Source organism: Podarcis liolepis (assembly GCF_965112155.1).
Source record: "Podarcis liolepis genome assembly, chromosome: 1".
NCBI classification, from domain to species: domain Eukaryota; kingdom Metazoa; phylum Chordata; class Lepidosauria; order Squamata; family Lacertidae; genus Podarcis; species Podarcis liolepis.
In genome coordinates, this window is record NC_139554.1 from 36,536,593 (window position 1) to 36,680,771 (window position 144,179).

Below are 144,179 nucleotides of genomic sequence, written 5' to 3' on the forward strand. Positions count from 1 at the left end.
CAAGCAGACTTCTTATATCAGTGGGAATTGATAAAAATAATCCATCATTAGGCAAGGCTATATTAATTTTTAAAAATGAGATGGGAATTCTAGAATTTTCAAAGTTGGGAGAGGGTTCTAGAATTTTCAAAGTGAAACCATAATTGTAGTGAGAAGAACACCCCTCATCCTACCCTCTTTTTAAGTAACTGATTCACCTACATATATGTACATCTCTTCCCAAGGGGGAAAAAATAGTTTTTTTTAAAGAACTGAAAAAGTATAGAGGAATGCAAGAATGCTCCTCTGCCCTCACTTCTGGCCAGCTGGTGAAAGCAGTGCTCTGGATAAAGTAGTTCAGGTGCTCTGGTGCCTTTGAATAAGATGACAAAACATTATACATCTGTGTGGTTCTTGCACAATGTGAGTGGAATGGGGGTGGGGTGGGGTGGGGTCTCCAGGTCATTTCATGTGTTTGGGCTTTCCACTACAACACCAACATGAGAAGCTGCTGTCTATGCTTGCTCCCAGAACCCTCTGCAGAAAATGTTAGTGCTTACTTGAGTATCATTTTCTAGTTCAAACTGTTATTAGGGTTAAATCCTATGGTGTTGAGAGCTAAAACACAGACATTAAGCATTGCTTCCTTTGAATTCGTGGTACTGTAGTAACTATTTCCCTTTGATCATTTGTAGTAATTCTTTGAGGTTGCAAAGTGCCTTGGTGGGAAGCCCAAATGGACAGATGATGGATGGTCAAAGGCACCTGTAATAATAGCTATGGAGTTCTTCACACGGGGAAAAAAATATTTTGCTTTGATTGCGTTGTTTTTGGCATCTGTCTGTCTCGAGAGACAATGGAGTGTGCCTCTGGGGCAAAGTCAAATCACTGTGCTAGTGACACCAAAGTGACCTCCCCAAGGCAAAAGTCTGTGGAGTGTGTATGGAAGTCCTGGGATGCCCAGATGACAAGACACTCTTCTTGGCCTCACTGATGTGATCCAAAGGAAAGCGCAGCAATATGTTTGGAGTTGCCAGAAGGCACCATCCAACTGTCTTAGGAACTCCATTCCAGATTTGTGTAGGGTTTACTCCTCAGCCTTTTCTTCTCCCAAAGATATATTGCAAAACAGTAGAGGTCTAGATCAGTTTTTCTTCTCCTGGATGGGCTACCTTCCCAGGTTGAGAAGCCCCATCTGCCCTTCACTTTCTTCTACAGCATGTGCAGAAACCGCCTTCTTGACTGTTGCACTCACCGTTGATCTTCTCCACTCAATCCACCAGGGCCTGCTTTCACATGCAAGGGAAGCCCCTAACTCACAGAGGGTTTGAGACCCATTGGCAACCCTCACCTGGTTTAGCTAGCCAGTCGAAGCCATTTCCTGGGTGTGGCTGCTGTTGCATGCTGATAGCTTCTAGGAGCCACAGGTGGGGACTAAAGGTGAACAAACTATCCCAGAAGGAGCACGACATGTCCCCCATCAGAGGTACTACCCCCTCCTATTACCCCAACATTTTATTAGGGTTTTCTCCAGACTGTGTCAGTATTTTGTGGAGGGATTCAAATGATCACCTGAAATTTAGTTCTGTGCAATTAAAGCTGATTAATACATGCTGTCACCCTGGTGCAACAGAGAAATTAAAAGTGTTGGATTAAAAGGATTAACAGGAAGACATATAACCATCACTGAAGCAAATCCGGATGAATGCTCATTGTAATACAACCTCCATGCAAACAAATCTGAATGAATGCTCAGCACCAAGGGGACAGAGTCCAACCTTCCTGTGAGTTTTGTGCATGCAAATCAGGATGAATATACAGTAAACAGGTCATCTGGAGAGGCTGTGTTGTTCCACAGCCACAGCAAAACTATCAGGACTAACATGTCTCAAAAACCAAACTAGATGTGATTTATAAATAGTAAATAGCTGCTGAAGGACCCCTAACAAGGACTCTGATCAGGACTGTGGCATGATGCAGGAAAAGAAGGGTTTTAACCCTTTGCTCCCACTGCAGAACCATTCTGGACCTCTCAATCCCACAGCTAGTAACTGCATTGGGAGCCAGGTTCCTACCATCACCAGTGGAGTTTTCTTCTCATTGCAAATAGCTGCCATGTGTGGAAGGGCATGGATTGTGAATTACAGGCTGTACAAATTATATAAAGAACCAGATAATCATGATACCACTTTAGAGGTTGCCCTAGATGTTGTGCAGTCTTGCTTTGTAACGTTGAAATACATGGGTACCCCACAGAGGTTTGGAAGGAAAAAACAGTAAATCAAAGGAGGATGAAGTTTTATTTTAATTATTGTTAAAATGCATATCCTGCTTTTCATATGTCTCAGAGTTAGCCCATCCCTGAATAAGAACACCAATTTTTTAATGCTTTGTTTTTCAATAAAACCATAATAAACTGAGATAAAATGGAAATGAAATTAGCACAGTTCGCTAGGTTACCTGCCTATTACAGCAGACATTTTAAAAAACCATTTCTTGTGGCATTTTTACACTCATACAATTTTGTAGCCTGAGTCAAGAGAATAGCATGTTAGCCCAAGATGCTTGGGGCTCTCTGTTGAATTAATTTGTCTCCATACCTATCTGCATATAACTGAGAACAATTTGAAGTATATTGAAAGCTACAATTTATATTTTATTTATTGTTAAAAATTCAATTAAAAAAACATTATTCCCCAAACGAACAAAAACCTGTGAATCTCAAAACCTCGTTGGCTCTTTCTCAGAGTAGATGGTCCAATATATGTTAGTTATTGTGCTTGGGTCTAATTAACAGCTGCCCAAACAAAGATGATGGAGTCAAAACACAGGCACAAATTAATCACTGCCTCATCATCAATTAACTTTATAACCAGCTCGCTTGAGCAAGCTCTGGAGTGCTATGCTCCAGAGGCAGCCATTGCAATTTGGTACCATTAATGTCAGAAGCCAACAAATCAGTTCACCAGGAAGTTTCCTGCATAAGGAATACTTAAATGAACAGGACCTTCCCTTCCCAGTTCTTGTTCATTTCAATGGGGTTTGTACAGGAAACTCATTTTAACATGTGTATGTGGGTGACCACAGGCAAGCAGACTTTTCTTGTACATAGTTTAGAATGAATTTGCTGCCTCAAAGGATCACAGTTGCTTTGTTCTAACAAATTGATATCCAGCCATCCTTTGAAAATTCTCAGTAATCAGATTTTGCAATGCAGTTGTACAGCCAAATAATCCATACAAAAATGCATATATTGGGGTGGTGTGCATAAACTGCATTGCTTTGCAAAAATGTGCATATTGGACAGAATTGCATATTATTACAGGGCCTGGTGAGGTGTCCAACACAACATCTTGCCTGATCTTGTGGGATCAGTTTCAATTGAACTCTGAGGATATGGACAAGGTTCTTGAACTAGTTCAGCCCACCATATGCTTTCTTGACCCCTGCCCATCATGGTTAATTCAAGCTACCTGAGGGTGGCTGGCCAGGTGGGTTGAAGGAGTGTTAGCCCATGATGGTGCCTGGTGCCTTGAAGGAGGCAGTAGTGCAACCACTCCTGAAGAAGTCCCCCTGACCCCAGAGGTATTTGACTTTTTAAGGTAAGGTACTTGAGAGGTTAGTGGTAGATCAGCTGCAGGCACTCTTGGAGGAAATAGATTCATTGTGACCCATTTCTCAAAACAATTGCTGTGCCTTGGCTTGTACAATGTAGCACTGGACTGGAACATGAGATACAGCATCATTCTAAGACCTTTTTGTGCTTAGAATCTTGTGGGCATCTTAAAGACCGACAAATTTATCATATGTTTTCATAGACTGGAGACCACTTCATCTTTTGTATGAATTCTTGTTGGCAGATATTTAGGGTGCTCATAGGGTGACATGCAACACATCTAATGGAAGTGGACTTTAGCCCACCAAAGCTTATGCTATAATTTTTTTGTTTTGTTTCTAAAGTGCTACAAGACCATGGAGGGATCCGCACCATACATTTAAAGCACTTGTATATCACTTTAACTGTCATGGCTTCCCACAAAGAATAATGGGAACTATAGTTTCTTAAGGAAACAGCAGAGATCGCCTAACAACTTTCAGTAGCTTTAAAAAACTACAGTTCCCAGGATTTTTTCCCTAGAGGCAATGACTGTTAAAGTGGCAGTGCTTTACTTTGGGGTAATGAATTGGAAGGTTTCCATACTCCTTCGAGTCTTATTCTTTGAAGATGGGAGTACAGAGATGTGTTTTGCAGTTTCTCTAATAACGGGAAGGCAAACTCTTCTTTCCTCCAAGAGATGTAAAAGAGCTTCTGCTTAGTAAACGACATTCACTAGATAGGATGTTTTTTCATGTTTGGTAAATAGAAAAATGACAGGTGGTGGGTGGGATTTCCCCCCTGATTATTCTTCACTCACAAATAAATCACTGAGGAGCAGCAGCAGCAGCTCAAATGAGAGACACAGCAGTCAGCTAAATAGATCCATAGCTCTGTGTGGTGACAGCTTCCTCCCTCTCTTTATCAGCATGTGACTGGCTCTTGGAGAAGGGGGATGGCACCACTCACTGCTACTCTGCTGGATGGAGACAGCTAGGAAGAGTTGGCTGACAGGTTTAAGCTCCTACTTACATGCAAATCATAACCCAGCCCAGAAGCAGTCACAAAAGCAGGAGGGATTCACAGAGTTTCTTCAGGCTCTCCCAGCTAGCCTTGCTGTTATCTCTCACTAATACATCAGGAACAGCAGCAGCAGCGGTGGAAGGACCAGCTACAGCTGGGATGAAGGCAGCTTTGAAGGTACAGAGTGCTGATTTAAAGGGACAAGGGGAGCCTGGCTGCAAAGTCTTCAGTCTTGAGAGGGGTCCAAAGAATTGTGGGAGGAAGGCAAAGTTGAGGTTTTTTTTTAAAAAAAAATGAAAATACTTATTTATGGCTGGGTGGTGGAAAGGAGCTGAGGCAGAAGTATATAAACAATGGACCTGAGTGCCTTGGGAATGAAAGGCACAGGGGTGCTGAAGAAGGGTTTTAGACTTTGGGATGGCACACTCTGAAGGCCATGAAGGGTCACAGGGAGAAAGTTATAAGGAACTGAGTCCAGGTGTGTGTGTGTGTGTGTGTGTGTGTGTGTGTGAGAGAGAGAGAGAGAGAGAGAGAGAAGTAGTAAAGAAATAGGTTCACCCAGGTCAGTGGGATGACTAAGCTTGCAATATTAAATACACTTTCTCTGGATTAAGCCCCATTGGGACTTGCATCTGAATAAATATTGAATGGATTGACTGCCAGTGCAAGTGGAAGCAAGTTCCAATCAACATGCAAAGGATGGGGGCATAACTGTAGGCACAGTAGCTGTCCTGCTGCATGAAAACATGTCCCACTGAACTCTGAGGAAAAGGACCCAGAATTGAAATGTTATCTCCAAATGTTTTCTAGGAACTATTGCATGGGAACATTACAAGTGGAATCTCAGGAGTATGGATGAAGCAGAGGAACGCTTGGGTGTTAGGGAGAAACTTTATTTTTAATTATTAAATGGAATGAGAAAGCTATGTAGGAAGTTGGGTGAAGAGTAAAGGGGGGGAAATAGGGTGGTCAGCTTCTTTCCACACTAGGGCTCTTGAACTTCTAACAGCAACCAGATACCCAGAGAGACCAAAGCACCACAGGTGAAGTTTTCTTCTTCCTACCAGGATCAACTTCATCTGCTCAATTTGACTTTCCACAGAGCCCTTAGAAGTCACAAGAGCCCCGCTAGGGGACAACTTCCCCCCCCAAAACCCCCTCAGAAGTTGGCAACCGGCTGTGACATCCGGCTAGGCCACTGGCAAGGCTGCTAACCAGCGCTGGATGCCTGCCGAGGCAAGGGCGACCCTTAAAGTTGCGCGCCCGCTCCTGCTGCGCGCGTTTGCTTGGAAGGGAAGCGCAGGCAAGAGCAGCCGGCGGTGGGGTGCGAGAGGCGAGAGAGAGAGAAACGGCGGAGCGGGCTCCTCAGGGAACGGCGGGCCGACTAAGCCTCGGGCCACCTGGCAGGCCGGGCCGCCCCCCTGGAGCTGGGCCGCTGCCCCGTCTCCTGCCCCGCCACCCGGGCGCCGCCGGAGCTGCTGCTGCTCCTGAAGCCGCCGGGTGGCGGCGGCGGCGGTTCTGGCGCCTGCTTTCCCGCCCTTCCTCTTCTCCCCCTCAGAGCGCGCTTGACCGCCCAGTGGCCGCTGCCGCCTCGGGGACTCCGCGCTTGGGAGTCGGAGGGTGGGGGAGAAGCTGCTGCTGCTGCTGCCGCTGAGGCGGCGCCATCCCCACCACGCCTGGCCGCTCTCCTCCTCCTCCTCCTCGGCATCTTTCCTTCGCCTCACGCCGCCACCCCTCCCCACCCCCGCCATTTTCAGCCGGGAAGCGGAGAGGACTTTGCAGAAACCAACTTTTGCCGGCCTGCTCTTGCAAACTCCGCCTGACTTTCTCCCTCTTTCTCTCCCCCTCTTTGCCTCTTCCTCCCTCCGTGCTGCGGGAAGTTGTCGATGAGCGCCCCGCCGGTCATCCGGCCGCCCAGCCCCTCGCAGCCGGGCAGCGGCGGCGGCATCTCCTTCCACCTCCAGATCGGCCTCAGCCGGGAGCCGGTGCTCTTGCTCCAAGACTCCTCGGGGGAGTTCAGTCTGGCCCATGTCCGGGAAATGGCTTGCTCCATCGTCGACCAAAAGGTGAGGCGCCTCCTGTTGGGTGGGTGTGCTTCTTTCCTTTCTCCCTCCGTCCCTCGCCTCCCCCCCCCAAGCCTTTGGATTCTTGGGATCGAGTGCCTCTGAGCGTGTGCAGAATGCCTGCCGATCCTACCCCGGCAGCTGTCCACACGGGTTTTGGTTTTTTGGGGGGAGGCGGAGTAAAGCGACAAGAAAGCGTTCGTTTCAGAGAAGTCTACACCCCGGGGACCTACCATTTATTTTGGAAAGGCGATGGTGGTCTCAAATGCACGTGTGTCTATAGTCCCACCGCTTTGTCTGCTATTAATTAATAGACCCGAAGGTCCCAGGGCGGGTTACTGCATTGCAACTCATCCTTCAACTCATCCCCCCCCCCGCCCTCTTTATACTTTTCGTTGCAACTTGTGCTCGTTGCGTCTCTGCAAGGTTGCGATTGCTACACGCGGCGGCCGGTTTCTTTTAACCTCCCGCCCCCTCCCCCAGTTAACAGAGGTACAGCTCCCCACTCGATCTCCTCCCCAAGGTTTTGAAAAAGGGGGCTGTTTGGAAAGAAGACTGGGAGGGGCCGTTTTGAGGCAGGGGCGCTCCCCTGCAGCTGTCTAAATAATAACAACCCGGCCCCGCAGGACCCGCTGGGGAAGGAAAGTTTCCACTTTGCAAGCCAGAAAACAAAACAAAGTCGGCACGCTTGGTAGGCTGAGCTCAGGCCAGCAATTCGACGCCCGCAAGCCGGCGCTGGGGCACGTGGGTTGCTAGCTCTGACCTTGCGAACGGGAGCTTACCCGGCCTTTTGGTTATGGGGAGAGGAAGGCTGCAAGGTATAGCCCCAGGCTGAAAGGTGAGGAGGGTAGATGGCCGCAAGGAAGGGTGCTAGGCACCCAATCCTGAACAAGTTTACTCGTAACAAGCCCCAACCACCCCACCGCCAAAGAATAAATGTACTGTACATAGAATTGCAGCCTTATAACTCATTTTTATGCCCGCCTGCTCAGAAGTAAGCACTGTTCAGTTCAGCCTTAAGTTGCAATCCTGTTTACAGCTTACCTAGGTGAAAGTCCCTTTGAACTCACATGGGCTTTACTTCTCCGTAGGCAAATAGATAATATGGGCGTTGTGGAATTTTTATACTTCACACACTTTTTAGCAGTCTTGCTCATTCCGCAAGTGAACTGCAGACCTTAAAGTGCTGTCACACACTTTCAATGTCATTTTCTTATTACCACCTCCCAACACTTCTTAATTGTGCTCTGCCCTGTTTTAACCCCATTCGCTCCAGTGTCAACACTTTGATATCCCCTCCCCATGCGTGAGTCAATTTGCTGTCTTCTAGTGAATACTGTAAAGCAGGGCAGGGAACTTGCAGTCCTTTCATGGCTGCTGAACTCCAACTCCCATCAGCCCCAGCAAGCATAGCCTATGGTAAGTGATGATGGGGGTTGTAGTGCAGCAAATATCTGGCGGGCCACAGGTTCCCCAGCCCTGCTGCAAAGTTTGAATGGGAGATGTGTATCTGTAGATGTGAGGCATACACTTGACTGAGGAAACGACTAGTCAGAGCTCACAATCAGCACATTTGTGGAGTGTTCATTATTATTTATACCATTTCCACCAAGTAGACCTGTGTGTGCCTTACATGAGGTTTCCAGGTGGTCTCTCATCTAGGGCCAACTCTCCCTTACTGTAAATTGCAAAACAGAATGGTTCTGCCATCAGGCTATTTTGTTGGTAGGCTTGACTCTTTCCCTTCGCAAATGATGGCGTTTGCTTCAGGACATGCAGTCACACAGGAAACCTTCAGAGACAGTCTTACGGCATGAGCCAATTTCAACACCATATATTCAGGTGTGTAAAAGGGACCGAGAAGGCAGCAACTGATGGAGTCTGTTGGCTATGAAAGTTTGGCTCACTAGAAACCAGGAAGTCCAGGAGAGCACCAAAACCAGCACACTCACATGTCACCATTTGTTGAGTTTTTGCTATCTTGGTGCTAACTGCCATTTGTTTCCTATATAGTTCAGCTTCCTTCCTGCTAAATTTCTGTCTTTGTACCTTCTTTTTTGGGGGGCGGGGGGAAGTAGGTCATGATGCTGTCAAATAGTAATAAAAGTCCTGGATTTCTAATTTCTCATGTGTGCAGCTGTTCTTTTTAATATCCTTCTAACAATAGTGTGTCATGATGTCAAAAGGAACAACAAAATCTGGTCTATAGACAAAATAAACTGCAGAGTTTAGTAAATTCTTATGTCTACAACATGCACCTTTTTAATATTTCTTGAATAAACCAGAAAGTTGGATATGCAATGGACAGTAGGTTCTTATATACTCTGATTTGACCAGTGCATCGTACAATTTCGTATAGCTCACTGTGTATGTGTGTGTGGGGGGATATGCCAGTCAGATACAATGCTCAGACAACGTCCCACCTTATTTTACTCTTACCTATGTTAGCCATGACCTAAATTGCCACACTCTCTTCCTTTTTCATAGATTTATTTGTTTTATTAGGGGTCAGAGCAGGATAAAAAGAGTTCAGTCCCTTTGTAGCAATTCGGTAAAACTGAGCGGTGGTGATTTGCTCAAGGCCATCAAGTGACCTTCATGGCCGAGTGAGTGTTTGAACAGGGACTTCTCACATCAAAGCCCAACGCTCTGTCCAATATTCTACACTGCCTGTAAGTAGATGGGGTGTCTGTGTGGGTAGCTAGCTATATATAGTTTACAACTTTTGAAGCAGAGCTGAGTTAGTGTTTCAGCATACTCTGCAATGAGAAAAGGGGGAAAGAAAGAAAATCGAGTAAAAGGTTGATGTGAAATTGCAGGATGGTGGGGTGAGGAAAGAGATGTCTGTGTACTGGTTTGTGTGTGTGTGTGTGTTTTTTTTTTTTTTTTGACCTTCTGTTTAAATTGCATTTTTCTAGCAGCAAGCTGTTGTGGATTTGAACACTGGGGAAATGTGAAATCGAGCAACAGAAACACTACTGCAAGGAAAGATATGCCAATGCTGCATAACAAATCAGTGCCGACTGCATATCTATTATGTGAAAAAAAAATGACAGCCTGAAAATCTCTAAGGTGCCAAAGCACTTCTAGTCATGGAAAGTTGTGGAATAGCTATTGGAAATCGTTACGATGCCCTAAAAACATAATTTCCTGTTTGGTTAGATAGATGTATGATGAAAACAGATATTCTTGTTCCAGGCAATCACAGTTCCAAGGAGCAGTCATGCAAGTTTCACATGCTTTCTGGAGTTTTGATTTTAACATTTTGCTGGGAGGGGACACCTCCTAGCCACACGCAGATGATTCTGTTAACCGAAGGGTGGAGACTGAAACTTTTTAGATTGTGGAGGGGAAAATGGCAGCAGCACAAATATGGAACTTATGTGTACTTGCTGCCCATTTTCTTTCCTACTGGAAAGATTTTGCCTGAAAAGGCTCAAGCAGGATCCAGGATATAAGGTGTGGGATTTTTGGTATCACTGTGCCAAAACCTGTCATCCCAATTTATTGAAAGCGTCCTCCATGAAAGAGGTTCCTGTTCTCCTGCCATATTCACAAGCTGTTTTAGATTTTTGGGGGGATGTGTGTGTATAGGGTTCAGCTCACCTTACCATGGTGAGGTAGCCAAAGTGGTTTGTGTGTGTTCCTTTCCATGAAACATTTATCCCGAGCTCTTCACCCTTCCCAGCTGCCTGTATGTATTGATCTAAAAAAAGGGAAGAGTTGCATCATGTTGCCTTCCCTTTAATTGAAGTATGGGAAGCTAAAGAGGCTTAATAGCAAACTTCTGGGATTGGTGCACTCTCTGATTTCATAGTTAAGAGAAGTCTTTACTTTGACTTTGACAATTCCTCCTCCCGCCGTCCCCCCGCCCCCGGTACTCACTAATTTCTTTAAAAGTTCACTTTTAAAAATTACAATGAAATGACAGGAGCATGGTAGATGGCCTCCATGGGTTCCTGCTCTTACAGAAAAGCCCAGCCAAGGCTGTTATGAAGTTTTCAGGACGTGTGAGCACCTGGGGAGGTTGCAGAGCACAAACTACTGGAGAAAGAGCACTTGCACCATCACTCAGCCACAGAGCAACATAGGAAGCTGCCTTATACTGTCCACCTAGCTCGGCCAAACTGACTGGTATTAATTCTCCAGGATATTGGACAGGGAATCACTCCCGGTCCTATCTGGAGATGCTGGGGATTGAACCTGCATGCAAAGCAGATGGTGTACCACTTAGCTATGACTCTTCCCTAGTTGGTCCTACACTGGTTTTCAGTGTTTACTCTGATTCTCTAGGTCCTGCTCCCCTCTTTGGTCCTCATCTCTGGAATGCAGAGTTACTGGCATTATGAAAAGAAAGGGCTAGGTTTTCGCCTTCTAGGTGGTAAAGTGATAGGAGTTGTGAGAAGGCAAGGTAAACAGCACATTCTCTTGTTCTGACACCTGCGGTGTGCTTAGCATGCTTTTTGATGCTTATGAAAAGCTTGTTCTTGGGAGACAAATTGAGCTTGGTGCCAATGGCTGTGATGATAAGTGTGTCAGGTCCCAGGCTGCCCTGGACAAAAGGGATGTGAAGGTAGGCAGGAGTCTTTCAAGTGGGCTGGTGCTGAATTTCAGCCTGGGGAATTGGCAGGTGACCTCTGTGCATAATGAGGGTAATTGAATAGCACTTAGTCAGCAGCCTGAACTATCTAGTTATAGAACCGCTGAAGACAAAGATGCTGTAACACTGGATAGAAATCGTTACCTGCTTTGGAACCAAAGTATGCAGCCACTAAATTTTGTATTTAATTTGTGATTTTGGAAAAATCCAAAATCTTGTGACTGACTGGTTCTACGAAGCAGAGGAGGACATGCTTAAGGCTTGTGGGATCTGCTTTGTGTTTTGCTAGAACCATGAGATTAATAAAATGGAGCCTTGTGCAAAAGGCATACATTTAGAATTAAATAATATGTTGTCTCTGAGCGCTGCTGAGCACAGGGACTCTGGGCTGATGTAATCCTGTTGATTTCCCTGAATCTTTCATGTTTTTGATCCTAAACTATGGTGTCCTTCTGGAATAGGGTAGGAACACTGTACTTTGAAATTCAGTACCTTCTGGAATAGGGTAGGGGTACCGTACTTTGAAATTCAGTAACTACTTTGCTGAGAGTTTCTAGAAAGTTAATCTGAGATATTGTTGTTCCTCCTCTTAGAGCCCTTGATCTGTACCATGTTGCTTAATATCTAGATGAAACCAGTGAATGAGGTCATTTTGAGGTTTGGTGTGGGTTTTCATCATTATGTGGGTGACATCCATCTCTGTCTCCCTTTTCCATCTGGACAAGGTGATGCATTCTCTGTTTTCTTCATTAAATGAAAATACTCGGTTGCATTTTAATAGAAGCTTCTGGTTTGCATATGGTTTCTATTTTCTAGTCCCCCAAATGTTGGCAGATTAATTTGTGTATTGTTACAGGAGTTTACCCATAATTTTAAAACCATGTCGTGAGTTGGAAATGGGTTAATCATCCCACCCACCCCCTGCTTTCCCACTCTAAATTGCTCAATTCAAAGTTCTTGCATAGGAAGAAAATATGTTTGTTTTTGTCCTTGGATACTTAGGTATATTTTAAAAAATAAAAATGAAGAGAATTGTATGTTGTGTTAAATCTAAGGATACAATCCTGTGTAATAATAAGAATAAGAATAGGATGCAATCCTATGCTCTTGAATACAGTGTCCTTTACTCCTGCAGTACCCCAAAGGCCACCTTTCCCCACATGAACTGCAGACCCTCAAGAACCACTTCTCCCCATATGAAGCAACCCAGATTCAGCAATCATCAGCTGAGGCCCTTCTTTGTGTGCCACCTCCACAAGAGGGTGGCAACATGGGAATGGGTCTTTTCTGCAGTGGCTCCCTGTCTGTGGAATGCTTTCCCCAGGGAGGCTTGCCTGGCTCCTTCCTTACATATCTTTTGGCGCCATGTGAAAACGCTTCTCTCTAACCAGGCCTTGGGCTGATTAATGTCCAATGGCCTTTTAAATGTGTTTGTGAGGAGATTATTGGTTTGTATTTGTATTTGTTTTATTATATATTCTGTGTTCTCATTTTGTATTTTTATGTTGTGAACAGCTCTGTGATCTTTGGATGAAGGGCAGTATACACATGTAATAATAATAAAATACAGTACTTCAGTGTAGCTTTTGTGAAATACAGTGCAGACACTCTTAACAAGACATCTAAGTAGATTGGCATAAGAGTTCAAGAAATAAATTCTAATGGGGAAAGGTGGGAATGATTTAGAAGTGGGATAGTGCATCTTTAATGATGTGCTAACTTTTGTATGAAAAAAGTAAGCACACAATCTATAGAAGATCACATGATAAAACTGCCTCTCTAGAAGGGTTCCGAGTTTCTTAGTTCAGTCTAGGTTAAACTTTGTAGTTGGAATTGTATTTTGATATGTTATAGGAAGCCTGTACATATTCTGCATAGTTGATACAATGTGATTCCAGGTATTCGGTATTCTGAAAAATGATGTCACATAAACCTGTATCACTTGTAAATCTGTAAACGTTTTGTGAATAAAACATGGTTGTGTGCTGTTTCCACAGGGAAGTGTCATACTTGCTCACACATATATTTTAAATCTGTACTACAAGTGATTATGAAGTTAATCTGATTAGATTTGCACTGCAAGGATCTTCTGACAATTGTTACTTTAAAAAATTCTGAACAGAAGATGAAAGCATCTAGGAAAGAATTGCTAAACTTCAATTAGTTATGCTAAATTTCCCACCTATTTTCAATGTATCATGATTAATCCCAGAGTATGGTTTTACAGCTTAATTACAATATCAGTTACCTATAAGTAAGTTCCACTGATTTCAGTGGCTTTGGATGTAAGAAATCCAGCTTTATATCCTACTGTATTCTGAAGCTCACTGGGTAACTTTGTGCAAGTTTCAGCGCAACCTACCTAACAGGGTTATACTGAGGATAAAATATACCCCCATGTAAACTGTTTCTTTTGAAGTTGGTTGGGTTTTAGTGTTTAAGCTTGCATCTTTCCCCCTGACCTGTTCAGGAATAAGTGCTTTTAATCATGTACATAATTCCTTCCATTGAAAAGCAGCTACTATCTCACTGTATGCAATGATGGAACAATAACTTCCATATGAAAGAAATATGGACTTCAGACTGAGTAAGCCTCAGCATGTCTCATTTAAAAATTAAGATGTATTAGCATAAGTTCTTGAACCCATAAGTTTTTGAAAAGGACAGCACACGATCCTATTGCTTTCCTATGCTATGATTTTGTTATTGTTTTGCTATGTTATAAAATTGTTGCAATGTTATTGTTTTGTTACGTTGTTGTGAAATTTTTGTAGCGTTTCTTTGAAATGCATCCCTGTTTCTTTGTTGTAAGCCACTTTGAGCCTGATGTTGCATGTGTGTGGAAAAGCAGCAATATTGGTCTTTACAGCCACAGCAGGCTCTGTAACTCAACAATTTGACTTGACCCCCGAAGATGCACTCTTCCATTTTGTCTCCTGAGACAGATGGATTCCAACCTTCTGACTGTGCAGCTGTTGGGCAGTGCAACAGACAAGTTGCACCTTTGCAGAAAGACACAGCTGCTAAGCTTGGGCTGAGAGACCAGCAGCCCATCATCTCTGACATACGCATATGGCCATGTTGGGGGAAGGAGAGAATTATCTGACTGCATCCCAGCTGGAGTCATTACCTGACTTGTTCTGCATGGTTCCCTCCTGCTTCCTGAGTCTGAAGTACCAAAACAAACAAACATGATGCAATTGTCTTTAATTGTATGCCTCCCTTCTTTATTCAAGCTTTGATCAGGGGGTCTCCAACCTTCAGGCCATAATGCTAGAGATGCCACTGAAGAGCAACTACAAATATGAAAAAATAACACTAAGGATGTTTGTGTACCATAAAGCCATACTTAGATGTTAAAAAGTGACTTTTGAAAGCCACAGGAGACCTATGAGTTCATGATTAGATATCTACCTTTTGGTTATTCACATGGACAAACCATTGCTGGCCTGGGAAGTTTCTGGCGTGTGTGCCCAGTGTTCAAGTGTTGGTGGACAGACTGCTGCTTCTATTTTGGTCTCCTGGCACTTGGGAATTCAAATGCTGACAGCAGGGTACATTTGGCACACTTGTTTGAGCCATATGGAACAATTTGCTCTGTGTACCCGGATTGTGATGCCCATGCTTTTTGCTTGTGGCATAAATGCCTTGGTTTTGTTTGTTTGTGTGTGTGTGTGTGTGAGAGAGAGAGAGAGAGAGAGGAGAGAAGAGAAGAGAAGAGAAGAGTTGAGTTTAAGGCAAAAATCTTAACCTCAAGGCCTCATTTCCTACTTTAAATGTATCCTTGTGACTTGAGAATTGATTGAAGCTTTAGAATGATACAATAGTTTGCATAAAGTTGACTTTGTTTTGAATATTTTTTTAGGATGCGGTATATCTATGAGGTTTTTGGTATGTTACTGCTGTATGTTACATGTGTGCGGAATGACAAAGAGTGGAATGCAAATTTTCTGAGACTCTGCTTGAGCATCCACAGTTAAAGTTTGCAACTGAAGAAGCATGAGAACCACAAACTTTGATGAGTTAGAATTGTAGTACAGTGTGCATTGACCTGATATGCTAAAATAAAGAAGAACTTCTGTTTGATCTTTTTTTTAAACAAAAAACCTTTCACAGTATGAAATGCTTTTTACACATCTGTATATGTTTATAAAGACTCTGGTCAAAGATAATTGCCAATACATATTATTTGAGTTGTTTATCATGAAAATATATTGTTACAGAGGTTGTGCGCCACCCAGCAATCTCTGCCAGGAGGTAGGTAGCAAGATTCCAGGTAGTTCTAGGCGCTTAGTCAGGGTCATGTTTCCTTTGGGAATTTGGGCACATCAGAGACACTAGTGTTTTAAGATATATGGTTTATTTTACACCTATATACATTTGGGTCTAGATGGAAGAACTGAGTTCACAGCATTATGTCTCAAGAGGGTCTTGCTCCCCACAGCAGCACAGCATTGGAGTCCAAGGCTGTCCCAGCCTGCCAAAATGGTTCTACCCCACATGACCTGTGCCTGGAGTTCTGGCACCTCCTTCCCCCTTCCCAGAAAACCCCTTCCCAAGCAATTCCCACCTTCTGTGACAATTTTCCTCTGTGACACCACACCCACGTTGCCCTGGAAACCTGTAGGTTTTTTTCTTCTTGTGGATGGCTTAATGGCAGAACTATCATCTCTCTCTCTCTCTCTCTCTCTCTCTCTCTCTCTCTCTCTCTCTGCACCTCTGTCTGGCAGAAAAACCAGTTCAGCATACCAGCTTTGATTAAACCCCAGTACCCAAGAATCTAGAGGGAGAAATATGGCACCCAGGGATCTGGGGGGGGGGGTCCCTGTTTCCCCACTAACCCATAACGATACATTTGTTATGCATTGTATTTATGCAATCATGTTCTCAGCTTATATGGTATTATATGATTATAGGCCCTATTCTGAAATTCAGGATGTTAGAGAATTTTTATGCTACAACTATCCTCCCATCAATCACATAATGTCACTATGATATCACATGATTAACACACAGGCTGCCCCACCCACCTTTCAAAATCCCCTGTGTAAACAGTCCTTGATTTAAGGCAGTCCCCACTGCAGGGATGACAGATCTGAGCAAACTAGAGTAACACATGACCTTCATTTCTGCTTCTTTCATTGCTGCATAAAGGACTGCATTCAGTTTAAACTGGGATGTGTAAAACTGCATCAGACTAGGACCCCTTTGTAGTATATGTCCCCAGTGGTACTTGCCCAACTCCAGGCATGTCACCATCCTCAGATCTGGAACAAAGCATTTTCATTTTCCAACAACTGGAAATATTTGGAAAATGAGATTTTCCTAAAGTTATGTTTTTCTTTCAGAGTGGTATGCAGATTATATATTGAAAGAATAACAGGTGCATAATTTGTTGTAAACCGATAACCAAGTGAGGTTGTGGGTAGGCTTGGGCAAGTTTCTCAAGTTAAACCGCCCTACAGGACTCTGAGTAAGAGTCGGAAAGTGCTTCATATGCTTAAAAATACTATAGAAATGATTAAGAACGATTCTTCTGTTTTTTTTATAGAGGATTCTCTGAAAGAAGTTTTTAAAAGCCTTTGAGTATCTTCATATGGTTCTGCTCATTCATCACCTCAAGTGTAGAAAATCATCCAAGTGGCCTTGTAGTTGAAAAGGATTAAAAAGTCATCCAGTGACTTTATCAGCACTTGAAAAATATCTCTTCCAGAAAGAGAGCGATTTATACAGCAGGATACAAATGTTATACTTAGCAGACAATTGTTTGAAATGTTGCGTTTTAGTCTCCTATTGTAAATAACAAAACCACTTCTTCAAGTTAAAGATTAATGAGAAACATTGCATGCAACAAGACTATGCTTGTTTGCCAAATTAGGGAAAATAGATTTTCACATTTTTTTAATCATAGTTCCAACTTCACATGGTTTTGGACAATCATTTTCCTGCCTCTTTTAATTGCATTGTCATAATACAATGAGAGAGAAAAAATATTTGTTTTCAGACAAGCTTATGTGTTAGCTCCATCTGCTACCCTTACACTGGCAATTTACTGGGCAAAACTAGTTCCGGTCACAATGCTGGTAATTAACTAGTTTATTTCATTTTAGTTTATTTATTGCATTTATATACCACCTTTATCTTTCAAGGATCTTAAGGTGGTGTACATGGTCCTCTTCCTCCCCATTTCACCCTCACAACAACCCTGTGAGGCAGGTTAGGCTAAGAGATGTTGACTGGCCCAAGGTCACCCAGTGAACTTCATGGCTGAGTGGGAGTTAGAGAGCGTAGTCATTGCTGCTTCCCTCCCCATCCCCAACATCATGCTTTCCATGGGAAGTTAGCTGTGTTCTGCTTGTCCTGATAGTGGAGATAACATCTGTTAAAAGCACAGGAACCCTGTTTTTCCCATGCCAACCCTAAACTGAAGCATAGGCTGCCATACTGTAGCAAGCCCCATTAAACACAAAGAGGCTTGCATCCGAGTAGACACGTGCGCCATTGTACTGTAAGTTAACCATACAATGAATTTTAATGGGCTCCTGGCTTTAGGGTTTACATAGCAAGTGGCCAAGCTGCTTTGCAAAAGTTTCACATTTTGCAGTTGCCATTTGGGCAGGGGATTCTTAACATCCACCCACACTTACTGTGTAGTAGTATTTGCAAAAAATAATGTCTAGGGCAGTGTTTCTCTGCCTTTTTAAACCAATGCCGCCTTTCAGTTAATGTAAAAATTCCACATGCACTTAAATCCTGGCTCCCATAATCATTTTTTAAACATTCAAATAGCTTGAAATATCATGACGTTTAATTTTTAACTTATATTGTGCATATTTTTGGAAACATGCCCCTTGTCCCAAGATCTTCATATGCCCCCCTTGGGGGGGGGGCATGTGTTCCAGTTGTGAAGCACTGATCTAGGGAGTAGCTGATCTCAGATGAACCCACCACAGAAAAGATGCATCCTGGGTGTTAGGAAAAAAGGAAGGGCAAACTATGGCGAAAACACCCAGCTCTGTAGGAACTCAGGGATGCATATTGCCTGGTGTCCAAACAACTAACTCACTTCTCAATCATAGTACTGAATTCACTCATTGGCTAAAACACTGACAGGAAGGAGTAGCTAGGTTGGCTCATTTTTCAGAAATTGCTTAGAAGGGTACCAGCACTGTTTGTTTCAAAACTTTCAATCTAGGCAGTGTTCAAAGCTCCCATTCTAGGCGCATTTTGTGACAGGGAATTTCATTAGCGAGAGCAGTTTCTGAGCTCTGGGTGCAGTACTGTGCCTAAGATTTCAGATTCAAACTGCAGAGTTGAAGTAAAGGAGGACCTCCCGATTTCCAGCTACTCTCTGAAGACTGGAGAAGAGACCCTCTTAAGAATATTAGGGGGTGGGTAGGAGAAGGACTAGATCATGTGAAAAATGAACATAATATTTTAGCTGTGGTTCATTCATTTTAAGCTTTGTATTCTTATAAAAAAGCACGGCCTAGACATTCCATTGTTGCACCCATAACCTAGATTTAAGGTGCCATTTAGCTCCTAGATTTCGTATCTATTTCTAATACTGATTCTAGGTAGGCTAGAGACTTCCTTTTTTAAAAAAATAATGAAAGCTTAGCTTCTGGGGTCTCATTTTGGGGGTGACACTGGAGGCCTTTAAAGGTGAAATGGCACCCACAAGCACTATCTAGTGCAGTGCTGTGACATTAGTTCCTCAGTGTTTTAGAAAATTTTCCCAGCCCTGCACTTCAGTCTTTTTAGTTCATTCTCTCTCTCTCTCTCTGGTCCATCAGAGATGCAGAAGGTCCACATAAGAATGACTATGGAAGACAGCCTCTTCCCCTTTTTTGCAACCAATGCCGCATGATAAAAATGCATGCATGAAGCTGCTGTTATTTTGGAGGGCTAGGCAGACACATCTGTCCACACAGAATGAGTGGTATTTTGACTGTTTATGTAGCTACATGCACTTTGGGGGAAAACTACTCATTTCTGCATTACTAATTAACATTAGAAGGAGAAGAAATGGAGGCAGTGAGAGATTTTACTTTCTTGGGCTCCATGATCACTGCAGATGGTGACAGCAGCCACGAAATTAAAAGATGCCTGCTTCTTGGGAGAAAAGCAATGACAAACCTAGACAGCATCTTAAAAAGCAGAGACATCACCTTGCCTTGCCAACAAAGGTCTGTATAGTTAAAGCTATGGTTTTCCCAGTAGTGATGTATGGAAGTGAGATCTGGACCATAAAGAAGGCTGATCGCTGAAGAATTGATGCTTTTGAATTATGGTGCTGGAGGAGACTCTTGAGAGTCCCATGGACTGAAAGAAGATCCAACCTATTCATTCTTAAGGAAATCAGCCCTGAGTGCTCGCTGGAAGGACAGATCCTGAAGCTGAGACTCCAATACTTTGGCCACCTCATGAGAAGAGACCCTGATGTTGGGAAAGATGGAGGGCACAAGGAGAAGGGGATGACAGAGGACATGCTGGTTGGACAGTGTTCTCGAAGCCACAAACATGAGTTTGACCAAGCTGCGGGATGCAGTGAAAGGCAGGCGTGCCTGGCGTGCTCTGGTCCATGGGGTCACGAAGAGTCGGACACGACTAAACGACTAAACAACAACATGCAGTTTCATCACATATGAGTGCAGCTACCATATTGTAACTGGAGTACATTATCTCCTTTGGCACAATCCTCATCCATAAATGTAGTGTGGTGATCTAATAAATGATTATTGGTTCAATTCCATTTTCTTGCTGTATGTGTCCAGATTTTTTTTGGACTACACATTCCAGTAGGGAAGAGCTTTAGCTCAGTAGTAAAGCACATGCTTTTGCATGCCTAAGGTTCCAGATTTCCCCTGCCGTCTCCAGGTAGGACTGGTGAAAACTCCACCTTCTAACCTGAAGAGTCACAATCAGTCAGGGTCAGATGGACTGATGGTCTTACTTGATATAAGGCAATTTCCAATGTTCCTGTGTCAGAGGCAGGGAACCATTTTGGCCTGACAGGCCAGATGTTGTTGATCCCCACCCCTGCAGGTCAACTTTGACAGGTGGGTGGGACAACTCTCCAGTTAGTCTTTAGTTTCTACAGGATTCAATATGTTTGGTTTTTAAGCAGTTTCCTCACCTACTGAAGTTAGTAATCACTGTGTGTGTGTGTGTGTGTGTGTGTGTGTGTGTGTGAGAGAGAGAGAGAGAGAGAGAGAGAGAGCGCGAGAGCGAGCGCAAGCAAGAGCGAGGGGGGGCGGGCAGGCAGGCATCAGAGTTTTAGCTAACAGATTCTTCGGTGCATTGTTATGAAGGGAGCACGAGGAATCTCTAATTTTAACAGCATTTCATCTGTCAAACCTCATCCAAATGTAACAGCAGCAGTTGAAGCATAATTGCTTCAGCAATAAAGAGGATGACATAAAGTATGCAGTGGCTGGAAGGAAAATTATGCCAAAATCACTGCAACCCCCCCCCCAACATCTCTAGGAGAAGTTATTGTATGATTAGAATCACATGTTGTGAATACTATTTTTAATTTCCCATTTGACAGTGCATCTCCCATTGGAGGTGTTGATCTGGGTTGGAATCCCAGTGGGGAGCACGTTGGACATAGATGTGAAATGCCTCTTGGTTACTGGGAGAAGACTTGTTTCATAATTTCACATCATGGGTGCCTTCTTATTGCATTTGTGCAATTATCCTTAGATGGACTGTCCTGGAGATTATGCTCCCTATGAAGGTATCATTGATCTTCCTGATGATTTAGGTTGCAATCCTTTAGCCACTTACCTGGGAGTAAAACCCACTGGATTCAATAGAACATATTTCTGTATTGACATGGTTAGGACTCTGCTGTTCTCATTTCTTGTAGTGGAAAATGATATAAACTGACTAGTATTAAGGTTCCCATGTCTCTGCGGATCTCATCACGAATACGGGGACGCTGCAGGGGCCATACAGCTGTGTGTGCCCCCAAATACCCCAGTAATAAGATCATTAACTTTGCAGATGATACAACAGTGGTTGGTTTAATCATGGCTGGAGAGGGGGAGGAGGCCTATAGGAAGGAAGTTGAGTAGTTGGGGGAGTGGTGCAGGAAAAACAACTTACTCCTTAACTTAAAGAAAACAAAAGAGATCATTGTGGACTTTAGGAAATGTAAATTGAATATTCAGCCACTTATTATTGAGGGGAAGTGCGTGGAACAGGTCTCGGTGTTTCGATTTCTGGGAATGGAGTTGAGAGACGACCTAACCTGGGGAGAAAACAGCAAAAACCTGGTGAAGAGAGCACAGCAGAGGTTATATTTTCTGAGAATCCTCCGGAAAAACAATCTCTCAAAGGACCTGTTGATGGCATTCTACCATTGCACTATGGAGAGCGTACTAACGTATGGTCTGTGCGTGTGGTTTGGGAGCTGCACGGCCAGGGAAAAAACAATGCTATCCAGGGTTGTAAAGACTGCAGAGAGAATAATTTGGTGCACTCTTCCCACTTTAGATCAAATCTATGCTGCCAGGTGCCATAAGAAAGCGGCAGAGATAGCGCAGGATAGTACGCACCCCGGAAATGATCTCTTTCAGCTTCTGCCTTCTGGAAGAAGGTATAGGGTTATAAAGGCCAGGACTGAGAAACAGTTTCTACGCAACTGGTTCTAAACGCAGCATAAGGGGTCTCTATAGTATAGTGTATTTTAAAATGGGGTTTCAGAGTTTTTTGAATGTTTTATGTAGTTTTTATGTAGTTTTATGTAGTTTTTCAATTTCATTGGTTTGCATGGGACAATGACAATAAAGATATCGTATATCGTTAGTAATGTAGGTCTTCCGGAAAATTTGGAACTGGAAAAATGTGCTGATGCCATAAATTGAGTGGGTTCTGATTTAGTATGTTCATTCTGACTTTATGGAAAGCACTCTGTTCTCTGTCATTGGCCAGGGAAGCGTAGGTCAATGGAAGGCTGCACCCTGTGCCTCTCAGAAAGAATATCATGGCAAAGGGAAAACCATCCTGAGGCTTACTTCCTCCATCCCTCCCAGAGCAGTCTGCTCTAACTACCAGTCTAACTGTCCTGGGACTTCATAGAAACATAGGAAGCTGCCTTACACAGAATTAGACCATTGGTCCACCTATCTCAATGTTGTCTACACTAACAGGCAACGACTCTCCAGGATTCTCTCACATTTCTGTCTGGAGATGCCAGGGATTTAACTTCTGCAGATGCTCTACCACTGAGCTACAGCCCTTCCCCTTCAGAGCAGAAGAGACACATGCTGCGTCCTCAACCGCCATCCAGAGAACTCTCTCTGTGTGTCGGCTGCAGGGGAAATAGGTGTGAGGGGCTGAAACAGTGGCAGCTTGCCAGTAAAATGGTGTGTGGTTGGAAAAATGGCACTGTGGGTACATATTACACACCACTGCGGCAGGTCGACTAGAAATGAAACTTCTGTGTTTTTGCCTTTGTACCTATTAACTTTTAATCATTAACAATTGCAATTAACGTGGCAATTCAAAAGCCCTTCTGTTACCTGCTGTAGTCTGTGAATAGGATTCATTATATTAGATTATAATTACAGCTGACTTTGAAAAGATCAAGGAGGGTTGTGTTAGTTCAAGGATACAGCTTGCCACTGGTTTGCAAGTTTTGTGGGCTGATCCCATACAGTTCTCCTTGAAAATTACTTTTTTAAAGTGTTGTTGAAACAGTCGTAGAGCCTGTGAAAGTTTAAATTTAGCCCAAATGATACCTTTGCATCCCTTTCTTGTTTTTTTGTAAGCTAAGTGGCCTATGAAGGCGGTGTAAACTTGGCAAACTACTTTCTCTTGAGTTTAAATAAAAAGCCTTTTTGATATTTGAATAAAATAAAGTGTCATTTATTTATTTGTTTGTCTATCCCAGAGACTTCAAAACTAGTCAACTCTTAAGCCTGTAGGCCAACCATGGGAAACCTGTAGCACTCCAGATGTTGTTGGACTCTGTAATTTCCATCAGCATAGTCAGTGCTCAGGGGTGATAGGAGTTGTAGCCCAACAGCCTATGCAGGGGCACAGGTTTCCCATGCCCACTGTAGATCATTGTCAAAGATCCCCAAGACTTGACTGACCTTGGTAGCCAGGCCAACAATTATTGGGATCCTGCCCATCCCTGGCTGTGTGCTTCTGTGCAAGATTGGAGAAAAACCCCTGCTCTTGTCTAGTTCCAAACGTGAGGGTGGGTGCAAGGGAATGGCAGCAGCAGCCTTGTCTGTTTGGCTATGCAGCCCTGGGATACTCTCTTCCCACCTGTGGAGCAGAGGATAGCAGCATGTTTCATTGAACAATTGGGGATGTTGCATCATCATTCTGCAGCTCCCAGGTTTGGAAAGAAGGCTGGGGTTCATCACACACTCTAAACAGCAGTGGTGCACTTTCGGCGAGTAGGAACACAGAGCCATGGCCCAAGAGAGTATTTTGATTCATCTGCAGGGCTGAGAGCTTGATGATATGTAATGTTTTGTGAAAATGTGTCAACAGTTTGATTATGTAACAAAATACCTATAGATTTTTGGGGGCATACAGACACTCTCAAATTAATTATTCAACTTAAGTGGAGTTATAATGTTATTGTTTTATTAAACAGATCTACTAGTGAATATGATTACACACACATACACAGTCTCATATATATGTTGTGTGTGTGCATATACACACATATAATGCTAGAGTCCTAATAGAGTAGTAACCCTAATAAATAATTAGCTTAAGCTGTGTGTGTTTGATGCAATCAGATGCAATTAATGTTTGATGTTTTACTATGTTTTTATATATGCTGCAAGTCACCCAGAGTGTCTGGGGAAACCCAGCCAGATGGGCAGGGCATAAATAATAAAATTACTACTACTTACTACTACTACTACTACTACTACTACTACTATGTCAGGTGTCATATTGTATATGAGAACTAGCAGAGACCAAATGCTTCTGACATCAAGTGCCAGCACTTGTCTGCTTTAATTTTGGCTTCTTTTTTACATGCCCACACTCCCCACCCCCATCCCACCAAGAGCTTGCCTAGTGATTGTGTGGCATGGGAAATAACAAGCCGACTTAATTGCCTTCTTTTATCTCCTTACTGAAACCAGAACTTGGGAGGGTAGGGGAATTCATCTTCCACAAAGCCCAGGTCCTGGCTTGCTTGTCTGGATGAAAAGAAACATTTATCAAACTTCCTTCCCAAGGACTTTGTTTCTGATGCTTCACTCACCCATGTTACATGAGCATCTGGCTATGGCTGAGCCTCAATTCCTGCTATCAGGATCAATGTTCAGTCTTGGAATGCTTAAGTGGTAGAGAAGATGAGTATGTGAGCATGAACAGAGTGAAACAGCACAACGAATCTCTACATACTCTACATATTTAGGGCAGTTGACATGATCACCCCAGGTGTCTTCTGCCACTTGATGGAGCCAAAGTGGTTGTCCAGTTTTCTGAGGACCTGCAGGCAATGACATGACAGTGGTGTGACTACAGTGCTGTTGGCAGAAGAGTCTAACTAAGCATGGCCTAGAGTACTGAGTTAGGGCCTGCTGTATACATGGCAGTGATAGTAGCAATGAAGCATTGCTTCCCTCCATCTTCTGCATCTATGTAGACTAGAATTATCCCGTGGAGTTGTTCTGAGTGGTCAGAATGCTGTTGTGTCTTGCTCCACAAGGTGGTTAGGAGGACCAGTAGGTGAACAGTTTACAAGACACTTTGTAGAAAAAAACTCTCATCCATTGCAATCTAGGTGCTATAGTTGGTGTAGAGGCAGGAGGTGCATTTTGGGTCATTCCTAGTACAGAGGTGCTCCTAAGTAGAAGTTCCAGAAAACTGCTTGGACCCGTGCTTTCTAGGCACAGGGCAAGCAGAAGTGGGGTGATCCCTTAGATGAGGGAGGTTGTCTAGGGAATTAGAGTGTGATATGACCACCTCTTTCCTGAGTGACAGAGAACACTGAAGCTGATCCAGACACAACAGAGCTCCTCCTAGTGAGTAAAACAGATGAGTTGAACACCTTTCCCCCAATTTAGCAGATAAATCAAATAATGTACAGGCACTTATAGACCACATTGAACTATAGCACCCACAGTATATCACAGATACAATAAGGCTAATAGAGTGCTTTGTCAGGTGGAGATGGTTTGGGTTAAACCTATGGCTACCTATACATAGTTTTCTAATTCTCACGTTTCACTAACAGGAGAACTTATTTTGTGATGCTAGTAGCATTCTTCTGTGTTTATTTCAAGCTGACCTGATTAGCTTGTCCTATAAAAGTGTTCAGAAAACAGTCCACATTGAGGCTTGCTGTGCATCTCCCCGCCCCTCCCCCCACTTCTTTTTTTCTTTTTTTGACATCTGCAGTTCATGTGACTAAATATTTGATTTGCTGAAATGTACATTTTGGATTTGACTGTCATGGTGTTTGCTCTGATATGACTGACATCTTACAAATGCCTCGCAGCAGTAATTGCCTCCAACTCCCAGCATCACATCTGAAGATATTAGTATGCATGGATGTGTGTGAAAAAGAACTGCAGCTGAAGGGGTGTGCTGTTGCTCATCATACTCTGCAACCTAATCTTGGTTTTTATTTGTTTCATGGATTGAATGAAAATGTGGAAGGAATTTGAACTAGGGTTATTATCAGTTTTGATTGCACCCATTTTTTCTTCTGCTTCCGTTAAAAAACAACAACAACCATGTATTTTGAGGAGTAATAGGAAGGCAGTGGGGAGGAGGCTGGTTCAACAATATGTCAGTATCATAATTAATGAGTGGTGCTGCAAGAAAAGGTGTCATTAAACTGGAAAGGGAAATATTTCAGTGGGTAGTGTAACACATGTGATGTAGCTAGGATACATTGCAATTAGATGGATATTTACAATTAAGAACTGGGTGGAAAAATTAAGAAGGTGAGCTACTAGTAGTTGGATTATTCTTAATATGTCCATACTGTTGCCATACAACTGCAGAATCGAATGGGGGTACATTATAGTGGTTATTTTGTATTCGTGCAGTTGGTCGGTCAGTTTGAGTGCTGATAGAAAATGAGAAAAATGATGGCAAGTCTAGCATGGCAGGAAATTGTCTTTTTTGAAAATACTGTGTTTTGGATGGTAAAATTGGCACTAGACACTCCCTTGCAAAAAGAAAAAAAGGAAAGAAAAGAAAAGAAAACATCATTGTGGTCTGAGCTAAATGCATGTGTGTAGAGGTCAGTGTGCAGCTGTTGGCTTCTAGACCCAGAGGGTAGGCTGCACCTACTTTGGCCTGTTTTGCCCCCAAAACCATTGTGGCAGATCTGATAATCACTTCCCCAAATGTGTCTCTGGTTTGTGGGCTTTTAGGTGCTTTTCATGCACATCCTTATGCCCCTGAAGTTGAGGTAAGGAGAGAAAGAGCTGGAGAGGAACTTCATAAGGAGCATTGCAAAGGTTTTTTGTGGAGTTGATGAAGTTTCAGAAAATGAATGAGTTTACTTCGGGTTTGGTCACTGAAGGGTGAATCAGCCTTTTATTTTGTATCTTACACATTTGTCACTGTTGAAAGCGATTTGCTCGTTAATATTTTAAAGTGACCTTTGAAATTTGAATCATTGTTTGTCTACAGGACTAGTAAAAAGATTTTATGTATTGTGTGTATGAAGAAAGCAGACCAGTTGGCACAAAGGAGTAGTAATATCACATTACTCCATTCCCGAGTATTCTTGTTGCATATTATTTCAGTTTAATCAGTTCCTCTGATCTACTGTTTGTTCTTCATTTGTTTTTCACCTATTGATTCCCTCCTCCATCCTGTGACAAAGGCTTTTACCATAGAGGATTATTTGATAGATTTGCGCTATGCAGCTGGTGTGGTATTTGTATTTTTGTGCAATATTTCAGAGGGCCTGTTGGGCCAGATTCCAGTTTACAAATTTTGGAGCTTGCTGATACGATCAGGGATTCTGAGGAATATTGTTACCAGTTCTCATAGTCAAGCAATTAGACTGTGTTCCTGGATTCAGTAGTAGATAGGTAGCCGTGTTGGTCTGCCATAGTCAAAATAAAAAAATTCCTTCCAGTAGCACCTTAAAGACCAACTAAGTTAGTTCTTGGTATGAGCTTTCGTGTGCATGCACACTTCTTCAGATACCTTCTTCAGATACCCTTCTTCAGATGTTCCTGGAGTTTCTGTTGTCTTCAGTTGTCACCTTGGTTTTTGCCATGTTTATGTATGTGCATAGAAATACTAGGCTACGGAATTTTCAGGTCTGATTTGGCATATGGAAGATTAGCTATTGCAAGTATGTGTATTACTAGGGGCTCTGCCCCTGCTTGATTCACTCACCAACCCCAACTACTCCCCTAACCCTTTGCCAACCCCACTCCTCTTAGACCTCACTGAACCCTCCCATTTCCCCTTACAGTGCTTCCCATCCTCCCTGCAGTGCACAGCTGACCCATGTAACCCTTTGCAAGTGTCTTCAAAGTCACATGGGAAGTACTTGTAAACATGGGTTCCCAGAGACATGTGTAAAAAGAAACATTTCTGATTTGCTCAGTCATGTAACTGCATTGTATATTTATTTACTTTGGGCTCACAATAACGAGTATCGGGAATTTTAAATCCGGACATAACCCTGATGTGGGGAACCTTTTAGGCTCTGCAGCCCATATCTTTATCAAAATTGGCCTCATAGGCCAAACCTGACAGGTGGGAGGGGCTTCTCAGCTCCTCCCAATCCCTCTTCTCTCCCTGCTGCTGGTATAAGCAAGCCTTCACTTGAAAAATGCTGATATTCTTCTCTTGCTTTCCTCAGGAGCAGCAGCAGGGTGGAGGTGGGGCAAAGGGGAGAAATAAGTGGCAGCCCACATTTTAAAATGCAGGTTTATTCTGCTGCTTACTCTGGAGGAGTATCAGGGGGTTGGGGGAGAGATATGAACCACCCATTCCTCTCCTGCCCTGCTGCTGCTGGCATAAGTAACAGAATAAAGTCTGTTCCTTTCACATACACACACCTACCTGCCCCAGCACCCCTGCTGCTGGGATAGAAAAGTGGTCCGACAAACCATTTCTGCCTCCTTGAGAAAAACACACTTAGGTGGTGAGTGGTTGGGAGCATGCCTTGTTCTAGTGCAAAAGAGCAATCGGGAGCCTAGCTCTGAATTGTTTCTTCAAGCCCTGCCTTTACTCACCCTACGCTTGATGTCATTAACCTTTCTCTCTTAACAAACAGAATGGTCTTTGCTGATGCTCTGTTGCAATGGCAGAACAAGGGTAACAGCATTTAAACAGTAAACCAGCTGACTTTTCAGAAGTCTCTTACCCTTGTCATGCCAACAGTTTACAGCATTTGTTTTAACACCAGCAACTGTAGTATCCTTTGCCAGTTATTGTACATCAATCCAGTATTTAAGAATTTCTTCCAAAGGCAACAGGTTTCCCTGTACATATTGTTAAATGTTGCAATCCTAATTTCCACAAATTTTGTCTTCTTTAAAAACAAAGTAGAAACAAAACTCTATTTTCTCTCTCTCTTGACCATTCCTTCCATTTGAAACTGGTTGAATGTTAAAATTAGAGGGTATCCTTGTTTGTGATTGTATGTACTTTTATATTAGGAAATAGTGTCATAAGGGTGCTGTTCCCTCAGTGTAAATAAATAACACCCTTCAAATTATTCTGTTACAAGTCAATAATTTTAGAGATCTTACTGAACTACTAGGTAAGGATATAAAATCCTGACATAAATTAAACTTTGCTGTCGGGAAGGTTTGCAGCCGTAAAAATGAAGACATCATCCAGTCTTTGTTTTATTTTTTTCTAACCCTTTTAATATCTATACCTCAGATGCTGAAGAAATAGCCGATCGTTTTGAATTCCTTTATCACAATGGATGTAAACCTGTGGATATCTCAGGCAATTCTATATAGAAGCATTATGGGGGATTAGATGCATCTAACTGAAGAAATTATTACAGAGCATTTCAGCTAATGCAACTCTTAACCTCTCAAAATTTATGGCTTATAATGGTTGCCTTTTGGATCAGTGCACATAAATGTTCTTCATGGAAATCAGTGCCTATTATTCTTGCAAGTTTGCATAAACTTCATGAGATTGGTAATCCATTTTCCCAAAACTGTATTATTAGTCTGGGGGAAAATTTGGCAAGTCAACAGCCACCATTCTGGTTGTCTCTAATCCTTGTTTTATACTGTAGGCTATGCTGTTTTGGAAGTTATGAGATATGCAGAATACACAATCTGGTAAATGATCCACTCTTTTCTCTTTTGCAGGGCTTCGTACAAAAATTAGGAAAACCAGGCCCAAATATTTTCAGATTTTCTTTGCGCAGCATTTCTCTACTTAAGAAAACAGTAATAGGCCACATTCCCATCTCCTTAACTGAAGTCGAGAAAGCAGTATTTCAGAGCTCTCATGCAACTAAAAGGGTGATCTATGAAATCTGTAACATTACTTCAGTGGCAATTTTGAAGGGCTAAGAAGTGGTATGAAGCAGATATGGGTGAAGTAATTGTGCTACAAAGTTGGCAAGGGTTGTAGGGAGAAAAGTGGAGATTCCCCCACAATGGAATAATAGTATAAACAATTATGGGCATTGTATCTATGGGGAAATTAACAAAACATATTCACGCAAGAAAGAAACCCAAAAGTGCTAGATGATTAAGACTCTTTTATGGGAAATTGGTGTCTGTACATCTTGCTTGTAAATAACAAGCAATTGATTAAATGTTTTCCTGAGAGACATATGCCATTCTTTTCATTCAGCTCACATTGTAAATCACTTAAGCCCCGTTATAATGATGTATTGGCAGAACAGTCCTTTACTTCATCTTTGCTAGCTGAGTTGGCAGTAGGGTGGGCTCGCGCATCCCAAGATCATCAGACCAAGCAAGGCCCTCAAGCCAACCAGTAATGTGAGGTGGTTAGTCAGGCAGGCAGCCTTCTCTAAAGGTGCATCAGGGTGCTGACATTAAAGTCAAATTCCTTCCCAGTCCTCCCCAAATGTAAAGTTGTCACAAAATTAACCACAAAATCCAGACCAGAACAGTATGGAACAAGCAAAAAAAGTAGCATCCCAAGGAGCATCCAGGTAAAATCCCATGAATCTTTTAAATATAATAATAATAATAATAATAATAATAATAATAATAATAATAATAATATTTATACCCTGCCTATCCGGCTGTGTTTCCCTAGCCACTCTGGGCGGCTCCCAACAGATTAAAAACAATATAAAACACCAAACATTAAAAACTTCCCCAAACAGGGTTTCCTTCACATGTCTTCTAAAAGTCAGATAGTTGTTTAATTCCTTGACATTTGATGGGAGGGTGTTCCACAGGGTGGGCGCCACCACTGAGAAGGCCCTCTGCCTGGGGGGTGGGGCTAACTCCCTCTGCTCACTATAAGTGGTGGAGGGACCTAATAATGACGGTTATAAGGCAGCTGATAGGCATTGTGGCTTCTTGATCAGAATAGCCAGTGAACTTAAAACAGCAGAGATCATAACTTAAGACATGTTAACATATTACTGATAACAGTTAACATTTATTTTTAAATAAAGAGAAAGGCATTTGGATTTAAAGCAATGGCAATTCACATTTTACAGCTTGAAAAGTTTTGCTAGCTAACACAAACAAGTATCCCAGACTGATTATATGCAGCTCACTACTATGACTTTAAACAAATTTAAGATTACCCTTATTGTCTAATGATATGTTTGGAAGGATGAGGTCTTGGAGATTTTTAGTCTTCCAGATGCTCAGACAATGTGCTTTAACTACAGCATTCATCGGCCAGCCCCATAACACAGAAGAATTGCTATTTTAAGATTTGTATAGTGAATGATGTGTGCAGGATGAGAAACCCACTAGCGCTTGCAATTCTGGATAGCTTGAATTAGCTAATTAAGGCCACAATCCTGTCCTCTCTGCATATATCTAAGCCCTATTGAAAACTGGGACTTCATGCATGTGTAGAGGATTGTAGCTTTAAAATGTATTTCAAAATTATATAAGCAGAGGAGCAACTTGTCTGTTTGAAATATTATTTCATTAATATTCTTTTAACAAAAAGGCCCACGATCAATCAATTTGTGGTTGCTATTTGCTTTTTACTATAATCCAAACAGAAGTAGTTTATGCAAGTGGTGACAGAAAATCTAAAACAGTTCAAGAAAACAGAATTGCTCATTTCTAACAACCCTCTTGGATTGTGTGGATTTTCAGGTTAACCAAATACAAAAAACTGCATTTTGCTTTCTTCTGTGTATTGTATAAGTTGTATTCATCCTCTGTTTTATTTGCACATTGAAGTAGTGAGTCAGAATGTGGAATGAATGTGGAAGAGTCAACAGCTCTTCGTAGGAGCAAGGCTATTGATTCACCCTTTTTTATCTGGGGAAGCAACAGCAGGGTTGTTATTTTGTGGGAAGAGTTCCATAAACCAACACAGTGATCTGTGACTTACTGAAAACAGCAGTGGGATAAGGTGGAAATATCCTGAATTTTCTTGTTTCCTTTTGCATCTGAAGATAATAACCATAGGAGCTCCTTGAATCAGTAAGTGTCAGGTTCCCCATGCCTGCTTTAGAGAACTTCAGCTCAAGGAGCACACTCCATCCTCATCAACATTTCAGGGGCTGCATGCTGGTAGTGGATGGTGCCAGACGTACTTGCTCTCTTTCCATGTTCCATCTAGTCAAGCAAGAGGCACTATCACAGCTCCAACCAGGCAAAAGTGCTCACAAAGAATGAGGAGCAGGGCTGGTAAGTGGTGTAGTATAGGGACTGTCCCAAGGGACAGATGAGAATGGCCTGAAGGGCTGCTCTCACCTTGAAGTTCCTCACCACTGCTCAAATAGATGCTTCAAATTGAATCAAAATTAGGCCTAAAACAAAATTCACATCCAGTCAATGATCCTGTAAGAAACGTCTAGTTTCCACTGAATAAAAATAAGGTGCTTTTGAGGCCCCGAGCCATTATAAAATATAGAAAATGACAACAAATTTGCAGCTCTTAAGCTGAGAGAGTATGTCATGTTTTGCTCCGTTATGCATAAAGACAGGTTGTAAAACCTATAAAATCCCCCTCCAGCGGCAAGTGTCTAAATTGGAGGCCACCTTTGAGCTTGAGGCTGGGTTGAATGGCCCTCCTGCCCTTTCACCCCACCCAACTGGCCTCACTGGAGATGGGGTGGGGAATCTTGAGTTTGTCATTCCTCGTCTGTAGGCAGCTGAGGTTGTCGAGAACTGATGAAGGTGCAACTCCTGGCACCACCACTGTGGTTGGATTCAAGGTGTGGTATCTGGGCAGCTCTACAGGAGGATCAACCCAGATGGCTGAATTCCTTCTACTTCTCATTGACATTTGTAACTCATGTTAGCGTTGACAATGACTGTGGGGAAAACATGACCATATTGAGAATGAAAGAAGAGCTCTCCTGGATCAGATCAAAGGCCCATCTAGTTCTGCAACCTGTCCTCATAGTGGCCACTGAGTTGGCTATCGGAAGCCTGTAAGCTACCCCTCTTAGATTCCCACCAACTGATATTCAGAAGCAGAACATAGGCATCATGGTTAGTAGCCATGGATACCCTTATCTTCCACGAATTTGTCGAATCCTCTCTTTAAATCTCTCCAAGTTGGTGGCCATCAGTACCTCTTATGGGAGCAAATTCCTTCGTTTGCACTGTTTGAACAAGTACTTCTATTTGTCCGCCCTGAATCTTCCAACATTTAGCTTCATTTCATGTATGAGAGATGCAGGAAAACTATTCTTTAGCCACTTTCCCTACACCATGTATAACTTTATACACCTCTGTAATGTCCCTGCTTACATGCCATTTTTCTAAGCTGAAAGCCTCAAATGTTGTTGTGATCTTTCTTCATAGGGGAATTGTTCCAGATCCATTATCATTTTGGCTACCCTTTTCTGAACACTTTCCATTGCTACAATATCCTCTTTGTAGTTCAGCAACTAGAACAGGATTTGTTTGTTTGTTAATTACCTGCCCTTCACTTGCAGGCCCCCAGTATTCTAAATGTGGTCAAACCATAGATTTGCATAATGGTGTTAGAATATTTGCAGATTTACATTCAAACCATTTTCTCATGATTCCTAATGTGGAATTCACCTTTTCCCAGCTGATGCACACGGGGTTGACATTTCCATCAAGCTATCTACCACGATCTATTGTCGTTGCCATTTCAGATCCCACAAATATGTGTGTCCCAATGTGCATCACTTGCTGACCTTGAACCGTCTGAAGGCAATCCTGTATTGAGAGTGAGAGAGAGAGTGTTGTTAAAATACCTGCATGTGTGTGTGAGAGAGGGACAGGCTGCAATCAGATGCTACTTTATTCTATCTTTATGGTGTTCCCATGTTCATTTTTTACATTTTATCTTGATCTTCTACATGACTTAAAATCCACTTCTGGAAAACTAGTGGAATGTAGTTTAGCACTCTTTTCTGTCTTAATTGTTTCCAGAAAACATCAATTTGCAACTTCATTAACTTGGATAATTGTGGGAGTTTCACACTGATGAAATTTGGGGTGATATACTGGCCTACAGTTCTTTCCCACCATTTAAAATTTAGCATGGCACGGCAATATATTGATCAAAAAGCCATAGCTCCATAATGCAGCAAGGTCCTGCAGTGTGAAATGAACTTTAGAAACTGGAACAGAAGGGCCAGCAATTGTCATCAGTAAAACTTAGGCAATAAACCTCCACATCTGAATGCCGAGAGACATAGAAAGAAGTGTGGATTAGACAGAAAGATCTGTCCTATGGAGGTCTATTCAGAAGTCCATTAAGTTCAGTGGGACCTACTCCAACATTTCTCTGATGAAAATAGGGACGTCCCATTCCATAATGATACTTCTACTATTTATACCCCACACAGCTTCCAACATATATTAAAACATAATAAAACATTAAACAGGATTGCCTTCAGATGGCTTGGGGGTGGAATTACTCCATATCCTCCAACATTTCTCCAATGAAAATAGGGACATCCTAAGGAAAAGCGGGAGATTCCGGGATCAAATCAGAAACCTGGATGGCTTCTCTAAATCAGGGACGTCCCTGGAAAATAGGGACACTTGGAGGGTCTGACATGTGCAGTAGCACCCATGACACTGCCTCAAAACCTCTTCTCTATATGCTTGACATTTTTCTTCATTAATTCTTCCAGTTTACCTGGAACAGATGTTAAGCTATATGGCCTGTAATTTCCTGCAGTCCCCATATTTCTTTCTTTCTTTTTCTTTTTTTTAAACAAACTAACATAGTGTTTCATTGATCACTTGCCAACCCTTATATGCAGAGACCAATCTTAGGGATCAGTTACATATTTTTCTTAGAAGATCGGCAATTTGGCATTTGAGTTCTTTATGAACTATTGTATGGCTACCATCTGGAATCAGTGATTTGTTCATTTTAAATTTGTTGATGCATTCTAGATCTAATCACACATTAGGTTCTGGTATGGGCTCGGTATTTCTCCTAGCAAATCAGAAAGTGGAAGTAAAGTTTTACAGAAATAGTCCAACCAAACATAAATATTAATTGCTTTTCTTAATGAAGAGTATTATTTTCTTTCTAGACATACCTTTTTTTGATTTAGGAATTGTCCAGTTCTTAAAAGAAACTAGTATGTAGGCTACAGTAGTCATAGCCGGTTCTTAATTCTTCATCTGTAACTCTTCCACCAAAGGCTGCTTCCATATACAGAAACAATTTCCGTATCTTAAATGCTTTGTCCACTTACAAAAAAACCCACATTTGCCTGCAGCCAGAACACTTGGTTACACAGATCCTTTAATATGAAACCAAGGAATGGTTTTGACAGATACAGTAAACAGTTTAAACCTGACCTGAGGCATTTTTTATGGCTGTCATCCTGATAGTTGAAATTAAAGGTGACATAGACCTTGCTTTTTATAAGAATGACATTTACTTGGAAGGATTATGTTGTAGAAATATGCTAGGCAGAAGCCAGCAAGTGGAGCCTTGGAACCAATAAGCTTGGATTTCAACAGGAAATGAAATGTACTGGTTCCAGTGTTCCTCTTTCTTCAACCCACGGAGAACCCACTGAGAAAGGAACACTGTGAATAAATTGTAACAATGAATCATCATATATTAATGGTGCTGTAACTCTCCAACAGTTTACTTTCCCCCAGATGGGGCACTCTTCCATTGTCTCTCAAGAAAGATGGAATCATATTCAATTCTGATAGCTTACCTTAAATTTATTTTATATTATTTAAGATTTATTAACAGTTATTCTAGAAATGCCTTACAAAATGTTGGAGTTTGCTATTCCAAAAGGTGGGGAAAGGGACAGATACCCCACTTTAAGAAAGATACTTGAGGATATGAAATATTGCTACCTGAATACTTTGGTGTGAAACTGCATTGTTAAAAATACATAAAAGGAAGAATGCACACTGTTTGGCCGCCTCCTAATTAGTTGAAGGTTAGAAAGAACAAAACCCTTCTTCTTTCACATATGAGATTTTGGAGGAAAGTGAATCACTCTAACTAGCCTCACAAAAAGTCCCTGGATATATTTGTCTGCAATTTGGCAGGCTTCATCCTGCAGGGCCACTTGTACCTGAATTTTAATCCATGGCCCAAAGGGGGAAATTTATAGCCCCTTTTAGATTCTCAATGAGGAACAGAGAGATTGTTTTTATATAGAGCAGCTCAAAACCCAAATTATAGATTGAAGCAAAGATTATGGAAACAGATTAGAATTTTTAAAATGTGCACAGATACAAGGTCAGTCTTGGGGCCCATGTGCTCAATTTGTAAGGTCAATATTCCCAAGATAAAATGTATTCCTTGTCTGATTTTGGTCCATAGATTTCAGTGGATCTACTCAGAGAATGACATAGTTGGATGTCGCCCAAACCTTCGTTGAATCTATTCTTAGGATTTGCATTTGCATTCAGAGTTATTCTTTCTCTAATTCGTGTGTGCATGCATGCATATGTAAAAGAGTCTAACTTTCTTAATTCAAAATCCTTACAACTATAGTTTTAACTTAATATTATGCAAATATAAAATGAAATTCTTGGCTTATTGAGTTGTCATCTTTTTAAAGTTTAAAATCTGCTTATTGGCTTATTTCCTGGTTTTTTTATGTATAAAAAATTAGCTATTTTAGAAGTGTGACAGCACCATCAATGTGATTCTTGTTCAAATTGTTATTAACATAATTGCTAGTTAAAGATAAAGTCTTCTGTGTTCTCAATTATTTTTATTATTTGCATGAGAGTTTTAAACTAAACTAGATTTTCTTCCCCAAAATTGAGCTACCTCCTCTCTCCAAGTTCTAAAGTTAGAATGCAGAGTTGTGTAAATGTATCAGAGTAAAAATGTTACCTTTTGAGAAGTAATTTCAAAAGAAAGAAAAAACCACATCTAAATTTTGGCAAGATTTGATATTATTTCTTTGTTCCTCATTGTGATATTTTGCATGTGAATAAATGTTCAAAGTATGAGAATAACGAGAAATGAACTTTTAGATTACAGGTAAGTATTGAGTCCTAAGGCTGAAGTTCACGGGTTCTCTCTCTTGTGCCAAGAATGTGAATCAATTTCAGGGGTGGAAATAATTTACACATTTCCTGCTTTCTTCAATGTATAAAAAGGTAAAGGTACCCCTGCCCGTACGGGCCAGTCTTGTCAGAATCTAGGGTTGTGCGCTCACCTCACTCTAGAGGCCGGGAGCCGGCGCCGTCCGCAGACACTTCCGGGTCACGTGGCCAGTATGACATCGCTGCTCTGGCAAGCCTGCACCAGCGCAGCACACGGAACGCCGTTTACCTTCCTGCTATAAAGCGGTACCTATTTATCTACTTGCACTTTAAGGGTGCTTTCGAACTGCTAGGTGGGCAGGAGCTGGGACCGAAAGACGGGAGCTCACCCCGCCGTGGGGATTCGAACTGCTGAGCATACGATCGGCAAGTCCTAGGCACTGTGGTTTTACCCACAGCGCCACCCGCGTCTCTGCCTTCTTCAATGTATAAACTATACCATTTAGATAGTTTTACACTATCTAAATCTATACACTACTTTACATTCATGATGCTTTGCATATACATATCTGTAAAAGGTTTTAGAGACCACGTAATTTCAAATATATTATTAAATTTCCTTCATAATATAGCCTTGTAGGTTTGACACGACTAGCAAAAATTGTTGCAGCCTAACTATGAAGGTTTTGAGCTCCCAACAACTTTAAAGTTTCAGTATGGACATCCCATATTTTCAGTCACCCTTGTTATTTACTTCCATAATGAAAATGGCTCCCAGTTGACTCCATTTACTGCCTGCCATTCTAAATTTATCATGTAAATTTACTAAATTGTAAGCTGAATATAGTTTTGTATATAGAAACAGACAGTGTGGTTTACTACATTTTACAGCCAGAATCCCCTTTACCCCCCCCAAAAAGGTGATTAAGTTCAGAATAGAAATAATTATATATTTTGTATTTACAGAATGATATGGCTTGGCTTTCACATTTGGGCATGACACAACTCTTTTTCACCTTGCACATGCTAAAACAGTAGTAGTCAGTTTTTCATGTGTGTCTTGACTGTATTGTAGTACACTGAAAATTGTTCAAATAAGTGGGAAACGCAGCAAGTGGCTAACCAGTGTTGATGACTGTTGATGTGAAAACTTTTGCTTAACACAGAACTTTTATTCAGAGCTGTGCAAAGCCCATTAGCACTAAGATCAGTGGACACTTTGCCAATTAGACCTTCAACTGTTACACTAAATTACTCAACTTACTGTGAGTTGTCTTATTTTTCTGTTATACTGAATTGTTCAGTTTACTGTGAGTGTTAAGAAAACACAGCTTTGAGAAACAATTAAGAAACACAAATCACACAAACAAAATGCAGGACTACCTGTACATTAGGCCACCTTACATATTACATTTTAGGCGCACAGCTAGAATTTTATACATACCGTATTTTTCGCTCCATAGGGCGCACCTGACCATAGGGCGCACCTAGTTTTCAGAGGGGGAAATCAAGGGGGAAAAATGACACACACACCCCAGCTCTGGGAGCAGCGGACAGGCTGCAGGCAGCCTGTGCGCTTCTCACAGACCTTACCCTGCTTTTGTGGGAGGTGGGGGAATTCCCCCATCTCCCGCAAAAGCCCACAGGAGCCACACACCCTTTAAGGAGCGCACGGCTCCTGCAGGCTTTTCTACGAGGAGGGAGAAGGGACTGATAAGGCCAGTCAGTCCCTTGTCCCTCCTCAGGGAAAAGCCCCCAAGAGCGGCGCGCTCTTTAAAGGGTGCGTGTCTCCTGCGGGCTTTTCTACGAGGTGGGGTAATTCCCCCACCTCCTGCAGAAGCCACACACTCTTTAAAGGGGCTGCGTGGCTTCTGCTGGCTTTTCTGGGAGGTGGGGTAATCCCCCCACCTCCCGCAGAAGCCACACACTCTTTAAAGGGGTTGTGCGGCTTCTGCTGGCTTTTTTGGGAGGTGGGGGAATTCCCCCACCTTCCGCAGAAGCCTGCAGAAGCCGCACACTCTTTAAAGGGTGCGTGGCTCCTGTGGGCTTTTCAACAAGGTGGGAGAAGGGACTGATGTGGCCAGTCAGTCTCTTCTCCCTCTTGGGGAAAAGCCCGCAAGAGCTGCACAGAGCTTGTGTGCGGCTCTTGGGGGCTTTCCCCACCTGCCTCCCCCCCTGCATTTGCTCCATAGGACGTACACACATTTCCCCTTGCTTTTTAGGAGGGAAAAAGTCCTATAGAGCGAAAAATACGGTATATCTAAACACATAACATAATGAATGTTGTTGACAAATCTAAGGTATGATTGTCAAGGAGCCAAGCTAGACTGCAGTTATCAGTTGGATGTATACTTTGTAGAAAACACAAGTCTACTTTTCTGTGATAAGTGAAACGGGTCTTTTGCGTATTACTGTACAAACCTTCTGATAGGTAGCTGTACATTACAGACTCTGTATTCCCTTGGATTCAAGTTATTGATCTATTTGCATTTGTGTCTTATGTTATTTAAAGTACCTTTGGGCTCAGATATATAAAACAAATCTAATAGCATTTTAATATCAAAGCACTAAACCTGAAATGTCAGTTTCCTATTACAGTGACTTTGTTTTGTCTTTGATGAGTATTGACATAGCAATCTACTTTTTCTTTGGCGATCACTCATAGCCGAGTAAGATTATCTTCCAAGAACATGTTCTTAACAGTGAGTCCATAAGTGACCGTGGAGGCCAATTCTGGATCCACACGGCCTTCCACAGTGGGGACATAGGTTTCTGGGTGGGAGTTGATCATGGTGAGAGTTTGCCCAATGTGCCTTTCTCTTAGCTCATTCCTCTTTTTTGCCCTGAGTTTGTGCTTTTTCAAAGTCCATGGCACCTTTCGTAAAGGCTGTTCTCCAATTGTTGTGCTCACAGGCCAGTGCTTCTCAGTTATCAGTGCTTATACTATATTTTTAAAGATTTAACTTGAGAGCCTCTTTAAACCTCTTTTGTTGCCCACTGGTATTTCACTTTTCATTCTTAAACCAGAGCCGTCCCATAAAAGTATTGCAGCTAAGTTCAAATTACTTTTAGCTCATGACCAAGAAGAGGAGCCCAATGCCGTAATCAATGTAGGACACCAGGACTTGATCTCCTTTGAGCAATAATAATAATAATAATAATAATTTATTATTTATACCCCGCCCATCTGGCTGAGTTTCCCCAGCCACTCTGGGCGGCTCCCAATCAGTGTTAAAAACAGTACAGCGTTACATATTAAAAACTTCCCTGAACAGGGCTGCCTTAAGATGTCTTCTGAATGTCAGGTAATTATTTATCTTTGACATCTGATAGGAGGGCGTTCCACAGGGCGGGTGCCAATAAATAAGCAAGGCTTCTCCAATAAACAAATGCCTATAATACAGGAATTAGGCCAATTTCTAGAACTCACCCCAGCCTTGGAAAAGTCAAAAGTTCATCTGCCGGACTTCAACCTGGAAAAAATCCAATATTAACCTCAAGGAACGAGGTGATTGCCAGTGGCATTGAAATCCCTTTCATGGTTGACATCCAGCCCCCACGCCAAGAGAGGGGGAGAAATATGGCCGACCCGCATCAAAATGATTTATACCCATCTATCACCACTGTGAAAAGAGAGCTTGATGGTCATCCCATACTAAAGTTAAAGCATTTACAAAACCCAGGGTGAACAAAGTGGTCAATCAAATGGAATGCTTACAGTTATGAGATTGTCAAATGATTAAATTATGACTTTGCTGTCTTCAACCACGAGAGAATGTAATTGGAAACCAACTTTAAAAGATGACTGATTGCATCATTATTGATACTGACCTGGTTGAGAAAACTTTCCAGTGCTACAGAAGCCTGCTTATTCTACTTTTGTATAGACTAGGGATTATCGCCTATTTCCCCCCTCTACAGTTTCATATTGTGCTGTTCAAATTTTAATTAGGAACCCATGTAGGGTTCAGTGTATGTGAGACAAGTGGGTTAGGGAGACAGGTAGGGTTGGCATGAAGCTGCAGGACCTTGGATAGCTCCAAACAGGAAAGGGAAAAAAGCTCAAGCTCAGTTGAGGTCTTTCATTCCCTTTGCACCAGACTCTCCCTTCCAAGCTCTGTTGTTTTCTTCAAGAATGTAGCCTTAAAAGGATAGTCTTCTGGCCTAAAGTCTAGCACTCCATTGCCTCTGTCAGCTCCTTGCTTATGCAGGCAAGCAGGCAGTAGGGAGCATGAGGCTCCCAGTGGGCAGGTTCTTCAAAATAAATTGGCTCAGTTTCTGGAATTCCTCCCTCCAGGACTCCAGTTACAGATAGGTAGCCGTGTTGGTCTGCCATAGTCAAAATAAAAAAGGTGCTACTGGAAGGAATTTTTTTATTTTGTCCAGGACTCCAGTTCATGCTTAATTCTTGTTCATGCTTAGTGCTGGGGCTAAGGCTGGGATCAGCATTGCCATAAGTTGCACCATGGTTATATTGATCTGTCTGCTTCCTACTCAACACTCTAATCCTGGCTGCTGCCCAGGGTTGAGGTCATGATGGTGGGACTCCAGAGTCATCAGAATCTTTTCGTCTTGTTGAAATTTGAAGGCTACAAACTTCCACTTTCCATCAAAGAGTGTATGGAATAACCTGGGTGATTAATGTGTTTATACTTATTTGTAAAGTACTATTTATTCACTGAACCACAATTATGTTTCGACTGACAGCTGTGTAATGTTGGGTACATTTCCTCTTCTGTAGTTGGGACTGGTCTTAATTCCATACAAGATTCCTGACTCCATCTTTCCTTCTCTCCAGTGGCTCTTCCTGTTTCCATTTGCCTGCATTGAGTCTGAATGCAATTTCCCCCATAGTAAAAGTCTTATTCTATCATCCTTCTTTGCTAGAGTAGTTCATATCTGAGCTATGGAGAGGCTCTAAAAGGACCACTTCATCCCAGTTCTTTGTGGCATTCTTGGAGTTCAGTTTTCTGTGAATAGCCAGGGATAGAATGAAAAGAGGGCATTTGCCTTGCCAAGCGTAATAAGTGGCATGGGACACTCTAAATAAAGCAAGATATTTTAGTCTTGCCTCTGAAATTGCTAGTTCAAGCCTCTTATTTTCTAAGTTCCTGCACCATTTGATAAACAATGACTTGGCACCATGCTTTCAACAAAGAAGACGCTTCCTATAGAATGATTGGGGTATGTTTGTGTGCATATATGAATGCAAGGCAAGAGGCATTTTGAAACAAAGATTTTAACTATTTTCTTAGAACTTAGAACACAAAGGAAAGAAATTTGGACATTGACCAAATTTGACTTTGAAAATTCAGTGGTTTTGAAAATGTGATTCTTCTTTCTCTTCCTTGCATGTATTCATGTGCATTATTTTTGATGGGGAGACTTTAAAGACAGTTCGATATTCCTTAAAGGCAACTTTTTAAAGCTGTTATATTTATAGTATGGAATTGCATGAGTTTATCAACTGCTATTCTGTTCAGAAGTAACACCTACTAGTTGGCTAAAATTATAGTGCTCTCACAAGATGAACCCCCCTCTTTTGTTAGGTTTACATATTTCTGCATGTTTGATACTATTCAGAAAGAGCTTTTCTCATTCTTGGCAGAACATTTTATTTTTAGCGCTCTAAGAGTGAAATTTTATTGCCTTTTTGAAGGCTATCTAAGTAATTAAACTCTTTAAAAGGGTAGTTACACAGGTTTTATCAATAGTTAGAAAACCCTGTAAATTTCAAGTCCTGTAGATAATTTTACCAACCCTGAACTTCCTGCCATATGACAGGCCACATTGCAAAGTAAAATGTTGCTATATGTGCTGCCATAGCAGGACAGTCATGGCAACATACAGTCAAAGTTAAGACAAATCAACACTTTTCATCTTACTGAATGAACAGCTTCTTGTGGAACCTTGATATAATACCATAGAAAAGTGGGAGGGGTTTGGGTACCATATGAGTTGTCATCTTTACAGTGCTTTCTATCAATATTTATTCAGGGTGGGGTTCAACTAATAAGTCTACTAAAATCTGCTCTGCAGGGCTGGAGAAAACTCCAGAAAAGGTTTAGGGGAGCGCAGGGGGAGGAGGCGGGGAAGTCTCATTGTGCATGCAGACTTTGTTCCTTGTGCATATATCCCACTTAGTACTACATCAAATTTTATCTTTCATTCTTAATAAACATGTATAGATTTGGGCAGGCATCACTGTATTCATTTGAAATCGCCTGACCCTCAAGTCTTGAAAACAGCACCACTACTGAATCTCATTTCCTATCCAGTCATGGATACCAATTTTTACAGATTTTTATCTTTGTTGCTTTTAAAAAACTGTTTATAAACAATCGTAATTAAGCAGTATATAAATTGTATATAAATTGTATATAATTAAGCAGTATATAAATTGTCGAAATAAATATAAAATACTTTTCAAAATGTCCTTATTATATACCACTCCTGTCACAACTGTGAAGAAGTTAGTTTGCTGTACTCTGTGTTGTGAAAGTATAAATTATTGACGGATTTTAAAAAAACTTAAAGTACCATATTTTTCCGTGTATAAGAATAGGTTTTTTAAAAACAAAAATATTAGGTTTAAAATTGGGGCTCGTCTTATACAGTGGTAGTGCTGAGGGGTGCTTACGTAATTTGGCGTCCCCAAAAATAGGGAGCGTATTATACATGGAAAAATATGGTATATAGTTGTGTGTATATAGTACATAGATCTCCCTGAAGTCAGTCAGTTTGCAGAGGCTTATTTTAAAGTGTTCGTAAAAGCTTGGATCCTAACTTTTTCCTCTATTCACAGAAGTGGAGTTGAACTCACTCTTTACTTTCACTAATACAACTCTCTTCCGTGAGCAGATGCTCTTTTAGATTATGGAGCAAAATGTTAGGATCCATGCCAAAGTGTCTAATTCATAAATACTGAATTTTTAAAATTTCCTTCCAGCGATATCTTGTTATACTTGTTCATAAGGCAAAATCTGTTTATCAGTTAGGTGCACCCAAGGATTTAGCATGTCCAATGGGATTGTTGACTCTTTCCTCCTCTGAACAGCAGATTTTCATCCCATATTACGTTCTGGTTTAATAAATGATGTCCCATGCAGTGTGCTGGGGTTGCTGTTTAAAAAAAGGAAAAACTTCAAAGCCTTTTTGAGTAAACCTCATTGGGACCAATTCTGGCAAAACACATAGAATTATTTAAACTGGATTATAAATAATGTCTCTAGCCCATGCAACTAGTTGCAGTTTTTTTGGACCATGGCCTTGATTTTAACATTTGTGAATTGCTGGGTATCAGAAATTCTTCGTGAACTTCTGAGATCATTTATTTTTTTCCTGTGGATAAAATTTATTCATTGAGGCCATTCTGTATCATTTATTTCTTTATCTACATCCAAAGTAAAATAATAAATTCAGGGGTTTTTTTAAGAACGTAAGAGCCCCCTGGATCAGGCCCATGGCCCATTTGGACCAGCATTCGGTTCTCACAGTGGCCGGCCAGATTCCTATGGGAAATCTGCATGCAGGATTCAAGCACAGGAGCATTTTCCTGTCTTGTGGTTTCCAGCAACTCGGATTCAGAAGTACCGCTGCTTCCAACTGTAGAGGCAGAGCAATAGCCATCATGCCTAATAGCCATTGATAGCGTCCTTTTGCATGAATTTGTCTAATCTTCTTTTAAATCCATCTAGGTTGGTGGCCCTCACTGCCTCCTGTGGGACCAAGTTCTGTGTATAGCTCTGTACACTGTGTGAGTGAGTGAATGAATGACTGAATGAATGACTGAATGAATGAATCACAAAGCAGACTGCAGACAAAGGTTTCATGTTAGGACATGTTTCAGTTCCAACATAAAAGTGTAAGATAGTTAACATAAAAGTTATTTAGACAGAACCATTGCACAAGCTAAAAAAGTTGTACATCTTCATAACATTAAGAGAGATTTAAATATGATAGGCAAAACAACTTTGTCTCATATTCCTCCTTGGGTTTTTGCTTCTGAAGAGGCAAAAACCCACCCTTGGCTTTCTTGTCCACCCATATTAAATTGTTAACAATTTCTGGGTCATGTTTAATGACTGCCTTGTTTAATGAGGCATTTTAATAAAGAGAAAAGGTGGGAGGCTAATTTTAGTTGTGGACCCAGTTTCTGTTTCTTCTACCTAACCAACTCAGTTTCCATAGTTTTTGTAGCGGGTAAAACATTCTTTAAAGAGATGAATTACCTGATACATTCATTCCAAAATATTCTACTGGTGTGTTTGTAGAGAGAACGCCATGGGTCACTGTGGAATGTTGATGTGGATTGTGAATAAATTAACCCTAGACAGAGCACTGAAGTGTTTGTGAAGTTCACTGAACAGGCATAATCATTAACAAACAACACATGCTTCTGAAAATACATTGGTTTAAAAAAGAATTCAAGGTAACATAAGAGGGTTACATATTTCTTTGTTCTTGAGGATAAGAAAGGCATCTATTACGAGAATGTACTAGGGCTATACAATGGTATTTTCTGTTCTAAAAGATATATATTTTGGCAAAAAGACCTTGCTAGCCACACTAGCTGCACACAAGAAAAGAAATTAGTTTTTATCCCAGGTGAGTAACTAGTTGTAATACAATAGAACAAGTTCAGTTCACCTGCTTTAGGTGTCTTAAATCCATCAACGAAAGCTAGTTTTAAAATGTAAGAAGTTGAATGCAGAAATGAACATACAATATAGATTATGATCTAAGCAGTCCAAAACATGTTAAGAAGTAATTATTAATCACTTTTATGCAGATACTGAAAGCTGCAGCCTTGCTATCTCCGTGTACAGAGAGTGAGGCGTAGATGTCCTCTCCTGCTATGGTGCTAAAGCACTTCCACACTTCCTCTGGCTTGCTCCTTCCTAGATGCTAGTGCACTGGCTTTGCCTTGTGTGAACAGCAGACTTCCAACATTTCATGGACAAAAATAGGGATGCAGGCACACACAAAAGGAATGCCATCAAGAGCTACTACCAAGGCTACACCATGTAGCACACTGTAAGAAAGTTAATTAAAGGCTCACATGAGCCCAAAGCACCCACTTGCACAGAGGCTGTCTGCTGCATCTCTGCATAATTATTGGGTCCATCCAGCCATATCTCCTTCCAATCAGACTCTATGGGGATGAATGGTTCTTGAATGCTTTGACTTGGGTGTGAATGGATTACTCCAGAACACCAAATTCCAGAGGTTAAACAGAAGTACCTTGCTCTCAGATGAGGTTCCCAGTTCTGTCTCTGTGTCAGTCACTAGCTGGACTTGCCTCCATCCAATGAAAAGGTGCCTCCAGATCTGTGAGTCATGGAGGAACCCAGAGGGTGGGTACTTCCATCAGTGAAGAATTCTTACTCTTCAGCTGCAATCTTAGAGACATTTGCAGGAGATTAAACGTGACTAACCATGGTAGAATTTACATCTGAGTAAAACAAGCATAGGATGACATTGCAAAAGACTTGTGCAAAAGAATGTGAGGGTAAAGTGAGGCTCCGGGATGGTAGAGAGCATTGAAATAAAGTCAGTTCAGTTGAAGGAAACTTTAATACTGATTATTTCAACATTTTCAAAGCAGTTTTGGTCACAAAGGACTAATTGGAATTTGACTGTCAAAAAACTTTTGTCAGTGATGACTGACTGACTGACTGGGGGCAGCTATTTTCTCGCCCACCATGGAGCTGAATATAATATGTCAACAATTTTATTCCAGTAGTTCCTTGTAGGAAATGAGGAAGAGATGTAAGCATTTGGAAGTGCCAAGGAAATATTGGAGGGCAGCGAAAAATGTGGCATGAATGTGCCTTTCTAAGGGCAATATTGAACTGAAGAAAAGTGCCTTATACTGACACTGTACTATTCTTTTAGATCTTTAACTGGGAATGATTGTTTCAACTGAATGCAAATGTGTAGGCTTGTAATCATTCCAAATATTTACCACAGGGCTGCTGTCTGAAGGGCTTTGGAATATAGTCTGATTTTTGTGTGTGCGTGTTTTTTAAATACCAAGTCCTAATGTATGGACAGTCTGCAGAACTGAAGTACATAGAAAATTTCATTAGGCAAGAAATAAAGTTTTCTCTAGTTGAAGAATGCATTTCAGAAGAGAAGCTCATCCATGTTGGAGCATTCCCAAGACTAGTAAAAGAAGCCAAAATAGTTGGGGGTGGGGGCTAGTCCTGTTTACTCCACACATTGTAAAAAGTTGGTTGTGTGAATTATTTCCGAGTCCCTCCTGCTCACCTGATCAGGATGAACTCCCACTCCCAAGTGTAGGTAGGATGCCAATGGGAACTTTTTTTAAAGGCTCCTCTCTCCCTCTCCCTCTCCCTCTCCCTCTCTCTCCTCCCACCCTCATTGTACCTCTAGCCCATCTTTCTAGCTTTACAGTGGTACCTCGGGTTAAGAACTTAATTCATTCTGGAGGTCCGTTCTTAACCTGAAACTGTTCTTAACCTGAGGTACCACTTTAGCTAATGGGGCCTCCCATTGCCTCCGTGCCACCGCCATGTGATTTCTGTTCTCATCCTGAGGTAAAGTTCTTAACCCGACGTACTATTTCTGGGTTAGTGGAGTCTAACCTGAAGCATCTGTAACCTGAGGTACCACTGTACCTCTTTCCTGTAGAGATATCTTCTAAAACAGTCAGCTTTCCATAGACTTTGAACATGTTTAATGCACACTGAGATACTTTGGTTTTATTTCCCTGTCTTTCCCTTACTAAAGTTTTTTTTTAATGGAAAAACTCAACAAAACCTTCAGGTCTTAAATCTTATTTGATATACTTGCCACACTTTGGGGGCGGGTGTTTGCGTATCTTGTAAGTTTTAAGCCAATATGCATTTCTGTGTTCTGTCCAATAAATAAAGTGTTTAATCTGCTAAAAAGCCTGGTTGGGCTGCCATGGCAACCAAACAATGATTGAAACTCAGCTGTCACAGTGACTTGTCTGGCTTGCATTTTACCACTCTGAAGCTTTTATAGAAACGAGGCCTACGAAATGCTATAGGAATCTCCATGAATGAGAAGAGAAGACCTTTGTGTGGAAAAGAATGCACAGAAACAGTCTGAGAACGAAAACATGTCCTTGCCTTGCACCTTCAGACTACAGTGGCAAAAATAGATGTGCTTATTTCTAAACAGTTCCTGATGGGCCCGATGTGCACAAAGGAACCTTCATCACACTCAAAGGTGTTCAGAACCTTAAGACAACAAATTCTGCATTGTTAATAGAATTGGGAGTGCCAATTTTATTTTGCAGGCAGCTATTCTGGGTCTGCTCTTCTAAATGAACTTCATTGGAAGTAGATTTGAGACAAAGAAAAGCAAGTATTTAACAGAATGCATTTTTAAAAAATTCAGTGCCACAGTATGTGATAATGTCTATGGGTTTAGATGGCCTAAAGAGGAATTGGACAAATGCATGGGTGATAAGTCTACCCATCAGCCATGCCACTAAATATCACTTCAGGAGGGATTCCTGGGAAATATGTAGCTGACCACTGCTGGAAACAGGATTCTGTAGTAGCTAGTCTTTTTCGTCTGATCCTCTTGGGCTGCATTTATTTATTTTTTAAAACCATGAGTGGGCAATTTTGTTTCTGTTGAAGGTCTCATACATTTGAGGATAATCTGTTGGGGGGTTGTATGTTGGTGGTGAGTGGAGACAAAAGTGTTCTGGATTAATTAAGAGGGAATGAAGACCACCCTGCTGCATTTTTCACCATGGCTACTTCAAATTACAATTTGCTATCTACTCAGAAGTAAGCCCCACTGAGTTCCTTTCTGACTTTTGTATGCTATACATGCACACACAGAGCACAGAAACCCGCTGTTTTGTTCTTGGCCAGAAGCCTCCTAATTTGTTCTCAGACAGCTGGGGGAAAGCTGCTTTTACCTGAGCAGTTCAACGAGGAAAATACGTGTTTAAAAAATCAGTTTATTTTTATTAAATAAAACATTGCCCCTTCCAGTTGTTCTGTAACTACATAGAAAGAGGTTGGGGGAGGAGAGAATAGTTTTAAAAGCCGGCAAATAACAAGGAGGAAACTAATGAAATGAAATGAATTTATGGGTTGGAAGAATGGGGCAGCTTCAGAAAGCATTGAGCATTGAAGGTTACCCACCTGTATCTTAAGGGAACAATGTCATCTCTAATTTGTTTACATGGGCAGGTAACAATCCATCAAAACATGGGTGCAGAAGAAGACTGTATGTGTGTGTTTAGGGCAGTGTTAACCTAATGAACCGCATCAGCGGAAGCCCTTGTAGAAGGGGAAGCAGGTCAGAAATTAAGGCTTCTGATATTTTTGTGGGTTGCACAGTGTTCTCCAGAATTTCATAGAAGCCATAGAATTACTGTCAAAACATAGTTTTTAATCTTAAAATTATGGAAGAATACTCTAGTATGCAAAGGGAAGTATGTGTGGTCTGGAGTCAAAGTTAATATTTGGAACTACTAACACTATTGAGAAAGCGGCAGGGGAATTTTCACCATCAGACCTAGCAGGGCAGCAGTTGAAGAAGGAGCAAAAAGGGTTTTCTTGTGTGTTTCTTTGTGGCTGATTAGCTGTTTTCCCTGTGCAAAGGTCAGAGGGGGCAGGGTTTCTGTTGACTCAGGGGATTAGCTGTGGGAGGAGCTTATCAGACCTAGCAGGGCAGCGGCGCGCGCCTAGCGGCGCGCGCAGTCTAATCCATCTTTTAGATTTAGGGGAGCTAGTCTCAAACATTTGTTGGGGGAGACCTAGGTGTTTTTCTTCTGGGGGGGAGTTATTTGTCCTGTCTTCACGCTTTTTATGATGGAGGACCGCTGTAGCCACCCCCAACGACACGTTCTCAAGATGGAGGGGGAGGGAACAGCTGCAGTCGCCTGCGGTTCCTGCGCAATGTTTGCCATCTTGCCAAAGGTTGCAGGCAGCTTTACCTGCAGCAATTGCATGTTGATTGCCCTCTTAAAAGACAAAGTCCAGCAACTGGAGGAACGTGTAGCTACGCTCCAAAGAATTAGAGAGCTGGAGCTCTTCTTGGAAGCAACAGAGCACACCGTCTCCACCAAGGAGGAGACAGGGGACTCCCCTGAGAAGGAGGCTAGTTCACCAACACAGGAGCCAGATATATGGAGAAACGTGACTCAAAGAAGTAGGAGGCCCAGGGTTCGCTCTGATTGTTTAGAAATACACAATCGCTTTGAGGTTCTCTCCCCTAACATGGAAGACGAAGAGCAGACTCCATTTGAGGATCTCTCCCTCATTACAGTCGATCAGGTATATGAAGACGAGCAGCAAAGTCAGTCCTCAGGGAATGTGCAGGCGATCTTGGAACGGACAGCTCACGGAAGAACCCCGACCAAACCTAAGAGGAGGTGTGTAGTGGTGATAGGGGATTCCCTACTGAGGGGAACAGAAGCAGTGATCTGTGGGCCTGACAAGATGTCTCAGGAAGTGTGCTGTCTCCCCGGGGCTAAGATCCAAGATGTAACTGAACGACTGCAAGGAATCATAAAACCCACTGACAAATACCCCTTCCTCTTGGTTCATGTGGGAACCAATGACACTGCAAGCAATAGCCTCCAGAAGATCAAAAGAGACTACGAGGCTCTCGGCAGGAAATTGAAGCAACTAAATGCACAAATTGTCATCTCATCTGTCCTCCCAGTTGAACGACGTGGCCCAGGGAGAGAGGGAAAAATAGTGGAAGTGAACAGCTGGCTTCGCAAATGGTGTAAACAGGAACGGTTTGGATTCTTAGATCACGGACTGCAGTTTCTTGAAGATGGACTTCTGGCAAGCGATGGGCTGCACCTCACAACGGTTGGGAGAAATGTTTTTGCCAAAAATCTCAGAAACCTCATCAGGAGGGCTTTAAACTGACTAATGTGGGGGAGGGAGACAGTGCTCCTGAAGGTAGGAGTCTATCAATTGATGAAGATGATCATCCAAATGTCATAGACCAAATGGAGCAAACAGCACGCAGACCTAGTGGTGGGAGGAAAAAATCCTTAAATAAGAGACACGGGGGAATGATTAATGGACTTCATTGTCTGTACACTAATGTGCAAAGCATGGGAAATAAACAAGATGAGCTTGAGCTCTTGGTACAGCAAACTAAATATGACATAATAGGCATCACTGAAACCTGGTGGGATAAGTCCCACGATTGGAATGTAATAATGGGGGGATACAATCTATTTCAGAGAAACAGACCAGACAAGAAAGGAGGAGGAGTGGCGTTATATGTCAGGGATGTGTATACCTGTGAAGAAATCCAAGATTTAGAACCTCAAAGCCAAAGTGAGAGCATTTGGGTCAAAATTAAGGGAGAGAAGAATAACAGAGACCTCATTGTGGGGGGGTCCCCAAGCCAAACGGAGGACATAGATGATGCCTTCCTGGAACAGATGGCCAAGCATGCAAAAGGAAGGGAGATAGTAGTAATGGGGGACTTCAATTACCCGGATATTTGTTGGATGTCAAACTCAGCCAAGAGCATAAGGTCAAACAGATTCCTCACTGGCCTTGCAGACAACTTCATTGTCCAGAAAGTGGGAGAATCAACAAGAGGAACAGCCATTTTAGATCTGGTCCTAACCAATGTTGATGAGCTGGTTAGTGGGGTAGAAGTGGAAGGATCATTAGGCGCGAGTGATCATGCTCTTCTGAAGTTTACTATACAGCGGAAAGGAGCAGCCAAGCATACTAGGACTCAATTTCTTGACTTTAAGAAAGCCGACTTCATAAAACTTAGGGAAGTGCTGGGTGAGATCCCATGGACAGTAATACTAAAAGGAAAGGGAGTTCATGATGGCTGGGAGTTTGTTAAGAGGGAGATAGTAAAAGCACAACGTCAGGCAATACCAATGAGACGGAAACATGGAAGGTGCTTAAAGAAGCCTGGGTGGCTATCTAAAGAACTTTTAACTGAGTTAAGATTAAAAAAGGATGTGTACAAAAAATGGAAAAGGGGGGAAACCACCAAAGAGGAATTCAAACAAATAGCCAGCACGTGTAGACACAAAGTCAGAAAAGCTAAAGCACAGAATGAACTCAGGCTTGCTAGAGAGGTTAAAAGCAACAAAAAAGGCTTTTATGGGTATGTTCGTAGCAAAAGGAAGAACAAAGAAACAGTGGGGTCACTCAGAGGAGAAGATGGTGAAATGCAAACAGGGGACACAGAAAGGGCTGAACTCCTCAATGCCTTCTTTGCCTCAGTCTTCTCCGATAAAGAAAACAATGCCCGACCTGAAGAATTTGGAGCAAATGATTCAGCAAAGGAAACACAGCCCAGAATAACTAAGGAGATAGTACAAGAATACTTGGCTAGTTTAGATGTATTCAAGTCTCCATGGCCAGATGAACTGCATCCAAGAGTATTAAAAGAACTGGCAGATGTGATCTCAGAACCACTGGCAGTCATCTTTGAGAATTCCTGGAGAACAGGCAAAGTCCCGGCAGACTGGCAAATGTTGTCCCTATTTTCAAAAAGGGGAAAAGAGAGGACCCAAATAATTACCGCCCAGTCAGTCTGACATCAATACCAGGGAAGATTCGGGAGCAGATCATTAAGCAAACAGTCTGTGAGCACCTAGAAAGGAATGCTGTGATCACCAACAGTCAGCATGGATTTCTGAAAAATAAGTCATGTCAGACTAACCTGATCTCGTTTTTTGACAGAATTACAAACCTGGTAGATGAAGGGAACGCAGTGGATGTAGCCTACCTTGATTTCAGCAAGGCATTTGACAAGGTGCCCCATGATATTCTTGTAAAGAAGCTGGTAAAATGCGGTCTTGACTATGCTACCACTCAGTGGATTTGTAACTGGCTGACTGACCGAACCCAAAGGGTGCTCATCAATGGTTCCTCTTCATCCTGGAGAAGAGTGACTAGTGGGGTGCCACAGGGTTCTGTCTTGGGCCCGGTCTTATTCAACATCTTCATCAACGACTTGGATGATGGACTCAAGGGAATCCTGATCAAATTTGCAGATGACACCAAACTGGGAGGGGTGGCTAACACCCCAGAGGACAGGATCACACTTCAAAACGACCTTGACAGATTAGAGAACTGGGCAAAAGCAAACAAGATGAATTTTAACAGGGAGAAATGTAAAGTATTGCACTTGGGCAAAAAAAATGAGAGGCACAAATACAAGAAGTGGTGACACCTGGCTTGAGAGCAGTACACGTGAAAAGGATCTAGGAGTCTTGGTTGACCACAAACTTGACATGAGCCAACAGTGTGATGCGGCAGCTAAAAAAGCCAATGCAATTCTGGGCTGCATCAATAGGAGCATAGCATCTAGATCAAGGGAAGTAATAGTGCCACTGTATTCTGCTCTGGTCAGACCTCACCTGGAGTACTGTGTCCAGTTCTGGGCACCACAATTCAAGAAGGACACTGACAAACTGGAACGTGTCCAGAGGAGGGCAACCAAAATGGTCAAAGGCCTGGAAACGATGCCTTATGAGGAACGGCTAAGGGAGCTGGGCATGTTTAGCCTGGAGAAGAGGAGGTTAAGGGGTGATATGATAGCCATGTTCAAATATATAAAAGGATGTCACATAGAGGAGGGAGAAAGGTTGTTTTCTGCTGCTCCAGACAAGCGTACATGGAGCAATGGATCCAAACTACAAGAAAGAAGATTCCACCTAAACATTAGGAAGAACTTCCTGACAGTAAGAGCTGTTTGACAGTGGAATTTGCTGCCAAGGAGTGTGCTGGAGTCTCCTTCTATGGAGGTCTTTAAGCAGAGGCTTGACAACCATATGTCAGGAGTGCTCTGATGGTGTTTCCTGCTTGGCAGGGGGTTGGACTCAATGGCCCTTGTGGTCTCTTCCAACTCTATGATTCTATGATTCTATGAATTGTGATTGGAGTTCAATCTTGCCAGATCAGCAGAGTTATTAGCTTGCATAGTTTTCAGAAGCTTTCTTGCCAACACCTTCAATTTGACATTGTCTTCTTACCTTAAATATGCAGAGACCCCTTCCTCCTGTCTTGCAATGGAGATTAAAAAACATGAGAATATGGAGAGAGGGAGGGAGAAACTAATGGCAAACGAAATGAGTGGCAAAAAAGGCCCAAACAAGAGAATCAAAACAGATCAGCAGCAGCAAGAGAAAAGATAGGAGTCCTTAATCATTTTGTAAAAGAGGACAAAGAGAAGCCCTTCTAAATGTGAACAGGGGAGTGAAAGCATCAAGATGAGAAATAGCAGAAGGTAGCAGAGGTTTGGTAAGACGATTTGATGAATAGCAAGAGGAAGAAATAAAAAAAGATAAGGGACAGGAACAAGAATGAACTTAAAATGCGTAGTTTAATCTTATTATTGATAATAGAAGAAGCCAGGAAAAGCTGAGGCTATGTACACACTACAGTGGTACCTCGGGTTACAGATGCTTCAGGTTACAGACACTTCGGGTTACAAACTCCGCTAACCAGGATGTGGTTGCTCAAGGTTAAGAACATTGCACGGAAATTGTGCACCAGCGGCACAGTGGCAACAGGAGGCCCCATTAGCAAAAGCACGCCTGAGGTTAAGAACCGTTTCAGGTTAAGAACAGACCTCTGGAACGAATTAAGTTCTTAACCCGAGGTACCACTGTATACCTTAAGACACATTCTTTCTCTCAGAGGATTATGGACACTGTAGTTTGTTAAGACTTGTGAGTAATCTGGGAGTAAGCTGTATTGAATTTAATGGGACTTATGAGTAGGTATGGTTGGGATTGCTACTTCAGTCTCATAAAGTTTAAAAGGAGCTGACTTCCAGTTAAGTGTGTACAGGATTGTATCCTTAAACTGAAAAGCAGGAAAATTGCTAAGTAAAATATATCATGGCAATCATCGTGGGATGGAATGAGCCTCTGAATAAGGGTGTTTATACAATCAGTAGATAAGAAAGGATTTGTTTTTAAAATATGTAGATATGATTGATAAGAGCAGTTTTGTGAAGTGAAAAGTGAGACGGAATCCAAGTTCTTGCAGTGAATAAAGAAGAATGGTGATTTGTAAGGAAGGGAAAAGCAAATGTGAAATTTAAAGCTTAGGGGGCAAGACAATAAGCACTCTTCTGGTTGAGACAATGATGTGATGTGGGAGTCTATGAAGGCAGTTGGAAATATCAGTAAGACTAGAGGGAGGGAAAGACAGAGCTGGAACACCATCAGCTTAACAATAGTACTGCAAGTCGAAAGAAGATATCAGACTTCCAGTGCAGGAGTTTAAAGTGTGTGAAAGGAAATGGGTAAAGAATTGACAAACACACCCTGCCCGAATGCCTGCAAAAGAAGGAGAAAGCAAGGAAAACAGAAACCTTTTTTTTTTTAAAGCAACAACTCAGCACCACAACATCTTAAGGAATGAAGTGAATGAGGTTCCTGTGAGAAAACAATAGCAGCAGAAGTCTGAGGTAAAAGAGAGGTGACAAATCTTGTTTAAAAAGGAACATAAACTTAAGTAAGAAAACAAAAAAAGAAGCGCAGAAATACTGAGAGCAACATCACTGGTTAGCTGAGGTAATAGATAGGAAAGTAGCAAAATCTAAGTTTTCAGTTCCCTGTTTCAGTTTTGAAGAGCAAGGACACCTGAGAATCATAGTGCACCTCTGTGTCTCCTTCAGCATAGATACTCATACTTATTCCCCTCCTTTTTTCTTTTTTTTTGTAAGAAAAGCTTGTTGGTGGCTAGATTGCTCAGTGTTTTCTTTGGGTATTTTCCAAATAGTGAGTAAACTTGTTTACCTGAAGTGTTTGGAAAAGCTGACGTTATATTAGCAGCAATGTTTATTTTAGGGAAACGGCTTTTCCTAAGTGCTTGTTGGAGCAATTTACAATCTTGGCAGGTATTATGGTGAGAAAGACTGAGAAGCAAACTGGAGCTGGGCAGACTTGCTTGCTTTTTGTTGTTATTTTGAAACAAGATTTTAGAAGGCACATAAAAGTTATTCTGGCTCTTATTTTAAAACTTTTAGGCTATTTATTTTTTCTGTCTGCAGGAGATTGACTACCCTGTACCTTTTTTGTGATGTGTATGAACTACAAATGTAGCTATTGAATTTTATTTATATATCTGTGCTTTGCTTGCATGCGTGTATAAGTCACAATCCTGGGTTCATGTTCAAAATTGCAAGTCTATTAATCTGAAGTCTTTGATGTGTATGTGAAAAATCTCATTACAGCCGTACATTGGAAGCCAAACGGAATCCGTTCCGGAAGTCCGTTTGACTTCCAAAACGTTTGACTTCCAAGGTGCAGCTTCCGATTGGCTGCTGGATCTTCCTGCAACCAATCAGAAGCCGTGGAAGCCCCGCCGGACGTTCTGCTTCCAAAAGAACGTTTGAAAACTGGAACACTCCCAGTTTTCGATCGTCCGGGAGCCGGAATGTCTGCTTATGTACTTTCTTGTGTTGTGAAACAGTATCACACACATACAGCATAACAGTGCACAAAACACTATGCTAGTGTACCCTTTCACATATTCAGTAAAGTATCATCCACATTAGGGTTAGAGCAGGAATGGGGCAAAAAATTGTGTTGTCCCCAAGGCAGTTTCTGGGAGGGGTTGAGGCAAATGCCCATCGGTCTGAAATTTTGGACTCCGAAAGGTGTTTTGATGCCTGCAAATTTCATCCACTTCTGCAAAAAATGCAAACATTTATTAGTTTCCCTATTCTACTCATTGAGGAAACTTATTCAAGTGAACTAAAGGAAAGTGCTACTTGGGATTTAAACTAAAGCAACCTACTACCATTTAAGCTGGTTACAAACCTTCCCCTTCGTACAGACCTTATATGGATCTATAGGGTGATATACAATAAACACAAGGATTTCCGTTTGTGCAATGGGAATTCTCCCTTCTACTCTCCTTGTGTGTATCCCACGCCCACCCTAAAACTGCTCCAGAGGTTGAGGTAACCCCCAAAACAGATTTAGGGAGAAGAGTGGGGAAAGTTGGAAACTGCCTATAATAAATCAAAAACAAATAAACCAATATGTATTCTTGTATTTCTATAGAAAGTTTAAATGTTAATTTTGAAAAGACTGTGTTTTCAGAATCACCATATAAGAATCACACTTTGCAAATCTAAAATGGAATGTATAAGCAATATTGTCTCTACTCTTGCAGAAAAGGGCTGCTGGTATGATTTGTGGTTTCTTCCTCAGGAACTTCAGTTAGCACCTCAGCCAACATTGTTTCCCTCTTATTGTACTGATTCAAACTAACCAAAGAATGCTTACATATTACTTGTCACTGAAACAAATTCTCAATTTTATTCATTTTCAGTTTCCTGAATGTGGCTTTTATGGAATGTATGATAAAATTCTACTTTTTCGCCATGACCCTACCACTGAAAATATTCTCCAGTTGGTGAAGTCAGCTACTGATATCCAAGAAGGTGATCTTGTTGAAGTTGTCTTATCAGGTAAATATAATATTTTTATGCTTTATACTTTATGTATTTTATAATTTCTTCAGTGTGGGAATCGGTAACAGTTCCCCTTAATTTGGGAATAGTTCTGGCCACCAAGCCTGTCTCCTGACTCCACCAGCAGTTTGTCAGATATATTTTTCTTAGAACTTAAGAACAAAGAATAACTCTGGATCAAGCCAGTCCAGTATCTTGTTTCCAACTTCCAGGAACCCAACAAGGTTACCTTGTTTTAAACAGCAGGCAAAAGCCTTCCTTTTTACCTGGCCTTTTGGCCCTTAGTTTGAAGAGTTTTTAAGTATTCACAGCTTTTTTTGGCATGACATGTCTTTATTTGTGCAGATGATGTGGTGTTAAGGTTTTTATTGATTGTGTTTATTGTAATTGATTTTAGTATCTCTACTGTGATTGTAAGTCACTTGGAGTTATTTTTAAGCAGTAAAGCAATTGATAAATGTTATTAATCATCATAATCATCAAAATAATCTTCACTTCTTTTAGAAAACAACAACCAGTCAAGTTAGAGTGATAAAAAGGTTAGGCAGTCATGAATATTTATTTATCCTGTAAATTGCCTTTACAATGTAGCAGGGGTCAGCAAACTTTTTCAGCAGGGGGCCGGTCCACTGTCCCGCAGACCTTGTGGGAGGCCCGACTATATTTTTGGGGTGTGTGTGTGTGTGGAATGAATGAATTCCTATGCCCCACAAATAACCCAGAGATGCATTTTAAATAAAAGCACCCATCTACTCATGTAAAAACACACTGATTCCCGGACCATCCGCAGGCCGGATTTAGAAGGCGATTGGGCCAGATCCAGCCCTGGGCCTTAGTTTGCCAACCCATGCAATGTATCATTGATTTGTATGCATCATAAGTACTGTATGCACCATAAATACTGTAAAGTAAGTAATAAGTAAAACCAAGTACTTTTCCATGTATTAGACGAGGTTTTTTTGACTCAAAAACAACGTCAAAAAGCTGGGGTCATCCAATACATGGATAGTGGCATGGGGGGGGGGAGTGGCGCTCTGCTAGCCAGCTCGTTGGCAGGAATGCGGCTTCCCGCAATGCTGCAGCGAGTGGGGAGTGATCTGGGAGGTGTTTCCTGCCTGCAGCTGTGGGGGGGGGGCAGGGGGGAGAAGTTGCACACCTCCAGCCAGCTCGTTGTCAGGAGTGCAACCTCCCCCGATGCCGCTGCGTGCGGTGGGCGCTCCCTGGATTGTTTCCCCCGCACGGCGGCATCAGAGGAGGTTGCGCTCCCGCCAACCGGATGGCTGGCAGGAGCGCAACTCCCCCTGATGCCGCTGCGTGTGGGGAACCATCTAGGGAGTGTTTCCTGCCCGCAGCTGCATGGGGGAAGAGAGGCTCAACAACTTTGGGCCCTCTCCCATCATTCATCATTTTCCTAAAATTGAGTTCTCCAAAATGGGGGGGGGGGAGTTATACATGGGAACGTCTTATAGACAGAAAAGTATGGTATATATTTAGCGCCCATCCATGCTATACATTTATAGTAGTCCATGGCAGACCCGCAGATCTCAAATTTGAGTGGCACTCTGTGCGACAGCAAGATTTGGCGGCCCCTGCTTTTCGACATTCCATTCGAAATAATAGTTGTAACGTCCCCTGTGGCACTCCCAAGGTTCCCTGCAGCGCACGGAAACGCCGTTTACCTTCCCGCCGGAGCAGTACCTATTTATCTACTTGCACTTTGACGTGCTTTCGAACTGCTAGGTTGGCAGGAGACTTGGCTTCCCCCAAATCATCCTTGGAACTCAGAGCTACAATTACTGAGAAGGGGGTTTGATGGCTAAACCACTCTATGAACTATGGCTTTGTGAGCGGAATAGGGATCTCATAAAAACTCTCAGCACTATTAACAAACTACAGTGTATAGGATTATTTGGGGAAAGCCGCCACTGTTTAAAGTGGTATGATACTGCTCTAGATGTATACTGTAGATGGGGCTTTCCCCTCTTTTTTAGGTAAAGAGTTGAAGATAAAGAAAGAAAATAAAGAGAGATTTCAGACATTAGCATTTGTAAGTTCGCTAAATCTTATTGAATCTAAACTTTATTGATATAGGAAATTCCATTGAGTTGACCTGCAGAAATAAAATCATACTTGTTAATTTTCCAAACCAAGTTGCAATATATAAGATAACATTCTCTTAGAGTTACAAGAAGGCCAACTGCCAGGCATTTGCTAAAGGATCACAAACTTTAAGCACATGGCTTGGAAACATCAAATCCAAACTTTCCTTTTGTTCAGTTATAGCAAATTCATCCTTTTTGTTCGAAGAAATGGCTTGTTCCTTTGGCAATATGCTTTCTGTCCTGTTTATTTTACCATATTGCCACAATACATAAAGATTTCTATTTGGCACATGGTTATTTCTCCTCTGACATGCAGAATTTTTTCATCCTACTGAAATTACAAAAGGAGCTGTATGATTATGATTATTATTTAAATGTGCCTGCACAATCCTGTAAAAAGATAAAGGCGGACTGCTTACCAACAGCAGAGGGAAGTATAAGGACTTTATTGGACTTTATTGTATGTTCATTATACAGTAGACTAGATTTTATGTTCATCATTCTTTAGGAATGCCAAATTTTGTCAGAATGACAAAAATACTGACTTTTTTTGTACTCTAATTATTAGTGGATCCTGATGTAATAAGAGGGTTTTTACTGACCTGGTTCACACATAACACTAAACCATGGTTGGTTATACATTACATATTGGCTTAACTATGGTTTGTTTACTGCCAACTAACCACAAGCTAAAACCATTGTTTGTTGTTGGCTTATAAACCTTGGTTGGTTTTAGATATGACTTTCACCAAACTATGAAGGCATGAGTCAAGAGCAATGGGGGAGAGAGAAACAACCCTAAATGCTGGAGAAACAAAACATGGTTTGTTTGTCTGTGGGATAGTTCGTAGTGTATTCAACAAACTATAGCTTCAGCCAACTTAGTGTTATGTATTTGGCTACACAAAATTATTTACTAGCACAAATGCAACAAAGCATCTTCTTTAATCATGTACACTCCTTCCCTGGTTCTTCTCCAGTCCAGAACAAATTTCCCCTCTCTGTCACAGCTGTCATTAAGTATTACTTGGACAGCAATGTCAGCAAATGTTGGCCTTAACCTCCCACTTGAGATGAGTGTTCAGACACCCCCCATACACTGCTGGCACCCCTCCAGGCCTATGGATGGGTATGCTGGCTGTAAATTTGGCAGCCATGTGAAGTGGCCCTATGTATGTGCATGTTTAGGGCTCCTTCATGATGGGAGAGGAATCCTGGGACAACCAGGGTTTTACCTCACATGGAAAAGCCTTTTTCAACTTTTTTGTGTATAGCCTTTTCAAGGGGTGGGAAGTGTGACTAGCTTGCACTATCTCTTCACACATCAAAAGAACATACCGGGGAGTTCAAGTGATCTCACATGTTACCTACTGTTGTCTTACCACAATGGTTGTGAGTTGTGTAGGGACTTAGTGAAATGCCAAGAAATGCCTCCTTATCCCCTACATAACTCAAACTCGTTGTAGTAGCACAATGAGAAGGGAACTGCTAGCTGACTTCAAGGTCTGGGCTTGCTCGTAAGCATAGAAACATTCCAATAGATACCTAAGTATAATGTTTTTCAAGGCCTTATATCTTAGCAACAACCCCATTTGGGCCAGGTAACATACAGTCAGTCAGCCTCCGATGACGGAGATGGATCATTGTAAATTTACCAAATACTACAGGTGGAGTCGTTGGGACGCGGGTGGCACTGTGGGTTAAACCACAGAGCCTAGGACTTGCCGATCAGAAGGTCGGCAGTTTGAATCCCCACAACGGTGTGAGCTCCCGTTGCTCGGTCCCTGCTCCTGCCAACCTAGCAGTTCGAAAGCACCCCAAAAAGTACAAGTAGATAAATAGGTACCGCTCCGGTGGGAAGGTAAACGGTGTTTCCGTGCACTGCTCTGGTTCGCCAGAAGCGGCTTAGTCATGCTGGCCACATGACCCAGAAGCTGTACGCCGGCTCCCTCGGCCAATAAAGCGAGATAAGCGCCGCAACTCCAGAGTTGGTCACAACTGGACCTAATGGTCAGGGGTCCCTTTACCTTTTTTACAGGTGGAGTCACTTACAATTAGAGTTCTGAGAGTCCTGGGCTACGTGTTTAGTTATTGGTGTTAGTCTAGTTTCCCTTCTCTCTCTTTCTCTCCTCTCTCTGTTATTCCCTCTGCTGAAATTTAAATTGTAAGTTCCTTGGGGCAGGGATCGGCCCTTTTTCTTTTGCTAACTCCGAAACATGCCGTATGTGATGATAACAGTACATAAGTAAATGAATCTCAAATATTTTATGATGCAGCAGAGAGAGAAAATCAAAATCAAAATGAGAAAGAAAAGTTGTTTTTCTTTTAAATGTTCACTTTCTTAATGTAAAGATTTTTACCTTTTGCATTTGCCTCCAAATATCTATTATGTATAAGTTGTACATCTTAAATTTGTCAGGTTCCACAGTCATTTTTTTTAGGAGGAAACAAAAAGCACAATAAATACATTTTACTGAAGCTGGATTGGAAGTCATTTGTTTCCTCACACATTTCAGGTCTTTTTGGTTCAGAAAAAGAACAGTGCATCTAAAATAATGTTCTATAGATTTGAATAGGCATTCATTTTGAGGTGATCTGTCTTCTCTGGCATGTAAAATTACAGGGTTCTTATGTAATGAAAAAGTAATATGCTTAGAAGAGTTTTCACAAGTTTCTTATGTGAAACACTAATAGATTAAAACTTACATTAAAAAACCAGGTTGACACTGTGCCTGCCAGCCAAATTCATAGCATAATTTCATCAAAAGAAATGAAAACTATTATAGTATGATTTTACCTAAAATATTAAATTTTATACCATGACTGATACAACAATAAGATTGTCCAAATTTTGTCCTTGAAGGCACATGGAAATCATTGCATATTGCTTTTGTATAATCAGAGAGAAAATGGGATTTTTAATACAGTTTTTTTTTCCTTTAGAAGGGAAGCTAGTGAGATGTTATTGAGCTTTCACACAGAATTTCATGAGGTGTTTTTTTCACCCATTGATAGCAAATGTAATTGAGTTTTATTTAAGTTCTTTTCTATATCTGAATGCCACATTGGATCATATGAAAGAACACTGCCCTAATACATGCCTTGATAGTAAGTAGAAATACGGAATTGTTCAAGGTGTAGTCACCTAATGAGCAAAGTTGATTTATGATATGAGAACATGAAGTGAAAAATAATATTCGGTGGCCTTTTGGAGTTAGCAAGAAATTTCCTTATCAACTGCTTCTGTGAATCAAGCTGGTAGATATATTTGTAGTTTCATATTTGAAGACCCCTCTCCCATTTCAACAGCTGTGTTAGCAACGTGGGGCTCCCTTATGCTGTTTCATAGTATCTAAAAGTAAAACTATTATTTTAAAAGAAAAATGCTTCTTCTGTACATTCCGAGGAATGTAGCAGTAATTACTACAATTGATGGAGGAAATGTGAAATTAAGCATAAAATTCACATTTTGACTCAAAGGGGAGAAGTTTTGCCTTTCTTTGCAAGATGCATGGGTCAAAAACCAGCCATTTTGAATGAAAATAATTCCATACATATAGTTCTGTGAGTCATATTTTTGTCAAGCTTCTATGAATCAGTGTAAAGTCAGACTGGTAGATAATTGTACGATGTCATTTTTTCTGGTTAAAAATGTTTTGAAAAGAGATTGTTTTATGGAAAAATATAAAATTTGCATCATAAGTTAAAAGAAAAATGATTGTGTCTTTTTGGAGTATCATGAGATGAGTTGATTTTTTCTTTCTTGTTAGCCACTTAGAAGTTTTACTGCAATATAGTTTTGTGTGCATGCATACACATATAAATATAGAAGAGTAACTTTTGTCTTCATCTTTGAGTTTCATTCAACTGAAACTTCTTAACATATATCTGTTGAGTTCTAACAACTCCCAAGCTTTTTGGAGAGAGGTGATCCTTTCGACTTTGCCTGCCAACTTCCTTTTTACCAACCCCCAGATTTTTGGAAAGTTTCCTCTTTTGAAGTAAATGTGATTGTATTGGGCATAAAGTGGAACAGAGCTATCACCCCCCTAGTCAAAACACTCAGGGAAATCTTGGGATGAAGAGTGAAATCAAGGAAGCATCCCAAAGAGGAAATGTTGTAATAATAAGGGGTGACACAGACTGGCTACAAAAAAAGGAAAATTTCTAGATACTCTGCATGATTGCTCCCTAGAAAAATTGGTCATGAAACCAACCAGTGGGACAGCAATTCTGGACTTAAATAATGGATGGCACCCAGGACCTGGCGTGAGATGAACCAATTGGGAACAGTGACCATAGTGCTATTAAATTAAATATACATGGAAACAGCAAATTGCTCAGAAAGTCCATTACAGCAATGGTGTCATTTAAGACTAAAGCACTTCAGTCTGCCCAGCTTGGCTCAGAGGCCTCTAGAATTAGCATAGATCAGGGAACCTTTCACCCACCACATTACCAGCTGTTAAGCAGGCTTATTGGAGCTGCTGGGAGTTGTAGTTCAGCAACATCTGGAGGGCCAAAGGTTCCACAAACCACCATTAGTGCATGAACACTTATGTACAGTGTCTCTCTTCATGACATTTGCTTTTAGGACTTTGTTTTGGCGTCTCTGAATTACTGTCCTGTGCTCCTACACTCACAACCCCAAGTCCATTCCCCTGCCATTGATTTTTTTCTTCAATATTTTGTTTCAGCTTCACCCCAGCTCCTGTCAGCTTTCACCTCACAATCTTATTAAAACTTATTAAAGGGTTTTCTAAGAGCTGCTAGAGTACTTGCATTACCGTGATGCCCTTCCGATGTTGTTGGGCTCCAGTTCCCATCATCCCCAATCATCAAGGCTAATAGTTAGGGATGATAGCTGAGGGTCAACATCTGGGGATGGGGGGCAGCATGCTGGCAATTCATGACATCATTGTATAGCCCATGAACATATGAGTCAGTATGTCTTGCTGTTTGCCTTTTTCATGCCTCTTAGAACAGAACAATAGACTAGGAATTGACCAAACCACAGAGAAACAAGAATAAACATGGTGGGTGTATTTTATCTGGCAAGTGTGCATTTGAAAATATTTTAATCCAAGGCTGAGAGGCGAGATATATAGGAAGAAGGGAGAACATATTTAATGTTTCGCAGTTACTTTGTGAAACTAGTACAGTGGTACCTCGGGTTAAGAACTTAATTCATTCTGGAGGTCCGTTCTTAACCTGAAACTGTTCTTAACCTGAGGCACCACTTTAGCTAATTGGGCCTCCCACTGCTGCCGCACCACTGCTACGTGATTTCTGTTCTCATCCTGAAGCAAAGTTCTTTATCCGAGGTACTATTTCTGGGTTAGCGAAGTCTGTAACCTGAAGCGTCTGTAACCTGAGGTAGCATTGTACTGGGATAAATTGAGGTAACTTGAATGTAAGGACATAGTAGGGCACATAGTAAAACAGAGTGAAGGATTCAGTCATAGGCAATCAGTTTTAAGTTCAGCTAGTGTCAATGAAAGATATTTCTGCTATTGTTATGAATGGGGAATAAATGTGCTTTATTTACAGTACAATTCTACAATGCCTACTCAGAAGGTAATTCCATTGCATTCAATGAAGTTTACTTCCAAGTATGTAGGTACAGTATAGGACTTCAGCCACTGGACTATTCCTCTAATTCAAAATCATCTACAGATGCCTTTCACCCATAGCTTGTTACATTTCTATTTTAAAAGTTCATTTTAAATTATCAAAGAACAATTTGCATTGGCAAATTAAATAAGCCTGGTCCCCCTTATGTAAATGGCTTCTGTGTGATTCCTCTGGGCTATTCTTGGGTTCAGAGATCAGGTGGCGGCATGCATTATATGAACTAATACTTAACTGATAAATCTCCACTGCAGTTTCTCTCATTGCCACCTCTCCTTTTGAAGCCATTGTGAGATGGCAATCACAGTGTAAGTATATTTGCAGAGTACAGATTCCTGTACCCTTCAAAGAGACTGTGTTCGTATCATTTATTTCCTTGAAGAAAAACTCCAGAAACTTAGGTTTATGAACATCAGTGGTGCTGAATTTCTAGAAGGAAAGCTGTCGGAGATCTAACCTTCCTAACAAATACAATTTAAGGACAGGAAGCCTCTTCCTGCCGCCATCCTACTTTTGTACTGGCTTTTTGCTAATTGCTTTGGGAGAAGTGTATGTATGACCTAAAAGGCACTCATATTGTTTTTTCATGTGCTTTGGGGCTCAAAATATGTTCTGTATTGAAGCCTTATTGAACCCTGCTTCATAATAACCCCTGGCCAGTGAGTTAAATTATGGAACAGGAGATTTGTAAAAGCTTTAATCTTCTCACAAGTCTATTTGATTATTTTTTTAAAAAAATGTTTTGAGTTTAGTTTCTGTGTGTATGCTGTGTTTTCACGTATTCCATAAATGTTCACAAGCACTGTTTTTATGTCAAGGGTTGTGAGCTGTGCTGACCTCATAATTAATCTGCAGAGAAACTAGCTGGATAAGTTTACAGTTTTAATAGGAGAGGTGCCAATTACTTCATTGCTAGCTGACTTGTAGCAGAAGACTGCAGCCTAGGAAGTGATTGTTGTAGAAGTCAGTACTGAAAAAAACAGATTCAAGAATCCATAAGTTCCAAATGGAAAGGGTTTAAGACGACTCATTAATGAGATCATTAAGGTAGTCAAATAAGAGTGGTTTCCATGAATTCCAAGCATTTTATCCAGTGGTGTTCTTTACTGATGAAAGGCTGCTTGATCTGTCAGGACTTCCATTAGCAGAAAGAGTGGTGGTACTTTTCGCTGAACCCCCTTTCCTTTGCAGCTACATCGTCCATCTTTTTAATCTGCTCCAGTGGTTTGAGGAACTCACTGGAACAGCATTGTAGGTAGCACAGCAGACTTCAGGAAAAGGGGGAGATACGTAAGGGTCAGCTTTGCACCCTCCTTTTGACTAACAGAAGCCTCTACTGGATCAGATAGCCTTCACTCAGCAGAGCAACATTATTTGATATAAACCAGTATAAAAGAAAAAAGAAACACAGTTGCTTGAGTAGCTTGAAAGAGTTACACTAACTAAAGCATTCTTCTTTTTGTTTAGTTTGTGTAAGAATCTGAACACAAGCTGCTCTGAAAGGGACCCTGTCTATCAAAACAAATGGGAGCTGTGTATCAGAGAGAGAGAATGTTAATATAATTTATTCTTTTAAAATATAACAAAATGTATTGCTTCCTTCTGACTTCAGAACATGATTCAAGATGTTGATTTTGACCCATCAAGCCCTCAGTAGTGTGGCACCTGTGTGGCACAAAGAGAGCATTTTATCCTTTGTTCCATCATGACCTAATAATCAAAACAGAATGGTGTCTTCACTGTCTGAACACAAAAGAAGAAGGCTATGTACACAATACTATTTACTCTATACCCACTAAGCTCCCACTGCTGGTTTTTGAAGCAATACGCACATGACATTAGCCACTGTATTCTGTAGTTTCGTGAGAAATATTTAATTGCATTTTTTCCCTCAGTTTCATCTGAATTGAAAACTTAGGGCATGTTCACTTTGTAGTTAAACTGAGGTGTGTACACTTTAGACAGCTGCGGTGTGCATGCAGACGACTGTGTATACACAGATGACAACTTCACAAATAGTTAAGAGGGTACTTGCATCCCAAACCTTTTCCTCATGCTGGTGTGGACAAACTGGCTGACTTAGAAGCACATCAAATCTAACTGATGTGTACAGCAGTGTGCAAATGAAATTTGAAGCGCAGCAGAGGGGGAAAATGACCTTGCTCCATTTTAAACTGGTAATAGCTAAAGAGAAAAGCATTCCAGGAGACTGTGGTGCAGTTTTGAAAATCCCTTCCTCTGGGGTACATTGCCAGAATCTGAATAATCTTTTAGAAGTGTTGTTAATTATGAATAAGCAGGAAATAACATATATTTGACTAAGTTTTCTGTTTGTAGTTCTCTTAAGCTGTTATTACTACCAGCATTTAAGAAGGTACAGAAGAGAAGTTGAAGTAAATATACATAAGTGATTAAAGAAAAATGAATTTACTGTTGTCAGAAATGTGTGATGATCATGATCTTAACTATTTAAATGGGATGGGGGGGGAGGAGTTCATGTAAGGGAGGAGAGGAAGGAAGTGTACATGTGTCAGATTGCTGGGGGTGTGCTAGCCTGCAAAGTGTTCCTTAACATTAGAGTCCAGGCACTATTACATATATACCAACGTCACAACTTGTGCTTAGCCCAGCCTTCGCCAGCCTGATGTACACTTACTCTCACACCAGCCAGCATAGCCAGACTTGCTGGATCTTATGGGAGCTGTAGTCTGTAGTTCAAATCGTTTGGAAAGCACCAGGTTAATTTATCAGCCATGGCCTAGAAATCCCTCCTCCATTTAGCTAGTTCAGAAGATCCAACAGCATTCTTCTTTCTCCATTTTTTAAAAAATATATATTTGTTTGCAGTGAAAACTGTTTTGGAGATGGTGGAATAGAAGTTTCTTATTGCCAGACTGGATTTTTTTTATTTTTATTTTAAACTGCACTTTTAACCCTGCAACACAGTGGTTGATCTGCTTTTCTGTACTTTATAGCACTGCATGCTTTTGGAAATGTAACTTTAGCTGGAATGATACAGTTTACGTTCCACATATGCTGCAGAATTTCACTTTTACTGTCCTCTTGAAATTGCAAACCTTTGTTTTATACTTAAGTCAAACAAAGGTCTTAGAACTTAAAACTCTTGTGCCAAAATGCCTCAGGCATTCTATTGTTTGACAAGTAAGACGCAGTGATAAAGTAAGTTGTAAGTGTAGCACTTATGACTATCTGACAGTATTTCCTGATGAATAACTTTTCACATTTATACAATTTATACATTTACACACACACACACACAGACTCAGAAAGTTTTTGCAGACAGTAAATAAAGGATCACCAGCATCATGCTTGTGAGTGCAATGATCTCCTTCAAGTCTTTCCCAGGTACCCACAAAACCTCTTGAGTCCGCCCCCCCCCCCACTGTCCCCTTAGTCATAAGGTGACATTTTCTCTTCTGTCAGGTTTGTGGAACTGAAGGAAAATGTTGCATGTGACTTTGACCCAAATCTCTTAGAAAAATGAATTGTCTCTCTGTGTGCGGTTTCTCTCTTTCTGCCTCTTGAGAGGGGCGTCAAATTGAGAGGGGGAGATAAGTAGCCAGAACAGGTGGTGCCCATGGCTCTTACTCAATGATATAATTTGATAATGGACCCAAAAAAGTTGGCAAACCCTGCAATTATGGATTAAAAAAATACAGATTTACATCCAATTTGCATGAGCAACACAGTACATGATGAAATTTAAGGCACAGAAAGACTGCTGGTCAGTATCTTTCCCTGAATATGAATTCTTCCTATGAATGATACAGCCTTCAGTGATTGAGCCTGAAGTATCAATAGATCCTTTGTGCCAAAGTAGGATTTCTCCTAGTGGTTGGATAAGGCTTTTAGTAATGTCGTAGGGTTGGGATTAGAATGAAGTTCAATCTAAGCTGTAACTGGGGCTTACATTGGTAACAATTGTTTGGTTTTATATAGAAGAACTCATGATTGAAACCAAAGAAAATCCAGAAATCTTTTCCCAATATGTTTTTTTTTTTTACTCCCTGCTATTATCAGTTTCTCCTGCCACCTAGCAGTTCGAAAGCACATCAAAGTGCAATTAGATAAATAGGTACCGCTCCGACGGGAAGGTAAACTGCGTTTTCGTGCGCTGCTCTGGTTCGCCCGAAGCGGCTTAGTCATGCGGGCCACATGACCCCGAAGCTGTATTCCGGCTCCCTCGGCCAATAAAGCGAGATGAGCGCCGCAACCCCAGAGTCGGCCACGCCTGGACCTAATGGTTAGGGGTCCCTTTACCTTTACCTATTATCAGTTTATCTGAGCTAAACCACTTGCTGAAAAAGAGTAGCTTTTTAACGTAGCAATATTAGGCACAGTTAGGCCTCCATAATCGTCGTCATCACATTTCATTTTAAACTTTTGGGAAATCTTTTCTTTCACCAGCTTCTGCAACATTTGAAGACTTTCAGATTCGACCCCATGCTCTGTTTGTTCATTCGTACAGAGCACCAGCCTTTTGCGACCACTGCGGAGAAATGCTGTGGGGTCTTGTACGGCAGGGACTCAAATGTGAAGGTGAGTTAAAGATTGGCCTCTGTGCAATTGCAAAAGAAGTTTCCAAATACGTTGCAACTGATATAAATGCCATATATACCATAACCCCCCTCCTTGGAAAATTCTTTATGCTCTCTCTTATTTTATTATGATTAATTCAGTAATAAACCACTTTGAAGTTTTACTACAATCAACTGGTATATAAATCTTGCGAAAATAAATAAATAGTACTAATTACTACTGAGGTTCATGCTCAGATTTACAATCTCATTCACTTCTATTGGAGACATCTGCTTTTATGGGATAAAGAGGCTACAACAGGGGGTGCTGCTAAGGTGGGAGGAAAATCATTAAGCTTGACTTAGGCATGCACATTCAAATGTGCATGCGTATTTGTGCCCACCTAAACATATCTATCGCCTGTCCCCATACACGCTGCATGGTTTGGTAGACACAATTGTTCTTTTCCTCTTTCATGTACCATAACCAGGTCATCTCCAACTAAACCATGCTTTCTGTAGACCTACTGAAATGTAGGGAAATGCAAGAAAACGGTCTGCTGGTTGCCATCAAAAGAGTTCACAATAACACCTCCTTTTATCCCTGATCCAAATGCAAGCCAGAGCTGTCCTAAGGAAGCACTCTGAGCTGGCTCAGGAAATCAAGGGTTAGTGCCCAACGTACTGAGATACCACCTAAACTCCACACTGTTGAATAAACTTGCTTATTCAAAATCAGGCATTTAAGAAATCCTTTCCAAATTACTAGTTTTCATCTGTTGCTTTAGATTGACATAATCTGAAATCAGCATTCTTATTTTTTTAATTTTCAGGATGTGGCCTAAACTACCACAAGAGATGTGCATTTAAGATCCCTAACAACTGTAGTTGTGTCCGGAAGAGACGGCTTTCAAATGTTTCCTTGACAGGACTTAGTAATATCAGGACAGTGTCTGCAGAACTTTCACCTACTACTACAGATGAAACTCTCCTGGTACAACATTTATAAATATTAAACATAGCAGGTTCTATAATAATAAACAAATGACTTTTGAACACTTGATCATTGCTTTTCCACAGTAAACATGCATATACATTTCCAGAAATCTGCACACAGTAATATACAATGAAAAACACACACCAGTTTTTATGTGCTAGACTACTGCAACAGGGCTGGCTCAAGACTTTGTCTTGATGATATGAAGGGCAAGATGGAGGTCCCTCCTCTTTTCACATATAGAAGCTGACTGGACAGATATTGAATTCCATACAGATGGATGCTCTTATCAAACATTCCTTGTGCATAAGGAAGTTCCAGTGTGTTCACAAAGTTCTCGTGCAGGCATATGCTTCCTTATTCACCGATTTATATACTGGCACCATATATGTCGGCCTGACAGACACTCACACCTGGTAAAATTTTAATATAAATGTTAATGTGCAAAATATTGCATGCCATAATCAGCTAGCCTGCCACAGAAAACCAAAGCTAGATTCACTCTTAATCAGCTTTAAAAACATCTATTACTTGCACTTATCATGCTAGACCTATATAGATTATAGTTTGAACTATTACATTAATAAAAATAACAAAAGATCCCCTCCCTTATCCAAAATACAAACATTGCTCTAAATAAACTCTCATGGGGTTTAAAAAGTAATTACTTATACATTCCACATGTTTTCTTGCATGTGCATCTTTCCCATGCATATTTTTTCTCAGTGCACTCCCCCCCAAATACATATTTTACCAACTGAAACTGTTTGAGCTTTCTTTTTCTTATAGAGTCACATTCCATATTTGAGCTGTAATATCCATTAGAACAGAGTCTGTTTATAATATGCCAGCACTAAAAAGCTCCAATAAGAATTATGAGCACCCACTGTCTTAGCAAAGTCTGAAGAATAATAAGGTTTAAAAAACCCTCTGGTGTAATTCCTGTTCTCTTAATGTGATATGTTGCTACTTAGTTGCATGCATGATTAAGTAACGTAGCAACGCAGCCCCAATAAATAAGGTCACTACAGAAGTGTTGTCAGCATTCTTTTCATATTTTGGGGGGGCGCATAATAATTGTCAGTGAATTTTAGTGGTCTTAGCGATGAAGGTTCAGTGGTCTTAGCACTGGAGCTGTTATTGTTGTTTAGTCTTTTAGTCGTTTCTGACTCTTCGTGACTCCATGGACCAGAGCATGCCAGGCACTCCTGTCTTCCACTGCCTCCCGCAGTTTGGTCAAACTCATGTTGGTAGCTTCGAGAACACTGTCCAACCATCTCGTCCTCTGTCGTCCCCTTCTCCTAGTGCCATCAATCTTTCCCAGCACCACTGGAGCTATACCTGGGTTCAAATCCCCATTCAGGCACACACATTCATTGGGTTGGCCTTGCTATACTATTGACTCTTCCCAATCAGTTAACAGCAAGACCTGCGAGAGGAACCTGCTGACAGGAATTGCTGTGGAAAGGAGAGCGCTACAGCTCAGTAGAGCAAAGGCTTTATCTGCAGAAGGCATCAGATGACCAGATACAAGTGAGAACAGGCTTTCCTAAGCTTTAATAGTTGCATGACAAACTTCCCAGGCTGCAATTTTTATTTTTTTCTCTTCTACACAACTATTAAAGCTGTAGGAGCTCTGTCCACCCTTTGCATCTGGTCACACCATGAAGGCTCTAGGTTCATTCCCTGGCAACTCTGGATAGCAGGATTGTAAAATACCCCCTTTTCTCTGATGCCTTGGAGAGTCATTGGTCATCAAAAGTAGGCTATAGGCTACTAGGGTAGATGAGAAAATTAGTGGACTTGCTTTATCTCCATATGGAGATAAAGATAAAATCTTATAAAGCACACTGCACTTGGAAAGTGAGATGTAAGAATAATAAAGAACAATTATAATAATTAATACACAGAGAACTAAAGAGCTGTAGGGCAAGCCCAGGGGCTTAAGGACACTTACTAGGATTTCATTGTCTTCTTAAGCAGCAGGGTCACAATCTGCCTTTAAATATTTCTTCCATGTCCCAAATGACTTACTACTGTGACAAATCAGAAGCTCACTGTCTTCAACACATGGAAGTACCTGCAATGTTCCTTGGACATTTCCAACAATAGTTGGGATTTATCACTGGGATGTAGTGTTTGAAGAAGAAGAAATTTCACTAGATAATCTCAAGCTCTTTGGCTTGGTCAAAGGGGCTGACACATTTACACAACACAAATTGCTGTATTTCACTACAGGACTTAATAACAGATTTATTGGCAATTCAAGTGGCAGTAAGGCCATAACCTAAATAAGAATGTGTAAACATTTGCATTGGCACCTTTGAAGAGTTCAGAAAGTCCCGTTGTAAGACATATTTTGCGAGATTGTGCCAGCATAGCTCTTGGGGCACTTCATACAAAGTGCTTTTGTTCTGATGCAGGAAATCTTAAGTGTGGGTGAGACATTACTTTCTCACATGTCTTTCTCATGTGGTACGTGGCAAGAATACAACGGGGGAAAATGATTCTTGCTTTAAAATTGTGCATTTAAATGTATATTCAAAACATTTTATCTGTGTTGTGAATACCAGTCAAGTATTATTAATTGAAGTTCTATTATTTGAAAATTTTCAGTTGATTCCACAAAGGCAAGGACACCCAAGAATGGCAACCTGCCTTTATCAGTGTATCATGGTAGCACCTGATAACCATGATAGCAAAGAGAGGAGTGACTCTGGGATACTATTTGACAAGTCCATTTGCAAATATTTTTTAAAGCTTCAGGATAGATTTCATTTTAGGACAAGCACAGTCTTCTAAGATAAGTTTAGAGGCAAACTTCATCTAGACAAAAACAATAAAACTAGATATTATTTACTTAAAGTTAAATAAATGTGTAATCCTATGCATGTCTGCTCAGAAGTAATTTCTATTGAGTTCAATGGGACTTTTTTCCATGTAATTTTGTACAGATTTGTAGCTTTCGACCATATAAAAAATGCCTATCTATATCTCCTAGATATGCCACCATCTAAACACAAGAAGGGAAGTATCAGCAGGTTTGCAGAAGTACACAAATCGGTAGTGGGGGTGGGAAAACTATAGCTCCTAGTTGGAACAGGGGCATTCCACACTTCAACATTTTGTTGCAGGTCCCATTTGTTGGAAGTACATACACAAATCAGTGGAATTAACCATCTTTTTTTTGTAATCCAAAGATTCTATACATTTTGTTTTTGACAATGTTTGAAAGTTGTTTTCATTACTAAATAGTCTAACCCTCTGAATCCTATTTAAAGCCCCAAGGCAAGATATTTAAAATAAGCAAACAAATATAATAGAAGTTTGAACAAATAATAGTGTTGGTAGATAAATGCAGACTGGTTAAACTTTTTTGTTATTATTTGAACAATTGAACTTTATATTTGCTTCCCAAATAACATGGCTTTATGTTTTGTTTTTCTCTGTTTGTTTTGACTGTGGTCTTCCTTATCTAGATTCCTACAAGCCCTAGCTTTGAGGTATGTACTTCTTTTATACTCCTGTCTAATATGGCTAAATGGTAAATGCTTAGCAATTCAAATTTTGCAGTGAATTAATTTCATAATGAAAGTAGTGCTGTGCCACATTTCTTTCATTTGGAAATGTGGTCATACTTTTCATGTATTTTGATCTTAAAATGTATTTCCAACCCCAAAATTAGAAGTTCAGATGCTCTTTTGTAGTTCAGTCTTGGGTGATCTCCAACTAACCCATTCTCAGAGTTGATGCACTGAAATCAAAGGAACACAAGAAGTCTGACCATTGGACTATTCTAGTTCATTAGCATCCACACACACTGGCAATGGCTCAAGCTTGGCTGTAAAGGATAAAATACGATATTCCTTTGCAGGCACATCTTGAATTCAAACCACACCAGTAAAAGAACTCTGTAGGTTTTGAAGTCACTTCAATACCCGCTTTCAGCAGAGATCAGCTATTTCTCAGGAGTTTAACTGTTCACAAAAGGGCTTGAAGTTACCACTGCTCAGCTGCCTGAGTCCATGAAAACTCGCATGCTACATAGATATGCACATGTGGTTGGTGCTCTTTTTCAAACAGCAGCTCTGAAGCTGGGGCAGGGGCAAGCAATTACCTCCTTTGCCTTTATGTCATATGTTCAGTCTATGACATCTCCAGTTAGAAAAGACATTGGAGAGCTCCTGCTATATGTTCGTATGACGTGTGTGTGTGTATCTGTGTGTTGGCTGTTTTTTATAAGTAAAACCCACAAACGGCTACTTAAAATAAAATAAATATAATTTCCAACAATAGTAAAGTAGTATACAATTAAAGGCTCCTGCAAAGCTCACAACTTTAATGAAACCACTGATAATAAATAACCAAAAACAAAAATAGCATTTTCAACCAACCCAAGAAGTTCAATAGCAGCACAGAACATCGCTCCCAAATAAGCTAGCAAAAATAAATAGGTGGTAGCTTCACAGAGGTCAGGTGGCAGTGAATTCCTATGATGTGGGGCCACCACTGAGAACTCCCTCTTGTGCCTACCAGTTTCATTGGTCTTAGTAGTGGACAAGTGGCTCTATCTTGATCTTATGGTATGTGTGTAGGCAGTCCTTCAAACAGCTCTGACTCAAGTTTTTAAAGGTAGTATTTTAAAAATATTAATATTTTAATAGACATCCTAAAATTGTCTCTCCAGGCATATTCCAGGTTTGTAAGTCCTAAATGAACCAAGTAAAAGAGAGAACAGACAAGCCATTGTTGCTATTTAGCTGCTGTCACTCTCTTATTTCAATCAATATTTCAATTCATCCACAAAGACCTTGCTGTTGTCATGTAGAAACAGATGCCATTGCTTTAGATGCGTTGTAGCTTCTGTTAGCCTACCCAGATCTCTTTAGCTAACTTTTTAATTTTGTTGTTAAAAAAGGACACAAAGCTGAAAAATCTTTTAAAATTTGATTTTCTCCTAAATTGTACCGAAGGCAACATACCTTGCTTATTTTTAATCACGTAAGTACAATACAGCCTGTCTAATAATATTTTTATGGCTTGGGTTGAATCAGCTTTACTGAAACAGCTGGGCAGCTGTCCAATTAAATATCTGCACATGTGAAACCTTCTTAGGATTTGCAGAAGGTGCTTGAAATACAGTGCTGTCCAGTCTAAAAGCAATATACTTGTTGAGAAATAATTGTACTGATTTGCTTAGTGCCTGGAGGGGTTGCTGGCTTCTGTAGTTTCCATAATGTAATCTAGTTAAGCAATTGTTTCCTGGTAAGTGTCCAGGCTTCCTGAGTCAGGAATCTGGCTGGCTACCCGGGGAAAAAAAAATATTCACATCTCTCTTTAACTAACCACCAACACATTGGATAAAGAAGTATGAGTCCAGAGCAGTAGATCTTACTTTTAGCAGGCATTTTTACAATAAATTTGTATTTTCTGAGAAAAGCCTTAGCTCTTGCCCTACATTGTTAGAATCATAGAACTGTAGAGTTGGAAGGAACCCCAAGGGTCATCTAGTCCAACCCCCTGCAAAGCAGGAATGTCAACTAAAGCATCCATGACAGATGATCATCCAACCTCTGCTTAAAAACCTCCAAGGAAGGAGAGTCCACAAAACTCCATCCAATGACAAAGGTGGTATTTTGTAGCTGTCACCCAGCTTAAAAAAAAACTTAGCTAATTGTGTTTCTAATTGATTTATTACTTACTCAATTGATGCATAAATTTGCATGTGTTAAGGTCTGAAGAGGAAAAAGCATATCTCATTTTAAAGTATACTGAGTCAATCCGTTCTGGGGAAGAAATGCAATGCAAAAATAGCAACTGTGCCCCTAGTCCTTCAGCAACGCCCAAGACTTTCCCTGACATTTCTCGGTACCACACTTCCCTGAAGTTTGATTATCACAACGAAAGCTGCCATGGAAGGCGTGGGAGTGGAGAGGGCAGTGACAAGCCCATGCAATGGCTAGATAGATAAAGATATAGATAAAACACACATGTGCACATATGCACACACACACACAGCCAAATTTGAATGTGCAAGGTATATGTTTGTTAAAAACAGTGTCTGCTAAAATGACTTTTTAAACATCTGCCTCCATATATGCACATTCTAGCAAAAATCACCTCCGGAGTCTTTTGGGAGAGAGAAGAGATCCAATTCACAGTCATACATTGGGCGACCTATTCAACTTGACAAGATTTTGCTTTCCAAGGTTAAAGTGCCTCATACGTTTGTGATCCATTCATATACACGGCCAACGGTCTGTCAGTATTGTAAGAAGCTACTCAAGGGACTTTTTAGACAGGGATTGCAATGCAAAGGTAAGTGTATTTAAGAACTCAGAGGAGCTCTGTCATATCCTCCCAAGAATTCCAGTTATGTATTTTTAAAAGTTCATATGTGTGTTTTTGTTTTGCTGCTGCTACTTGTGGGGTTGGATCCAGAGATAAGTGCACACAGAAGTTGCCTCTGTCTAATCTTGGGGGATCCCCTTCCCCCATGCTAAGCCATCGCATGCAACAAGGACCCTGACCTATGGCAAGGATGGGAGGCTGCTGAGGGTGGAAGGAAGGATGAGAAAGTCCATTTCTGCCAGTTCCCTTCTGTGCTCTTCAGAAGAGCTGTGTGGGACATGGAAGCATTAGACCACAACTTCTGGAAACCCTACTGCATCAATTATGACTTTAGAAATTTCACCATATATTGACCACAGACTCATCTGACATTGACTATAGCCACAGGAGGTAAAAAAACAAGATTTATTTTTTTAAAATGAAAACATGAAGTTTTGAGCATTCATGCAGAATGGTGGATTGCACACAGCTTTGATAATACCGCTCTCATCATTAGTGGGCGTGACCTTTGGCAATCAAATCAGCTGCCAAAGTAAGGCTTCGGTTCATTGACCCTTGAAGATAAGACAAAAATATACAGAAATATGCAAGGCTTCCGTATACCTTCCTGGACCAAAACCTCCTAAGGAAAAGATGCTCTTCCTGAGAACCTTATTTACACAACATTCTGCTTTTTCTGTTTATATATAATCTGTGAGTAGTGTGATTCTGCAGGGGTGCAGAAAAAGCACAGTATGTGGAATTTGACATAGAATTCAGCTCAAAATTTCAGCTTTAAGCTGTAAACAAACCCTCCATATTTTTTGGCCTTTATATCTGCAAAAATATGCTTGAAACTGAATGTGCAATGCCTATTGAGATCTCAGTAGTGGGCAGGCAGCTGCAGGCTCAGTAATAAAACCACTGACTACTTGTCCCTTATCATAGCCAGGTAACCCGGACTAAAGACATACTTTTTCCAAGGCTTTCCTAGACCCCCTAAGATTGGATGATTTTATAATATCTGCTATTATGTGGCTTTTGTAATACTGTTGTACTGGTATTTATGTTGTAACTCTGTTTATACGATACTCTTTTTTATTGCTTTTCTTTTGCATTTTTGGATACTGCTCAGAGGTATTTAAATGTTGAATCATGTAGAAATACTTTCAATTAAATGAATAAAAAAATGCAGATCACAGAGTTCAGATTTTTTGTGCAGATTCCCCCCCCCCCCGGAGGTATAGATGTGGCTAAATTGCATTTTTGTTAAAATATGGCATCGGTTTTTTTAAAAAAAGTATTCAAATAAACATCCTGATGACTGACACCCTCCAGCTACGTATATAGATTTATGGGAAAGTATGCTGTATTCTGGGGGAGGGGGGAGGGGGGGAACCAATTGTTTTGATAATGTCATGCTTATTTCCTGTTTCTTGAAAATTATTATTAATAATAATATTTTTTTTAAAGGGGGAAAAAATGTCATTCTGTATACTGACTCATGTAAGATACAATGTCAAACCACATTTGGTGTTGTGTGAATAAGTCCTATCATTCAGCCGGAAAAGTAGGGTTTGCATTTGCCCTGCAACCTAGGATCAAACCATGTTTTACAGTCCTGGTTCACGGGGAAAATGCAAACCAAACTTAGCAGAATTGGACGCAATGGAAGGGAAGTGGGGAATTGCAAGTGCAGGTTTTGTAAGCCTGAGGTCTACCCCATGCTTGTTTACGTTAGCACCAAAGCAGAGTTTGGAATTATGATCGAACCAAAAGAGACCATCTTACAATTATCTTGCGTTATATGCTGCAATGTACAAATCTCGACACCTGTTGATGTCGCAGTATCATTGGCTGAAATTATGCATCTTATCTTTAATTAGATTGCAGGTTCAATTGTCACAAACGCTGTGCACCCAAAGTGCCAAATAATTGCCTTGGGGAAGTGGCCATTAATGGGGGTAAGTTGCATTGAAAGCTGTAACAATGCATGTTCTAAAAGCCTATTGCATAGAGAGAAGACACTTAGAAGTAGATGAGGGGTTATTTTTAAAGAAAAGTCATAGGTTGCATTATACACTTGTACACTAAAATATATTGAGAATGAGCTGTCAATACGATGCTTTAAAATGTGACAAAGTGAGCATATTTTTTAGACTTCCTGAGTTATAAAGAATGGAAAACCAATGCAGGTTAAGTCTGGAACATGTGACTCTTCTACTTCATCTATGTATGTAAGTAGTTGCTTCTTTTATAAAGGCAGAGAAGGAGGGTCATATACCTGAATCTCATGTCAGACAATCTAGGAAGAGGAATACAATATTTCTTATATATAAATGTGTGACTGTGTTCTGGACAACTACAAAGAGGGGAGAAGGGGTGTCTCTTCCTACCCCCTCTCTTCTCCAGTGTCTGGTAACATTCCACCATGACAAAAAAGCTCCCACTGGCCCTTTGAAAATGTAGTTTTATACCTAGAGAAAACTTTAGGAATCCTAAAACTTGCCTCTTCTTTGAGATAAGTATTGCACGTCCCATAAAAGCTCATATCTGAGCCTCGGATAAGCAAGTTTCACCAGCATCTCTAGATGGGCATTTTGCTTGCATACATTTAGATTCATTTAGTGTTCTATCCCCAGTAGAAGTTCCCCAGAACCGATTGTGTCCTCTTGCTCTGTGTAGGCAGTCCTTTCTGTGAAAGCAAGCTCTCCTATGCCACTGTTAGAAAGAGAAGCATTTCTCCTTGCCTTGGTGGAGGTTGTTATGCCTGCCAAATCCTTGTCTTAGGGAAGTGCCTTGCAGGAAACGACAGAAGAGTGTTTGTCACCGAGGATTGTCATCCATCCAAGGATTACACAAATGTTTATTAAAAGTTCATTCCATAGGTGGGAAGCAAGATTGGTAGAATTATAAATAAGCAAGGATCATTGGGGAAAGACTCAACAATTTCCTCCTGGCACAAAACGTGTATCAGCAGATAGAAATGAAACTAGAGAACTGGCCCCATTCCACCAGTGTGATGTTATTTCTGGATAAAGCATAAAAGAAAATGCACTGGCATACTTAGCTGCAGTGTTCTAGATTCACTCTTGATGCTTAGAAAAATGCTATTTTTAAGAAAGTTGAGGAGAAGTGTTTGAAGCCCATATTCCAGTATTACATGCAGTAATTGATACAGTTTTGCATTTTCAACATTTTCCACTGTGCTATTTGCTTTGCTTTGTGGGAATTTTTGTAAAGCTTTAGCTGTTAGTTAAAAGAAACTTCTCCATCCCATTCTGAATACACTAGACATTTCCCCCCCCCCAGTAGATTTCTCAAAGCTATTTTAGAATTAAAGACTTGCTTGTTTGCTGGAAATACTCTTTCAGAAGCAGTATTCATATCTACGAGCTTAGTTTCATGCCAGAGTTAACACTGGATCTGTTTTTAAGGCTTTCACAATAACGTGGTCAAAATAATTCCAGATTTGCTTAGCCCGGGTGCTGAGTCTGATGTTGTCATGGAAGAGGGAAGTGATGACAATGACAGTGAAAGAAACAGTGGACTCTTGGATGAAATGGAGGAATCTGTGGGTCATGATGCTGAGATGGCAATCATGAACCAGAATGACAATGGAGAAATGCAGGATGCTGATCCTGACCAGGATGAGAGTAATAGGATGATCAGGTGAGTTTTTGCACAGCACATAGTTGAACTTGTTTCCACTGTTACCTCTGCTAGCTATAACTGTCAATATATCACCCTAGGAGTAAGGTGATAGGTTTCACCTCTAGTGAAACTTAACATGGCACTAAAAATTTAGTGTCTCCTGCAAATATTAGTGTATAAGAATAGATGTGGAAAAATGCAGATCTAAAAGTCCAACCCACACATTTGCACCCCTGTGTAATGCCCTTGTTGTGCCAGAATAATGCTACAGTTTGTTACCAGAGCCATGTATAAATTTTGATTGTTTATTTAGTATATTTATGTCAGCTGCTCTTCCTCCAAAATCCCTCAGAATGGCATACATGGAGTGTGGGAGGAGCTACCTAATGCTTCATTTGCGTGTCATTTTGGTTGGCCCAGTAAAAGTATTGCTCTGATAGGACTTTTTTCTTATGGAATTTTTCTTATGGGCCAACAGTACCAGCCTTACTCTTTGTTTCTCTTGTTCTGTTTGTTCTCCTGGAGACATAGCCACAGAGGACAACAAATTAACGTATCTCACTTTAGAAAGATTTGTTTTGCATGTTTATCAAAATCTATTGACTGGTGTGTGGTTTCTTTTAAGCCCTTCGACAAGCAACAATATTCCATTAATGAGAGTAGTGCAATCTATTAAACATACAAAAAGGAGAAGCAGCACAGTGATGAAAGAGGGGTGGATGGTTCACTACACAAGCAAAGACACTCTGGTAAGAAAGATGTTAAGCAAAAGAAGTCTCTGAACATCACTGATAAATTGTGACTCCCAAATGATTTTGGTGGTGCTTCCCTCATTCTCCTTGACAGTCAAGGATTACTGCACGTGTACAAAATGCCTTGAGGCCCTCCAAAGGCAGACCAAGGCCACAGAACAAAATCTTGAGCAGAGGTATGCCTGAGCAACTTTATTTAAGAGCAAAAGAGTCTTTTAAAGAGAGAAAGTCAGTCATGTATGCTTGCTGTTTCAGACTGCAGAGTGGAAACTTTGAATGTGAACAGCTTGAAGTATGTTTTAAGGAAGATTTGCTACCTTTGTCAGGGCTAGATTAGACTTCAAAACAAACAGAAGGGTCAGATTTATCCCTGGCATGCTGTAGAATGTGAAGCACTTTGAAGGAAACCAAATCAAGATGTGGAAAACAGCTTTCATCTGACTATCTTTTCTGTTGTTGTTGTTAGATAAAAAGGAAATCCATAGCTTTCATAGGGCACATTGAGAATTATAGCCCTGTGCAATGCAATGCAGTGGTGCAATGCTGTAACATGAGACACTTTGAGATAAGGCTTTGGAGGAATGATATTGGCCAGTTTCCTTCATATCTGTTGGACCTGGAGGGTCAGTCCAGTTTTGTGTTATACCTTGGACAAAGCAACTATTTTTGTACCTTAAAATACCTTGGATTATGTTGCTCCTGGAAACAGACTTCAAAGCATCTTTTTCAGAACTATGGTCTATGCCCTAATTACATGGGAAACTGCCTTATAATACAGATTTACACAATTGGTCCATCTGGCTCACTATTGTCCTGACCGTCGACTATGCTCCTTGGCTTATTGCCATGGCATTATTGCCTCAGTTTATGCTGGCACAGGAAGAAGACACAACAAACATTGGCCATATCTTCCAAGGCCCTGGGGCTGCATGAGAGGGACACAGACAAGAGTGGTGCCTTTACAACTCAAGTAAAGTCAGATGGAGCCCTAAGGTGCTGTCACTGTGCAGGCCACCTATTATGCATGAAGGAGGAAGGAGCATTTAGACTCCAACAAAGTCCTTTCCCCCCTCTTGATCGTTCTGTCTAACCTGTGATGCACAGGTTGATCACCTTTTTAGCAGAATGGGTATAAATGAAAGGAAGTCCTATATTGAATGGGCTTGCAGGCTCTCGCTATTCTATTCTCAGTCAGCTTTGTAAGTATGCCAGTGTACAACAGAGGGAGAGAGATTCACACAAATTATCCAGCTTCCAATTAAACAGAGGCTTCCAATTACGTTTTCTTACCCACAACTTAACCTGAACTCTAGTTGAAACGTAATTGCCCATTTTTTTACAGCTACAACATAGCATGGGACGCGGGTGGCACTGTGGTCTAAACCACTGAGCCTAGGGCTTGCCAATTGGAAGGTCAGCAGTTTGAATTCCCACGACGGGGTGAGCTCCCGTTGCTCGGTCCCTGCTCCTGCCAACCTAGCAGTTTGAAAGCACGTCAAAGTGCAAGTAGATAAATAGGTACCACTCTGGCAGGAAGGTAAATGGCATTTCCGTGTGCTGCTCTAGTTTCGCCAGAAGCAGCTTAGTCATGCTGGCCACAGGACCTGGAAAAACTGTGGACAAACATTGGCTCCTTCAGCAGTAAAGCGAGATGAGCGCCACAACCCCAGAGTCGTCTGCAACTGGACTTAACTGTCAGGGGTCCTTTACCTTTTACAACATAGCATAACTTCCATTACTGCCTGGTGAAGACATATCTAGGTAATCTTAACGATCACTCACCTGTTAGATTCAGTCTGTATATGGTCAATTAATGTAGAATGCTAACTGTTGCTACTAGTAACATTCTGAAACTCCCGTGACGGCATGCTGTATGTAGATATTTCTGGGGGAAGCCAAGTATACATCTTTGATGAAACTTGTGTAGAAGAAAATGCAGTCTTCAGCAGTGGCGTAGCGTAGGTTGTCAGCACCCGGGGCAAGGCAAGTAATTTGCGTCCCCTAACCCGTCGATTTGTGCCCCCTAACCCATCGATTTGCGCTCCCTAACCCTAACCCCCAGATGTTGCGCCCGGTGCGGCCGGCCCCCCCTGCACCCCCCACGCTACGCCACTGGTCTTCAGGGAACAACAAGGGGGAAAAAGGTTTTTTTAAAATACCTATTACTTTTGGATAAGTTTAAAACAATACCATTGAGTATTTCTCTGTATTGAAAATGAAATTGGTGTCTCTTTGTCATCCCTCACAATCTTCAAGTTGCATTATCTCATTTAATTTTATTTCATTGTTTCTTCAAATTTTCTTAAATTATTTTTGATTGTTTTTATTTCAACACAGAGGAAACGTCACTACTGGAGATTAGACAGCAAATGTATCACACTGTTTCAAAATGACACTGAAAGCAAATACTACAAGGTAAAATTGGGTTCTGGTTTTATATAGTGTATTCCAGAATGCAGCTATGATTAAAGTTTATGTTGTGTTTGTTAATATTTCAAAGAGATGGATGAGCACCATACACCCACCCACACATGCACATCTGATTGAATTGGAAATCAGCTGAATAGTTTCCCAAAGATACAGATATACCGGGACATAGCTTGACTTGTGCCTAAACCAATCCAAATTCACCAGTGCCACCATGAACCAGCAGCTGATGGTGGTGGAGGAGGAGTGTGCACAGAGACACCAGAGAAAGATCTGTGGCTGGTGTCCTTTTCCCATCCTTGGGACCCCCTGGGAAACTTACCAAACCTGCTGTTCCTGGAAAAATGCAGCTGATTTCTGGGCAGCCTGAGGAAGCTGCATCCATCTTGAGCCTGCTCCTAAAAAAGAAGCCTAGAGTGAGAGACTAGATTGATGTCAACAGTTTCCAGCAGCCCTCCTCTTTGTCAGATTTTTGGTGGGTGAGCTGTGAGTTTATTTGGGCCCAATGAGGATGGGTGGAGTCCTGGGGGAGAGCCAGGAGGCTGAGAGGGGAGGCATGTTGATATCAGTTTGTATTTATTACAGTTTTCTATTTATGTAACATTTTTATATGTAGCGCTGTATTTTTGTAATATTTTAGTTGCCTGTTGCTTTATTTTCTTGAACACTGCTTAGGGTATATATGTGTGCGTGCTTGTTTGTGTGTGCTTGTGTATGTGTGTAGATAGAGCCATATAGAAATGATCTAAATAAACCACTAACCTCTCCCATCCAGCCAGCCACTTTTCATCCTACCAGCACATCACATGCACACACACACACACACACACACACACACACACACACACACACTTTATTTAAAGCTCATTTCCCTGGCTAGTGAAAAGAGCTATACAGTGGTACCTCTGGTTAAGAACTTAATTCATTCTGGCGGTCCGTTCTTCACCTGAAACTGTTCTTAACCTGAGGTACCACTTTAGCTAATGGGGCCTCCCACTGCCACCGCACGATTTCTGTTCTGATCCTGAAGCAAAGTTCTTAACCTGAGGTACTATTTCTGGGTTAGCAGAGTCTGTAACCTGAAGCGTCTGTAACCTGAAGCGTCTGTAACCTGAGGTACCACTGTAGAAAGAGAGAAGAGAGGCTACAGGACTGAAAACCATGGATGGGGGCGCACAGCCCACTAAGCTTCTCCTAAGAGTTCTCAATTAGAGTGGACTTCTGTCCTCACCCCATTACCCTTAGTAGGTTGGGGAGTTACAGCCTTTTAGAGGGGAATTATTTTCCAGAATGGATTTTAAAGCTTTTTCTTTTCTTTCAATGAGCATTACGTGATCCCCAAAGTTTCTTAGGCATCTCTAATACTTAGCTACATTGTTAAGCTAATAGTTATTATTTAACTGTGAATCATAGTACAATCATACCTCGGGTTGAAGTAGCTTCAGGTTGAGCGTTTTCAGGTTACTCTCTGCAGCGACCTGGAAGTAACGGAACATGACTCAAAATGACGTCACGCACATGTGCGGAAGCAGTGAATTGTGACCCACAGATGTGGGTTGCGTTCGCTTCAGGATCCGAACGGGACTCTGGAACAGATCCCGTTTGCATCCAGAGGTACCACTGTAATGTCAAAATGGACTTCCCTGAATGTAGCTGTTTCAGGCTCTAAACCTAAACCACCTCTGATTTATTTCATTGGTGTTTATTAAGGGAAATGACAAAAGAGACTCCTTAGCTTCTCTATTCAGCTGTTATCCCAGCAGCCAGGAAATCCATTCTAATATTTGTGCCAGGAATCTGATCAATGCCTAAGTACTAGCAGGATCCACGGGATTTATGGGGTTTGTCTGTCTTGGATCAGATTCCAATCCTGCCTTGGACCATGTTCTGAAAATGTTGCAGTTTTGTCCACACCAGCTCTCTTCGTCCACAAAATCACTCCTTGCCACCTCTACCTCCTGAAACACCTTTCCCTTCCCTTTCCTGTCAAACAGCCCTGTGGTCAGCAGATTTCCTCCTTTCACTTTCTCCTTCTCTGTCAACATCTTGTAATTGTCAGCCCAGGGAGCCATCAGAAAAGCATGAATCCCAAAAGCTGGCGATGAGTCTCAGAAACTGCAATCAAGTAGGTGTTTGAAGTACTCTTTGTTCATGAGAAAGTGTTTTCAAAATTAATCGCCATTATCATTTTTCACAGGAAATTCCATTGTCTGAGATTTTATCTCTGGAACCTGCAAAAAACTTCAATTTAATGCCACAGGAAGCTAACCCCCATTGCTTTGAAATAACCACAGCAAATGTCGTATACTACGTCGGGGAAAATGTGGAAAACCTGCCAAGCCCTCCAGCTAATAACCATGTTCTCCCAAGTGGTTGTGGCCTAGATGTTGCAAGGATGTGGGAGATGGCAATCCAACATGCCCTCATGCCTGTTATTCCCCAAGGGGCACCCACTGGTTCAGGACCAAGTCTGCACCGTAAGCTAATTAATTTTCTGCTTTAAAATAAGCCACAGGATGAAACCATGTGGACTAGACCCTGTTTGTTGGCAGTATAATTACATTGTGCAATTTTACTCGGACACTTTGGCATATACATTATTCTATTCGAGAGCCAGTGTGGTGTAGTGGTTAAGAGCGGTAGACTCGTAATCTGGGGAACCGGGTTCGCGTCTCCGCTCCTCCACATGCAGCTGCTGGGTGACCTTGGGCTAGTCACACTTCTCTGAAGTCTCTCAGCCCCACTCACCTCACAGAGTGTTTGTTGTGGGGGAGGAAGGGAAAGGAGAATGTTAGCCTCTTTGAGACTCCTTCGGGTAGTGATAAAGCGGGATATCAAATCCAAACTCTTCTCTTCTTCTTCTTCTAAGGTAAGCAGCTAGGGACATCAACCTTTCACTTATGCTGTTATTATCCAGCATGTGGTTTCCAAGGAGGTTTAACACGTACTCTGATGTCTGGATATCATGATGGTTATACAGATTAATTTCGCACAAGATCAGTGTAGGGGTGAATCCCATCCCTCAGTCCCCAGACCGTTGCAGGAGCTGTGAAAGGCTGTGGACATATTGCTGTGGAATCACAGATCAGGCAGTATTACTTCAGAACCAAAAATATTTCCTAATGGATGGTGTGGTTAGGTTCAGGAATGTTATACCTCTGCTATATAACAGCATCAATTTAATAACAACTGTATATCACATACATCATTATCCAGAAGGGGAGGCTCATTCTAGAAGAAGAGGTACCTTCCTCCAACACACCTCATCCTTGAGCCCACCACTGCCATAATACTGTGAGGATCACGGTATTATGGCAGTGGGGCTTTCCTCTACCACGCTTAAGTTGTGGATTCATATCATTCTGTGCATTCACAGCAGAAGTAATTTCCATACATTTTCTTTCTAGGAAATATATCCATCAGTATCTCGGTGTCAAATTGCCAGGTCCAAGAAAACGTGGTAAGTTTTCTCAGTGTTTGTGACAGATGTGATAGAACTCAGCTTGCAAAGTCATTGATCTGTTTGGAAAACTTTGAGACGATGTCTAATTGGGCATTTTCTTTAGAGAAGGACAAAAAAAGTCGCCATTGAAGAAATGATTTTTACAGCAGCTTTGATTTTTGGTTTCCAGTTTTTAGAAAAAGGCCAAAATCTTGGGGGTTAATTTATATTCCTCTTTTGTAGCACCACAGTAAGATTACACCAATGTAAGTGGTCTGAGATTAGAACCATATGAAACGGTTGTATTATATTTTCCACTGAATTCCAGTTGCACAATCACAAGTGGGGAGAGTGCTGTTGTGTTTCACTCTTGCTTTCAGGCTTCTGGTTGGCCTCTGTGAGAACAAGATGCTCAACTAGATTGGCCTGATCCAGTGGGCTCTTATGTTAACCGCACAAGTCCATTTACTTGGACTTGTTGAAATCCCACCTTCCTTTTTGGAATTCAGTTGATACAGGGAGCCTTCCAAATAACCTAGGGCCTACACTACATTCCATCATTGGAATGGGATGGAGTTTAGAGCCCTTTAGAAGAGTTGCCTCTCCCCACCTCACAGACTCACAAACCCAAAGTTTCTTCAGAGTAGGGAAGAAAGTATGCTGAGTTCTTAAATGCTACTGAACATGTGATGGGTATTTGGTAGCTCCTTCACTTCTGTTGATGCCTAGTAACTTTGAATGTACTGCGCGTCTGCACAAACATTCAGGGTCCATTTATACACTTCAGGAAGGACCAAAGTCATTATACATAATTCCAAAATGAAGCCAGACTCCAGATAGGTTCTGATGCGTTGCCTTACCAGAACACGACTTCTGCCACCGAACTGCATTTTGAATGGAATTCAGCAGCATTTCTGTCCAATCGTTTTCTGAATTGACTTTATTTCCATACTCATCATGTTTAACATGCAACATCTTTGTACTAACAGGATATCAGTACAGTATACCAAATCTTTCCAGATGAGGTGCTGGGATCAGGACAGTTTGGAATTGTTTATGGAGGTAAGACTGGCATCCCACTGTCATACTCGGAGAAGATTGCCTGAAATCATTGGACAAAGTAGGCTCCAATCCTAATCCTACTAACCTGGGAGTAAGACCCATGGAATATGGTTAGGATGACTACTCAGGTGTGTCTGAAATTCTACACAAGCTCTACAACTTCATTATAAAGTTTTCCAGATCATTGCAATTAAGATGGTGCCCGCCCTGTGGAACGCCCTCCCTTCAGATGTGAAGGAAATAAGCAACTATCTTCTCTTTAAAAGACATCTGAAGGCAGCCCTGTTTAGGGACGTTTTTAATATTTAATGTTGTATTGCTTTTAACACTTGATTGGAAGCCGCCCAGAGTGGCTGGGGAAACTCAGCCAGATGGGCAGGGTATAAATAAATAAATAAATCATCATCATCATCATCAGCTTTGCAAGAGGTTGACCAAGGTGGTGGCGAGAGGGCTGCAGAGCCAATCTGGCACTCCTGCCAATGCATTGCCCATGTAAACAGCAGGGCCACGGCTAAGTTCTTCAGTGAGGAACTGGCAACAAGTCTCTGCCAGTTCCAATTAGGTTGCTCATATGCCTGCACGTCCCCAGTCCTATACTCTTGTTTAGAAGCCATTGTAGGTCAACTCCCACTGGTTAGGATAGTAGTAGCAGCACTGATGGAAAAGTAATTTTTAACACACTGATAAAATTCCTCAACCTCTGAAAGAAGCAAATACAGTTACAACACAACATTAGTGAATTATATATATATGTGTGTGTAATTGTAACATATAATTTAATACAAAATATGTATAATATATAAATAATAAAAATAATATTAATGCACCATATAATTACAAGTACTTGGCAATCATTTTTAATGATTTTATGCAATTTTATACACATTTTTTTAAAAAAGAAGACAAGTTTAAAATTATTGGAAATTCCACAACAACGTAAAAAGTGAATATTTTATGTCATCATTTGCCATGTAAAACTAAATTATATTAATTTAACCAGAATATATTTTGGTTTTTTTTAATAAATTTTTTATTGATTTTACAAAGTTTTTATAAACAATACAAACAAATAAAAAGACAAAACAAACATGTATAATTTCATCTCCTTTTTTCATAAACCTCACTTCTCTGACTCCCCCAAACCTCCCCTTTCTACATCCCAATTTCCAAAATTGTTTCAGCAAATCCTAAACTTAATTTTGTCAAATTTGTCCCTTATTTACTCTTTTCTTTTACTTAATCTTTTGTCGCTGTAATCTCCTTTTCTTACTAAGAAACCAGAATATATTTTGAGTTCCCAAGTCATGTGACAACATTTCAGCACCCCTCATTTTGGGAATTTCAAAAGTTGAAATATTAAACACACTATGTACACAGATGGATTGCTGGGAAAGGTGTCCTGTATTCTTCCAGACCAGGGGTCAGCAAACTGTTTCAGCAGGGGGCTGGTCCAATATCCCTCAGATCTTGGGGGGGGGGGGCGGACTATATTTTTTTGGGGGAAATGAACAAATTCCTGTGCCCCACAAATAACCAAGCGATGCATTTTAAATAAAAGGACACATTCTGTTCATGTAAAAACACCAGGCAGGCCCCACAAATAACCCAGAGATGCATTTTAAATAAAAGGACACATTCTACTCATGTAAAAACATGCTGATTCCAGGACCATCCGCAGGCCGGATTGAGAAGGTGATTGGGTCAGATCTGGCCTCCGGGCCTTAGGTTGCCTACCCATGTTCCAGACCTTTCCCTCCTATGACATGATGGGAGTCCTGTGGATACAGGGTTCTTTGTACTATAAACAATGCCTATTTATTTAGTGATGCTGGATTACATACCAAATTTATGGGCCAAACTAGATGTGAATGTCACACAAGCTTTTCATATTCCTTTTTATTAAAGGCAGGCCTCAGGATGCATACTAATGCAGAAGACTAGGGTGGGGTAGGGGAGGGATAATGGGCTTTTCAACCTTTCCTCTTGCACATTTTTCTTCTTCTAAAATTGACCTTCCTGATTTTTACCTATAAAAGGAAATATACTGGTCCTTTTTTGCCTTGAAATCTGTCTTAACAATTTCATGAAATTAAAGAAAGAAGTCTGAATGGTTTAGAGCATTCTTGTCTCAGAGGATACCTTGACAGTTAGGTTTTGTATAAAACACACAAAAAATACTTGAGTTCTGGAAAGGTGACGCTTCTCAGAGCTGATCATGTTAATTGGCATATTTTTCATCAAACAGGAAAACATCGCAAAACAGGAAGAGATGTAGCAATTAAAATCATTGACAAACTGAGATTTCCAACTAAGCAAGAAAGCCAACTTCGTAATGAGGTTGCAATTTTACAGGTATCTTTTATTTAATTACCAATTATATCCTGTATGTATTTAATTTAGAGCAGGGCAATAAAACTCTTTGAGAACAGGTTTCGGCAGTAGGAATCTATGTACCTCATTAAGCATTGGAACTACAGATAAAGTTTTCAAGTGATGTCTCTTTCTGAAATAATGTCTAATCTGCATTAAATATAGGAACTTTGCACCAAAAATTTCAGCAGTTTGCTAATCTGCATAGTCAGAAATAAATTTGCTTTTTAGATAATCTAGCACAATTACCCAGTGGCTGTTACGAGATCCTGTTGTGTGTCTCTGCACATGTGGTAACAAAAATAAAGCGTTGTCAGCCCAATTTCTTGTGCTATGAGTTGAGTTAGGGCTGCATTCCTAAGTTTTGCTTCGTATACTGTAAGCCTACAACTTATGCACATTTAACTTGTGTGCGTTCAGGTTTACAGATGTGGCAAAAATCTTTTAAGAAATTCAAAAGTGGGTGGAAAGCGGGTGAGATTCTGGGGGAAATGACTTTGGCCTCCCACCCACCATTGAACCCATTGTATTTTGACTATACACGATTTTGCCTTTAAGCTCTATCCCTGGAACATAACCCCCACGTAAGTTGAGGACTTACTGTATAAAGGTAAAGGGACCCCAGATCATTAGGTCCAGTGGTGACCGACTCTGGGGTTGCAGCGCTCATCTCACTTTATTGGCCGAGTGAGCCGGTGTACAGCTTCCGGGTCATGTGGCCAGCATGACTAAGTCGCTTCCGGCGAACCAGAGCAGCGCACAGAAATGCTGTTTACCTTCCCGCCGGAGCGGTACCTATTTATCTACTTGTACTTTGACGTGCTTTTGAACTGCTAGGTTGGCAGGAGCAGGGACCGAGCAACGGGAGCTCACCCCGTCGCGGGGATTCGAACTGCCGACCTTCTGATCGGCAAGTCCTTTAACCCACAGCACCACCCGCGTCCCTTTTTACTGTATACCAATAGGGAACTCATTCTCTGAGCGCCAATCCATATATAACACGAGGGGGGGGGATATCAGCAGGTTGGGATGTCTTCCAAACAAAAACCTAATAGAGAAACCTCCCAAAATCACTTAACAAGGACTGGTCACACTTGGTGGGCATGGACTGTTGATGATGCAAAGTTGATGCAAGGTTGATATGCAAGGTATGGGATTGCTTTTAAGATCCAAGAGCAGAGTACTGGAAACAACCTGCGGATAACATGGCTCAATTCTGATACTCTGAAAGAAATCGATTTGGACAAGGTCTCATTTCCATATAGAAGTTTAAAACGTTATCATTGACAAAGCATATTTTTGATAGTTTCTAAGCACATTTGGGCTGCCCTGTTAAACTTTGCATAGCAAATCATTGGTGGCATAATTCTGGCTGTTTATACTTTTATACTGGTGCCAAAGGGCTTGAAAAATGAATGGCTATGTCATTACCTAATGTTTCCTGAGCCTTGTCATTGGACCTAAACAAATCGGGCTCATTCAAATAGTGTTTTTCTTTGTTCATAGAATCTGCATCACCTGGGGGTTGTAAATTTGGAATGCATGTTCGAGACACCAGAAAGAGTGTTTGTTGTTATGGAGAAGCTCCATGGAGACATGCTGGAGATGATCTTGTCAAGTGAAAAAGGGAGGTTGCCAGAGCGAATCACCAAGTTTTTAATTACGCAGGTAAAGGCCCATTAAGCAGTGTCAAATGTTTTCTTTTTCTATGATATTCACGTCATAGCTCAGACAGCACAGCATGAGACTCTTAATCTCAGGGCTGTGAGTTTGAGCTCCATGTTGGACAAAAGATTCCTGCACTGCAGGGGGTTGGACTAGATGACCCTTCTGGGGCCTTCCAACACTACATCTCTATGATTTTATACCCTTGAAATGGATAGCAGGTCACAATGTGGGTGAAGGTTTAAAGAGTGAGAGCTGTCCAGAGTGGGTAAAGTCTAATTAGGGTAACTTCCTTTTACATTGCTAGTATGGCTTTATCAAGTTGACTGGGTGCTGTGCCTTTCTCTGTATCTTCTCTCTGATAAAGACTAGTTGTCGCGTGCTTGACTGTATTGTTCTGAGCTTAATGTACGATGGTAACCACAAATCATGACCTACAGTGCTTCTCTCAGGTGTGGTACTTGGAAGTCTACACCAAATCCTTCTTGCATGTTGGGGCTAGCATGTAGCCTGCATGTCTCTGATGGACCCATCTCCTCTCCATCTCTGACGCAGGCAGGGGTGCTTAACCAAGTTAGCCAGCAAAACATTTGGGAGACCATTCCTATGGGTTCAAAGAAGCTGTGCTAGTGCTCAGAACTTGGGTGCCCAATAAGTGCCAGATATGACTGATGGCTACATTGCCTCAGTTTGTTCTTTATAATCCATAAATATTCTCACCTGGTTTGCAGCTATATGCAAGCTAGTATGGTTTGGTGTGCTATATATATATATATGGCATTCAGCCCCTAGTTCTGATTTAGATAGTGGCAAAGACCTCTTAGAATTAAGCTTATAGCTCACATTATAGGCAGCATTCTCTCCTCCCCCAACCATGGGATGACTCTGAGAGGTCATCTCCCCCATTTTCCAGATTAAAACTTTGCTCCCATTATAATAGATAGTACCAGCCTTTAAATTTCTGGAGTTGTCTGTACCCCAACTGCTGATCACTAAAGTTGGAGAACTTCCTCTAACGAATAAGAGCACAGCTGTACGTGCTGCTAAAAGAATGCTTTGTAATAATAGTAGGAAGTATTGCTACTTGAGGATGCCTTTAAAATTAAGTCCCTTGTGCTTTATATTCCTGTTTGTTTACACAGCTTGGAATAAGAGCATAAAATCGCATGAATTAAGCTGTTGTGCTTGAGCTTGCTTGCGCTTGCTACTTTTCATCTCGTCTCTGGGAAAAACATTGAAACAGAAGTAAATATTGTGCAAACTATGTTACAAGAGGGCTGGTTTGTTTCTTTATAGATCCTGGTTGCTTTGAGACATCTTCATTTTAAAAACATTGTTCATTGTGATCTCAAACCTGAAAATGTATTGCTGGCATCTGCTGATCCTTTCCCACAGGCAAGTAGAAATAAATTCACATTGTACAGGTAACATACAGTTCCTTTAGATAAAGCCAAATGATTGTTGGATGCCACACCAATCTCTACGTGGTAAGAGACTCCAGGGGTCTAGCTATTTACCTGGGGTTTGGTTCCCTTGGAATGAGGGACAGCAGAGACAGTGGTGTCTTTAGGAAATATGGTTTATTTACGCATGTTTACAAGCTGAGCCTACAATGGAGGGACTCATAGCGTTAACACCCCAAAAGAATCTTGCTTCTCCCACAGCCATAGCCTTGGATTCCAGCCAAAAGCAGGCATGGCTCTGTCTGTCAGCTGCCCATCCTGCTGCTAGCTTCTAGCTCACACCCCTCAACTCTGGATTTTTCTTTCTAATTATCAGACGGTTGAGGGGGGGGCACCCATTGTTGTCTGGCACAGAGCCACTTCCTTTGTTACCTTAGCAACCCATGCTTGGGGACCATTTCCAAGAAACTTGTCTGGCTATTGCATCAGTTGGATCCTTGTTGGAACCAGGAATTAGAAGGGACCCAGGCAAAACCCCCTCAATCTCACAACACTATTATTACTAAGAGATTTGTGCTTTGTTCTTTTTCGGTTTGATAAATAGGTGAAATGGCTTGATTTAGTCAAGCACTCACCTAATACCTAACAAGTCCCTTTTACCTCTGCATATGCAAATTAATGACTCTACCCTGCAGTCTGAGCTGTATATACACAGACCAGACCACATGAAGATACCACTTGCTTCCACTTGGTACACTGGTACACAAATCAGCTGTAGTCAAGAGGAAAGTAGGAAACAGGTGTGTCCTTATTTTCAGCAGCCTCCCCAAGTCTCTAAAGGTAAAGGTAAAGGGACCCCTGACTATTGGGTCCAGACGTGACAAACTCTGGGGTTGCGGCGCTCATCTCGCTTTATTGGCTGAGAGAGCCAGCATGACTTAAGCCACTTCTGGCGAACCAGAGCAGTGCACGGAAACGCCATTTACCTTCCCGCCCGAGCGGTACCTATTTATCTACTTGCACTTTGACGTGCTTTCCAACTGCTATGTGGGCAGGAGCAGGGACCGAGCAATGGGAGCTCACCCCGTCCGAACCACCGACCTTCTGATTGGCAAGTCCTAGGCTCTGTGGTTTAACCCACAGCGCCACCCATGTCCCCCCCCAAGTCTCTAATCTATCCCAATTGGTTGTTTTTTAAAATGTGAAGAAGAGTAGCAGAGATATCTCCCCCCCCCCCACACACACTATATCTGCAAGTGCCAATAAGTTTTTGGGTGCACCCAGATGTGCGTAATTTCAACAATGAACCTGCTGTGGAAGTGCATTTGCCCAAAAAAGTTAAAATATGTTCTTACTGTGTATAGCCAAAGCCTGCTATCAAAGTTGCGAATGGCTGGCTTCCTTTGACATAATGATGTGATCACTTCCTCTGGAGCAGTTTTTCAAGTTGGGGGAAAAAAATATTGAAGGCTGTTTTTGTTTTTAAAGTCAAGCAACAAACATACAAGTAACCGGAGGTATTATCCTGTGCTTTAAAACATTGTATAAACAGGCAGTTTGCATGAAGCACAGAGGAAGGGTGAAGACAATCAACTGCACATCGTTGCATCTGTCATTGATATTTCAAATGCAGCAGGAAGCTGGGCTCATCTTGCTGGGGAAACATGATATAACTCTTGGGTTTGTGGACATTTAGTACACCTATGTGACTCTGCAATGGGTGTGCAATGGGTTTGTGTTGGAGCCAGATAACAAAGCAAATGAGGGTGATTTTGAGGTCTCTCCCCCTCTACCAGTTTGAAAGATGGTGTCAATAACACTGCCACTGTGTGAAATAAGGGCTCCCACAAAGCCCTGTGTTCCTCTGTCACTCTGTTTCTGTACTTCACTATATCTTGTTCATTTATGTTTTCCTGTAAGTTTCTCTTGGTCTGTGTGCTTTGCAAGTATTGAGGCTGTCCAAAGTATTGCCTGTGGATCACTGAAGAGCTCAAAGTTGTGGGGGGATTTATTTATTTTTAAGTTATAAGCTTCAACCTCTAATTGTTTAAAGTAAGTAAGAAAGAGAAAGCCTCTCAGAAATGTGAAACTACTATGGATTATGGAGGAAAGTCAATCCCTTTCATTTCCCCCCATAAAAAACCCCTGAACCTATTTGTCTACATTTTGGGGGGTGTTCCCATGCTTGTAAATGTAATCCAGTTGGCTCAAAGTGGTGAAAAGTTATAGCTGCTTTTAGTTTTGCAGTGAAGAACGCAGCTTCAGTTTACCCAAAGCGACACAGAACCCAAAACATAAACTGAAACTGAAGGAGCACAGGGCGGCATAGAAAGAGATTGGATTGTTTTCTTAATGCAGTTACAAGGTGAATGTTGAGGCCCATACATTGGCTAACACACTTTCCTTACCCCTTCTCTATTGTATCCCCAAACTGTAGGGACTGGTTCTGTCCTTTTTGAATACACAGCTAGGCACTATGGACTACATATGGTTTTACTTTATAATAACGATAGGCCTTTTGGAAAGACTGTTGTCTGCTTGAAACATTCTTTGCTCAGTTATGCGGGGGAGAAACAGCTTTAGCACATGCTAAATTGACTTATAGATAGCACAAGCACTGTGTTGACTTGCACATTGTTTCTTTGAAAAACATCGGAATAAAACAAAAAATACAAATTTTATTATAATGGCTTTATACTAAACAGGTGAAACTTTGCGACTTTGGTTTTGCACGGATCATTGGAGAGAAATCATTCAGACGTTCAGTTGTGGGTACGCCAGCCTATCTCGCTCCTGAAGTCCTAAGAAACAAAGGGTACAATAGATCATTAGATATGTGGTCTGTGGGGGTTATTATCTATGTCAGCCTTAGTGGCACGTTTCCATTCAATGAAGATGAGGACATTCATGATCAAATCCAGAATGCTGCTTTTATGTACCCACCGAACCCCTGGAAGGAAATCTCACATGAAGGTATTTTTTTTAATTCTAGTACATACATATTTGAGAAGAATCAAAATATTTACTTATTTTTTATAGAAAATATAGATTTCATCTTTTCACACTAGCTTCCCAAAGCAGCTAACCACCATTTTTAAAAATGATCATAAATACAATAAAAATATTCAATTAATTCCTCCTCAAGGTAGACCAGTTGAAAGAAAAGAACCTTAGTGAATCATGTCCATTAACTTCAAGGGGTCGGGTCTGAGTAAGACATTCTGAGTATGACTAAAACTGAATACCACCCAATAAAATCACTTTCTAAAACTCATCTGCTCATTTCTTTACTGTGTTTATATAGATGCTCAATAACAGGAGTTCTCTGGGTAGCTCTTAAAGCAATAAACAAACAAACAAACAAACAAACAAATACCAATAAAATACATTGTGAAACAAGAAAAACCATGAAAATTAGAAAAGTGAAACTAAAAATTAATCTGAGAGGCCCAAACCGTTAAACATAGATTGTTTAAAAGGTCTGACTGAAAAGGTGAACGAACTTGCTCGGCTGTTTCATAATCAGGGTCCAGTTACTTAAATGGCCCTGTCCCTTGCCCACCTTACTTTATATGATCGAGCCCTTAGAGAAGGGCCTCTGAGAAATATTGTAAGGGTCAAGTATGTACAATTGCAAAAGTGTGTATTTAAACCCAGCCAGGTGTAAGCTAAAAACTAGAGAATATTGCAGCAGAGGAACAGAACAGAAGGGAAGGTCTCTGCAGTTTGACTCAGCCTCTCTGAAAAGAGAGTTCCTGAGCATGAATGCAGCCGCTAAAAAGAACTCTCCCACGTCCCTGCCAGTCACATTATATTGGCAAGGAGAACCTCTCCTAGAGATCTTAATACACAGGCAGATTCATAATGGATAAGACAGTCTTTCAGGTAACCAGGTCCAAAGTTATCTAGGGCTTTTGAAGTAATAATGCATTATTCTTGGAGAGAAAGCTTTCGAAAATTGGAATGGAGATCTATTCACTTTATTGCTGCCTTGCATTTCCTCGCAATATCTTCAATTTCATCTCTCCAAATGCATGGCAATATTATTTGTTATAAGGCAGAGAACAAAATGTATGATTGCTAGGCTACACTGACTAATGTTTTAACTCAGTACAAAGCTGTTTACTATTTTCAGTGATGGACGCTTGATTAGCAAGTTTGGGAGTTGTGAACATTATAGTTGTGTGAGGTAGTAACTTGGAAAAAAGTTGTTTTTATTTATTCATTTTAAAAAATCAAGCTAAATCAACCTGCATGGCTGTCATAAACAGATTTATTAGTTCTGTCTCGCAATGTATTAGTTCTGTCACTGCCTCTGAACCGTATGCGATTTCAAGAGGTATTTGAGAGTGATGTCTTCTGAAATTATGTTTTTTCTCCAGCTATTGATCTCATAAATAATTTGCTGCAAGTGAAAATGAGAAAGCGCTATAGTGTGGACAAGACGTTAAGCCACCCATGGCTACAGGTAATGCTGTAAATTTCATGCCTTTCACCTTGTTTGTAGTGAAGATAGACCAAACGCAGACAAAAAGTTTACCACAGCCACTCCAAAACTTCAGCACAGTTACCTCAATGAAGGCTAAATATTACAATCCCATCCGGAGACTGTGGGAAAGTGTGCCCACTTTGCTAGGTGAGGCCCTGGGAGCCAGGCTGTAACATTAGAATGTTTTCCTTCCACAGGTATTTTGCATACAGTAGGGATCTGGAGCCTATATCCCTCTAGATGCTGACTGACTACAACTCCCATCATCCCTGGCTACGTTTCCTATCATTAGTATACAGCATCTTTATGCTGGCCAGGGTCATAGCTCAATGGTTGACCACATGCTCAATCATCAGAGTTTTCCTCTGCTAATCTTGAAGCATAAGAAGTGTGTGTGGAGGAAACAGTTGGCTAAGTTTGCCCTGGTCACCCAAATAAATACTATTTTAAAAATTCCTGTTGTTGCTTGGTGCTGCTCTTGCTTTTTGTTCTCACGCTGTTGAGTTATTTTTGTCTATATTGATTTATTGTCGTTTCATTGTCTTGAAGGCAGAAAGGTGTGGTGAACATACTTACATATACATGCAAAATTTTGAGGAATAAACCCCATGAACCTCTGGGCCTGGTTCTGGAACGTAGCTTTTCAGAAATACTTTCCAGTGAACCTAGACACATTGATGTGTTCTCATAGCCAACGTTTTCACAAAAGATGCTATGAAAGTAACACGTGCTGCATCACTTAAATTTTAACAGAATTATGGAGAAACAGGCATCTATAGTATTATCTGTAAGACTGCTTTTCAGATATTAATTTAAGCATGTTGTTTTTCTCCCTACAGGATTACCAAACCTGGCTAGACTTGCGTGAGCTCGAATCTAAAATAGGCGAGCGTTATATCACCCATGAGAGTGATGATTCACGGTGGGAACAGTATGCCGGAGAAAATGGCTTGCAGTATCCAACACACCTTATCAGCCCAAGTGCTAACCACAATGAAAACCCTGAGCCAGAAGAAGCAGAGATGAAAGCCCTCAGTGAGCGTGTCAGCATCCTTTAAATTGCAGCCCTTGTAATCTGTCAAAACACTGTGGAACTAATAAATACATACGGTCATGTTTAACATTTGCTTTGCAGAACTGCCATTATTTTCTGTCAGATGGGAACAAAGCTGTTACTCTGTTACCACCATTGATGTATGGGAGTTGCCAAGACAAATCAACAGAAGCATCCCCCCCCCCATTTTGTGTGAGCAACTGTGTTATATTAACAAAAAGTTCCCAGAAACACTCAACCTGTTGTTGTGGATGATTCCTGTTGTACTCGGAGCATTCAAACCTGTCTCCACTGTGCCTTCTCAGACAAGTGTCTCCTCTTACTCATAACTTTGTGGGGTACCATGAAGCATTTGCAGGTGGATCGCTGGTTTTGTGTGCATCATGAAATTAGTATTGTACTTGTTTGCAAACTCTTGAAGAGTAGATTACTACTGCTGTTCTGTGAACAACTTTTAACGTTTTCGATGGGGTTGGGGATTTCTGTTTCTGGTTTTTGCTTTTCGTTGTGGAACAATATGTTGAGATACTGATGCAAGGAAGCATTTTTTTTTTTAATGTAAAAGCAGCACACAGCATTGTAAATTTGCAGATGAGATGCCCTAGCATTTTGGACATTTATATGGATGCCCCCAACCAGTCATGGTGCAACCTCTCTTTAAGCCTAAATGCCTTAGTAATGTAAATTGCAGCCCCTGCTTGTTCTTATGACATGCTGCTGTAACATATACATTTAGAAGCTGGACAATATGTTGCCTTTGTGTATGTTTTGAATAAAATTCTGCTGAAAAATACTTTTTTAAAAATAAATAAATATTAAATTACTTTACCAGTCGAAAGACTTGTCAAGCTTGAGGTTCTGTCAAATAAGAATAAGTAATCCTTTTCCAAGCATTACGTTACTGTGATTGTAAAGGTGTTTCACTCCCCAAAAATAGTTATTCGTTTATTTCCTTAATTTCATATTCTACCTTTCTTCCAAGGAGCTCAAGGCAGCATATTTATTTATTTTATTTCACAAAATTTATATAACACATGATTGTAATGAAACCTCTAAGCGGTTTCCAGAACCAACACATTATGCATAAAAAACAACAGTTAGAATTAAAATCGTTTCAAAGATAATTAAAATCGACAGTAAGCAAAAGAGATTATAATACATTTCCGAGCAGGCTTGCTGAAACAAAAATGTTTTAAGCAGGTGCCAAAAAGGGCAATGCAGGAATCTCAACCCGTGGTCCCCATTGCAAGTGTGCTAGCAGTTTTATTGCTGCACCACATGCCATTGTTGAATCCATTGAAATGTTCACTATATAGCTCTGAAACTTCAGTGGAATGAAGAAGAAAAGTACAATAAGAAGAGGCCTTCTGGGTCAGACCAAAAGCCTTCAAAGTCCAGCATTCTGTTCCAACAAGATGCTTGGGGAGGCCCACAATCGGAATGTGAGGACAGCCACCCTCTATTTATAGCCATTTAAAGACATAGCTACCCTCATCCTAGGGTAGTGTACATACAGAAATTGAGGTCTGGGTTTACCTGGCACTTCATGCTTATCCTATAATGTTGTGCACAGGTGTGGTGAGGGCTTTCTCTTTCCTTACCCCTATTAGCAGGTGATAGTGATGGTGACTGAAATATGAAAAGCAGCCAGAGAATCCTTGCAAAGACTTAATAGGTAAGGAGAGAAAGGTAATATGAACACAGTTGCTGTGAACATACAGGTGATTAGGAGAAGGATCAGATGGAAAACTAGCAAGGGGGAAGTAGCTGGAGTCTAAATGACAGGTGTGCCTTATACAGCAAAGGTTTTAAAAGGGTAGACACAGTTATGGGTGGCTTGGCATGACAACCAGCCGTATGTCAGGGACACAAGAGGAGAGTATTGAATGTTATATGCAAAATTACATGTGATGCTCTGGAAGAGAGGGAGTTAATGTTTGGCTTAGATGTGCTGGAAGGAGCAGGGTTGGGTTGAAAAACCTATGTATCCAATGTGCTGATGGATGAGATATCCAGGAAATGCTGGCAAAACAGAGATGGGACTGGATAAGGGTAAGTGGTCAGGAATGGAAAAGAAATATGAGTCCTCAGCATAGCGGTACCTAAAACTATTAACTTAAGTCAGTACATTAAGTTATAGAATGTCAAACCAATATGCTGAAGGCAGTTTCACCCACAATAGTTTTAGGTGTCTTATCTAAAAGGTGGTATTCAAATAGAGTAGATCCACTGAAATTAATTGCTGTGACTTAAGTCAGAGCCATTGATTTCAGTGCGGCTACCCTGAGTAAAACTTAGTTGATTCCCACTTGGTAAGTTTTAAGCTTACACCTAAAATGTGTTGACTGCAACAAATAGGTGGTTTTTTTGCTTGCAAATACCTGCATCAACTTACATGGCAAGGGGCCAGGATTGGCTTCAGCTGAGTGTACACTCAGTTGTATACCTGGGTTTGTCTCAGCTTAATGTGTGAACTTACAGAGACCAATAACAGTCATTTTTAGCAACTACTTTTTGGGGAAGAAATTCATCTACTCTTTTTAAATTAATTTGCTTTCAGGTTTGAAAATCTGCATGTAAAGGGAAGAAGAATCAGTGGCAGATGGCCATTGACAAATGGAATATTTACAAAGAAGTGTTAGGTGTAACCAAAAGGAGATGCAACCTTACAGTACATAGGAATAAAATTGTATTTTCATGAAGTCACCCAGTTACGCTCAAGTACTTTGCACATCAGTGAAACAATTTATTTTACATTAGTAATCCTTAGGAGCAATCATGTTGTGATTCATATGTATGCCTTTTGAGAGAGTCCTTGATGGATCGTGTACAATTGATGGTGTGCCTATGAATGCATATTGTGACAGTGGTCAATATAGGTGATTCTTCCAGACAGGACTCACCTAACTGGCCCTGTCAGTGAAAACCCCAAGCGATGGCTTCCACTTGCACAGTGGAGCTTCCACCCCACCCCACCCTACATGCCCCCTAAAATTGACTCGGGGGGTTGGGAGAAACCTCATGACGGCACATGGTGGAAAGAGATGGGAGATCATTCCATCTGGCAAGCTACAATGTTTATGCAGATGGAATGACTGGAAGATGTTGAATTCCAACTCCGTACAATGCCAATGTAGATTGATGAGCACCTAGTGAAAAGCGGCAACCTTGTTTAGTTCGACTCATTCAAAAATAGGTTAAAATGCATAGGCCTGGATCCTAAATTAAGTTAACTGAAGGAAGTTTATGAAATGAAAGTTACACATTCCTCACCCCTCCTGCCACTTGTACCGCCCTAGAAAGCCATTCTTAAAAATGGGGGCAGCTGCTGGATGACCCTCTACGATTCTATGAACTTCAGTTCGGGCTTAGGTCCTATGAGAAGGAAGATAATGGATTTTTTCCCCCGCAGACACATCACAAAGTGGGTGGAAGAGTGGTTGGAGTGTCGGATTAGGAGATTGGGAGAGCAGGATTCAAAACCTCGCTTGGCCAGTCAGCTCATGGGGTCATATTGGGCCAATCATTGCCTCTCGGCCTAGCATACCTCCTAGGGTTCTGGTTGGGATTAAATGAAGAAGAGGAGAACTTTATGTGTCATCTTGATTTCCTTGGAGCAAAAGCTAGGATATCGATGTGGCAAATAAATGTTTTTTGGTTTTTTTAATGCTTTATCCTACATTGTTCAGGAGCCACCCAATATCCTCTACAAAATGAATTGTCTGCAGACCAACCCTGGCAATTGTCCATGTTGGGCTGGCACACCCATGACATGATTCCTCCAACTCAAGAGTTTTGCTTCACAAAAATGACCAAAAAGGTGGGGAAGGCTATAAGAAGAGCCACTGCTCGAAATCACTGCTCTTTCACTTCTGTGTGGTTATCTCCAAAGCACCTGCAAGGCAGCTTGATTTTACATCGTACAAAGCAGTTGGGCAAAGTCGGGTCAAGTGAATGCTTCATAGACGATATCTTTGCAAATATTTTCAAAACAAAGAGGCTATTCTTTACAGTTTCTAAATGATGTGGCAGATAAAGAAAGCATACACAGCCACGTGAGAACCAACTTCTTTCTCCGCTGCAGCACAAATTGTCTCATTAACTGTTATTGTATTTGTTTTCATTTAAAAAACGCTTTAACCATTGAACACCAACTGAATCATTCATCCCCTTATAATGGTCTGCAGGGGGATTTGTTTTTGAAAACTTGTCAAGATTGGAGGCTCATGCAAGGAAACAACACAACTGTGGCTTTTGTATGGCTAATTTTGCACAATTATTATAATTAAGTTAAATTTGCTCTGACGTGAATGGGATACATAAAATCTGCAAAGTATGTTAACTTTTATTGTGTTCTGAAACTTACAAAACCTGTTTATTGTTGGGAGTTATACCTAGAGATTAAAACCAATACAAAGGAGGCTGCAAATTAGTATAATCTTTCAAAAGGAGGCAATTTGAATGAGTTGTTTGCCTTCCAACTCAAACTGGATCACATTTCTGAGGCCTGCTTTGAATTACTCTCATGGAAGTGCAAGGGGAACGAGCTCTGGCGAGGGGAAAGGAAGAAAGGAGAGGTCTGTGCCAAAATGTAATGTGTTTGTTTTTATAGATTTGAATTTATATACCCTGCCTCTTCATGGGGACATAAGGGGGCAAGGTGAAACCAAATAACCTACAAATAAAGCTAGAAACTCAAGATTTGGGTGGCTGGTTCAAATCTAAACTAATTCTCTTCCTATACTTCTGGCTTTAAGAATTTAGGAAGCTGCCTTAAACTGGATAAGACCGTTGGTCTGTCTACCTCAGCACTGTTTACACCAACTGGCAGTAGTTCTTCAGGGTATCAGATGGGGTTTTATATTGCCAGCTCTAGCTGAAAATGCCATGGATTGAACCTGCAGCACAGATGCTCTGTCTCTGAGCTCTGGCCCTTCCCACTACCACTATTAGTCTTCCCCTGAAACTTTAAGGGGGTTAAAGACCAAGAAATGTTTGGTGTCCTAAGCTTGCTCTTTGCTCCTTGTTTGATCATTTCCCAGGCACCAAGTCTTCCTATATTCTCAAGGCTTCCCCTGCCCTATTCCGTCACCTTGCCTCCAGCTCCATTTCCTGACAGTTGCCCTCCCGCCCTCCCTGTCGAGCACCACATCTTCTGTCTCGTCCTGACTGACTGCAATCTGTAGCTCTTCTTTTTCATGGGCTCGGGCAAAATGACCTTTCATTTCCCTCATGGAGCTGGCATTGAAAGAGTGTGTGTGCAAGCCCCTGATGCTGTAATAATCCTATACTCACTGAATACACGAATCTCACTGTAATCAGTGGGAGGAATCCAACATAGCAATCTATCAGCAGAAACATTTCTGGTTGCCTGGTTGAACTATCTGCCCTCTTCTCTCCCTGCACCCTGTTCCAGGGGTTTCCCCCATGCCCCCACAAGCCAATTTGGTCTGCAGGAGGAGGAGAGGGGTGAAGCCTGCAGAAGTCCTCATTAACTGAATCCTGCCCAATAAGACTTGCTTCTTAGTTGACACGTTCTTAGAAAGTGTGCAGAAGGCACAGGATTGCACTATCGAAGATATAAATGATGTTACAATCACACTTCAGCCAAATTCATTGCTGCAGAAATGCAGCATAGAAGCTCATGCCACACGGAAGGGCCATAAAATCGCCTGTCTGAAATCCTGAAGAGCTCCAGCCCATTGTTGTAGACAATATTGAGTTAGATGTGTCGGTGGTTTGACTCTACTCACAACAGCTTTCTACAGTCCTTTGCTTTTACTACACTGTTCCCAATGTTTTGTAGGAGTAACCATGGTTTAGCATGATAGAAGGCTGAACATCTGGGAGCAGATGATGGACATCCTATAGAAAATTGTTGCTACTTGGTCCTCACTGTTGTTAGCACACTTGGAGAACAGAGACCAGGGCGGGCCCTATGATTAGGCAGAGTGAAGCAGCTGCCTTAGGCGGTAGCTACTAAGGAAGGGAGTGTCATGTGGCCTGCTAACCTCAAGTGCAGTGGAAGACATTGTCCTTTCACCAGTATTGGAGTAAGATTCAACTACCAGTCCAATTGGCTTCTGTATGTGCTATATTGTCCTTTGCCTCAGGCAGTAAAATGTCTTGAGCTGGCCCTGACAGGGTCTATTTGTACCTTTAGTTATCCTTAAATCTTCAAAGACCAACAGTCTAAGAGCTTCAGCAGCGGTAAGGAAGGCACTGTTGGTAAGTGGTTCCCAGATCTCAGAATTGGGAGTCTGCCAGACAGGATTGCACTCCCTCTGGATGAATGGGCAGGTAGTTTATGGGTTCTCTAAGAGCCACCTTTGTCCACGAAGGCCCAGGCAACGTCTGTGGTGAAAAGTAGCTATCATCAGCTTTGGCTGGTGTGTCAACTACACCGTTTCCTGGAGAGGGATAACTTGGCCAATCTATCACATGTGTTGGTATCCTCGTGGCTGGGCTGTTGCAATGCACTCTGTGTGGGTCTTTCTTTGCTGCTGTGTTTTGTTTGTTTTGCAACTTGCTTAGAAGCCATGTTGGCCCATAATTGGTATATAAATTCATAAATAATAATAATAAAATGAAGATAGAGAATCTGTGCCCCTTCAGATGTTCTTGGACTGCATCTCCCATCAGCCCCAGTTAACATGATCAATGATCAGGAATTATGGGAGTTGTAGTTCAACATCTGGTGGACCACAGGTTTTCCAGGCCTGGTCAAAGGCCTAGGGACCCTTTTCAATATTTCTATCTTTTCCCTATCCCACAAGCCTTCAAAAGTAATTACTGCCTTTAAAAAGGAATGATTGTGATATATTTACTTGGATGTCTGTTGTCAGGCAGAAAGGCAAGCTAGAAATACTTTAAAGTAAAAATAAAAAATAAAAACTTACACACCCTCTGAACTCAAAATATCCACTCTGGCTTTCAATAATTTCCAGTTTGACCAAATTCTTCTCAAAATGTGGCAAACACTGCTTAATAATTACAAATACTACCAGCCCAGTTACTGTTAAGGGGTTCTAGTAATTAATTTGCTGAAGTACCATAGATAGATTTAAAGCATATAATTTCTCACATATAAATGAGAAAGAGAGCTGAATAATGGCTTTACACTTTTTTTAGCAGATATTTTATTTGAGGCTCATTGAACTATGATCGCAATCAGCTTTTGTTCCAGTGTGCAAGCAGTGAATTCTCGCCACCACCACCACCCCGCCCCCGTCCTCAAGCCTCCTCACTCAAGCTACCGAGCATGCCAAACATATTAGAGAACTTCTTGTACAAATATTTGTTGGTTTTTATACTAGAATGTGTCATTATTAATCAACAGAATAAATTGCATTTCCCCCCACTGCTGTCCAAAAAAAGCTTATGCTGTGAAATCAGAACTGTTTGCAAATCAATCAGGCAGACACTCTCATGAATTCTTAAGATAACCAAATGCTTGCCAAAATCACTAGAAAAAGAACATTGCAACTTGTTTACTGAAATGAAGAGACAATAATATGGTCTCACCCTAACATGACCCCTTACCTGCAGATTTACCTTATGCTGTTTGTTTGTTTGTTTGTTTGTTTGCTTGCTTGCTTGCTTACCGTTTTCTAGATAACCAGATGTGTGAAATGCTTTGCGTGGCAAGTTCCCGCCTCCCCCCAAGAAATAAAGACACAGGACACAAGAATTTGAGTTAATGGGTCAAATTAGGCCACAACTTGTTGATAACAGGAATTGAGCAGTATTGGCCTTAGGCATTGGTCCTAAAACTAAACAGCTTCAGCCTGCATGCTTGAAGGCCGGTGAGGGTTAACCACCAGTGGGAGGAGTCATGCTGAGGCACGTCAACTAGGACCTCCCCCCGGGGTCACCGCGTGGGGGCGTGCCGTGGGCCCACACCTCCATAGGCTTAGGACAAGGCCACGCTTCCCGGAATTCTTTACCGGACTACCCTTTTGTTTGGGGGAAGGTGATGGCATTCCTTCGCCCCTTCATCTGCATAACAATAGAGCAGTACTCCCGCCAATGCCTAACCGCCAGTACCGGGGACTTTATTATAAAGACCATTGCTTTATTAAGAAATGAAATGGAGGTAAGGGCAACACTGGTACCATCAGTGCAGATTATACTGAACATTCGTAGTGGAAAGCTTTGAAGAGCATCAGATAGATACCTTCACACTCAGCAGCTGGGTCACAAAATGACTGATGAGATCATGTGGAAAACCTGCGCCATAATTCCAGAATTTAGAATTTTATGCAAGTATAAATACACAACAGAATATCATCCATGGACTGCTTTGCGATTTGCTGAGTTATTTGAATGAAGTGGCTTAACAACGGTTGCAGTAAGTCATCGTACATTTGTTGGACAATATCTGAGGGATTCTAAACGGTTTCTTCTCCAAGCAGGACAAAAAGCCTTTGAGTGGCATTTGAGAAGTATCTGGTGTTAGCCCTGTTCAAAGAAGACCCACATGGCTAATTTAGGTCTAGCGATTTCAATAGGTCTACTACTCTGAGTACGACCTAGTTGGCTATAACCCAAACTTTCTCAACATTCTTGTTTTCCTCGAAGGCTGATTAAGAAATGGTTTATGTACTCTGACTTGTTAGAAAACACACTGGTGGCAGTGGGTTACGACTAGTACAAATTCTCCTGATTTATTACAGTGGGGTCTGGATCCCACAAGGAACAAACACACTATCTGGTCAACCAAAAATTATGTCTCCTGCTCCTCATAGCTATGATAGGCACTGCAGTAATAAGACCCTATTTTTTAAATAAATTCTATTTAACTTATACACCACTTGATTGTAAAAATAGCAAAAAACCCCAACAACCTTAGTTTACAAAAGGATAAAACATAAAAATTGAGAAGAATTCACAACCATACTTTAAAACAGACAAAGGTTAAAATACTAAAGCAGTTTAAAATTACCTCAACTGTCTAAGCATCTGGGTAGGCTTGTCTAAACAAGAATGTTTTTAGCAGGCACTGAAAAAAGTACAGTAAGCCCACAACTTATATGCATTTAACTTATGAACTTGGCAATGAAAAGAAATTAAAAAGGAAGTGGAAAGAGGGCAAGCGTCTGGGAGAAAAGACTTTGGCAATCCCACCCGCCATTGCACCCAATGTCTTTTGAATATATGTGATTTTCACTTCAGGTGCAATCCCAGGATTGTAACACCTGTGTAAGTTGTGGACTTACTGTTCAGTGAGGGCACCTGTTTGATCTCAATAGGAAGGGAGTTTCAAAGTGTAGGTGCTGCAAGACTGAATGACTGAGTTCTTACAAATCTGGAATGGGTATTTTGTGGCACTAGTTCTGACGATCGAAGAGGTTGTGTGGGCACATGTGGGGTCAGATGATCTCATAGGAAAACTGGTCCCAAGTTGTTAAGGGCTTTATATGCTAATATGACATTGCCCCAGTAGCAAACTTCATATATTTATGTCATACTCTGAACGGGACATGGGATATGCTAGTGACGATAAAACCTAATTGCTCAATCTGACAACAGAATCCCAAAGGCCTACATCAGGGGTGAAGACCCTCAGGAACAGGGGCCAGATGTGGTTCAACTCATCACCAGCATGCAGCACATAATGAAATACAGTCTTGAGTCTGAAAATAGTTCCTCACATGAAGAAAGTGCACTGTGATCCATAAGTCTGAGTGTTAAATCTGTGGCTGTTTATTGAGCAGAGAAACAAAACCTGCTCTTGGACAAGGGCATTCAGAACATGGAAGAAGGATTTGGACATGGCAGCATATTTCCATCAAAAGAAAACAAAAGGAGCCCATACAAACTGACTAAATATTCTCTCTCTCTTTCTGTGGGGGCGGTGGGACAATCTGTCAGTTTCAGCATCTCTCAATTGTTCATTTTCTCAGTATCAAGTCCAGGCCTCCACATTTCCACATCAGTTTGCTGTTTAAAAAGAACAGGGGGGTGGATTTCTTTGAAAATTCATCAGCATTTCAATTTTTTCCTAATATTCATATGTGTGTGCAATTTTGCCTAATACACATACTTTTGCAAAGCAGTCTCCCCTAATTCAATTCACTTTTGCACGTTACTTTCACCAAAATATGGATTTTTATGCACATTTTACCACAGAATGTTCATTTTTGTACACACAACCTGGCTGGAGAACTGCATTGCAAAATTCAGGAAAAGTGTGAATTTTGACTAACAACTGTGCTTCAGTTCTTGTAGTGTTTTGGAAAGTGAATATTAGGGAGTTTATCCTTTAAGTGCAAATGGAGTCTAATTTTTTCTCCTCCTTTACAGTCAGTTATCAATCAATCAAATCTAATTGTAAGGAGAAATTCATCTTCAAAAGATTGTCGCTTATTGCTCCGAAAATCATTCAGTGCTGCTCCCTCCCTTCCCCTCATTCCTGGATACAAGGAACCACACAATTAATCCTAAATGCTCAAAGGGGCTTTGCACCTATGTTTCCCAAACAGCAGCCTACTATGCTTCATAGTGGGCTATGCTGGGAAAGTCATGGGACTTTCAGATCATCTGATATTGCACATTGGTCTGGCACTCAAAGGGAGAAAAGTAAAGTATGGTGGGCATGTTGTGGCCCTTGGGCATCACCTACAATGATGTTCTTAATAGACCCATGCATCTATTTTTTTCTGATTTTTAAATATATATATTTTCTTGCCTTGTAGTTTTAGACACACCTGTTTCCTTCCTTTCTACTATGGATTGCTTTACATTCACATATATACAGTCATGCCTCATGTTACGTTTGCTTCATGTTTTGTCTTTTCAGGTTGCGTCCCGCGCAACCCGGAAGTACTGGAAAGGGTTACTTCCAGGTTTCGCTGCTCGCGCATGCACAGAAGAGCTAAATTGCACTTTGCGCATGCGCACAAGGGCCAAATTGCGCCGCACACCTGCACAGATATGGCGCTTCAGGTTGCGAGCTTTTCAGGTTGCGAACGGGCCTCTGGAATGGATCCCATTTGCAATCAGAGGTACCACTGTATTGCTTCTGCTGTACATGCTGATAGCTGAGATGATCATTTGGAAAGAACCTATAAAGGATGGATGGTGAATTTCTAAATTAATCTGATAATTCATTCATCTACTTTATGAAGAATCATGCCTGTGATGTACCTACATGCTGAAAGAAGGACAATGTTTGAATATTTTGCTTCAGTAGCTCTAAACACAGTACGTAAAAACAAAAATAATAGCAGCAGCAGGCGTATAGCCAAAGAATATTTTAAATATCAATTCATAAATTCAACAAATGATATTCATAGAGTAACTGAACTCTGTGTTAGAAAGATGTCTGCAAACATGACATGAAGGATAACACATTAATCCCACTGTATGGGAATCTCTGACAGACGACTGAAGTGCCTGGAAACAGTCAGGTCATGTATCCATAGCAATGAAAAGGGATGAGGGTGGCGCTGTGGTCTAAACCACTGAGCCTCTTGGGCTTGCCGATCAGAAGGTTGGCAGTTCAAATCCATGCAATGGGGTGAGCTCCCGTTGCTCTGTCCCAGCTCCTGCCAACCTAGAAGTTTGAAAGCACACCAGTGCAAGTAGATAAATAGGTATTGCTGCGGCGGGAAGGTAAATGGTATTTCCGTGCGCTCTGGCTTCTGTCACAGTGTCCCGTTGCACCAGAAGCAGTTTACTCATGCTGGCCACATGACCCAGAAAGCTGTCTGTGTACAAATGCCTGCTCCCTTGGCCTGAAAGCGAGATGAGCGCCACAACCTCATAGTTGCCTTTGACTGGACTTAACCGTCCAGGGGTCGTTTACCTTTACCCTTACCATAGCAATGACCAGAGGAGGAATGACCACTGGGGGAGCACAGAGAGAAGAAAAGCCACAGCGCATCTGCCGCAGCACAAGCAGACACCTCCATCTGCCCCACCTGCAATAATACATGTCTCTCCTATTTGGTCTCTACAACCATAGCAGGCAATGGTTGACTTTACCCCCAAAGGCGCACTTTAACATTGTCTCCCAAGAAAAGATGGATGTCAACAAAAACTAAAAAAGACGAATCTGTTCAAGAAAGAGACCTTGGAGTACAGTTATTGTTAGACAACTCAAGCTGCCTCATACATATATGTGTGGAATTTACCTGTTCTCAGAAGACACACTCTCTCTCTCTCTCTCTCTGCCTGCTTTGGTGTATTTGTGTACCTTGCCACCTTGTGGCAGTTTGCGATATTTACATGAATCTGCTAACAGCTACTTAACAGTATGCACAAATGGACTCCGCAGAGCATGTTTCAGCTGTACTTCATGGAAATGCGTAATCTGCCAGCCTTGTTTTGCAAGCCTTGTAAATGCTGATTTTGCTTTATAGCTATTTATGCTGCATTCATATTTGTGGCATAAAGAGAAGCGCAAATAGACATTTGGCTTTTCATTAATAGGTGCTTGATTCCTAGGTATTGTCTAATTTGGAGGAGTTTGATGCAATCACAGCCTCTTGAGATAGAAGCAACAGCCAGAGAGCTTTCGGGGAGGGTGGGGGGGTCGATGCTTCTGCCTGGGACTAAGTCTAGAATGCACTGCATCAGCTGTGCCGGTTCCTAGCCTGGTGTGGGGAACCTCAGGCCCGGGGGCCAAATGTTTCCCTTCAAAGTGTGCTCCCAAGCCTTTGGGACTCTTCCCAGCCCCCTCCTTCTCTCCCATAACACAACCCACACCAACACTCTCCTATGTTGCTTTTACCTAGCTCGAAAAACTGGGACGTGTCTTTCTTGCCTGGATGGAAGATGAAGAGGTACGTGTCTGTGTGTGGATATAGAACCTTCTGACTTTTGTGTGGCTGAAATGCAGCCTACCGCAAAAAGGTAAGTCCTGTCCATTGCTCCACCCACTTTTCCTTCTGGCCCCACCCACTGCTGGAATGTGGCCTGGGGAAGAATGTGGGCCTCGTGGAGTTGAAAAGGGTTCTACATACCTTTCCTAGAATGCTCTCCATTAGTCCACATGGCAAACTGTAAAAACTGCTGGGTCTGCACAGATGACACTGTCATTAAGGAAGAATTTTGTCCAAAACTTTATTCAGCACACTACTTGCTTCCTGGGGGATCCTATATTCAGCAGTGAAAAGAACCTCCTACCAAACAGAAGGTAACCTCAGAAGGATGAAATCTGTTTAAAGCAGGCATAGGCAAACTTGACCCTCTAGCTGTTTTGGGACTACAACTCCCATCATCCCTAGCTAACAGGACCAGTGGTCAGGGATGATGGGAATTGTAGTCCCAAAACATCTGGAGGGCCGAGTTTGCCTATGCCTGGTTTTAAGTATTCCTGTGATTAGGAATGGGGCAAGTTCTCCCCCTCACATAGCGTGAACCTGCCTAATTCACACTTTGCAAACAAATAAAGGTGCTGAAATGCAGCTGGTGCTAGGGGTTTGTGAGGCAGTTCTCCAACCAAAAGAGTCGTGCAAAAAAAGAATACGTCAGGAGGACGTGTGCACAAAGATCTTCATGGTGACAAAAATGCATTATATCGAAGTGTTTGCAGAACTGCCTGTATTCGGAGAAAAGTCCAGAAAAATGTATACAAATTTTCATGCAGCCATTTTTTTTAAAAAAAAGTTCAAAATCATACAGAAATGGATCAAACTGTAGATTGGTTTCTCTCAGTTTCTCATTTATAGATTATGCCCATATCTACCTATGAATTATATCAGCAAGCTGTGGAAATGAAAGATGTAGGAACTGAACTCCTCCGGTTTAGAAATCCCCAGGCCAGGGTTCTTGTGATCCTAGCTCCTCCACCCTGTCTGGATGCTAGAGCTCAGCTTGTTATAGTTTGGTGCCAGCTGCCATTTTCTCTGCTCTCCTCATCTACTAAACTATACTGCAAATGGAGAGGAGGAGCAAGGATAGCTGAGGGCACTGCCAACATTTCCTGGTGCCTGACACAGAAGGCTTCTGAAGATGTTTACATTATTGAGGAGAATTCTGGGCCCCACAATTTAATTATTTCTACCAACCAGTGTTAAATATCTGTGCAACCTCTTCTTGGGCTTGATAAACTGATTTGTTTCCCTACAGAATTTTGAAAAAAAGATCTCAGGTTTTCTGAGTGCAGTTCCAAATGCAGGAATGCTGTTGCATTTCTGATGACGTGGTAAGGAATTGGGCAATCCTTTCGCTTATCTGACCTGGTGGCAGATGTTGTAATTGTGGCAGCAGCAGAAAAGGTGACCTTGTTCCTGGAATCTTAGGTGCCATAGATGCCAACTCTAAGGGGCCAAGGTCCCTTCAGCCCCCCCACTAAAATATTTGGGGGGCTGCCCCTCCAGTATTAAAAACAATCAGGGGCAGAGGAGGCCTAGTGTGGAGCCAAGAAGAGCACGGTGTGGCTTCTGTGTCTGGAGGCTCCTGCTGCCACATAGGGGAAGGAGGGTGGGAGAAGCAGCTCTGGGCTGGTGGCAGAGGCAGGAGGAGGAGGTTGAGTGCCAGGGCGGAGGAGCCACCAACCATTGTAGCTGCACTGCTGCTGCATTTGGCTCCACTCATAATTTAGTGAGAGGAACATCACCTGGGAACAGTCTCTAGGAAAGAAGAGCTAAGATGCCTTTTCTATGAATCCTGGCTCTACAACTGGAGGAATTATGATTCCCTACAGGCTGAAATTGTTTAAACAGGCCATAGTTAGCCCTCCCTCTGCTCAAAGAGAATTTCAATGTCATGCTTTCCAGAAGGTTCCGAAGGGGACAAGTGAAGTCTGCAAGTCTAGGCAGGCGGCTTATAATCTTTTGGGTGCCTATGGCATGCAACTGTCCATCAAGTCACAGCCTTTCCTCAGGCCCCTTTTAAAAGACCGGTTGCGCTGAAATAACTGGTTTGGGTTGGTATGAGGGTGTTTTTGATGACCTTGTAATGGTAAAGAGTGAAATAGAGAAGGTTAGGCTTGACGTGGGGTTTCTTCAGACATATGTGAAGGAAAGACTAGAGAGAGGAAGGAGGCAGAGTGGAAGAACTTAACACAGTTATAGAATTTAACCTCTATTATGATACTGAGTTTCAATTAATCACATCTGAGTCACTGTAAGTAAAGATATGATATAACAATGATTGGAGAAATTGCTATTAAATTGGTCAATCATACGATGCTCCAAAGCTAAATAGGTTCTGGGGCTGTTTCTCTTTCCCCCTTGCTCTACAATTTACCTAAAATATTTATTATGAATATAAAAGCATGGATTTTTTCAGTTAAAAGCTATTAAAATGTAATAAAATATAAGCACATTTGCTGAGACATACTTTCCCTGAAAACCGGCTAATTATCCAAAGATCTTCTGAACTGTGCTTCTGAATGATCTTTAAGTAATTACCAAAGGGGGGAAAAACCACAGGGCCTTTTGAAACTGTGTGGAAGAAAATAAGGATGTCAACCCAGTCAGATTAAAGTAGTTTTATCCCTTCATGTTAATGCTTTTTGTAATTTTAGCATAAACTGAGTAAACATCTAGCAAGGTTTCAGGGGCAAAAGCTTCTTTTTTCCTTTTTTTTGTGGGGGAGCTATTCTTAGCAATTATCTACCAGGAGATGGCACCATTGACAAAATAATTTTGAGAGCCACAAACAAACTCTTCACAGCCATCTGTTTATCTGAATATATTGACAGCCCCAGGTGTTCACCATGGGCCCAATCCTGTCAATTAGTATTCAGGCAAGCAGGCCTTCCATTATGAGTGTCTCACTAAAATTGACTGCACTCTTGTGGAAGCTATGGCTTGCTGATTGTATGAGCAGGTAAAAGCAGACTTGGCTCATTTTGGTAGCAACTTTTGCAGTGAAAAAGCTTCTGGGGGAGGGGAAAAGAGCTTCCTTTCTTGGGAAACTGAATCTGTTGTCTATCTGTTTCTCAATTTGCAATCTTTTTAACACTTTCCGGGCAATAAACCCAAATGAACGCAATCGAAATGTCTTACAAAGATATATGAATCCATATGAACTTATGTGTGAAATGAACTGAATTCCAGACATCCTGAAGGGTCATAAGTCATTAATGAATCTTTGTCCGCTTTATGCAACACAAGAGGTGATACTTCTGCATAGGTTCGAATGGAGTTCATTTTTTTTTCAGTTGAAAGAAATCCCAGCTTATGCCTTATAGTGGTGTCAACCTTCTGTGACACCCAGAAAGTTGTTAAGTGAATAAGATTATTAGATTTCAAGATAAACTCTATCAAAGGCAGATCTAGCGGAGAGTGACCATAGCAGGTGCCACAATTATGACATCCAACAGAAGGTGAGAGGTGAGGGGGCACTGGATTTTAGCATCACACAGGGTGCCACTGAAATTTGAGGCACCAAGGTCCACCATGGACTCTGTCACACCACTACCACCACATGTGTATCAAACACACTTGCGGCACATTCACACTTGTGCATTTAAAGCACTTACCGTAACACTTTAAACAGTCATGACTTCTCCCAAAGAATGACGAGAGCTGCATTGTGTTAAATGTGCTGAGAGTTGTTAGGAGAACCCTGTTCTCCTCCCCAGAGGTACAATTCCCAGAGTGGTTTAGCAATCAATTCCTCTTCAGAGGCAACTATGAGAACTGTAGCTCTGTGAGGGTGCAGGTGGAGGGGAAATGGGCAACAATGGTCTTCCTTCCACTTCCATTAATAGAGGTGCCAGCTGGATCACAAGTCTCTAGGCTGGATTCAACGCACACCTCTTGACACCTGAGACCTGTGTTTTGAGGACCCACCCTATTCCTCTGACTGTAATTTGTTGTAACTGTTTTCATTGCTGAATATTAAATTGTTGTAACCCATCCTGGGGCCTGTGGATGAAGGGCAGGTACTGCTACTACTACTACTACTACTACTACTACTACTACTACTAGAGTCAAGATGCCACTGTGATGAATATCCTCTTCCACTTTACCACAAAATGTATAGTTCTTAAAGGTGGGATGCTAAGAAGAGCTTCCCCAGAAGATCTTAAGGCCGGAGCAGGATTGTATTGCTAGGGTATTAAGTATCTACATTTCATTTTGGGATAAGAACCCCCCATTAACAGCAAATTCAGCAAACCATATGATTGGAGTTAGTGATTTCCCCCACAATGGGGGTGATGCTTTTTGGAACAGTGTTACTGAGCTAGTTCAGTGGTGGGAGATCCTAAAACTATGAGCATGATTTGTGTGCAGTCTAGGTATTCTTTAGATGTACCAAAGCCTCAGCAAGCCATACAAAAGGTTCCCACGCTTCTTAGGTTTTAAAGCCTTCTAAGTTTGAGGAGCTGACTCATGACTTCTCGACAATGAGATTTAGCTATATTGGGGCTCTAAGACACCCCTGTTGGCGGAGGACTCATCTAATGAGAGGAGAACTCATCAGCCTTCCCAGGATCCAAGTATTCTTAATGAAATGCCACACAAATGACAGAACAAAAGGCAGGTGACTAACATGATACAACAAATGTTACACAAACAAAAACCAATATGCCAAGGGGAAATTAGACACTTCTCTCTAGACCAATTCATGCAACCCATTTTCTTTAAATATACAAAACCAGTGTATATAACCTTTTTACAGTGATTGTGTTGCCTTTAACTCAATGTCTGAATCATGTGACCTGAATCCAAATGATGACTCAGTGGTTCTTGGGGAAAGTTCCATAAATAGACTGACCCAGCTGGAAGAACTGGGTCACAATCCAGCCCCATTGGACTAGTTTAACATGCGAAATACACAGGAATTTGTCAATATTAGTTGAAAAACTGCTCGTATTAATGGACCGCCCTCAACAAGGGGTCGATTTCAGGGGGAAATGCAACAAACCATCAACAATAGCTTCGTATTGATCCACAAAATGTTCATTATGCATAGCTGGGATTACTGATCAATGAATGCTGGGCTAGACATCTAATAAATTAATAAGTAAATAATATATATATTCATATATGTGTGTGTGTGTGTGTGTGCGCGCGCTATGGCTGGCTTGTAGTAAGTGCTTAATGTCAAATAAGTTGCAGATTCCTAATTTAGATCTGCTCTGTTCCAGTTCCTTTAATGAAAGTAATGTATCTGTATTGATGCCCTACCTCCTCCTTAGTATTATTTGGAAAGCCATCAGATGAAGGGAACACAAAACCTTACAAAGACAGGCTGAAAAGCAGAAGTGAAAGTGTCTTCAGGAATCTTTCCTGTATTTTATCAAGTGGGACTGTGAGCTTCAGATTTCTTCAGGGGTTCACAAACCTCAATCCGTGTAAGATCTGTCACAGCACAACTCAATGTGTGTCTAAAGGTAAAGGTAAAGGTACCCCTGACGATTAGGTCCAGTCATGACCGACTCTGGGGTTGCACGCTCATCTCACTCTATAGGCCGAGGGAGCCGGCGTTTGTCCGCAGACAGCTTCCGGGTCATGTGGCCATCATGACTAAGCTACTTCTGGCGAACCAGAGCAGTGCACAGAAATGCCATTTACCTTCCCGCCAGTGCAGTACCTATTTATCTACATGCACTTGACGTGCTTTCAAACTGCTATGTGGGCAGGAGCTGGAACTGAACAATGGGAGCTCGCCCCATTGCAGGGATTCAAACCACCAACCTTCTGATCAGCAAGCCCTAGGCTCTGTGGTTTAGACCACAGCTCCACCCGTGTCTACTCGAATGCCATTTCTGTTAGGTTCACTGGGACTCACTCTCAATTACGTTAAGTGTAGGATTGCAGCCTAATGAAACAAGCTCACCAAGTTTCTCTGTGTAGGCAGATCTGTAGCTGCCACATAAAGTGCCCTGTCATTTTGCTTTGGACATGGCGGGAGGTAGGAGCGGCTCCTTCTTCCTCCTTCCCATTGGCTCTGATGGGAAGGAATTAATTGACTCAACACCAAAGCTGAGTTGTATCATTTCTGTGTGTGTATCAGGGACATGATGGGTTGCAGCTCAGTGTTAGACCACAGGCTTTGCATGCAGAAGGTGTCAGGGTCAACCTGCAACATTGCCAGGTATGGTGCAGGCCAAACTGAGCTAGATGGACCAGGTGGCGCTGTGGTCTAAACCACTTAGCCTCTTGGGCTTGCCTATTGGAAGGTTGGCGGTTTGAATCCACACAATGGGGTGAGCTCCCTTTGCTCTGTCCCAGCTCCTGCCAACCTAGCAGTTTGAAAGCACGCCAGTGAAAGTAGATATATAGGTACCGCTCCAGCGGGAAGGTAAACAGCATTTCCACACGCTCTGGCTTCTGTCATGGTTTTTCATTGCACCACAAGCTGTTTAGTCATGCTGGCCACATGACCCAGAAAGCTGTCTGTGGACAAACACCGGCTTCCTCGACCTGAAAGTGAGATGAACACTACAACCCCATAGTCAACTTTGACTGGACCTAACTGTCTAGGCGTCCTTTACCTTTACCAAAGTGGCTTCTGACACCTGCCAGTGCTGTACTCTATCTTGATACTCTCCACCTTCCCTTAACTGGCTGGTGGAATATCTAAGCTAGTGAAGCTAGCATGTAAGTAGGGACTTCCTGCAGTGAATCATGACACCTGTGTACATCCATCCTATATCCTGGCAAAATGGTACTAATGCTGCTTCCTGTGGTCTCTCAGCCATCTTTCTGGAGGACCTTAGATTGCAGGTCCTCAGTTTCATTTCAGAAGCAGTGAAAGAAGCAGCTTCCACAAGTGACTTCTGCTTTTCCCCTCTGTTCTCCGAATTGGCTTTAAAAGTGCCAACTGAAGCTCAGAAGGTTTTGAACATCAGGTGTTTATAATTTTTCTCTTTTTACATATTTGTTTTGTGATAGGCATTTCCTATAGCTCTTTTCAATCATATCCCCAACAGCAGTTTATAAAACTGGAACACAAACACAACAGAATGCACACAACGGTCACAAGTTCACAAAAACAGTATGAAGCAATCAGTAGGGTTATTTATTTATTAGTTGTTTATGTAGAAATGCAGATGCCATCCTTTGCTAGTAGGCCATGGGGTGGTATACAACACAAAAAACAGTGTAACACAGCTGTAAAGCTCAAAAGCCTTTAAAACTTAATAGCAATTATCTCAGTACAGTTCATAATAAAAGGAACAGTTCATTAATTCATTCCATGGCAATCCCCCTCATCTGGAAGGTTGTTGGAAGAAGTGCATCACCATCTCTTTCTTGAAAGAATACAGGGATGCCTCTAGGCACCCCTCCATGGGAAAAGCATTCAGCAAATATCGAGCCTCCACCAAGAAGGCCCTTTCATAACCCACAGGAATACACACATCGTCCTGCACAAAGACCACCAGTTGAGCATCATCCCTAACCTTAGGGCATGGGCAGGTTGGTACGTGAGAATGCGGGGATATATATATATGGAAGCCTGGCATAGGTATTCCTAGCCACCAAGACCATGTGAGCCTGACAAGGAGCACCCTTCCCCCCAAACTACATAACTGCTCCTTCCAGGAAAATGTAACACCATCAGGAACAGGATGCTCTGCCAACTCTCTGACCCAGGAACGACCCATTTACAGCAACTCTATCTGCTTTGGATACCGCTTCAAATTATTGGCCCACATCTAACCCATTACCACCTCCAGACACAGATTAAAGACCTGCATGGCCATTTCTGGTGCTGAGATACTGATGAAACATATAGATAGATATCAGAAGCCTATTGAAGACACTTTGCTCCAACTCCCCTGATGACTGCTTCCAATAGCTTCATAAAGATGTTTAACAGCATGGGTCATAAGAGTGAACGCTGTGGGACTCTGCAAGCTGATTTCCAGCGGAAATCACCCAATGCTATTATCTGGAAATGACCTTGGAAATACAAGTGGAATGAGTGCTAAGCAGCACCCCCAACTCCCAGATCCCTTAGGCAGTCCAAGAAGGGGTCAATAGTATCAAAAACTGATGAAAGGTCAAGGACAGAGGTCATCACTCAGGACAACCAATCCCAAAACCACGTCTTAAGCTAGACTGAAATGGGTCTAGATAGCCAGTTCTATTCAAGCATTCCTGAAGCTGTCCTGCCACCATCTTCCTGAACACCCACAAGAGGTAATGAGGACCAACATCTTGGATGGCTTTTAAAATATAAGGCAAATTCATGGGGGATAAGGTCATCAGTGGCAACTAACCATGATATCTATGTTTTACCCCCAACTGCCAGAATCAGTATTTCTCTGAATGCCAGTTGCTAGAAATCACAAGTGGGAGGAGAACTGTTTCACTCCGGCTTCCTAGAGGCATCTATCTGGCCACTTTGAGAATAGGATTATATGGGCCATTGTCATAATCCAGCAGGTTCTTCTTATGTTATGCTACTCAATACCAAACGTGAACATTTTTTAGATGTAACAAGGTATTTTCATTTGTTGACCCAGTTTTAAATTTCTCTGCATTTAGCACATGTCAGTTTAACTAGATAACTTATTGTGAGCCCAGAATGCATAGTTTTAAAAGATAAAATAATTAAATCAAATGATTTTGTGAATCAGGTGTATACCCTCTTCCTCAAGCACACACACAGAGTCAGAAAACAAACTAACTTCTGGTTGATTGCCATTGTTCATTCACCCACACAACTGAATCTTTCATCCAGTGCCAGTGTAACCAGATACAAAGCTAAAGAAACTGGATTTTTCAGAAACCTCAGCCGACTGTTTGCAAGACATTCAAATTCAGGAAACAGCCTCCTGTGGATAATTTGAAATATTCAGGCCCAGGTTTTCATATGTGTCAGAGCTGCTTGAAGATCCTAGCTCACACAGGATCACGCTAGCCAGCGATCATTAAGTAAAAGTCTTTATTGAATTACAGTTTCCATTCTCACGCTGCTGCGCGCAACTCTACGTCTAGTAGCTAGATCGGCGAAGCTCCGTCTGAGTCTCCGCCCCGTGTGCACCAACTTAATATCCTAGCCTTGCTCCACCTTTTCCGCCTGACTGTCCTCCTCTGGGTCCCTCTACCCCCCGGGGCTTCTTCCTTCCGGGATTCTTCTGACGCTGACCCGGACCCTCCTGCCTCCTTGCGCCGGGCTTTAGGACCTGGTTCCCTTTCGGGGCTGCTTACTGCGCCGCCTTCCTCTGCATTTGAACTTGGCGCACGCGCCCAACCTTCCACTTTCCTCTTAACCGTTTCTTCGCTCCCCGATGGAGGTGTGGCCACTCCTGACTCATGCCCTCCCTCCTGTGGTGAGCTGCCAGCGCTTCCCCCCTGGCTCCCTTCCTCTTCCCTGCTTCCTGGCGGTGACGCTGGTCCCGATTTCCAGCTGCTCTCCCCTGAGTCCCCTCTGGCTCTATCTTCCTGGGGTGCCCCCCTAGACTCCCCCCTTGCCCTGGCCACTGGTGCTCCTTTCTGTGAATCCTCTGATTCACTGGAAAGACTCGGAGATCTCGGGTCGTCGTCATCACTCATCTTTTCTTCTGCCTCCTCCCCTTCGCTCTCTGTTTCCTCCCTTGCCCTTGCCTCTGCTCCTAAACCCCTGACAATATGTTTCATACTGGGTATACATAGACCACTGCATATGAGGAGGGAGACAAGTAAAGGGTTCTTAAGAGCTGGACAAGATGGACCACTTGTGTTACTGTCTAGGTCTTCAACTTTAAATATGTGATGTATCAACTCTAGTATCCTAAATCAGATAGAAATGGTAAAAGATTTTGTACGCTGAACAGATATAGGCATAGAATTATTAGCAGCAGTAATAAAAATATAAAAGAGACCTGCTGGATCAGTCCGAAAGCCTATCTAGTCCAGCATTCTGTTCTCACAGTGGCCAGCTAGATACCCACAAGAAGGACATGAGCGCAAGATGCCCAGCAACTGAAATACAGAGACCTACTGCAGGTGGCGCTGTGGGTTAAACCACAGAGCCTAGGAGTTGCCAATCAGAAGGTCGGCGGTTCGAATCCCCACGACGGGATGAGCTCCCATTGCTCGGTCCCTGCTCACTCCAACCTAGCAGTTCGAAAGCACATCAAAGTGCAAGTAGATAAATAGGTACCACTCCGGCGGGAAGGTAAATAGCGTTTCCGTGCACTACTCTGGTTTGCCAGAAGCAGCTTAGTCATGCTGGCCACATAACCCGGAAACTGTCTGCGGACAAACACCAACTCCCTCGGCCTATAGAGTGAGATGAGCACCGCAACCCCAGAGTCGTCCACGGCTGGACCTAACGGTCAGGGGTCCCTTTACCTTTACCTTTTTACTGCCTCCAGTACTGTAAGAACTGACTAGTAGTCATTGACAGTATGTGAATTTGTCTAATTCACTTTTGAAGCTGCCCGAGTTGGTGGCCATCAGCACATCTTGTGATAGCAGATCCATTGCTTAACTATGTGCTGGGAGAAGTACTTCCTGTTCTCTGTCAGGAATCTCTCAGCATTCAATGATCCCTGGTTCTAGCATTATGAAAGAGGGGGAGGAACTGCTTTCTCCACCCAACACATGACTTTATATGCCTATGTCATGTCCCCCATCTCCTTGCAAATGATCCTTGCAACAATCAGCTTGTCATCTCTAAGTGCAAATACTGGCTGCCATTCTCTCTCTTTAAATAGCTTCCTTTCCTCAAGATACGAGTCAGCCAAAAATACCAATATGGCGAAGGTCTGTGGGCTGCCCAAAACTGCTTTCACACAGGACATGATATTTCAGTTTGGCTCATATAAGTTCTAGAATATGCTAGATATTCTTTCCAGGCCACAATTCACAGGAAGCTGACTTATATTGAGTCATAGCACTGGTTCTCCAGCGTTTCAGGAGTGTCCTCAAGCCCTATCTGGAGATGCCAGGCATTGAATTGGGCCTTTCTACATGCAAACTAGGTGTTCTATCACAGAGCTATGACCCTTCCCAGCAGTCTCTGTCAGGGATGCAGGAAGTAAAGGGAAACTGGAAGTAACTAATAAGAGGATTAAGAAAGAGCAAGCTTCAAAAACATTGCTGCCTCTGACTGTGGAGGCAGAGCATAGTCATCATGGCCAGTAACCATTGATAGCATTATTTCCACGAATCTGTCCAATTTTCTTTTAAAGCCCTCCAAGTTGGGGGCCATCACGGCCTTTTGTGGGAGTGAGTCCAGTAATCTAACTATAAGCTATCTTTTACTGATTAGGCATTTTAATGTATGATGATTTTGTCTATGCGCTGATAGGTATGGCTCAGTTTATTCTTTGCAAAACCACTTTCTAAAAGAAAGAATACAACCTACTGAACAAGGTAAAATTTGCATCCATTCCTCTCTCCATTTTTGCTTCTGGCCCAGCACATCCCTGGAATGTGGCCTCCCCAAAGTTGCCAATGAAGGTATATGGCCCATGGGAGGGGGGAATTCCCCACCCCTGGCATTCAGTGGGCCACCTATCGAGGCTACATGGTTTTAGATGTCAGCTTACTATGTTGATTGTTTTGAATAATTGTTTCAAACTGTTTTTATTGTTTTATTACTGGGTTTTTTTTACACAATCAAGTGGTGTACAAATTGTATGAAATAAACTCTATAAAATAAACTTCAAACACTGGACCTCTGCTTCACATGCTACATTTTATACCTGGGGAAATTGGATAGAGTTTTGTGAAATAATGGTTGTCCACACCCATTTCCATAACCTTTTCTTAAAAAGCTAGTTACGCTCCAGCCGCCTTTCGTGTCATCGGCCCAGTCCTGTGGAACACCCTGCCGACAGAGATTCAGCAGATGCCTTCAGTGCCAACTTTTAAATGCCTAAAAACTCTTCTATTCCACCAGCCCCAAGCAGGCAATTAACAGTACAACAACCACAATGGATGATTGATATTTATTTTTAATTTCCTTTTATTTATTTACCACCCTTCATCTAAACTTATATACCACCATTCATTCAAAGATCTTTTGCTTGTTTTTAACTGTTTTTAACTTGTTTTTAACTGTTTATGATGTGATTGTTTTGTTTTATGTTTAGGTATTGTTGGAAACTGCTGTGATGAATTTTTATGATACAGTGGTATATAACTATAACTATAACTATAACTATAACTATAACTATAACTATAACTATAACTATAACTATAACTATAACTATAACAACAGCTATAACATGATTGGTATAATTCTGGGGTATAAGATATTCAAAAGGAATAGACCAAACAGGAAGGAAGAGTAGCATTATATGTGTGAACACCTGTGAGGAGAGCTGTGATTTGCACACCAGAAGGCATATTGTTGAGCCCCCTCCACTCCAAAACTGGACCCAGTGCTGTATGCCTGCCCCCTACAGCGGGGGAGAACGCATGGCAACAGAAGCCAACAAAACCATGAGCCATACAATGAGCTTCTGTTGATCCCTATTGCATCATGTAAACTTTCATCTAATGGGGGCAGAAGTAGTGCTATTAATGAGATGAGGAATATTGCAGGATACATTTTAGTATATCAGAAATAAACAGAACTGAGACTTCCCCAATTTACTTGCCAGTAAGTCCCACTGGACTATGCAGGGTTACTCCTGAATAGATTTGTTCTGAATCAGGCTGTTAAGCTGTGATCCTCAAAGAGCTTAAGTCCCAATGATTTACATGGCATCTCTCAGAGGAATTTATCTTCTCTGGATTGAAAGACATGCTTTCTTGGTCCTGTATACCTGAAGGAGCGTCTCCATCCCCATTGTTCAGCCCAGACACTGAGGTCCAGCACCGAGGGCCTTCTGGCGGTTACCTCACTGTGAGAAGTGAGGTTACAGGGAACCAGACAGAGGGCCTTCTCAGTGGTGGTGCCTGCCCTATGGAACGCCCTCCCATCATATGTCAAGGAAATAAGCAACTATCCTACTTTTAAAAGACATCTGAAGGCAGCCCTGTTTAGGGAAGTTTTTAATGTTTAATGCTGTATTGTGTTTTTAATATTTGATTGGGAGCTGCCCAGAGTGACTGGGGAAACCCAGCCAGATGGGCAGGATATAAATAATAAATTATTATTATTAATTATCATCATCATCATCATCATCATCATCATCATCATTATTATTTGCATATCTAGAGATCCCTAAGAGGAGATGGGCTGAAAGAATGCCCAAGCAAATAAGGTGGAAATAAGATAGCCAAATGAAGGGAGTAATGGATTGTACAAGTGGATGAACGGTAGAGGAAAATAAATGGCTAAAAGCACAACTGGGGGAAACTTGCAGTCCAATGCTAGCCATGTTTACTTGGAAGCAAGTTCTACTTTCTTAAAATAGTGTGAGTTACTTACTTACTTACTTATGTGGAAACATAAGTGTATATAAATTCCTTTCTGTGTGTGGGGAGTTCTTGAGTCACTGGTTTGTCATTTCTGACTCACTGAGTTTTTGATTTATTGGTGTTTTAAAATGCAGGGTTCAAAGAGAAGTTTATTATGCCCACATGCCAATCCAAATTATGTCTTAAATCTCTAAAAGCTTCAGTATATTGAGCAGTAGACTGGGCCAGAAATCTTTTGCCACTATAGTCCTCTTGCCTCCCTCCCTTCACCAGATTGCTCTATTCATTTCCGTTTCCACTGATATTACAGAGCGATGCCAGTACCAAATGATCCATTAAAAATAAATGGGTACGTGGATGAGCTAAGCCAATTCAAACTGTGGTAACATGTCACAGATTTCCTGCAGAAAGTACTGCCATTGTCAAGCTGTACTATGCAAGGGGTTCAGATCTGTGAGTTGCTCCAATCTCTCCACTACCATTATTTCCCATTAAGATAATCTGGTTGTACGTGTGTGTGTGTGTGTGTGTGTGTGTGTGTGTGTGTGTGTGTAGAAAATAGAAGATGTTCATGCATCTCCTAACAAGGAGCCCAAGTTTCACACTCTTCCTATCAGCACAAATTGTTTCCCCCACTTTACCCTAAGAACTAAAAGTGAAGCGAGCTAATAAAAACTCATTAAAGTCAGAGGTTTGCTAACTGTGGTCATTAGCATATCCAAAGTTGTGTTTCTCCCCCGCCCCCCTTCTCTCCCTGTGTATTAGCACCACCAATGCAAGCTGGATGTTTAGCAAAGAGCACCTGTCAAAACAAAAGAAGAGCTTCACACCTCGCAATTTTAAGCCCCAGGTAAGAAAGGCATTCTAGTGGATCAGCGAAAGAGGAAGATGTTGCAACCTGAACCGAGAAGACTTGGAGCACAGTAAATGAGATCCCTCTGGGTACCAAGAGGCTTTTGTTTGACAAGATTAAAATCCTCTTTGTTTCATTACAGACGTGAGGGCAAAAACAAACAGCCAGATAGAGATAAAGGCCTCACAGCATTTCTTTCTCCACCCCCCCTTCCTCCATCACAATTGACACCTCTTTAGTGGGCAAGCTTAGAGGAACTTACTACCTCCACTCAGATAAAATTGATGAGGCCTTCAGAGCAGGTGTACATGAAAAGCCTTGGACATTTTTTCCATTTTTTTTATTTTTTTAAAGCGCAAACCACTTGTGTCAACGACCTGATCAAACGATAAGCATGCTGGCTTCCTTTCCTTTCTAATTAATTTTCACGGTGTTGAAAGAAGCAGCTTAGATTTACATGATGCTAGAGAAGGGTTTATGCTTCACACCAGGGGGAAAAAACACATTGTACGGATTGGGCTGGGGGGAGAGAAGAAAACCCACACACAAATAACAGCCAGCACTCCTGCAGGGCCCTGCACTATATGAAATTGAGTGTAATTGCACCACCATTGCAGCTTCTTCACATTTAAAAGCCAAACTTCTCCCTCAAAATGCTTATTTTATTGTTACGGAACACTAACTCCTTGTGCCTAAACAAACAGGGAATTCTGTCAGCTTACCAGCTCTAGGAAACTGACAGAAGCTGGGGGTCATATAGATACACATTTTAATTATCTCGTTTGAATCAGGAACATCATTAGGCAAATTTATTGCCGTGCATATATCACGAAATAATTAGTCTCTTTTACAAATCCTGCACTGTGCTTGCGGAACCCCTGTGCAGCCCAGCAAAGCTTTAGGAGCATTAAATATAATTTGCATCAGATTCTTAAGATACTTGATGTTTTTAGGTTTATAGTTTCTGGTGTTCAAGCCATGCAAAGATTTTTGATGTGTGCTCTTTGATACAGTGTGGCCTACATTAAGCTGATTGATCTTTGATGAGATCGCCCTGCTGCCTATCATAAACCTGGCCTAGATGACCTTTTAGGTTGTGCTAGAATGCACTTTTGTCTTTTAGAGTCTGAAACTTATCAAATATATTTAATGCTGGTTTCTATTTCATAATTCGGAAATCTAATGGAAACGTATTTTCCAATGTCAAGGAACAGAGGTAGACTTAAAGACTGGCCACCAGTTACTTACACACACACACACACACACACACACACACACACACACACAGAGAGAGAGAGAGAGAGAGAGAGAGAGAGAGAGCCCTTTAAACACCTAACCAACACCTGATTGATAAAGGAGAATCACAAAAAGAAATTTCAAATTAGCATTTGAAGATTTACAGTGCTTTCTTGTGACTCTTAGAGCTCATCTGCACTTCCGTTTATTCCACGGTTTTTTTCTTAAGTCCTTTGATTTCCAGGAATGACAATCTGCAGAAAACCTGACTGACGTTTGTTTTGATTTATCAGTAAACAGCAGGTTTCGCTTGGGAAAGTGACAAGACAAACAAAAAAGCTCTCAAACCCATGCCTAGGACAAACAGAAGTGTGGATGAGCCCCCAGTGAACACAAAATTCATGCTGTATAAGCAGGATTTGTTTGGGCCATCTTATATAAAGTAAACATACATGTGTAGGGCCCATCATGCTTCTGGATTGGAGGGCCAAAGCAATAAGACTAGAACAAATGTAAAAAAGTATTGGCATGGTTAGAACCCTCACATGGCCTAGTCCCACCACGAACCACTGATTCACCTGGCCGTGAAGAATGGCGATGCAAAATTTTCATTTTAAAAAATGTTTTAAAAATGAAGCTAACCTCATTGCAAGGCACATATTTGTTCCCAGTAGGTATTTAGGAAGTTAGATTTTTCTCCACATACATCTATCCATTTGAAGCCCAGTTAGTAATACTGCAATAGCTGGTAGACCCGATAACAAAAGACAAAGCTGTGTGTCCAGTTTCACTACAGTTGTACCTCGGGTTGAGTACTTAATTTGTTCCGGAGGTCCGTTCTTAACCTGAAACTGTTCTTAACCTGAAGCACCACTTTAGCTAATGGGGTCTCCTGCTGCTGCCGCCCCACTGCCCCGTGATTTCTGTTCTCATCCTGAAGCAAAGTTCTTAACCCGAGGTAATATTTCTGGGTTAGCGGAGTCTGTAACTGAAGCGTATGTAACCTGAAGCGTATGTAACCCGAGGTACCACTGTAATGGAAATTAAAGTACCAGTGCTGATTTGTTCGGCGTATAGCATCACATCCTTACCACTCTCCTACATTCCTCGGGGGCTGTATCTATCCCTGATAGTCATCCTCTTTCTTGGTTGCCAACACAAAGCCAAACACCCACAGGAATTATCAAGTAGCATGGCAAATACAAAATTACAGTTCAAAATGGCTGCCATAGGAGCCAACTCCTAGGGACCAAGGTCTCTTCAGCCCACCCCTCATTATAGGGCATTGCCATTCAAATGGAGTGCAAGCACCACATCATGTGATCGATTTTGTGGGGTGGAGCTTACCTGCCCCCTCCAATATTTTATTCAAGTTGGCACCCCTGATGGCTGCATATTCTTTACTCCTACAGTAGCCAGCATAGTGTTCAGCACATGTTGTTGGACTCCAACTCCCATCATCCCCAACATTATCATGCTGGCTGGGGCTGATACGCGTTGTGGTCCAACAACATATGGAGGACACCACATTGACTATCCTTGTTCTACAGCATACTGTGGTTCAAAATGACTGCATATGTGAGGCCTCAGAACACAAATGTAGTTCAACTAATGTAAGGTGTATTTTTCATACTGCCAGTGATATTTTTCTAGGTAAAGAGGTACCAAAATTCACAATGAACATCTCCCTCATGCTCTTAGAATGGCAATGGTGCCCACCTGAGAGGTGCTGGAACTGAGTTCCGGCAAGTTCTGGCTGAAAAAAGCCCTTTGTACTGCAGCTATGCTAACAGACAAATGGCTGCACCAGCCTTTCCCTCTGAACTTTACTCTTTTGGGTGGCAATTTCCTTCCACAAAAAGAACAGATGTCTTCCCATGGCTATCTGTTACCGTGTTTATGTGGCTATAACTGTAAATGTGAACACATGCACACTTGGGTGTAAATAGCTCTTATCTTTTGACTTAGGGGAGCTCCATTTTAGGCACATTTAGCACTTGGCGACTTGCTGAGTTCTGGCTTCCAAACTGCCATTAGGATATTGTCACTGCATGCTAACTGGATTCAGGGACACAGGTTGAGTCAATACACTTAATGCTCTTGCTTTAAACTCCTGGTTGTAGAAATCTCTTAAGAGTTTGAGGAAAATGTGGTGGAGGCTATGTGACAAGTAGAAAAACAGATTGAAGATGAAGAAATATATCTTATAATGCCTCCTCCTTTAAGCTAAATTCAAAATTTCCAAGTTAAATTTAAGAAAAGCTGAACTTAAAGCTAACCTACCAAGCTTTTAAATGTTGTATTATTAGCAACATCTCCACAAAATGGTAAGAATGTATATAAAAGCATTGCCTAGAGATAGGTGAGTCCATAAACAGTGAACAGAGCTTGACTTTGTTTTTGTTTTTTAAGCATTTCTGTCTAACCACTGTCCATGGAAAAAGTTGGTCAAGATGGCAACTCACTTCCTATTCGGAATAGTCATTTACCTCTCCTGTATCTTCTGCCCTCTTTGTCCAGTCTAGTTCAGTCCAGTCCAGGCCTGTTATAGAGTCCCACAGCTGCTCTTCACAACCCTCCTACGCTTATCTAATATCTACCCCTTCACTAGGTTTATTCTCATATTTGCCTCATATCCACCCTTTCCCTTAATATTCCGGCCAATACACAAACATTGCCTCATATGCAGTTTCACAATCGGTAGGTTAATTGCCTTGTGGGTTAATTGCACTTATTTGGTACTTACTATATTTTTGTTTGCTTGAAAGTGACATACATTTAAAATCCCAGGCATACAATATCAAATTGAAAGACATCAAAATATTAAAAGCATTATTGACCAGAAGTGCTCATCCTACCCCACCCAACTAAAAGATGAAAACCAAATAATAGTGGGATATCTGACCAAATAACATATTTACCAGGCTCCTAAAGGCTGATAATGATGGTACAAGGTGCATCTCCCCAGGGGAGAGCATTCCACTCTTGGGGAAACACCACTGAGAAAGGCCTGGTCTAGTGTTGCCACCCTCCATATCTCCCTTGGAAGGGGCACGTGAAGAAGAGCCTCAGATGATGAATGCAGGGTCTGAGTAGGTTCATATGGAGAGAAGCAATCCCTAAGGTATTGGATCCCCAAGCTTTATAGGTGAAAACTAGCACTTTGAACTGAGTGCCCAGAAACAAGTTGGGACAGGATCGGTGTTATAAGATCAAACCTACTTCCATACAACAATCTGGCTTCTGAATTCTGTGCTAGCTGCAGTTTCTGAACTATCTTCAAAGGCAGACCCAAGTTTGGCACATTGCAGTACAGTGTGTGCTGGCCCCGGGGGGAAGGTTACTGTTACCGTAAGCCGGGCGGGGAACAGGAACACTGGAGGAACAGGACTGGATGCTGGCCGAAACAGCTCTTCAATGACGACGTTGCTCCCGCAACCTGGGACCGGGCTGACTGCCCTTTATCTTCTCTAAGGCCAGGGTCGGTCCCGGCCCCCAGGAGCCCCGCCTCTCCTGGCCTTAAGGCGAGCACTCCTCCTGGGAGAAACCAGTTCCCTTTGCCTCTCTGCCCTAAGCCTCTGCAGTTCAGGAGAGGCCGAAGGGTTACTGGGCCCCGGGGAAGGCTCAACTGTAGACACTGAGTCCTCAAGCACCTCTGGGGCCAGAATGGTTTCACCTGGTGCCTGCTCCTGAGGATCTGGCACAGGTGCAGGCTCCTCAGAATCTAGGCCTTGCCCCAGTTCAGCTGGCCCTGGAGGCGGGGACTCCTGTGCCAGCTGGGATTCCTCCGGTTCACTCTCAGAATCGGAATCCCAGGCCATCACACCGTGGTACCTCGGGTTAAGAACTTAATTCGTTCTGGAGGTCCGTTCTTAACCTGAAAGTCTTCTTAACCTGAGGTACCACTTTAGATAATGGGGGCCTCCTGTTCGAGCTGCAGCGGCGCGATTTCTGTTCTCATCCTGAAGCAAAGTTCTTAACCCGAGGTACTATTTCTGGGTTAGCGAAGTCTGTAACCTGAAGCATCTGTAACCCGAGGTACCACTGTAATCTAACCTAGAAGTATAAGTGGAAGTTGTCCTGAGCCTATTCGGTGATGTGTTCATTTTAAATAAATTAATCATTCTTGTCTTGAATTAGTTCTGAATTCTGCGCTAGCTGCAGTTTCTGAACTATATTCAAAGGGAGACTCAAGTTTGGCAAATTGCAGTAATCTAACCTGGAAGTATAAGTGGAAGACGTATAAGTGGAAGATGAGCCTTTTGGGTGGTGTATTCATTTTTAATAAAATCCATCTTGTCTTGAATTAGTTCTACTGGAAATGGAAGCTAGTCTGCAGATATAGAAACATTTCAATATGTTACACACCATTCCTTCAGCAGAACCTTCTAAACTTGTTAAAACTTCAGTCTGAGGTAAAGGTCACACTCTGTATATTATGTTAGTTGTGCATCCATTACAAACATGCAAATAGTTGTGAAGGGGAGTGGCTTCCTACTGATGAAGCACTTAAATCTGCAATTTTAGGTTTGCTGTGGTTTGCCTACTGGCATCCCTAGGGGAAACAGAACCACACAAACATAGACTCTTATTTCCCTGTGTTTTGAAAAAGCAGGATTTACCTGTACGTCTTCAACCCTGCAAATGCAAAGTATAAAAATATGAGATGTGAAAGCTTAATGAACTAAAATGAAGTACATGGACCGGACTGATATCTGCATGTGTGATATGTGTGTTACCATTTCACACATTAAGTCTGGATATGCAAAAGCATGAGCATATCCTGCTATCTTCCAAGTTCAGGGATACAAAAGTGCAAATTATCTTCAGTGCATCTCAACTCATCTCCTAGAGGCAGAATAAGTGCAATAGTTTGTAGAGCAGACACACAGCTAGAAAATTCAAACTGGCCAATGGATCAGATTTTCCACAGAAATCTGCTTCTTCCTGGTTCAAAAAATGGACCTTGAAAAATTGCATGTTTTTCACAACATGTCTTTCCAGGGCAGGACACTTGCAAGTACACTGCAGAATTATTATCTTTTTGTAAGCTTGTGAATAGTCAGAGGCAACAAATAGACACAACAAATATGTTCCTGATTATCCCCAGGATTACAAGCACACATTCTAAACAGATAACTGTGAAGAACATTTTAAAATGCTTTTGGAGAAAAATAGCATAGAATAGCATAGAATCATAGAATCAGCCCAAGGGTTATCTAGTCCAACCCCCTGCAATGTAGGAATTTCAACTAAAGCATCCATTACTTCTGTTAAAAACCTCTTATGAAGGAGAGTCCACCCCATCCCAAGGGAGTCTGTTTATGCTGTGGTGCTTATATTGCCAAAATATGAGTAATTTTGTGCAAAGGGAATTGCTCCCTTGTAGTCCAGCTAAAAGGGACACGGGTGGCGCTGTGGGTTAAACCACAGAGCCTAGGACTTGCCGATCAGAAAGTTGGCGGTTCGAATCCCCGCGATGGGGTGAACTCCTGTTGCTTGGTCCCTGCTCCTGCCAACCTAGCAGTTCGAAAGCACGTCAAAGTGCAAGTAGATAAATAGGTACCACTCCAGCGGGAAGGTAAACTGTGTTTCCGTGCGCTGCTCTGGTTCGCCAGAAGCGGCTTAGTCATGACCCGGAAGCTGTATGCCGGCTCCCTTGGCCAATAAAGCCAGATGAGCTGCTACCCCAGAGTCTGTCACGACTGGACCTAAAGGGGGTCCCTTTTACCTTTTAGTTCAGCTAAAACTGACTTCAGCTGGGTTCCTGCCTGCAGCACTATATTGTGACTTGATCAGCTATGCTTGGTGGGATACACTGGAAACAGTTGTGATAAATTTTTTCAATAATCAAGAATGAAAAAATGAGCATAAATAAACTTTGCAGGAATGCACCATCAGATTACTAACTAAAGGGCTTTAAACCCGTTTATAAATAGCTATCAATTTCTTTACAGAGTTTCTACTTTAGCCATATGTTTTAGAAAGGTGAAGACAGAGGTCCTACCTTAGGCTTTAAATGTATGGTATGTCCAAAATTTATCTAGTATTGTAGGGCTTGCCAAAACAATTCACACTCTGCAAACCTGGGACTAATTGGGATGGAAGGATCTGTCAGACTCAGTTTTCTCTGTTTCTTGTTTTTCCAATCTTAAATTCGGTCCCCCACATTTCTGCATTCATCTGCAAATTTTCTTTTAAAAAATCCTTATGAAAATTATTCAGCATTTAATTACAAATTTATTCTAAAGTACTTTTTTGCATGCAGTTTTGGCTAACTAACACATTTTTGCAAGCTGGATCTATCAACATAATGCATTTTTGTATGCTGTTTTCACTAATATATTCATTTTCATGCACTTTTACCCAGTATGTGCATTTTTGTAAACATTGGTTGGTTGGAGAACTGCATCGCAAAATTTGGGTAAATGTGAATTTTGAATGAGAGCTATGTTTCAGTTCTCATCTTATTTTGGAAAGTGCAAATTTGATAAGTTCTGCTTTCAACGCAAACTGAATTGACTATTTCTCTTATCCCAAATATCTATCCCATAAACTGCATTTCTGTTTTTGGAGGGTGCTGAGACTTGCCTATTCATATTCCTTAACCTTCCTCACATGTAGCTCTCAAGGTTGTCCACAGAAGTTTTGTTTCACTGATTCCCCTGAAATAAACTGGATTGTTTTACGAATATGATTTAGTGTTCAGGTAGTACAGCATTCAAGCATTTTGATCCTGGACATGTCATATGAAAATAAGCTTTATTGAAATCAATATGATCGGCTTCCATGTTGGTGCAGCTGCCCCAGATTCAGCATTCTGATTATATGGATGTAAGTTTTACTAAAATCAATACTACCGGCTTCCATGCTAGTGTCTTGTCTTTGCAGTCTGCAGGTGCCCCAATGTGTGCATGAAGCTCCCCTATGAATAACTTTTCCCATTCATTTCAATGGAGAGAGCCAAACTGCATCCATATACCCTGTCTGTACACATTGGCTCCCTAATTTGAAATGAATGGGGACACCACAATATCAAGCTCTCTCTCTCTCTGTGTGCATCCTGGTTCAAATAAACAGTATCACTTCCTAAAAGATCATTCAAAGTGTTAGTAGCTCCAGTGCTTCTTCCATTCTGCCTTATTTATAACCTCATGCCTTGCCAGTGAAATACTCTCCCCCCCCCGCCCCCCTTTTTAAAGGGTTCATTTTCTTCTTTGGTGCATTTGCCTGGATTAGCTTCTTTATATTGTAGATGTTGATTGGTAAGGGGGGAAATTACAGCTGTTGAGAAACATTTCTGAGAGGTTAAGGGTGCTGAGGAATCCTTTTTAAACATGGGTGTCACTCATTATTTTAAGTAGGGTAATAAATGACTTGCACTTCAATATTTGTGTTTATATTTATGTTTATAACAAGAGAAAAGTTTTTTTTGGGGGGGGGAGATGAAAAGTGAAAAAAGGGGGCTGTGTTAGCTAAATAATGTGCCTTAGAAGATCAGTCATTTTCTTCTCAATAGCACTGAAAGGGTCTAATTTATAAGCCCCCCCCCCCATTTCCCTGTTATGATGGTTTGTAAGTTCTGACATTGCTACTGGTATGTTAATGAGAAGCTAGTGTTCCATTAAGAGTAAACCATATGCTCTACTGCATACTGTGAAAGAGAAAGCATATAATGTGACTGTTGCCTTAGTAACACATTAATTCATTTTGTCAGTGTTGGCACAGATCATTTCATTTATAAGAAAACAAGTATAATAGTTTACCACATCTATAATATTTACAGTGTTTCTGTTACAAAACAGTGACAAAATGAGCTTAAAAAATAGAGTTGGGATAACAATCATTAAAAGATGGGATCTGGTGGTTTTTGGTTTTTTTTTAAATTCCTGTACAAATTAATACTCAGATTGGTGTAAAAATCCCTATCACATTTTTAACACCAAAGTCTTTGCTTCCCCCCGCACATATCCAAATTATACAAATAACACGCATTAAAAATTTAGTCCATAAAAAGTGCATTAGCAGCCTTTAATGAATACTAAACAAAATATTTCATGCAACAGTTTTCTTAAATTGCAAGCGCTATAAACGTAATCGTATGCTACTGTGTTACTCACAACAAGACTAAACAGTTTTCTTGCTTCATCTCTCTTTTTTCCAGATGTTTCTAAGAATTCTAATGTTCTTAAAATATTATACATTAAAATATTCCAGGCCCTCAAATTGAGCATATTCTTTGTCATAGAAATTTAATAATTATTTGTCTTTGTATCTGAAGAAGTATGAAACCTTAATATGTTTTATACCCAAGTGACAGTTGTTATGAAATGAAGTAACCCAGCTGCATGATAAAAGAAAGAAACGATGATGGCAGAAAGGGCAAGTTGCTATTAAAGAACTGGGGGAAATTGACAGGAGAAATTGAGTTCTCTCCAACCCTAACCATCTTGTACCTATAAACACACCTGGATAACCCATTCAGAAGTAGGCCTAGTATTCTTCCTCCGTGGTGCAGGAAGAAAACCCTTTTATCTTGCATCCTGGGTTAGTTGTGTTTTCTACCATCACCAAACAAATGGTACTGTCATCACCTGTTTGTGGGACTGAATCAAGGTCTTGATAACAGCCCGCCCCCTTTCCACTGCAGATGACAAGCATTGTCAAAGTTGACATAGCCAAGCACCAGTTCATTAGAAAAGACCCTTCTGCTCAGGCATGTGTGTTGAACCTGCTGCTCCCTAGGTATTCAGGATGCATGAACTAACCATCTCATGTTGTATGAGGAAGGGAGGGAGAATATTGTACACAGAATTTTCCATGAAAAATCTCACAACTTTGTAGGCTTGTTAACCTTCTCCCCCCACCCCCAATGTATTTCACAGAATACCAAATTGGTGTCTAGTTCTGAAATAGCTCGGGCAATGGTAGGTATGGGACAAAAAGAAAGAGAGAAAACCATACACAGGACTGGAATTGCCTTTTAGTAGTAGGAAGCAGGAAACATATTTCAAAGGAGAGAGAAAAGACAGCTGTTAGGTTTTCCGGGTGAGAAGATATATCTCTAAATGTTATCAGGTACTATTAGTTAAGAACACAAAGTCACAACAGGAAATAAGCATACATGATTATTTGAAATTATTTTCAGTCTGAACCAGCTTTAACAAGGAAGTATGAATATCTCGAAATAATAATGATGCTAAAGGTCATTGGTGGAATTCCAGTTTTAGGCATACTGAGTCCAAACTAGAGACTGACACGTAAAAGGCGAAAGATTTATACAATCTGAAGAGAAACCATGACTGGCAGAATTCGGGACCTGGGAGAAGAGACGGTGGAAGAGGACTGGAAAAAATTTAAAGACTATTTACAAAAACACTACAAACTGTATGAATGTTAGGAGAATGCACGATTGAAAGTAACATGGCAGCAGTAATTTTGTTGTAAGACATATGAAAATAAGGGAGGTTTAAGGAAATGATGAAATTTGAAGTAATATTATGTTTAAACCAAGCAGTTTAATTTACGATAAAGTTATTTAAAATTTGGGACATAATATCTGAGATTTATAAAATAAGAACTGAAATAAGGTAATAAATTGCTGTCTATAACTATCTGACTGAGAACGCAGGGAAGGGTGATGTGAGGAAGTCCAAAGACTATGAAAATATGACCTATGAACAACTGTATTTTATATGTATTCTTCTTTTATTCTTTGTTTATTTCTTAACTTTGCTTCGACTTTGTTTGTCTGTAGGGTGATGGTACTTTATATGTTTGGTGGTTTGTTTGTTGTTTAAAAATTTTTTGCAATAAATATCTTTATAAAAACAAACAAACTAGAGACTGACACGTAACTTGACAGCATTTGTACCAGTCCAAGCATCAAGCATTGCAAGATCCTACTCAGTATTTCAGCTTAAAGCTAAAAAAAATGTAAAGTCCTCAGAAAATAATAATAATAATAATAATAATAATAATAATAATAATAATAATAATAATTTATTATTTACACCCCGCCCATCTGGCTGGGTTTCCCCAGCCACTCTGGGCGGCTTCCAACAAAACACTAAAATACAATAACCTATTAAACATTAAAAGCTTCCCTAAACAGGGAATTAAATATAAAGGTTAGATCAGCCCTAGATACACTCTAGTTTTTGTTTACATGCAAAATAGATGATAGATAGATGATAGAGATAGATAGATGATAGATAGATAGATAGATAGATAGATAGATAGATAGATAGATAGATAGATAGATAGATGTTTCAGGGGGGTAAAAATATTTTCCCCAAGCACTTCATGTGAATATTCACCCCCACCCATCATTTTCACTGTCATTGCTTCTCTTGGTTCTACCTTTCTCCTTCTTATATTGCTCTCTAGATGAAGGACTGCTCCGTAATGTTGTTGTTGTTGATCTAGATTTCTGTCTCACCCTACCTACCAAAGGTGTTCAGGGTAGCATTATTGTAGTCAACCTTGACTAGGGGCTCATCCACACTCACCTTTTGCCCCACACTTTCTAGGTACAGGGCCACACCTTAAAGCGCTATGTCTGAGCAGGTTTGTTTGTTTTTGTTTTTGCACCAGTGCTTTCCCTGTGAAAACCCACTCCTTAATGCTGAATCAGAACAAATGGCAATCCAGGTTTTCTTGGATTGCCATTTGCTCAAATTCAGTGGTAAAGAGTGGGTTTTCATGGGGAAAGGGCTGGGGCAAAAAGACAAAAAAATTGCTTCGATGTGGCGCTTTAAAGCACAAACCTGTGCCTAGAAACACAGCACAAAAGTAAGTCTGCGTGAGCCGTAAGTTCTTTTTTCAATTAGTGCATTGGTAGTCCAGTTTCTAAGACTACCTTAGAATATAGGGTTGGGATGACTGTCAAACATTGCCTTCCAATCCCATATATAGCAGGAGACCAAACAAGATCTGGTGGTCAACGGTACTGAGAGTCAATGTGAGGTTCAGAAAACTAGCCTAACGAGCTTCTAATTGCCTTTGTATGGATGCACTATACCAATGGTTCAGGAGCACCAGTGTCTCAGGCTGATGTGATATGAGACTACTAATGGTGCCACTGGAATAACATGGGACTGTGACTCATAGGTACATAAAGGGTTAATTGATGATTATTTGGCACAAGGTCAAATGGGAGAAAGATGAATTAAGTAATAAAATCCTAAACACTTCCTATATATTTCAGTGGAATGCATAATTAATGGTTGGAAATCACAACCAGAAATTGGTGGTAGTGGCTAACCGCTTAGATACTTTTGAAAAAAGACACTACAAATTCCAGGAGAATCAACAGCTGTTAATTGTGACAGAACCTCTATGTAAACAGAAGCATATCAGGGAACATAACAGGAATCTGCTGTTCCTGTCATGTTCTTTTCCTTGGCTTTCCAGAAAGACGGGGAAGTGCTCCTCACCTCAAAGTAAGAAAGAAATATATTTCCTCCCCAAATCAGGAAGCATCTAAGATTCAGAAAAAATGTCCTTCCACCTCAGCTGAAGAGATTGGGTTTCTTAAAAGCTCACCTCTCACTTGAGGTGAGCTTTTACGAGTGCCCTTGTCTTCTCAAAGCCTGACTTGATTCTACATGAAAATGGAAAGTTGAGCTAGATAGAACCCTCTGTCTGCTTCTTCCTGGCCACATACCTGCCTGGGACTATTTGCTGGCCAATGCCATCGCTCCTAAAGCCGAGAACATATGGAGAGCTCTGATGCCTTTGGCCTCCTCTCCCTCAACTGTAGCAACAGTTCTAGCAAGCTGCCTCAGTGATCCACACCATGCCTTTAAAGCATCATTACACCACTTTTAACATTCATGGCTTCGCCCAAAGAATCCTGGGAACTGTAGTTTGTTATGGGTGTTAAGAGTTGTTAGAAGAATCCTATTCCACTCACAGAGCTACAATTCTCAGAGCACCTTAGGAAGAGAGACTGATTGTTAAATTCTGGAAATAACAATAGATAAAGCACAAAAATCTTTTTTTCTAATTAAAAAATCATTCAGGTGACAAAATTTTAAAACCATATCAACAAGAAAGCCGACAATTTGAAAAATGTATGAGACAACAGATAAGAAAAGCTCCACTCCACAAAACTTAGCTTAAAATCATCCGCTTGACAGGTCTTATGCTGCTGGAAGAAAATGGTCTTTGTGAGATGGTGATAAGCCATCAAAGATGCAGGGGGTTGAAGAGTCTTGGGATGGCCACAGGCCATGCTATTTTCCTAGAAAACAGTGCCATGAAAACCTCCCTCGTTCTCTGAGAATGGCTATGGCGCTCACCTGAGAAGTCCTTGAACTGAGTTCCAGTGAGTTCCAACTGGAAAAAAAGCCAGGAAAGGGCCTCTCACTTATCCCAGCCATGTTAGATGTGAGAGATGCTAGAGAAGGGATCAGAAAACTTTTTCAGTAGGAGGCCTCAGACTTTTTCAGTCCCTCAGACTTTGTGGGGGGGACTATATTTTGAAGGGGGGGAACGAATTCCTATGCCCCACAAATAACCAAGAGATGCATTTTAAATAAAAGGACGCATTCTACTCATGTAAAAATATGCTGATTCCCGGACCGTCTGCGGGCCAGATTTAGAAGGCGATTGGGCCAGATCCAGTCCCTGGGCCTCACTTTGCCTACCCATGCGCTAGGGGTTCTTCCCAGGTAATCTGAATGAGCAAGTAGGCTCATTTAAGAGGCAACAGATCTCTAGATATGCTGATCCTATGCCTTTTAGGAGTTCAAGAGTTGCAACCAGAATTTTGGGCTGGATCTGGAAATAACCAGCGAAGTTGCAAAAAGGGGAGTCACATGCTCCCCCAAACTGGATCCAATCAAACCTTCAGCTATTGCATATGGTTTCTGGAAGCTCATCAAAGGCGGCTTGTTGTTGTTTAGTCATTTAGTTGTGTCCAACTCTTTGTGACTCCATGGACCAGAGCACGCCAGGCACTCCTGTATTCCACTGCCTCCTGAAGTTTGGTCAAACTCATGTTTGTAGCTTCGAGAACACTGTCCAACCATCTCATCCTCCGTCGTCCTCTTCTCCTTGTGCCCGCCATCTTTCCCAACATCAGGATCTTTTCCAGGGAGTCTTCTCTTCTCATGAGGTGGCCAAAGTAGACCCTAAGGCAGCTTAGGTAGGCAGCTTAGGTAGACCCTACTGCAATACTCCATTCTTAATGCGAACCCTCCCGGGAATAGCAGAGTACCTTTATACTTTCTAAAACAGATTAGATGCATAACAGAAGAAAGATGCTATAACTCCTTGCTTCATGTTAGGCCCAGCAAACAGTAGCACAAGCAGGTATTATCATTGTAGGACTGCGTCATCCATTATATGGCAGAAACCCCAGGAAAACTCAACAGGGAGCTGCCGTCAAGTGGAGCTCTCTGACAAGTGGACCTCTGTGAGACATGTGTTTGGTCATCCTCATTTTGAGATGCAAACTTCAAACATCTTCAGTGTACATCACAGAAACCACAATGTGTGAAGTGGCTGATAGATCCATGACAAAGAAGGAGTATGACTCTGATTCTGTTTTCCTGGAGATAAACTTGAGTATCAACTAATGCTTTATGCAGCCATCAGCTCGTAAGTATTGCGAAATGACTGTGTGGAAAAAATATAGAACAAAAGAGAAATGGTTTTGATAAATGTGGTGCAGACACTTTAATAGATAGCTATTGATGGCCTATGTAGAATGTAACACCTGGTTTCTGACAAGTCCTGCAGTTCTGCCAGTGATATCACACGGGTACCTTGGATGGAATTTGACAGCCAGATCGCCAAAAGCCTACTTAATTTTAGGAGGTGTGGAGATGAATCTTCAAAAGTAGCAGAAAGCTCAGCCAAACCACTTGGATTGTATATAATTATTCTGCCTGTCCGCTGGTCAGCCTTATGTTCTAATATGCAAATTAGATGGAGCGTGCAGATGTATAACCTAGGAAACATTCCAGATCCATCTTTATGAAAATATGGCTCTCAAGAGCTTAGTGCTACTATGTCTAGAGAAACACAGCCAGCAACTACAGAGAATGTATTCTGAGGAAAATATAGATTTTTTTTATTCATTATGTGGGCAACTTGCCTGGCTGAATAGAATTGTCAGATACCAGATGACAAATGGGAATTTGTGCTCTTTCCTCTGTAGTATTTCTCAATCTTCAACAAGCTGTTGTGACACAGGATAACTTAGGGTTGTTCTCTCTCTTTCGCTTTCTCCATGTATCTCTGCAGCCAAATTTCGGGAGGTTTGGGTAGAGTAAAAATGCCCCCAAAGTTTGTATTAATTTTTGGCAGCAGGAAAATTGTTATAATTTTCAGAGGGGCTCACTTTTAAATTTGAGGTGGCTGAGTGATTTTCCCCTTCTTATTTAAAAGCTTGCCAAAAAAAGAGAGGAAAAATCCTTGGTGCCAGTTCAAGCAACAGCTGACTGCTCTTGCCACATGGCTTCCCCCAAAGAATGCTGGGGACTGTCGTTTATTAAGGGTGCGGGGAATTGTAGCTGCATGAGAAGTAAGCTACAGTTCCCAAGATACTTGTGGGGGAGAGTCGTGTCTTATATGTATGGTGCGGATATGACAATAATGTCATTCCAGGGGCATTCTGTCCTAGGAACATAAGAAGTTGCTTTATACCAAGATGTTATAAAGTTCAGTGTTGTCTACAGTGACTGAAAGGGGCTCTTCACTGTTTCGGAGATGAGCTTCTCCCAGCCCTGATACAGAAGCTGGAAACTGAACTTCTTGACCATTTTAAGCATATCAAAATACGAATGTAAATATATATATTTTGGGAGAAAATATGCTTTTTGTCTTCAGTTTTATACCCTGCCTTTCTTATATCATGGAGCCCAAAGTACTGTACATGTGGTTCTGTCATGGACTGGCTAGATGCAGAGGAGTGGGGGGGGGGGGCACTAGCTGGGGAAGACCTAAAGTAACTCCTAGGGGAAGAAGGCTCAGAGTCCAGGAATTAGGTGTGGGATGACGATGAGTGGTCAGAGGGAGAAGATTGGGAGAAGGAGGTGTCGGAAGCTGAAGAGGCAACAGGGTTTAGTGAGCAGGAAGAGACTATGGCAGAGAGCAGTCCAGAATCAGAGGCAGGAGAGGAGGGGCACCAGGAGACAGAGGCGAGAAAGGCTGCTAAAGAAACAGCTTGTAGCAACTGCTGGAGAGCATGTGAGGAGGAGAGGCTGCTGCCACCAAGGCCAAGGCCCACATGATGCTCCAGCTCTGAGAGGTAGGCAGAGGGCAGGGCTGCCCTGAGTGGAATGAAAGGGGGAGTGGAGTGTGGAGTGGAGCACAAGGAGTCTTGATTTTTTTTTAATGCTTTGTTTGCCTGTGTCTAATCTTGCCCTTTTCTAAAATTTATTTATTGGTTTGTGCTTTTCGTTGTGTAAATCCACCAAAATACAATATAAAATCAGGATTAAGTGGTTTTCTCACGATGGTGGTGGTGGTGGGGTTTGTGTGCTATTTTCCATTGGTGTAGTTGTGCCGGTACTCACCCTTCGTCTGACAGTAAATGCGTGGCCTGGGGGGGGGGGATGACAAAAAATGGAGGATTGAGGAGGGTCAGTTGGGGGGGGGTGAGAAATGTCCCTGTTTCCATCTTAGGAATGCTGGAGGGTATGACCTTGATATACAGTTGCAATCAAAATTACTCAACCCCTATTGCAAATCAAGTTTATTATCAAAATTTGAAGACTTTCAGCTGTTTGCAATGAGGAAATCAAAGAAAAGCAATTGAAATAGCTTGACACAACAGAATGGGTGCTTCAAGTGGTTTCCCCAAATTCAGCTGAAATTGCAACTTACACACACACACATACACATATAGATGAGTATGTACTGTTTGACATTTTAAAGACACTTAAAGCATCATTGTTTTGCTTATTTCCTGCCTTGGACCGGTCATCAGTTCACAGTCAAGCATGAGATACAGTAGGAGGGTATAAAATGGCTGCATTGGGGAATTTAGTGCTTGTATGATAGGCCTTTGTGATTGCCATATTGTGGAAACACAGGATTCAGGCAGTTGTTAAAAGGAACAGTCCTTATGATTGAATTCCAGGTGGAGGCTTGTTGTGGATCTCTCTGACTCAGACAGCAAGCCTCTACAGAATCCCCACAGAGACAAACTAGGGCTAACAATGGCAGATACCCCCTCGTGGTTGTTGCCATACATTGCATCATGGCACACTGCAACATTGGTGCATCTTCATGAAGGGACATGTTTTGTTCTCCACATCCCACCCACCCAAATTAGTATACTTTCAGGCTTCAGCCCATCTAGCATGACTATTGTGCGTTTAGATGTGTAAGTCTCAATTGTATTCAAACAAGTTTACTCACAGGTTGGTGCGCACAAGGTGCCCTCTCACGAAGAACTCTCCTCTGCCCCTTCCTCACAAGAAAATCTAGGCTGCAGTCCTGTACCTGTTTACCTGGAATTAAGCCCCATTAAACACAAAGAGGCTGACTTCTGAGTAGAAAGACCTTTATGCCACTGTATTGTTATTTAATTATACATCAGTTCTTAACAAGTGCCTCGGCTTTAGGTCCTGTACATCAGAAGACATCCCCAAGTCTCTTTGTAAAGTGTTTGGTTGGCATCTGAACACCTATTT

The 144,179-nt window shown here is 41.5% G+C and overlaps 1 protein-coding gene across 2 annotated transcripts; it reads left to right on the forward strand.

The window, feature by feature from the left end:
* Positions 1–4,611: 4,611 nt before the first annotated feature.
* PRKD1 (protein kinase D1) lies at positions 4,612–100,060 on the forward strand. 2 transcript variants are annotated; one of them, XM_083506623.1, is made up of 20 exons: positions 4,612–4,774; positions 6,478–6,663; positions 57,162–57,300; positions 69,465–69,596; positions 70,408–70,568; positions 74,051–74,074; positions 76,682–76,889; positions 78,788–78,865; positions 80,372–80,573; positions 81,181–81,304; positions 83,645–83,722; positions 85,932–86,211; positions 87,142–87,194; positions 88,166–88,238; positions 90,487–90,593; positions 92,118–92,279; positions 93,573–93,671; positions 96,385–96,652; positions 98,062–98,147; positions 99,008–100,060. In XM_083506623.1, the coding sequence occupies exons 1-20, from the start codon at positions 4,757–4,759 to the stop codon at positions 99,224–99,226; spliced, it is 2,697 nt and encodes an 898-aa protein (XP_083362749.1). In that variant the 5' UTR covers positions 4,612–4,756; the 3' UTR covers positions 99,227–100,060. The 2 variants fall into 2 exon arrangements, with proteins under 2 accessions (XP_083362749.1, XP_083362750.1); XM_083506624.1 differs by lacking the exon at positions 4,612–4,774 and adding an exon at positions 70,066–70,242 and having other exon boundaries at positions 6,152–6,663.
* Positions 100,061–144,179: the final 44,119 nt, after the last annotated feature.

What these genes read in the sequence shown, in the direction of transcription:
- PRKD1 (XM_083506623.1), top strand. An exon ending in ATGAGGTTGCAATTTTACAG is followed by an intron (nt 90,594 to 92,117) that starts GTATCTTTTATT and finishes CTTTGTTCATAG; the next exon opens with AATCTGCATCACCTGGGGGT. An exon ending in GAAGGAAATCTCACATGAAG is followed by an intron (nt 96,653 to 98,061) that starts GTATTTTTTTTA and finishes TTTTTTCTCCAG; the next exon opens with CTATTGATCTCATAAATAAT.